Raw genomic sequence first — 144,179 nt, 5'->3', positions numbered from 1 at the left:
CTAATAATGTGTTTAAGATTAATCACACGCTTATATTCTCCTCCACTGAAGATACATTTTCAGGAAAATTGTTCTTAGAACACTTTTCACCTTACATTAAAGTACTGCCTCAGGTGTGAGACCTGTAATATTGCTTACCAGTGTAAATGCTGGCGACCCACAAATCACACAACAAATTACCCAGCACTGGACCTGTCTTTGAGGGAACCAGGTCAACAGTTGGGTCTGCAGCTCTTGACTGAAGATGCAGCAGCATCACATTGGAGCCAGGGAATAGCAGACGGTGAAGGGGAAAATAGCAGGAAATTGGAAAACAGACTATTTTCAGTAATAAAAATATCTACAGATGATAGTGCCTGACTTCTGAGTAGAACCTAGCTGCCCCTCATATTGAACTAAATTTCTTGTTGCTCTTGACCATGTCAAGCTGAAGCAGGTAGGAGGTGACACCTGGGAGTGCGACCCCCTTCCGCCTGGCACCCGCTGCTTCACTCCAAGTAATGGGCAAGTGCCTTCTTGCACTGGGGATCATAAACCTGGAATCCTCTCCTGACAGCAGTCTTCTGTAACTATTTCTTCAAAGAATTGACCCAGCTCTCTCCTCTTTTAATGTTCAGGCAGGGAGAAGTGGTTTCCTCAATTGCTGTTAGAGATCAGAGCGCTCACTGAGGAAGCATGACACCCGGACTCAATACCTTCCTCAGCATGAAATAGTTCAAACACACGTTTCTCTTATTAGTGGGGAATGTGCAAAGAAACATCTTGAAATTCTTTTAGAATGTCAGAGTTTGGCTGAAAACTCTGTATCACACTTACCAGAGGTGGTGCGGGCTGCATTCCCTGTGGATGCAGTGCACAAGAACCTGGCTGAGTGCTGAGTGCTTTAACCAGCAGACTGGTTTGCAAATAGGACTTCCTAAGGAGAGGTGGGGTGTAGCTGGTGCCTTGGGTTGCAGTGGAGTATTGTAGGAGATAAGCATTCATTGTCCCAGGACAAGCACTTACAAATGTACCTGGGAAAATAAACACCTTGGGAACTTGCAGATGAAGTAGGGATATGACAGATAATTCTTCAGAAGACCTTTGGTAAGTTTAGAGCCCCTAATTTAGAGATGTTGCTGCACTGGATCTTCCCAACATAAAGCTCAGACGGTCAGAAAAAACTGGCAAACTGTGTTTAAATGAAAATGTTTTTAATTCATTCCTTCCTCCTCTCCTTCTTTCCTTCTTACATCTTCTTATGAATTTGGACTCTTTCAGAGAATTTGTCTCTGGAGGGCTTCTCTATCTCTCTCCTTAGGTTTCTCAGAGTCGGAGAGAAACATAAAGACTGTTTTAACTTCTACCCTGGGATTATAGAATCCAGCCTGTCTAGCTGCTGGGTAAATCAGAACAATTTCCCTCTATGCCAAATGCTGGTGGTTTGTCATAGACGTGCTCAAGCCCCTTCATTAAATGTGGCTTGCAGTTCATGCTGTGTACAGGTAGCAGCTAGCTAAGGGAAGAGAGAGACAAATAATGACCAAAAGGCTAAGTAAGACCCACTTCCAAACATCTTCCAACCACATCCCCAAAGTGAGAGCAGATCTGCTTAGCTGATTGTAAATGTTATATTATTTGGATGGACTCTTTAAACCCTGCCATTTTTGGCATTTAAAAGTAAAAGAATAAACAGAAACACATCTGGTTTGCAAATGTGCATGCCACATTTGAGCTTTATGCAATTTCAAATTAGTTGTTAAACATTGAAAATCAGGGTTCATAAGGGAAATGCCTACTCAGCTGATTGTAGTGCAACTGGTGCAGCTATAACAGGCACCAGACACTCCTGGAATAGCAGATAACTGTGTACGGCTACACAGGCATAGGCAGAAAGAAAAGGCAGATGGTGTACTTAACTGCACTTAAAATTATTGTATGTGTGTCAATAATGAATGCCCAAACCAGATTCTGCCATAAAAATCAACTATATGTGCATACTACTAGAACAAATGCAGTCCTATAGAAAAAAAAGTGGATTCCAGCACTCTAATGATGCTTACTATGAGGATCAGTTATTTTCTATTGGCTGTAGGTTTTTAAAGTCTTAAACATTAATTAATTAACAACACAATAACAAAAATAAGCAAATCATAAGGGTCATCCTGACAAATAAAAAACTGTTATTTATAGAAAATACTCTTAAAAGTACAAATTATGTGTGCTGCTAGCAAAAGATTGTCAGCAAAAGTTGCTGGATCCTACAGTCTCAAAATACATTCCTTCCTTGGACTCCGTAATGAAATTCTGGCAGGGTCAGCTGAGTTCATAATTTCAAGGTCAATTAAGTTGTTTATGGGTGAAAGTTAGGCCATGTGGTAATCGATGGAGTCTTTACTGTCAACCACAGCATCATACATAGATATTTCATGTAAGACTTTAAAATAAAGAAATTTTACTTTTCTGTATGCAATTTAATGTTCTAACAGTTTTTCAGTTTTAGAGAAAGAATTTGCTCAACTTAGTTAAATAAGACCATTAAAGAATGTAATTGCTTGTAATTCCTCTGTATGCTCACTCCTCTCTATTCCTCTCTCTGTAATGTAGAGTGTGAACCCCTTACACTGAATGTTATTCACTGTTAGCAACCCCACCAATCTCAGCAGGAAAGCTGTTGGAGTAGTCTGAGAATCAGTTTGAGTAAAGTTAGCAAAAGTTGGCTGTAAATAAGCACCAAATTCTGTCAGACTCGATCATATTAATCAGATTTGTCTCAATATCTTACTTGTCCACATTCAGTTGCTCAGTATGCAACAATATTAGCCCAAACACATTGGCTGAGGACAAATTATTACTTGCTTCATCTCATGGTCTTTCTCTCCGCATGGAGTGCCATGCTGACATATCATCCTAATGCATCCATTTCTGGAACAAGCAGAGTTTCCTCTAGCTGGAGTAATAGCAGCTTAGGTTTATGATGACACTCGTAGAGTTTAGGCTCTCAAATCTCTAAAGTACTTTTGAAAATTGTATGCAATATTTATTACCCCTCCAAATTGCAATTCAGTGGAGTAGCAGAAGAGAATTGGACTGACTTTCATTACAGTTTCCTGACCTTTTATCTAATGTAAAACCCTATTTTTAATGGCTGGTGTCTTTGCCAAACCCTAAGAATTGCCTTGTATGGCCTTAAACGAGCCCCAGTGGGTATGAGCATTATAACATTGTCTAATTACACAGTCACATTTGAATTTTGTTCTAAACTATTTGTGCTTCAGTCTGTGCATAGGACAGAAGGAGCTTAACTGAAAAGCAAATATTCAATTCTAGTTCTCTTCCCATTGCTCAATATGTCCCCTATGCCTTATTTACTGCACAGTATCCAAACCTTGCTCTGAAGATAATTGCTATGTCCCTTCCAGGTTTTTCTATGGTGCCTGTTGCTATAGTACCTGAACATTTTACAAACTTTAATGAATTTACATGCGCAAAAGCCCTCTGAGGTGAGGAGTAGCATTATTCCATCTTGCAAGTGCTGAACCGATACACAGAGCATTGAAAATAATCCCCCCAGTCCTCTAAGATTTGAGGTTATGAGTTCTGAATTTTTGGTGTGCTACTTTATATATTTTAAATTGCTCTGCACTGCTTGTATACGAGAGTAATCGAATCAGTCACTTAAGAAATCAGGAATGAACAAACACAAACAGAAGACTTAAATAAATCACTTGCCCAGTTCATATGACAGTGACATAAATCCAGCTTTCCAGACCATTGTTCCATTGTCTTGAGACCACCTTTCTCTTCCTGAAATCCATGCCCAAGCAACCACTTTTTATATCAAATATGCGTAGGTCCTATAGACAATATGCATCACTCTATATCAAGGCAGGTCTAAATCCTTCTCCCAGCAGAGCAGAAGGAAACACTGCCAGCTCTGCAGGTCAGCTGGTGATTATTGGGGTTATTTGAGGAGAGCTCAGCAAGGACAAGGCTGTGGCAGAGATGGTAAATAAGTGTTTTGCTCTGATGCTCACTGTAGGAAGACTGAGGGGAGCCCCAAACCCTCTGAGAGGACTCAGCAAGAGATTGCCTGAAACAGAAGAAGCTGTGGAAGAAGTAATTCAATAAAGAGATAGAATAAACACTAAAAAATCACTGAGACTGTATGATATTCACCCAAGAGTCTTAAGAGAATTAAAGGATGAAATAGTTGAATTACTGATGGTGGTAATCTTTCCCTTAAGATTTCACTGATTTTTGAGGAGGGGAGAGTGGTGAATGTGGCACAAAATTTTAAAGAGGTTTCTAGGGAAGATCTTCAACCCTGTGAGCCTGATGCCTGCACTTGGTAAATTAACAGAAGACATGATAAAAGATAGAATTAGTGGAAATCTGGCTAAGTGTGACTTACTGGAAAGGTAAAACATAGTTTCTATAAAGGCTAGCCCTGGCCTTTAAACACAAGGGAAGGCTCTTGAGGGGACAGTGAGCAAATCATTAAGGATGACCCTGAACTTTCAGGAGATTTTTGACAATGTCCTACACCATAGGATTTCAAGGAATGAAATTGCCATGGCATATCAGACAAAGTCCTAGGTTGTATAGATATTAATCACAGAAGCATAAACAGAAGGCATGACTAAATGTGGTTTTCAAAAATGGAAGGAGGGCTCTTCTAGGACCTGTGCTATACAACATGTCTGTAAGTGACCTGGAAAGCACAGCAAACAGTGAGGTGACAAAAATAGCTGAGCTGGGGAGTCAGGCTCCAGGCTGGCTCTAAAAAATTGCAGAACGGGCTTATGAGACTAGAAAGCAAGATGGAAATTAAAATTATATATAGATATAGTGGTGCAGACGGGAAATAATAATCCTAAATTTGTGTAATAAATAATGTCCTCTGACACGCCTATTACTACTCAAGAGCGAGACTTGGGTTTTGTCACAGAGAACTCCAGAAAAATGTCAGCTCACTGCTCAGCAACTTTGGAGAAACGAAAGGGGATTTCAAGGTGAAATTAGAAAAGGAATGAAAAGCCAACAGGAAAACAACACTACAGCTCTGTAGCTGTGGTCCAACTGTACCCTGAGTACTCTGTACCAGTCTTGTCCTCTTGTTCCAGAAGTGTATGGTAAGACAGAGGAAAACCTGAAGAAAGGGAATGAGTGACAAGGGTTCTGTGGCAGTGCCTGTACCAGGAAAGGTGAAACAGAGTGATCTTCTTCTTACTGGAAAAGAGAGGACCTACATGTGGGGGAAGAGGCATCTTTGAAGTTCATGAATGCTGTAGGGAAGGTACAACTGGGAATTGAGTGCTCACTGTCTCCTCCTGTACAGGAATCAAGGGATCATGTTACCTACATGTTTTCACTTGTGTGTAACAGACCTGTAAGGCTCCTCACTGAACAATTTTGTGTGCCTTAGAAGCCTCAAGAGAAGACTGGGGAAGCACTTGGAAGAGATTTGTGCTGTGGGTGAGAGAAAAGCTACATCAGGTGTAGGATTGACCCTTACTGAGGATTCCAGAGGTGAGCGAGTGCTGTGGGAGAGGCAGGCTGTGCTCACCCTGTGCAACACCCTGTCTGGGGTTCCTGCACCTCAGCACCTTGGCACCTCAGCTGGAAGCAGGGAAACAGGATCCTGCTCCACAGCTGCACCGCTGCTCTGGTGCCTTATCTTGCTGTGAAGAAGGCAACAGGTATATGGTCAGGTATCATAATGCATAATGCAAAGAAGCTGAATTAGGTCATATCCTCTCTTCTGATTACAGGCTAGAAGAACGTCTGATTACAGCATCTTGGGACTGTTACAAAACAGGCTTGCAAAATCAATGCCTTGTTATATTTTGAAAATGAACTGAAGCTGAGAAATGAAACCCACACATACAGAGATGGTAAGGCTGATGAGTGCATTTTGAATTTCTCCATTTGAAAGAAATATGATGAAATCTGGGGATCTGTTTAGGGGTACTACTGCATTTAAGACATGCTCATATCCACACTGCATACAGGGCACAGTGTGAACAAACACAGAGGTATCCAGACTTGAGTTTTAAGTCAAGAGAGAAAGTAGACATCAATCATTAGCAGTAAGTAAATTGGACCTGGCACCTCAAGTGCCTTAAATGTTAGAAGTTACCCCTGAAATAGTATCCTGATTCTTAAAGGAAGATACTAAATTACTTGCTGAGCAAATGGGTGACATAATCAAAATGATGAACGTCGCCAAATCCTGAAGAAAGTGCGGTGCCTGGGAATAAGGAGTTAGGAGACAGGGCAGGAGTGAATTGCCAGTTTACAAGCAAACATCACACAAAACACAAGAATTTAAGAGGCACAGCTGTAAAGAACAATCTTCATTTTGGGACAGTCTTAGTAAATGAATTCACAGTTCTCCAGCAATTCACCTTATATAAGTGTTGCTGTTATCACTTGTGTATGTATGGAAAAACTTGAACCCAAATAACTAATAATATAGAACAATCCTCCCTCTTAAAATGGAGATGAAATTAAACTAGATATATTTTCCTTTAAAAGAATCTCTCGTTATTATCTTCAGAGTGTGTTTCTGATAGTGAAATGAGTGATAAGATGGTTCTAGATGAAAAGAAAAGCCTTTTAATTTACTAAGGAAAAACCCCAGAAGGCTGCTATGACTGGCAATATTAAAACTTACTCCTCTGTAATTGACTTGTGTCTAATCTAACTTACTTTCTCAGCATTAATGTTGGTCATGACAGTGAAAAAATATTACCAATTCCAAGAAATATCAAAGATCTGGGTTTTTTTAAAGTAAAATAAACTGGATGGCTGGGAGGCAAAAAAAGAATTTTTCTTCTACCGTAAGTAACCCAGTATGGATATTTTAAAGTAACTTTTGAGACTGACCTCAGGTTGCCCCACAGGAGTGCAATTGACCTCAATTTGAAGATTGACCTCAGGCTGCTGTCCTGTTCTATTTAACAGTGCATGCCTGCACCAAAACAATTAATTTGCAATGCAGAGGTCTAGCAAGACCTGCTCTGCAGATAACTCATCTCTTCTGGGTTTGTTCCTCCTTCTTGCACTAAAAAGGAGAGGAGGAAAAGAGCAAAATGGCCTGGTGTTGGAAGCAGGCAATTTTGGCACAGGTGCTGGCAGATACTTGCTGAACACTGAAGTATTTGAGGTACAGCAAGGTGACAAAGAGCTGACTTTGCACCTTAGTCCGTTGCTGATCACTGGGAGCTGGAGAAGTTGTTGTAGATAACTGGCTTTTGTAGACTTTGAACAAGTCCTAAGACTGAGAGTCATTAGACATAGCATAATGATATCTCGTAGAAGATATCATGATTTGTCAGATATATTGACTGTGAAGACTGCTTTTTCTCACACCCATCATTGTGCTAATCATATCGATTTATTTTGCAGTCATCAAAGGAGACTAAGGTTTTTAAATTACTAAAATTGGATATATATGCTAATTTCACATGTAGGCACAAGTGCTACATTTTTTGTGCAGCTGAAATTTTGATAGCAGTGAATTTCAAGCTTCCTACTCATAGTATCACTAGTTCAAATTAATACTCTTTCTCCACTCAGTAAAGAGTGTGTTCACCTAAGATGGTGGTTAACATCACTTTTCAATGTAGATAAACAAAAGCAGAAGAGTAAGCAGAGCATCAGTTCTCATTGCAGTGGCTTTTGATTCAGGGCTCTGTGGAAGTTCTGCAAGCTCTTATCTTTTTAATATTTGTGGCATTTATGAAATGAATATCCACTTGCAGCAACCTTCAGATAGTTTTTACTATTTCTTCTTGCCACTGTTATGCTATAGAATGTCCAAATTACGATAAGTAGTCCCTTCGCTGAATGTTGTAAAATCAAGTATAAAACTTACGCGTTGTATATTTAAGCAAAGTGAAAGCTAATTTGCTCTAACACACTGCAAAGCATTATCCTCAATACTTTTATTTCTCTAGTTCTTCTGTTTTTAAGAAAGATTTCAGAATTCAGGGGTTTTTTTAGATACCTATTTTTCGATACCTATTTTTCTTATTTGATAGAATTTTTAAATTATTTTTTTTCTGACCTAAAATAATATATCTCTGGAAAGAAAAGTTTGTATGTATTAATAAGGATTAGACTGTTTCAGAGCTTGCACAGAAGCCTTTAAACACCATTAAGGTGTTGCAGGACGAATGTGGCTTTTTTAAATCAATGAGTGGCTCTTATTCACCTTTTACACAGTGCTTTTGCAAAATGTAAGAGTTCTTTTAGAGGACAGGCCTTAAAAATAAGGTCTTAATAGCCTGATCAGAACTCACAGTTGATGCTGCATAGAAACATCAACAACTTGAACAGTATTTATGTTCCACTTTAGAATGAAAATTTGAGTTTCACAAAATTGTTTTTTCTAGTATGATGCTCTCTTGAGAAACTTTTCATGTTATTCATCTCCACTTGGTGTAGTGGTTTGGCCCAAAATACTCATTACTGTTTATCTTCTGTGAGATAAGAATTAGGAGAAACGCAAAGCAGGCACCAACTTTGAAAGAATATAAAGAAGTTTATTAACAGATCTAAAAGAAGGAAAAAAAATCATACCACACCTTCAGAACTCTTCTCCTCCTCCCACCTTCCTCCCTTCTCCCACTGACAAAGTAAAAAGACGACCCTTAAGATGTTCAGTCTGTTTACCACTTCTATAATAACCTTGTTCAGTCCCTTTAGGAAGAGGTCTCTCTGCTCACATGTGAGTCCCTTCCCCCTACTTGCAGCTTTTCCCACAACTGCTTTCGAGGGTCCACTCTTGAAGTTTTTTGGGGTACAGTTTTAAGGTTGAGCCATTCAGAAACAAAAGCTCTCTTCACCCATCTCTGGGAGCATTTCATCTCTAAGAACAGAGGCCCTCCTCCTTCCCTGGGAGCAAAGGGTCTTCCTCATCTTCATCTTTAGGACTATCTCTGGGAGCATCTTTAGGAACTGAGGTTTTCTCCTTTCCCATTTGGAGCAAAAGTCCTCATCTGGTCCATCTCTCCCTGTCCAAACTTCTCATGAAATTACAGCTGTGTCAGCATCTGCCAATCTCAGCGCAGGTGCTTTTGCTCACGAGTTGAACACTCCATCCCCCATATCTTCATGAAATTACAATGGGATACTCTGATATATCCTAGCTTTACAACAGAATTTCAGCTTTAAGCATCTCCTCTTCTCTTCCCTCAGGTTTTCAGCTCTTCACAGCAATAAAAGGGTTAATCTCACCTAGGCCTTGCAGCTGGAATGTGGCTTATCGAAGTGGAGAGGGAGGAGAGCCAAGCCGCTCCGGCTGTGCAGCGCTGTGGGGGGGGGGGGGGGGATTCCACGGCTGGAACAGGTCCATCGGCTCCAGGATGGCCGTGGCCCGGCCCAGCCTGGCCCAAGCAGGACCTGGCCGGGCCCGCTGGCCCCCGCACGGGGCCCGCAGCCACCTCTCCCAGCACTGGAAACGAGAGAGAGCTGTGGGGGGTTTGTCTATTCTCAAATGTGTATCACAGAGGCGGTCACAACTTTAAGTGGCTTAAAGAATTGTCCATATTCAAACTGGCCAGCTGATAGGTTCTGTCAGGTCACGGGGAAAGCTGTAAGCACTCCTTGGCAAGGACATCACTTCCAGGACTATGCTTGCTAACCTATGACACCTGGTTAGACTATCTTGAAATTCTTCATTTCTGTTTGCAACGGTCCTAATTATTCTTTCATTCAGCTGCAGTGTGCTAATTGAGTGAGAGAAAGAAAATGAGGGAACAGTGAGGTTGCCTCTATGCACTAGTAGTGGAATTGTGAAGTGGTTGCTCTGAATGTGCAGAGAGGAATTAGATACTTAATCCAAAGACAGGGCCTATATCAGGATTGAAGTGGAGATCTTCACCTCACATCATCCTAGAATCAGACACCAAAGTACTCAGGAAGCTAGACCTTAACTTTTACTTTTTCCTTGACATAGAGGGTGGCTTAGACAGCTTGATGGAACTGAGAAGGCTGGTGTAACATTTATTCCTTTAAGTTTTACAGGGAACTTAGAAGTAGCACCTGAAAACTGAAGGTTACAAAACCTGTTGTTGAAAAAGCCCTACATAATTTGGGAAGTTGTTACAACTTCTAAAGTGACTTGGGCAATATGAATCAGATCTTTTAAAGGATTTAAATGTTGACAATGTTAAGGGCTTTTCATACCAAGGGATTTAAAAAATTCTTCCAAGTATCCGTCTGTATCTTTGGCAATGGAAACACTATCATGAAGACCCTTAAAGACATAATTAGCTTCCACAGCAGGTAGGAGATGTGTGTTCAAGAGCTTCATTCACTTCTGAAGGTGGACCCAAGTTTTCTAATTCATGCACTTTTGAAATGTGATTTATTTTCTTTCCTTCAACTGTCCCTTGTACTTATCATGCTCTATGTATAAATTTAAAAAAGAAAGAATTTATAGCACAGTTACAGCACAAATCCAACTTGTTTGATTTCTAGCCTGCATGTAAAAGCTCAGTACCATTTCTAACGTTTGGAGGTTGGGATATAGGGATCACATTTTATTCATTTACCTGTGCTTTTTGAAAACCAGCTATTCCATTTTATTGAAATACACAATCTTACTATGCCAGGCATCAGCGCTATGGAATGTCATCTGTCCCCTCTTCTTTGTGTTATAAATCCTTGTACATTGCAAAACCAGTTAGATTAAAGAGCAGAAGGGGTAAAAACAATGAAGAAATTGTAAATTTGTACCTATACGTGTGGGCCTGATTCTCATTTTTACCTATTTTGTTTATAGTGGCAGAAAAACATGGCTCTCAATGATATGCAAGAGCATTTTGCAGTAAGTTCTGCTTCACTCAAAACTTGTACGAGCCTGGCTCCATGCTGCTGCCAGCTGTGGGATTATGGTCTTAGGCTCTTTGCATCAGTGCAATTATTTGTATCAGTATAACAATTAACACCAGTTGTTGACAGAAATATAAAAGAGATTTAGATCTGTAAGCCCCTATAAAATATACAAAGGGACCATATACTCTCTTACATCAGAAGTTTGTCTACATGGTTCTTTGCAGGGAGATAAAAACTCTTTCATACATTGTTCACTTCATTCTTCCTCAATTTTAATCGGGAGCAGAACAAACTTGAGCTGTATAGTATGAAGAATCAGCTTCCCACCTCTAGTCAGAAGCAGGTTATATAAAGTTGGCTTTGGTGTTTTCCTAACAATAGCTACTGAGCAGACTGGCTGAAACCACTGGCAAAATACTGCATGCACACACTAGGAATAAATAAAAAGTCATGTCTTATGTGCACAGAAGCCTCTGCGATTCATTTATTTATAGCTCTGTCTGTGATATGAATTGCTTAGGTTAATTGCATTACATGGGTATGAGCTTTGCAAGAATGGGTAAACCGGGCCCTACATATTCGAAATAGCATACTTAGTTAACCCATTCATTAATTGAACACAAAAGAAACATAATTATGATGGGAGGAGGAGTTTTTCATATATAACTTCATCTGGCCATGTACCTGTTTAATTGTGAGTCCCCTACAAGCTCTTTTAAGGCAAATTCATCTCATATTGACATCCCTCCTTGCCATATGTTTTTTAGACACTGCAATATGAATTATACTTATTATGGAAATGACAGCCAAATCTATTTTGCTCTGACAAGTAATATGCCAAGACAGCCTCTGTTCTGTCAGCAAGCATTGCCAAAGTACAAATGTATATGGGAGCAAACCTTTTTCAAGTTAAAACAGAAATGCTAAAAACTGACTTTGCTAATTTATCAAAACTGCTTCCTGGCTCTCACAGGATTTCTTCTGGCGGCTACAAGACATCCTTCTCCAATGCAACTGGAAACATTTTGGAGCTAAGTCAATATTTTCATTCACAATTCATGTTAACACTGGACCCGAACATTGCAAGGTGCTGAATCTGTTAATGGGAAGGCAACCAACACTTTCCAACAAAGAAATCATGATCCTACTCTAGTGGTTTCCTGCCGTTGCTTAAGAATTTGTAAAATTACTTCTAGTTGTAAAAAAATGGTTCGAAGTACTGCTAAATGAATTTAGGCACCTTATCATCATTCTTCCCTCTCTTTGCATATAAACGCACCTGTGAAGTCAGGACAGAGAAAGGTAAGTCCCAACTCCTTTTTTTCTACAGTATTTAATGAGCTTTCCTCTCTGTCCTTCCTGCAGAAGCTCAGGTGCTCAGTAGTCCTCTGGCAGCATCAATAGCCTTGGGGCATGGTCCACCACACAGGAGAGCTGCTTTGCTCCTTTTCCATACACACATGTATTATTTTGCTTCTAAGGATAGCAGAGCTCCATGCCATTGTACTTTAACCAGTGGAGAAATATCACTCAGCAGTTCCATGTTTTACGAGCCTGACTTGGAAAAGGAACTGCATGGTTTACATCTTCAGGAGTTACGTACTATGTCATTTGTTAACTGATTTCACTGATAAAGCTCTTCAGTTCCTTTAGACATTTATGAATGATGCTGTCATGTCTCTTACCTCTGCTAGCTCTGCTCAGTATACAAAAGACCCCTTTTTATAGTAATTGTATTGGTTTCTTCTGTATAGAGACTCAATTAGTAAAAAACACTATCATTTTGTGTAGTGTAAGCATCCTGCTGGATAAGGCTTGTTTTTGAAGGTGAATGAATCATGAATTTCTTTGGTGGAGTAGGAGTGACACCTCTGATAGGCTAGGCACTGTAATCTCATGTAAGGTATATGGCAATGAAGGTTTCAGTTACTCTCTCCCTATTCAAAGGTTTCTTGCATAAGAATGGAAAAGCCACTTCAGTCACTCAAAATATTTAATCTTTTTTTGGCATTTTTAAAACTAATGCCTTTTAGGTACTACTGACCATAACTCTAATCCTTAGCTAGTATAAATCATTATAGACTTTATTTGCTTCAAAATTATACTGACTTGCACTAGTTAAGTACAGAAAGGGCCTCTAGGGCACAGCCATTAGGAAACAGCAAATTTTCATGGGTTTTATTCATTTGGGTCATGAACTGGCAGGTTTTCTAACTCACCCTGAAAAATACATCTCTGAGATCTTGACACTAGCAAAATTAGTCATATTGGATTCTTGTACAGGAATTTCTTCAGAGAGGGCCCAATCCCTCCTATTTTTCACGCCCTTAGGTGTTTGTGGTTACATACCTAATAACTTTGTGTTTTGAGATTAGAATTTTCTTCTCTGTTTCTCAGAAAATTCAACCTTGAATTTTTCTCCCCACTCACATTTTAAGCTTCAAGTGTGCCCCCTTTGAAATCAGTGACAAAACTCTCCTTGGCATCAAGGAAGAGCAGGGCTGAGTCAGCTGACAGCTCTGTTATGAGCTGCTCCTGCAGGAATGCAAAGGATGAACACACACAGAGTCGTATCACTAGAATGGAGAGTGTCTAAATTGGATAGGTCTGCCCCTGCATCTGGCCATCACTTGGCAGACATAATAGTGCTAAGTTTAGCTTTGTATCGATTGTAATTTGTCGTGGCATGCTGGGCAGGGACGAAGATCTAGAAATGGAAGACTATAATGTATTATTGCATTTACAGTATTGATATTATTGCAAATCATTCCCTAATTTCTACAGAAATATTTTGGGCACAGCCATATGAACATACTAAATATAACATCCTTGTTTCATCATTTAGAGAGCCAGAAAGGTGTTAGATTTCATAATGTGTAATAGAGTTAATCCATTTCATAAGTTGGGAATTGTATAAAATCTGTCTGAAGATTTTTCTAACTGCATTTTACATTAATCAGTATCTACAAATTTGTAATAACAGATTTGGAGAGTGGCTGTTGATAAGAAAAGAAGAGTTACAAAACATTGAATAGAAATCTGAAAATGCCAAAGTAATTAACTTTCACTAAATAAAGAAAAAATTTCCAAAGGCTAGTGGAAAACAGCCATGTGTTTCCAGGCTTTCCAGCAGCTCTCCAGCTGTACATCTTTTGAGAGCATTTAATCATAAGATTATGACTGTAGGGGCACAGGTATACCAATAGGGTATGAATGAGGAACTGGGAGTACCTGCTAAGGTGTATGAACCAGGTGGAGACACCCAGGCTGGAAAGACCTAGAAAGGAAGGCTTTGCAGGGGAAGGAACAGCCAGCTCAGCCTTTCCTTTTTATTTTGCTTTGAAGTGTAAAATTCCCTCTTTTTTTTGCGTACCACCACCAGATAGCAAGGTTGGGGTTAACCTCTTCAACTTCATTGCAGAGCAATTAATCCGGGTGTGGATATGAAGTCTATTGCACACATTTGAAAATGTACGGGTCTGACAACTGGAAACCATATTGAGTATAGAGGGATACATTAAGTACTTGGATGTTGCTGTTTTGCCTGGACATACCACATTACAAAAACTGGAATAAGTTTACCAAAGATGCAGAATCAATTTACAATTCCTATTGAAACAAAACATAAGAAGCTAAACTAAGCACAACCAAGTACCAGCCCCATTTTGAACAATTTTCTAAACCATGTTTTATAGGGTTTGCCAGACAAGTAGCCATAGACAGAGATCAGAATCACTGTCCTTCACAGTTCCAGCTGACTAATAGTCAAGTCCAAGGCACTCACTGTTTTATAGACACTGTACCCTGGAGCACTGTCCCTTTACCTGAAATGGTGTCAACTGCTTCAACCCTCAATACACAGCAGTATGACTACATCTGCACAATACTGCATACAGGGCAATTAGTCCTTCTGGTGTTGGTCAGGCAGGAGCTGCCCCTGGTAAATCCATGCTGGCTGTTCCCACTCACTTGTGGTCCTCTCTGTGTTTGGATAAAGCTTCCAGGAGACTTTGCTCCCACTTCTTTCCTAAAACCTAAGGTTAGGATGACTATTCTCTTGTTCCTCAGATTCTCCTCCTTGCCCTTGTGAAATAGATGTGTGGTGTTGGCCTTATTCCAGACATCAGGAACTTCCTCTGAGTGCCATAACCTACTGAAGATGGTAGAGTGACCTTGCAATGACATTGGCCAGTTCCCGTGGCACCATTGGCACTGGCAGTATCTCATGCCATCAATGTCCAATTTGTTAAAGTGGTTGCTACCTTTCTCTATTTGATGTCATGCATTGTTCCTGAGGTCTTTCACAAGGCTTAAGAAGCCATGTATGTGCACATTTATAAGTAAAACCTGAGGCAGAGAAAGCACTGAGTACCTTATCTTTTTTTTTTTTGCTGTCACTAGGACCTCAGCCCCACAGCATGCTCCTGTTTTCCTTTGCTTTACTTTTTCTGATAATGTGCTACAGAAGCTTTCCTTCTTGTCTTCCAGATCACTTACTAGTTTCAACTTCAGCTGAGCTTTGGCCTTCCTAATTGCTTCCCTGCAGGCTTGGACAATGCCTTGATACTCCACCTGGCTTGCTCACTCCTTCTTCCATGTGACACAGATCCTAGGTCTTGTAAAGCTAATAAAACTTAATACTGTGCACTGTACTCTTTTCCTCCTAGTGCCATTTGCTAAGATCAACTCCAGTCATCTCCGGCCACTCCATACATCAGTTTAATGGCTGTCATCTTGTGACCACTGCCACCCTGTGACCAGCCTCTACAGAACATCCAATTTTAACCTCTTCTGGTAGTCTAGAAACCAGGAGATAGAGCCAAATTGTTGTTTTCCTTACGATAAACAGAAAATGACTAGTTGGAAAACAGTTGATTAGTAGTACAACTGTACTGAATGACTGTTGTGAATCTTTTATGTGACCAGCTCTTCACAGATGCTTGGGTCAAATGATGCCTAGTTCTTCAGTTGTAACAAGGATAAGCTGATGTTTCCAAGAAAGGAAATATAAAGGTGTACCTCTAGCACATTTACAACTAGGATTATACCAAATGGGACTGGCAAAATATGCAGTATTCACCTTCCAGATGCTAGTCATTGTAATATATCAGACAGAGTAAGGCTTTCTTTCCTCCTAATGGTGTTCAAGCATAAATAAATAGTCTTAAGTGTTTACAAGCTATAATAATGGAAACCCACTGAGTTATTTTAAAAGGGTAAATAGACCAAGGCGCCCATATATGAAGGAGAGATAGAAAAAACCTTCAGAGACATAAATTAACTGAGCTTTGTGGAGAAACGGTTCTGAAATACGTTTCCACCCTCCTCCATTTCTTACAGGGTTTTTCCACTCAGATAATGTAGATGCTTAAGGTACAATTATAACATCTTCAGAAGATTGTTAGATTATATGAAAGAGGAAATAGTAATATACGTATGGAGAGATACTGAGAAAGAGGGTATGTGTTTTGAGCCAGAAATCCTCTGATCTCAAAAGAAGCAGATGATGCAGATAAAATACAGGCTTCACTGGCACAGCTAGCAGGGAACTTTTATGTGTACATAAAGCAATTATAAAAGGTGTTTGATTTTGCATTAAAGCAGCCAATTAGTTCCTTTCTTGACTAAAAATATATATTTCTACTTTTTGTGTTTCAGCAGACAACAAACCAAACTGAATCTTGGTAGAAGTCATTGATTAGAAAAATCTTTTAATGTATTTTAGTGCAGGAGTTCTGACGGGAAAAATATCCCCCACATCAAGATGCCTTTCCAGCTGTCTGATAAGCTACATGTGAAGATTTCCCCACAAAATTGGCAAAGATGGTGGCTTCGTAGAGATAACTTTGCTTCTGGGATCAGGTTGGATGCTCAAAGGCAGGGGGAAAGCAGTGTTGGCTGGGTAGCCCACATGACTGACATGCTGGCTACAGCTGTGGTGAACCCTGCCCAGAGGGCTGTTCCACGTAGGGTTGTTTGTTGGTTCAGCAACTGTAGTTCTCTTGAAAACAGGAAGGGGTCGAAAAATGCCAGCAACAAGTAGGTGCCCACGTCACAGAACAGAGCACACAGGGGCTGCAACACACGAGAGGGTGCCAGAGTCTCTGTTTACTTTTTGTGTAATTGCTCTGTTGTGTTACACAACGTATTTAGCTTTTCCTCTTGTGTAGGAGCAGCTTTCAGGAAGGTTTCTGCAGCATAATCACTTGCCATGGGGAATGATTTCAAAGGGCAACTCTCAGATATAGGTGGAAGAAGAGCTGCTGATTTTAACATGTTTTCATAGCAAGTTTGTGAGTAACCATGTTGAGAGTATTAACATTCATTTATAAAAGGATATTTACATGAAGGTAAACACTACAACCTGTCTAATATTCCCCCATTTCTTGTAGTCCCTAAATAATTACTGTTATGTAAATATTTTTAAATTAAAAATTATTGATATTAATAATGACAAAAACATGATGGTTGAGATGAGATTAAATTGACTCATAGGGATGCATATAAAAGTCTTGGAGGTTATTTTTTAGGTCCTGAGGATCAAGGTTGCTATCCTGGCACAGAATGAAAGGGATATACCCTGTCACAGATATGTTTGGCAGCATTTTAAGGATTTGAGAATGCTTCATTCATATTCACAGAAGCGCTGAAGTAGGTCAATCACCACTATGTGTGGTGCTGATGGAATACACCAGTAACACTGATTTTTTCAGCCTCTCAGCTATTGTGAATCTGTCCACATTCACTGACTAAGGGAGATGCCCCAAAGCTCACTTCAATTTCCAGTATGAAGCAATGACAACTCTGTCACAAGATTTTGAATGGATAGGACCAGCACTAAGATTTTAAGCCTCATGAGAACATCTTCAATTGGTTTTGATAAGACTTCCCTGAATCTTGTGTAATGCATTTGGAGACAATATATGTGGTTATTTCCTTGAGCAAGTTCCAGAAATCAAAGTGTGATAGGACATATTCTTCTGACCAGCCTTATTACCAAGGGAAGGACTAATTTATCCTGAGCATAACATATGCCTTCCTTACACTTTCATGGAGTATTCTTCTAAAGGTAGCAGATGAGGGGAGAGGACACAAGCAACACTTTGGTTTGTAACACAGACCTTACCTTTTCCACGCTGAACATAAACTACTAAATCCAATACATCTCCTGCAAATATCCAGTCAAGAATTTTTATATATGTTGTTAACATGAACAACCTTGATAGCTTGTTACTCAGCTGTTTTTAAGAATTTTGGTTAGACACAGCTCTGTAAAAAAAAATTTGGGGTGATAAATTCAGAAGGCTTTTACTGCAGGTTGTGCTGTAAAAAGATATTTCAAAAATAACTTTCTCCTAGAACTCTTAAGTAAAATATACCTTTATTATTGGCAAAGAGTGATGCAGTTAGATGCTTACTAGCATTTGGCATCTCTTTTTTCTGACTCTTTCCTTTTCTTTTCTTTTCTTTTTTTGCCAAGGTTGATGCTTTAATTTAAAAAAAAAATTATCTAGTAGAAGCAGAAAAGATCAAGTTTTTTAGATAGACAACAAGGAAAACCTCTACAAAGAAACACTGTCTGTTGAAAAAACACATTGAGAAACAGAACACTTTAAAAAGCAGGAAACGCTCCAAACTCATGATAAAGGTTTAAGGTGTGTGCTTTTGTATGGGAACAAAAAGGTCTGTTCTGAGACATCCAGATCCTCTATTACCTCAAATTTATGGAACTTTCTTCCTACTAAAGTGGAAGAAAAATGTATAATGTGGAGGCTATTGGGATAGATGCTTGAGCTAAGGAGGGTTTTGCTCATGCAAATCATGCAAATTTTTGTGATATAGAAAGAATAACACTGTTTTAAAGCATTTTTTTACCACCAGTCCACTAGTCATAAACAAGGGGAGCCTGATCTGCTGCTGGGAAATCATGGATTCCAGCTGCCGTGATTTCAATGCGTGGGAGGCACTGAGGGGGGTATACAGCAGGATGCTGATGCTGGCTGGCATCGCTGCTGAAGTGCCTTACACAGCACCTAATCACCGGCTTCTGAGAAGGAGGAGGTATGGGGAGAGCTCGTTTTTCCTATAAATTGATCTCTGATCCTTTCATCCTCCAGTATAGCTGTACTTGTTTAGTCTACTGAGGCCTCTTAGGGCTAACACGTAATGAAGTAGAATCACATAAGGGTGTTCATAGCCACAGCAGTGCTGTTAGCTGTGCTCTTTAATGGATTTGGATAAAACCGTGCTCAGCAAATAGCATGATGAAAACAAGCATTCTCTTTGTTGTCTTAGGATATATTGTCCCCATTACCGCACTGCATTTGTTCTCAAAACTGACCCAAACACTGTCTCATTTTGATCTTTGAACTTTGAGCTGACCGGTTGTCAGATACTGATGCCTCACTGTGAACCTTAGCATAGAAACAGATCACTGGATTTGAAATAGCAGGAGAATATGTGCTGTCCTGGTGGGAAAGCCATGTGGTAGCTTTCTAATTTATTCATAATTTTACTAAAATCAGAGGTTGTATGAAAAAGTAAATTAAGTAAATACCCAGCTGAATGCAGTCTGTTTGAGCTGCTCCACACTGTGCAGCCAGCTGTGAGGGGGAAAATACAGCCTTAGGATAGCAAAGTCTGTGAGTCCAAAAACCCAAGGGGTGACCAAAGCACCCAGCACGTTCTTAGGCAGTTTATAAACATGGCAAAAATCATTAAATCTATTCCACTGCTGTTCACTAGACATCGCTGCAGAAATGAATTAATTGCACACAGTAAACCAAATAGTGTTCCCCTTTCTAACACTGGGCTACACCTTGATTTGGACTGTGAAAGGAGACAGGGCAAGTCTTCATGTCTTGTGATCCCATCTTTGAGCACTAGGACTTTGACACCAGGGGCTATAACCAAAAAGGTATCTAATTTCTCACTGAAATCAGTAAAAAATACGGAATTTGATGTTGCTCTGTCATGCATTTAGGGACAACTAAAGTTCACCTTTCTTTCCTGTCTGGAAGCAAGGAAAATACAGGACTTTGGTTTGTCCTTCTGTTTTCTGGCTGAAAGTGTGTGATCAGTGCTGAGCTTTAGAAATTGCTCTCTTCTAAAACGCGGATGTCACACAGCTTCCCAGGCCTCAGATGGCACAGCCCAGGCCAGGCAGTGCTGTTAGCTCAGGGTTGAGCCCAAAATCACAGCCTCATCACCAGCCAGCTCCTGGAAATTCTGGCCTGGTGTGTTTGCTCCCCTGGCTGGCAAACAGATTCGTGAAGGGATAGCAGGAGGGCATGTTAATTCAACAGGTGTGCCTTTGGCACACCAGGTCGCAGAGTGAAAAGGCATGATGGTGTAAATAGGAGGTTTAATATTTCACCAAAATGTCAAAGCTTAAAATGTCTGCTGGAGAGACGGAAATGCCTATGTGAGGCTGAAGTGAAAGCACAAACCGCTGTAAAATTCCTATAGCATTAATGCCGATGTGATCGTTAGAGTAGTTCTTCACTGTAGATATGGTTAGTGGTATGCAGGCAGCAGGGTTTTACTTCAGTGGCATTTTGCTGACTTTACAGTAAAATGGTCTTCCTTTCTCAGAATTTAATGTGCTATGTCAGGACTAAATTATATAATGGATGCCTGGGACTTCCTATCTTGTGGTCTGATTCTATAACAAATTTCACCCTTCCTTTTGTCAGAGAGGGTAATTAATGGACTGTACTATGATTTCCATATGATATAATGTGCAGAGAACTTTTTAGTTGTGTATATATAGCCTTGTGAATCACTTGGCTTTAAAAGAAACTGCACTGTGCAAAGCTTAAGCAATACTGACCATTTTTCTGCAGAAGACCTCTTTAATGCATTCTGATTTCCATTTCTTACTGAGATAAAGATTCCTAATTTTTAACATTTAGCTAGCCATATAGAGCTGTGCAAAAACGTTTGTAGCCAAAAATTATTCAATATTCATATAGGTTCAATGAACTAAGAAGTTCTCCCATAGATAGGAGTTGTAGGATAAGGTTAGTGAACTCTTTAGTTAATTTAGTAGTGAGTAGTCTACACTTCGACTTCAGAGTGCAGATCAGTGGAGGAAAGGCAGGTGTCTGTAAAGCAACCATCTTGTTATACCAAAGAAAATCTGATCATGCTGATTTTAGCAAACTGAATTGACTCACACTAGTCCTGAAGTTTTTTTTTTTCCTGACCTGAAGGACAGCATGGAGAATAGATTTAAGAAAGAGGGAAACACAAAAAAAGGGAATGAGAATGCTCTGCAGCTTTTTGTCTTTATTCATCTGCAGTAGTAAAAGATTCCTATCTGAGTATGTGGTAAAATAATCATTTTTCAAAGAGGTAAACTTACTTTACACCAGTGGTTTGCACTTAAAATATCCCTAGTGTACTATGAACTATATAATGTTCATAAAGTCATACTCAAGAGTCAAATATTCTTCCTTCTTCAGCTACTGCAGTTTTCCACTGTCTCTGAGGATGGGTTATTAAATGCTCAGTGTCAAGGCACACTACACTGTATTTGTATGATATACGATTCATTAGGTCACTTTTTTTTTTTTTTTTCAAATTTTATTTCTGATTATATATATGTGTGGTTAACATGGACTCAAAACCCCTCCAAAACTCCCAGAAAACAAAACAAAAGAAACCCAAACAAACAAAAAGAAAAAAAGAAAGGAGTCAGTATGCACAGTGATTCTGACAACATTCTGCTATAGTCCATAAAAGCCTGAGGTCATTTCTGCTTGGACATTGCATAAAGTGTGCCTGCCAGTTTCAATATATAAAATCCAGTGTCAAGTGACTGAAATTAGGGTTTTACTGTTTGATCTTTCAGGCAAGTAAGCAAATTGTCACTTTTGTTTCTCAATAATTGCTGGGATAACAGATTTGGCTGTTATTTTTTCCAATCTACACTATTAACCAAGGTATAGAGGAAGGAGTCTTGTCAAAAGTAATTAATAGTTCTGAACAAGTTTTCATTGGGGTATTTCTTTTACACATGTCAAGGGGAGTATATCTGAAAAAAGGACAAGGCTGGTTAAATGGAAATGAAACTTCCAGAGGAAGTTATGTTCTTTTAGAGGTAATATGCTAAAAGGCTGAGATTACAGAACTATTGCTAAAGGAGCAGCATGCTCTTACACGTTGCTAAGTGCCCCCAAGCTGACACCATCATTAGTTATTTATAGCATACTCATATCTGAAGGTCCTAGTCAGAAGTAAGGCCTTTGGATATCATCCTCTGTCCAAACTGGAAGAATGTCCTCAGTCCTGAAAAGCTCACAATGTCATTTAATCTCCTTGGGGCTCAAGGCAATCAGAACATCTTGTGGGGGTTTCAAACAAAGAAAAGGTTTTTGCAGGAACAGCATCTCATAGAAACCTTTCTTGATCGGTAGATTAATAATTCCTTAATGGAATATTTTAATTAATTTGGCTGACACAGGCAAGTACTAAGAATGCAATGAAGTGTTAGTCAAAATGATCATATGCCACCCTTCTTCAAACAAGCATAGTTTTTTACATGATAAGCACAACATTTCTTTTAGATGTTCTTAAAATAGTATCTTTCATGATCTAAAAGTATACACAGGCACACAGTCAAAAAAAGGAGTAAGGGAGATACAGGAACATACATATTTGAGTGTTGCAGCTTCTGTCAAGTGACTGACAGTGGAGTGAGCAATTTGAGAATTCAGAGTAGTAGCTTTACTCAAAATTGGAGGTTGTGATAAAACATTTTTGGAGGTTGACTATTTTACACAGCATTTAAGTCAATACAGCTGCTCTGTTTGCCTTACAAAAAACGCATCATTTCTTACCAGAGAGTGAAGAGGTTCTATTTTTCTATTTTTTAGAAAGCACTTTTTCAAATCTTACTAATCTGTATTCTGCAAACCCACCACTAATGGCAGGTTTGCTGGAGTGTAAACCACTCTCTACTTTGCCTTGGGCTGTCTGGTTTGTTCAAGTTACCCTGGAACAGAAATAGCTGTAGTTTTGGCAGTATCAGTCCTGCTTTACTATAGGGAATACATCACTATTTATCAGTGAACATTTCCAAATGCAAATGACCCTCCAAATTAGGGATGTCCTGCCTCTTAGAACCACTACTAAATGACCACCTGCATGTGTTCATATTCAAAGCTGGTCTACTCACCCCATATGCATCTCCTCCAGTGTTTTATTCGACAATCTGTTTCAGCTTCGCAAGGGAGCTAGCAAATTATGTATTGCTCATTTTTTCAAAGTCATCATTGATGACAATTCCGGCATCAAGAGGCTCATTTTGTTCAGCAGATGTTTTTTTTCAAATAGAAGATAAATCATGGTTTTCGATCTTTCTTTTTCTTTTTCTTTTTCTTTTTCTTTTTCTTTTTCTTTTTCTTTTTCTTTTTCTTTTTCTTTTTCTTTTTCTTTTTCTTTTTCTTTTTCTTTTTCTTTTTTTCTTTTTCTTTTTCTTTTTTTCTTTTTCTTTTTCTTTTTTCTTTTTTCTTTTTTCTTTTTCTTTTTCTTTTTCTTTTTCTTTTTCTTTTTCTCTTTTTCTTTTTCTTTTTTCTTTTTTCTTTTTTCTTTTTCTTTTTCTTTTTCTTTTTCTTTTTCTTTTTCTTTTTCTTTTTCTTTTTCTTTTTCTCTTTTTCTTTTTCTTTTTTCTTTTTTTCTTTTTTCTTTTTTCTTTTTCTTTTTCTTTTTCTTTTTCTTTTTCTTTTTCTTTTTTCTTTTTCCTTTTCTTTTTCTTTTTTCTTTTTCCTTTTCTTTTTCTTTTTCATCTTCATCTTGATCTTCATCTTGATCTTCATCTTCATGTTTTTCTCTTTCTTATAGTGAGGATACATGCTGTGCTGCTAAGAATAGGAGTGGAAACGCATAAAAAATAAATTAATAGAAAAAATATTGAGTCACAAGAGGAAATCCACTGCAAGCCTACAGAGCCCATTAGTATGATATATTTAGCACCAGCATATTGGATAGAAAAAAAATAGAAAGTTGTTTATATAAAAGGAATGGTCTCATTCATATTGGATAACACTCCAAATTCCAAAACATGATTTATAGTCTCTGGCCAACCCAGAGCTATTTTGTGACACAGGATTTCCCAAGCTTATAGGGTGGCATCTTCATATGCCAAGAACAAGTGTCCTCAGAAGCAAGGTGCTGTACAAGGCTCATTTATATTGTGTTAAAATGCAGCTTGTCCAAGGGCTATACTTTACATTGTGAAAGGAACACACTTTGCTGCCAGTCCTTCGAAGCGGGCAGTTAGTGTTCTTAATTTCAGGGCATTGCATTCACAGTAAATTCAGTTTTTCAAAACCCCTCACTTTTCATTGATGAATGAGGTGATTACATTTTCCAAGAAAAGAAATCTCTCCATGCACTCATCTTTTTAGCAGAAATTGTGAAATTCTCTGAACCCTACTGGAAAGCACATTGTGCTCCACAGAATGTCTTAACTTCTCTGGTGTCCCGCTCCCTCAAACATGCTAGAGATACTTTTTTATCCTTTGAAAATAAATCATGGTATTCCTCCTCTGTAATTGGAACTGACATATCATGGGAGTCTCAAGGGATGAGTGTGTCAAGAAAACCAGACTTTAAAAGGCTGGTTAAGTCTCACAAAGAAGGACAGCTATGCAGCTCCCTTGAGGGAGTTGACTGGAGAGGCTCTGTGTACAGGGATGGGGTTAGAAAAACAAAAGCCCACTCAAAGCTGAATCTGGCAAGCAGTACAAAGGGTAACACATCCAGCAGCTGCAAAAGGAACTTAGTGGAATATGTAGGCTCATGGCTGAGTAGGGCAGGGTACCTGGGGACAGGAAGAAGGATGAGGCACTCAGTGTCTCCTTCCCTCTGCCTTTACTAGAAGACTGACCTTCAGCAATCCCAGGTCCATGACACCAGGGAGAATGTCTGGAGCAAGGAAGACTGACCCTCACTGTAGGAGGCTCAATTTAGGGAACATTTAAACAAACTGTTCATCCATGGGGCCTGATGGGTCCAGAGAAACATAAGAAAAATCTTTTTACTACAAGAATAGTCAAACACCAAATGAAGTTGCACAGAGAGGCTTTGGAGTCTACATTCCTGGAGGTATTAAAAACTCAACTGGGCACAGCCCTGATAAGCCTGCTCTACTAGACCTTGGTTTGAGCAGGGAGTTGCACTAGATGATCTCTAGAGGTGCCTTCCCACCTCAACCATTCTGTAATTCTTTGTGATTCTGTAGGAGGTTGTGAGACAGAAATAGCTGTGACTTAAAAAGTATTTAAATTCCTTCATTACTACAGGTATTGTATTAATATCTATTATTATTATTATTATTATTATTAATACCTATTTAGGAATATAGCACTTCAAATACCAGTGACACTACTACAGAAAAATATGTTTATCCAAAAGGACAGTTTACCAATAAAACCTATATATCAGTCAACTGTGATTTTTTAAAATCATGTTCAATACTGAGTATTTCTGGAAAATGTAGCAATGCAATTTAAAAATGTCACTTCCACTTATTTTTTTTAATAATCTCTCTTAAAGAAACCCTAAGAAGCAGTGTCATCTGGTAATTTAAGTGCACACAGGATATTTTGAAAATCAAAGCATTCTGGTAAAAGTTGTCATCATCTAAATTTGTGACAGTCACACCAAATAGCAGACCCATGTAAATGTATTTGATAGGAAAAGGAATTACTTCCAATTGCTCTTAAATGGGGAAAATTTTAATCTGTTTTTCAAAGCTAGGAAACTCAATGTGGAAAATGCATACTACACAATTCTGTTAACAGCTTTTTGACATATCTGGTGTTTTCTGTTGAAGCTTCAGTGTTATATTTTAGATGAATACTACAAGAAAATGATCAATATGTACTTAGTAAATTTTCTATCCAGAACTGCCTGACAGGACAGAGAACATGAGAATCTTGACCTCATAGCAATTTAGAAATGACAGCCAGCATCAACTAAGTTACCTCTATGCCAGTTTAAGAGCAGGGACTAAAAAGAACCTGTGATGAAATATTAGACAACTTGTAAGAAATTCACAAAAACAGATGCTCATGTATGTCCTTTTGGCAGGACGGTCCATTTGCCTTTGAAGCACACTGTAACTAATTTGTTGAAGACACCAGATAATGTCACACATAAAGGCAGCCATGTCATATTTCAGACTGTCCAGAGCTGAAATGCTATGAAGCTAATATGGAACAAGAAAAGGCTGTTTCAAATAGTGGTCAAACACCACAAATAATAATTGGTAAACCTCTTTGAATGTCAGCCCAAATGTAAAAGAAAAATTAAATGTAAATCTGCAGAGTTCCTGAAGGACTGTGAAGAAAAGCAGGGATAGTCCTTTTGACCACAAAGCACGAATCTTATTAGCACTGAAAACTTTTTAGCCTCTTGGAAATCAGGAAATTTGATGGATATCACTGTAGTGGCCACCCCAAATAACTGGCATTTCTCCCATTTTACCATCCCAACTAATTGGCTTTAAGATAATGGAATTTACATGACTTTTCACAAATTGGTAGAATATGCCAAAGAATGTGAATTTTTCCATACTGCAACATCATTCCAATGCTGCTAGACAAATGACAAAGTCTGAGTAAGTCGCTGTTGACATTGATAAGATTTTAGTAAAGAAAGTTAAGAAACAAAGAAATCTTTCTTTAATGGAGAGGTAGTTCCATGGAATCTTAATCTTATTTTCAATAACACTCAAGTATTTTAGCACAATCATCAGGTGAAGTACTAAATCATGCAGTGGTTGAATAAAAAAAATGGACAAAAAAATGACACACCTTTGCCTAAGCCAACCTTATGACTGCAAACAAGCCAAATTTCCTCAAACACTTTCTCATTATAAAATCTGCACATGAAAACAAGTTACCTTTCCTGAACTGATGTGCCTCATGCAGATAATACAGAATGAATAGACTCATATTTCACAAAACGTTTGAATACATTTACTCACTGTGAGTGCAAAACAACAAATATGGACATACGGGATGATGAACTATCTGTTCCATTGAGATTTGATGAAGAAGACTGGAAAAGAACAACATTTGACAAGCAGCTGAGTTATGCAGGAACAGTTAATTAGAACAACTTATCTCCAAAAGAACCCAAGTGAAAAGCAGACTTCTCAGGCTAGAGTGTCAGTAGAGTCCCATTTTCTCCACAGAAGCCACAAAATATACTCACTTCATCTAAATATTCAAGGGAAATAGCACTTTATTTCCCAATCATTTGCTTAGTAAGGCCTGATAAAATCAAAATATATTACTAAAACTTGGGCTACTATTCTAGCTTTTATATATGGATTTTTAAAATATTGCTTTTTATGTGAGTCACTGTAAAAGTTTAGGCAGAAAGAGATACAAAAATTCAAATAAGGGTTTAATAAGCTTTCACCAGATTGATATGAATAGATGGAAACCCAAAAATATAAAAATAACAAGCTACAGACTTGTCAGCAAATATAACCTTGCAGATATGAGATATGAAAATTTTTTTAAAACTCAGTTAAGTTTTATTTTAATAATTCTATTTCTTTCTATTTGTAAGCCAGTTAAGTTTTATTTATCTCCAACAGCCTTTTGTCACTTCATTTTTTTTTTTGTGTGGCCCTATTTTATTCCCTCGCCTTGCAATGTTAGCACACAAATAGACTAAGACAGATCATAAAGTCCCTGATGGTCCAGGGACTATATAATGCTGACTAGCTCCAGCAGCACCAACAGATATTTCATAAGCCAGTGCTTAAATTTCAGCAAGTCCATTCCGTCCACTTCTTTCCACTTGAGAACTGTCTAACCTGACCTTATCACAGCCATAAGCACCCCGCACTCTTCTCAAGCTGGAAGGAATGTTTGAGTGGTTAGACCCGCCAGATTCCTGGCTGGGGTGGTGGTGGGCTGAGCACCTGCAAATACTTCAGCCAGCGTCCCAAACCTCTGCCCTGCGGCACTCGGCACTTGGGCATCGCAGGGGTGAGTGGTGGACAAGGCACCACTGCTGAGGACAAGCTTTGGTGGTTGTTTAATCTGCAGTGCCAGGGTGCTACTGAGCAAGAGGGATTACACCATGAGCTATTTCAGATGCTTCACATTCCTCTTCAACTTCACCCTGGCATAACCTAAAAGCAGAGACAAGCCCTTGTACGTGAGGCACAAAAAGTAACAGAGGGACTACTGCTATGAAGTGGCGAGTATTTCCAGGAGTTAAATATGCTCAGCCCCGTTAATATGGGAAACAAAGTCACCTTCTTACTTTTCTAAATAGCTTCTAATCGGAATAATATGTAAAAGTGATTTGGCTCTATCTTGGTGTTAACCTGCTTAGCTAGGATCAGGGCTCAGTGTATGCTTTTTCCAGCTGGACCCATGCTGTCCTGCAATACTTCTGGCTCCTCTTGCATTCCTGTAGAGTGAGCCTAGAAATTCTGCGACAGCTTCCTTTACATTTAAGAAGGATATTTCTTGAATTAAGTATGAGCTTGAGTAATAATTTCAGGACAGAGACTCCTGCTTTATTTATTTTAACATGAAATTTCATCTGTTGTACTTTCCTCACATTCTGGTTAAGACCACCTTTTTGGTCTTGGTCTTTAGTATGCTATAGACTCCTGTTCTGGTACCAAACTACTGTGTTATAGATGCTGCAGATAAGAGGATCTGGTAGGTCTGGAGTTCCCAGTCATTTGGGAGAAGCTACTTTTGTGGCTCAATTTTATTACTGAGCCTTTCATGCAAAGTGATCAGCAGTGAAATAGTTAATGAGACTGAAATGTAAGCTATCTGTAAGGCTTCAGAGTTAACATCGATTGGGATGAACAGAAAAGTTCACACCTCTCAGAATTAATCTCTCAGCCTGAAAGTTTTGTCACCGTTCTGGAAGATCACTTAATTACCATGAGAAGTACAGACATAATCATATAATGAAGGTTAAACTCCAGTGTGTTATTCTGAGGCAAGGAATGGAAAATCAAAGCAGATTCAGCAGCTCTGCAGACATGAAATAGGTGGCCTATGTTTGTAGCTGTTTCAACTGAATCTCATTCTTCAAAACAGGCAGTGTGAATCTCATCACCAAATATTCTTTGAGGTGCAAGGTTATTTTTTGGAGTTTTTTTGTATTAAATATATTCCATTCACAGTCCAGTTTTCTATGAGGTGAATTACTGAGAATTATTACCCATTGTAAATACTAACAGGAAAGCAGCCTTTTCTAGAGTATGGCATCATGTTAAAAGATTAGTGAAGTTACACTTACATTAAGCACTGTTTAACAGCCTGAATAGACAAAAAGTCTTTGGCATAAACACAGCCTGTTTGACTTTGTGTCAGTTAGGAACAGGAGTATAAGAGCACTGAAAAAGACATCCCGTGTCACTGCATCTGCTCTGTTAGGCAACCAGACAAAATGAATCCTTTTTCAGATGCTCAAAGGTGGACAGAAAACTGAGGACATAACACAGAAGTCCTTCAGTTGTACCTGCAATTAGGATTTTTTGTACTCTAATGGTTGCACTTGTCCACTCTACATCATTCGCAGCTGAGTATTATCACTAGTATGCTAACTTGTCCAAGCAGCCAACAAGTCCCTCAGGTAGACAAACCTGGAAAGAGTGCTGAAAAGAAGAGGACAATATTTAACAATACTACTGTGAGTCCTGGAACTCAAGAAACATGTTTTCTGACCAGTTTTTATCTTGCTTTAATTATATATATATATATTTAATATATAATTTATAAACTATACTTCTAATTTGCAGATTTGTCAGTCTAGAGCATGCAAAAGATATTCATGCTCACATGGTAATTCTTCTTTCCCATGTGGGGAGTGCTAGAAAGCTTTTTTTCCCTTTGTGGTTACACAATTTCATAAAATGTATAGATTTACTTTTTCATTAATTATCACCTAATTATATTAATTATGTTAAAATTCAGATTTAATTATTTTTAAGAATGAAGGGTAAAGGTATCCTTCAGTCAAATTTGACTGAAATCAACTAATGAGGTCACAAGCTATTAGTAGAGAGATACAAACTAATAGACACAAATATACACATTCTCCGACCTCCTTGGGAGTGTGAGTGAAATAAGTCTCCTTCCATCTCAGTTTATAGAAGCTAGAGTTGTAAAAGAGATTTCTACTCTCTCCATTTCAGTACTTGTGTTTTGAACTGCTAGATCTTTTTGACTAAATAGCTCTGTATTACTCATCTCTAAAGTAAGATAATTATATTTGGAGTAGCATTACAGACAAATCTACTTGTCAGCATCTGCCTGTGATAAATGTCATGGTCCTGGGAGGAAATACTTTAAGCAGCTGGTGTGAGGAATTTTAGTGGTGTTTCAGGGAAGGTCAGCCTAAGTTCTGGTTATGTTTGTAGCATCTCTGTGGACACGACTTGTCACGGTGAGGTGGGAAACTTGGAAGCCTCCACGATTTGACTCAGGAGGCAGTGTATGAGACATGCTGGTAACTGTCAGGCCACTGAGTCTCAGAACAACAAACTGTCTGGTGTGCAGGCAAACGCGGGATAAAAACAAAACCAAAGAGGCAGCGTGACAGTAGCACCAGAAACGTCCTCCCACAAAATTTGTGCTACAATATCCTACAAGGATTTCTACAATATCCTTACACAAGAACGAAAATACTGGAAGTGAGAATTGAGTCTCTACCCAGATGTCAGCATGTTGGAATAACACTGTCACAATGGAAAAACACATTAAACATGAATTAGTGACAAGTTTTGGTAGGTAATATATTTCCAATATGGAGTGACAGAGTAAGTTCTTTACCTGAATCTGAGAAATCTCAAGCAAGACAAACATTTAAATAGCAGAGCTGGGAACTCTGGTTCTGTGGCTGAGTTACTCTTGTCTCTGAAGGAAATCTCCTGCGGCAGGCTGAGACATTGGGAGACAGTGGTGGAATAAGTTCTGAATCCTAAAGGACTTTCTTCAAAAAACATGGATTGCTGAAATGCCCAGCATCAAAACAGTGACAGCTGGTTGCACAGAACAAGCATATAGGTTCGAATGACCTTAAAAAAAAGATAAATGATTTAGAGTGCAATGGTCTAAAAGCAGCATAAATTTTCTGTAAAGCAGATTCAAATACACAAATAAAAATGCTCATCCTTATAAGAAGTCACTCAAGAGAAGTGAAAAAAACCAAACAAACCATGTCCTAATCTCACTGTTAGCAAAGAAAATGAAAATGGCACTATATGCAGTGACTGGGAACAATGATTTTCAATACAGAGAAGACTGTCTGCAAAGTGACTTTGGCAAATTCAAAGTTATGTGCTGATTCAAATATATAAACAAACTGCAGAAGAAGGCTGCCAACTGAAAGATGCCATATTGGTTGGGTTACTAAATAATCACAGCCTATTGCTGTTCAATAGTCCAGCTGAATTGTGGAGCCAACTGCAGCACAGCTCCAGCATCACATATGAGTGCTAATCAGACTTTATAAATGTGACAAAGGACTGATTATATTTAGTAAAAGCTTCCTAAGGCACTGGATACATGCAAGTTGTCAATAAGAAAAAGCCTGAAGCAGGCCATGCTATTACTTGGAGCATATAGCTGTCGGCACAAAATGGTATCAGTGGCTACTTGAGCAACAAGGCAGAGCAACTCAGAATCACAACATCATAGAATCACAGAATAGTTTGGATTGGAAGTGGCCTTTAAAGATCATCTACTTCAAGCCCCCTGCAATGAGCAGAGACATCTTCAACTATATCAGGCTGCTCAGAGCCCCATCCAACCTGATCTGGAATGTTTCCAGGGGTGGGAGGGACATCTATCACCCCTCTGGGCAATAGATAGTAGCCGCATCACAGGACAGACTTATACTTACAACATATAGAGAAAAACAGAGAATTCATCTGGGGGTCTGTGAATAATTGAAACCTAAGGACATATTTCAGGACATTCTAAGGGCAAAATCAAGGTAGAACTACTGAAATGCAAAGTACCATTAGCTATGATGAGGCTGGTGAAGAAAAAGCTGACAAGGCTCCAAACAAGAGGTGTTATTATGCTCATTGAAACTCAGACACAGTAAATCAGCAGCCAAAAAATAGTTAGAGAGTCTTCGGGTAAACCTAGGATCTGCTGTGGGCCAAAACCACTGAGCAGAGCACTTGGAAGATCAGTATCTATTGCCACTTACTGCCCAGGCTGGTAGACATGAAGGAAAAATTGCAAAATTTTCAGTAATTTTTTTCATTCTGTGTAGGTTTACGGGCGGGTTCGGTCGGGACGGAGACAGAGAGATCTCTATAGGCAGGTCTTGGGACACATGGGGTTTATTGTAAAAGGCTTGGGTATAGGGGCACTGCTCAGAGCTGCCAGACTCAGCTCTGAGCAGGCCCGAGAGAGCAAGAGAGTAAACGGGTGAGAGAGAGAGAGAGAGAGAGTGTAAGAGCAAGAGTGGAAGTAAGAGCAGGAGTGGAAGTGGAAGAAGTAGTAAGGAATGTCTGAAGTCCTGGTTACAATACAATAAATCATCTTCTGTACTGAATATTCTAATTGTCACTAACCAATCTAATACAAGATACAAATCCTATAGCATTTACATACAGCCTATAAGAGTTCTTATATTACCATAGAGTGTTACATCTTAACTTCTAAAAACTACTCTTTGGACCCCTTCTGCTGAGCTAGTAGGGTCTGCTCTGACCCTTGGACCTGCCTGCAAGCAGAGGGTATTGTCCAATCAAGAGGGGATTACCTTCAGTCGGCCATACCATTGTTTTCTAGTTGTTCAGTAACTAAGACTTGGTATTTCAAAAGTGGCTTTCATTTCGATGTTGCCTGTAGTTTTCATATTCCCAAAATCTTTTGTCAGGCAATCATATTTATAAGGCTTTCCTGTTTCATCTTCCCCAACAATTCTGCACGTGCCATTGAGATACTTCTGAAACCGTAAGAGAGACCTCAGTGATGCAGCATGGGACCTGCAGGAGAATCTGAAGTGGGTACTTGAAAGAATAAACAAATCCATAAGCAAGCACCGGCTTTAAGGTGCTAAGGTATTTATGGAACAGCTGGAGGTACACGGTACCTCAGGAGAAGCCAAAGTGGCCTTTTGCAAAGCCCACTGTAACAGAGCCCTGACACACACAGGGAGGTGACACATCAGATTTAAAAGGAAGTGCTGGCTTTACTTCCTGCATTGAAAGGGTTTTTTGAGCACAAGGGAGATTTCTGCCTAAAATCAACAGAACACCATAGAAAGGCAATGCTGAAAGCAGCCAAATGACAGAAGCACACCCCTAGGACTCCAGAGGCAAAAAGTGAAGAAGGTGTGATGTCCAGAAAAGTGACTCCAGGAGGCAGGCAAGTTGACCCAAGTGCACATTTAAACCAACTTAACAGAAAGATTTTCCAGACGATCTAGTGCCAAGGTTTTTGTCTTCATAATCATCATTGTCATCATCATCATAATTTTCCTAAATGCAATCCTGGGAAACTCTGTGTGGTACAGAGTATTGGATAAAACAGCCTTGCTCATTTTCTAATCAATTTCTTATAAGCCCATGAACAATCTTAACAGCTACTTACCCTTATTGGTAAGAATTTTCTTATGTTTCTTCAATCATTTTAAACAAGACAATATTTATAACAGCTGGAAAAAATTCTATTGTGCAAGATCTAAAATCAATTTGTTGATTTATAACTATTATAGTTTTATAAGTATTTCTAGGTATTTCCTGGTCAGAAAGGATCTTACAAAGACTAGAACTCCAGCCAGAGATCCAGGAGAGCTGCTTTTAATTCACCACAGACTTTCTGTGTGAATTCCAGTTCCTTACATTGCGTGTCATATCCAAATCTTAAAGCATGTGTATGTGTATGTGTAATTGCACTCACCTATCCCAGTGCTGTCTGATGCACACTAATTACAAGAGTGCTCTGAAATGTGATAAGGTAGGACATGTATACACCAAGCCTAAACATGCCTGCAGATATTTACTTTTGTGTGAATATGTCTAGACGGTAATGCTTAAATAACATCCAATTAACTACATAATATTATTTATAGGAACAAAGTTTAATCATATTCTCATTAGCAGCTTATTATAATCATTACTCATTATTTATATATAAACTACATGAATTAGCATTTTATGTGCATTAGGGATATGACCATATATGTACCTACTACCTACCTGCCCTTTTAAATTACAAACAGCTTAAAATTTTATTAATTTATCTGTCCTTTTCTGCAATTTTTTGTATAATGTCCAATAATAACCCATACACTCATGTTAAATATACTTTGGATCACTTTGGTACTATTCCATTGCCAGAAACCAAAGTTACATCCTTCTTGCAATGCTTCCATAAGATGTCCTAATTAAAGATCTTTGTTTTGTACAACGAAAATATTTACTTCTCACATATCATTAATTAGAAGCAATAATAACACTGATTTGCCTGTTTCTTTACAACTTTGATTTAAAAATTAAATAAATTGTTAATATTCCTGCACAAAGGTATTGCTGCTTCCTATTACACTTCTTATTTCATACCTGCTAGTGAACCTATATGTGAGACCAGAATGCAAGAGATTTAAACTATAATCTGAAGAAAGAGGCTTACTTGTTTGAGAAGAGTCAGACAAAAAGAAGGGAAATAAAAACCTTTGATTCTCTTTTCAAATATAGGAGCACCATAGAAACATAGAATCATCAAATCATTATGTTGTCCTCTGAGATCATGGATTCCAACCTTCCCTGGCACTGAGGTCAGACTGACAGGCCTGTAGTTCTGTGGATCCTCCTTCTGGCCCTTCCTGTGGATGTGTGTTACATTTGCTAACTTCCAGTCAACTGGGACCTCCCCAGTTAACCAGGACTGCTGGTAAATGGTGGAAAGTGGCTCAGTGCCACTTTCTGCCAGCTCCCTCAGTACCATTGTGTGGTTCCTACACATCCCCATACATTTGTGTGTATCTCAGTGGTGTAACAGGTCACTGACCATTTCCCCTTTGGTTATGGGGGCTTCATTCTTCTCGCCATCCCTGTCTTTCAGCTCAGGGCATTGGGTACCCAGAGAACAACTGGTCTTCCTATTAGAGGCAATGAAGGCATTAAGTACCTCAGTCTTTTCCTCATCCTTTATCACTACATTACCCCCCACATCCATTAAAGGCTGGAGATTCTCCTTAACCCTCCTTTTGTTGCTGATGTATTTGTAGAAGGAACTTGTATTTTCTTTTATGACAGTAGCTAGACGAAATTCTAGTTGGACTCTGGTCCTTCTGTTTTTCTCTGCACAACCTCATGACATCCTTTCCATTCTCTTGAGTTGCCTGCCCCTTCTTCCAAAGGTTATAAACTCTAGTTTTTTTCCCAGGTTCCAGTCAAATCTCTTTGTTCATCAGGACAAGTTTTGTTCCCCTCTGGCTCATCTTAGAGTACATTGGGACAGCCTGCTCCTGTGCCTTAATGATTTCCTTCTCGAAGAATGTCCGGCCTCCCTGGACTCCTTTGCCCCTCAGAATTGCCTCCCAAAGGGACTGTCTCAGCCAGTCTCCTAACAGGCCAAAGTATTCTGCTGAACCCCTTCCTTCTTTGAGAATCAAAATCTTGTATCATTTCATGACCACTGTGCCCCAGACGCCCTCCAGCCATCACGTTATCCACCAGTCCCTCTTTGTTCCCAAACTGCAGTTCCAGCAGGACATCTGCCTCTGTTGGGTCTCTCACCAGCCGCGTCAGAAAGTTCTCTTCCACACAGGAACCTCCTAGACTGTCTCCCCTGATGAATTGTATTTCCAGGAGACATCTGCTAAGTTAAAGTCCCCTATGAGAACAAGGGCTAGTGCTGAAGATACAAATCTTCAGGTGCTTTTACAGAAGTAACTAAGCCATGTCAAGGGAAAAAGTGTCAGGATCAAGCAGGATGCTTGTTCTGGCTTCATCTTATGCATTTAATGCACCAACTCCAAATGACTGCCACCCTCATTCATTACGTGTGGCTTTGCCTCTCCTGTCAGGAGCTGTTACCTTGGAGAACAAAGAAGACAAGAGAACAGTGTTGCTGCCAGACAGACTTTCTTTTCAAGACATGGCAGGAAAAAACCTAGGATGTAAAAAGAAAAGAGAAAGAGAAGGATCATCATTTTAGTTTGGTGCTCTCCCAGAGTCCCAGGAGAGCCATGTGCCAGGCTTCCTGTCTGAGAACATGGGGTTGTTTTCCAGATGTACTCATTGCTTCCCCATTGTCCTCCAAGGTGACAGTGGGGGAAGGCAGACAAAGCACCACTTTCATACCCATTTTTGACAGGAAAGTCTCAGGACCCATACAACTCTGATATATTTTCTCTTAATACATTACCCTTCGATAGTGGATTAGACTGGAATTGAAAACTTTTAACTGGAAAAATGAAAAGACACAATCACAGAAAGTGGAATTTGCTAGAACCTAAAGAGCTGGGCTAGCTAAAACTTCAGCTTTTTCTCAATTAAAAGCAAACAAGAAGTGCTGTTTTTCTTGAGGGAAGGTGTCTGATAGATAGTATGAAAACAAGTCTTCTCCTTTCGGCATGGGGTGGGGAAGCATAATGCTTCCTTCCAGTTTCATGATATTTTGTATTAAACCCATTGCAAATTAAGCTGATTGCCTAGAGACTATAGCTCCTGCTTATAGCTTGCAAGAGAGACAAGGCAGTGTAATGATCTGTGACTGCATACCGTACATGTAGACTACAGCCATCAGTCAACTACATAATCCTCAGCATCAAGATTCATTAAAGTCAGTGGGAGTCATGTTGTTAGTATTCTGTGTGCAATTTGGGAAACATAGGGGTTAATACTATAGAATTAAGAAACTAAGTTTAAAAAAAAAGGTGAAAAAGAAGCTGCTAGAGCTGAAGTGGATGCATCCAGAGAGTAGTGCTCATAGCTATAGATTACTCTTAGATTTTCACCCCATAAACATTTCGAAAAGAAAACAAATGACAATCTATCATGTCTTAGGAGGTGGCATTCTTTTCCTTTTTATTATACTCATCAAAATTACTGTTTCCATTTATTAAGAAATAGTATTTTTTTTCAAAATTATTGCATACTTGCAATCATATGTCTCTACACCCTCTTTCTTCTCAAATAACTAACTTTAATATACAAATAACTCACTTTATTGTATGGCTTCTTGGGATCCGAAAGTGTTAAAAAGAAAGTTAAACCTTAATTATAGGCTGTAAGCTGCTAAAGGAAAAATAGTAGAGTGTAGCAATGACATCTGGACTAGTACTAGTGCACGTAATGCATATCTGTCACTGACAGCTCACTGGGTTACATTTAATTCACAATCATCAGTCATGTATTTTCTTCTAATCAAAAAAAGAAACCACACCAGCATCAGCAGTAGAAAGCGTTCCTTCAGAGGACAGATTTTTCCATGTGCCATGATTCAAGTGGGTGGCCTTACAGACATAAATAGAATGGACAAATAACTGTAAGTGAATACAAAGTGACTGAGAGTTTCATATTCTGTGTTAACATTTAATCTACCATACTTAATGACTTTTTGTAGTTCTTCTCTTACCCATACACTCTCTGAATTCGACTGTTCTTTATCTTTGGTTTTGGGTGATTGCCTCAATGCTCTCTCTTTGTAAATCAGAGCATAATTTAGCAAAGCAGCATCCATCAGCTAACAGAAAATAAGTATTCTTTTTCAAAATCTGAGAACCTGAAATAGTTACAAGATCAGTCCAGAGGCTGGCTAAGCCTTTGCTCTGCACAGTTGTGTATTTGTCTGTGGAATATGAAGTGCTGGAAATCAGTTTGAGTAAGAGCAGAAAATACCAGCTTCATAAACTTTGGGCACAAACCTGCTCCCTTTAAGTCTTGTATTATACCCTCTTTTCTCTTTGAAATGTGTGAGCAGCGACTCACAGGTGTCTAGAAACATTTCTCTTAAAACATGAAACTGTTGCTTCCATGGCTCCACAACAAGAAGACATATGGACATAGCTGATTTTCACTTAACAACTCAGTTGAGGCAAACAAAATAGCAGAAGCTGTGGTAAATGCAGACCTCTTTGATCCCAAACTAAATGACAATTTTAGCTCTAGCACTTGTCCAGATGCTTTTGTTACAGATCAGAAAACCTGTTTGGCAAGCTCTCACTCATTTGGCTATAAGCATTTCAGTTGCCCTCCCACTAGATGTAGTCTCAACACATAAGTCATGTTTCAAGACAGAGTGAACAGATGAGCTTGTCTTACTCAATCACTAATATTGATTCACACATTCACACAGAAGAAAATGCAACTTTGAATCTCTTGGCAGAGCACACACCTTACACATGCACAATTAAAGATTAAAGAATTAGCAGGTGCCCTAATCGAAGCCCTGCAGGGTGGGCTCTACAATTTGACCACACTTCATTATCTTTGTCCTCCTCATGCTACAAAGTGACCTCTGACTAGGTGCACTTTTTATTGTGGTTTATGGCAATTATGATTCTTGTTCATGGTAGATTGACTAGAAACTCTTTGGACTACCTAGTGTGTAATCTTTCGTTATGTATTTCTACTATAGTGCCATATGCATTAGCACTGGCCCACTGGGTATCATTTTATTTCAGCTTTCATATATACATTCTAATTATTTTTCTACTGTACTGCCTTTGGAGCTTAATGTTGAAAATAGAATCTACTTTTCACCAGGTCCACCACAAAATTACAACTTGTGACCCCTTAGGTTAGCTTTCACTAATACATATGAAATAGGAGGACACTTCATAGTATGCTGAATACTAAATTAACAAGTTAAAATGACATAAAATGAGGAAATTAAGTTATCCTCTTCTGAAATAACTATGTATTAGGAGAAACCCCAGTCATAATGGCATCATGTGTTTAAAACTAACATTTTATGGTATGATGAGCTCTATGGCAAGCTATTATTACTACTTATTGTTTGCATTAGGGTAGCACCTAAAGGTTTGTGCCCAGCTGTGCTAGACACTGAAAAACAATTTTATCTGTATTTACATTCCTCCTGCCCTGCCTAAGCACCAGTCTTGGTCAATTTCCAAAATCCTTCTCCTAATCACCCTTAAAACTCTACCACTTCCAAGTGTTCCACTACCCACCTGTCCTAGTAAATACTCTTAAAATCTTATTTTTAATCTCTTCTTTATCTTACCCATAATGTCAAAAGAAGTGTCCTAGTTCTGTACCTGCTAGTTCATACATCTCAGCATGCCCCTGTCTTTCCTCCACTAAATTGATCCTAACAGTCAATGTCCTTGGTTTTGGTGGAACCTTTTCCACTTGCTCTCACCAGGCTTGTAGGAAAATTTTGAGGCTGCTAAGCTACTCTCTCCCCTTTGTCCCCATCGTGGTTTTGGCTGATCAACACCCTGCCAGTTATCTTGGCTCCTCAATCAACAGTTCCAGAGTTGGTTCCCTTGCACAACATGTTATCATTTGTTGCTGCTATAAAATGGCAACTCTTTCTCTGCTTCCTACCTCATCATTCACAGAAAATGATAGTGGATTAGATTATATTTTAAGGACACCCTTTTAAAAACATACATCTAGCAATATGTTTTGAGGCAAGAGTTGCCTTCAAAATCAGCAGCAGAGTTTTCCCTGTTCTTGCTGGTATCTTCCTTCCTAACTTGTTTCCTCATACACCACACATGAGGATGGCTTTTAATATGAAAGCAGTGTATTGATGCTACCAATTAATAGTGACTCCCTTATTTGCAAATTTGGAAAGAGAGCTGTTATTTAAACGAGATAAAAAACTAATTGCTAGAGAACATCACCCACAGCATGTTGTTGCTTTTTAGTCGCACAATGTTCTTGTATTCAGTATACTCCCAGATGAATTAGAGGGGTGCATTTTATACTCAGATTTGTGGCAGATCTCTTTTAGTATTCATAGGTGTGCCAGCATAATACAATTCATTTAGGAATATGACACATCTGTGTAATTTGTAGGTGTTGACTGTCTAACCTTCAGACAACTTGATAGAAAAAAATAATTCATCCATAACAGAGACCTTTATTTTTCAATCCATAACATTCTGTTTAATGTATTAGAAGTACATGAAAAGAATGGGAAAACAGGAAAAGTTAAAAGAGGAAGAGAAAGAAATGCCTCCTATAGAGCATTAAAAAAAATAATGTAAAGACGGATTATTCCATATTTTTCAAGTCCTTTACAGTGAAAGTTCTATCTGCCTTTCAATGGGTCTATCTTACTTATCTTTGTGATCAAGTAAGAGAAAAGCCGTTGCAGTCCTATATAGATATGACATTTATTTTCCAGCAATTCAGGCAACTCAAACATGACAATATTAAAGAATAGGTTATAAATATTTCATTTCATGATTAGGATCAACTTCAAACATAATGCTCTACGTTCACATGCCTTAGCTGTGATGTGATATATACACTTGTATAATGCATGTTACATCACAATCATTTTTATCAAAATAAATCAGAAATTACAGATATTTAAGGATAAAGGATAACAATAAAAAAGCTAGATAACCTGCTCCTGTGATTTTATGTCTCTTCTATTAAAAATAAATTATTTAATTGCAAACGAGGAAGTTCTTATTGCTTTGAATCATAAGGCCTCTCACTTAAAAAGGCCTGGCGCATTCAGAGAGCTTCGCCACCTATGACCACCAGAGTACCAAGATGCTATTACCTGAAGGATAGCTCACAACTCTTCCTAGTAATTGTGCATTTCGAGAAATGTAATTTATGGTCAGATTACGGTTTTCACCTTTGCACTAAGAGTATCTCCCAGACACCCTTTGCAGACTATGGTCTCACCTGGATAAGAAATAGTTGGTCATGAGCCTGGATTTTCCTAGTTAATCTATATGGGTTTTTCGGGGTTTGGTTTGGGTTTTTTTTAAATTTCTTGAAATGTACACAGTATACAATTTACCTTCCCTTTGCTCCATAAAAGAAAATCTTTTGAAAGGAGCTTTAGGTTAAAAATACTGTGTGAGCAGTTCCTGGGCTGCAGCTCTTATCAGGATTCTTCTTGTGTCTGTCTCCCCCAGAGAACCCACTGCTGCAGCTTCTTCACCCAGAGCTTTATTCTGTTCTTCAGCCCCACTGCTCCTCACTTCTTTGGCTGATGTGACCTTCCTTGTGGCCTAAAACTTCCTTCCCTTCTGCTGTGTGCTGGCATTTTTCTCCACAGGAGGTCTCAGATGATCCTATTGCGTACAAAAGTGCTTTTAGTGATCAGTAATTTGGAGTCAATAAACCTCTTTAGTAGCAGGGGTTATTACTGAACTAAACTGTGCCTAGCTCCATTCCTAGCCTACTTCCCAACCCCACGCTTCTATTTGCAGGAGGGGACAGAAGAGCCTAAGCACTTGCCAGTGATGCAGTTAACAACAGCAATTGCTCCAGATAAAAAGAGCTACATCATCATTATCAGGAGGGAGGACCGAGTCTAACAAATCGCATTGCACCAACAATAGGGTAATTGGATCCCTACTGGAAATGCAGCCTGAGTAATAATTTCAGATGGCACTGATGGTGTTACACAGAAATTAAACCTCTATTATCATATTTCTATGGATCCAGTTCTAACCACAAGCAAGTGGTTTAAAGGTACTGCTGAATTCATGCATATCTGAACTTCTCAGGAAAGGTTAATCCACTTTGAAATTGCTGCCAAATTGGCAAAATACTGCTTTCCTTCTGAACTCAAACTCTTTGGTTTAGGCATATGGGGAATGTGAGAAAGCAACTTTTTTCTAAAATGCACACCAGAAGGAAAAACCTCCTCTACCATCCAGTATATTGTACATCTCTCGGCTGGATGAGTGTGAAACATTCTGGAGCATGGTAGCGTGCACGGATGTGATGTGCTACTTTTCTTACAGTAATGAATTTTATGCCTGCCTGTTTCTGTTCCTTTGTCTATTTTTAATTCAAATATGTAAAAGCTTTTCTTAATACAGAGTCCCAGGTGTCAGTTGCTGCCTGGAGTCCCTTTTCTTTCCTCTATTGTTCTCTTAATTGTTACTTCAAAACAATTAGCTGGGCATTCATATGCAAATGAATGCAAATGTACAGGGGATTGGGTGTGAGAGAATACCACCACTCGTTAATTTCCACTTCAAGGTCTGCTGGTAGGAACAACAAAATTGCTTAACAATGTATTTTTACTGGGCCATAAAGGGTGAACTCCCAAAGATTCCAGCGTCCTGCAGGCTCGGCAATTGTTAAGATTCTGCTGTTTCTTGGTAAGATTTTTATTTATTTATTTATTTATTTAGGTCTAGAGACTGTGCTACCCTTGTAACCCTAAACTGCCCCTGCCCTTGTTCATTTATGCTCAAGGCTGTGACTAGTAATTTGGATACAATCCTGATTAGGATATAAAGTAAATTATTAATACCGCTGCTATTAATGTGATTCATTATGGGATAAAAATTCTCACATGAAGGAATTCCTCATGTCTCTGACAAAATAAAACTTTTATAATTTATAAAAGAGTATCTTTTATTGCACTGAAACCTTAGAAGAAAGATACACTGACTGATAGACTGGGACTGAGGATGAATCCTAGAGAGACTTAGCCAGTTGCTAAGATAAATCTCATCTCTCTTGGTGCAGTTGTATTTATTGTATAAATCTGCATTCCCTTTCATGCTGTATAGTAAAACTCTTTATGAAAAATAGTTGGTTATTCAGCATTCAGAACTGCTTTACAAAGATAAATACCTTAGCTTTTCATATGCAATTAATACACAGAAACCAATTAAAAGACCAAATCCTGTAGTCATTAGGCAGGAAAAATTCAGAACCACAGACTGTCCTGAGCAAGAAAACCACAGCACAGCAGGAAAACTCCATCACTCATATGTGACTCTCCTACCAGGATCCCTACCAGGGGAAAAGTTGCCTCTAGGAGGAGTAACTTTAGAAAGATATTTCTGAGATGGTGGGAAGAAGTGATTAACTTTTCACTCCACAATTACTTCTTTTTTACACTATCTTAGTGTTCTTCCAGTTTCATCTCTGAAAATCATCTACACAGCAATAAGGGAACACGGTATTTACTCCTCAGGGCAGGTAGCGTCCTTGTTATGCAGTGTAATTCCCGTGTTTCACCAGACATATTCCTCGTGGAAAAGAAAGACATCTGCTAGATGGTGGGAGCTGACTTGAATTCCCTGCTCCATAACTTGTCAATGGGTGGTGTGCTGACTGTTTAGGCATGGACATGAAGTTCTGGATAGATGTATAAATGCTACTGGAATCAGTGAAGTCAGATGTTTGCATGTTTTTGTTCAGACCTTAATTGTCCTGTGTCCTGGCTTCCTACTCCTAGATGGGATAACAGCACTGCCCTCACAGTACTGTTGTGAGAATAAACACATTTAAGACTGGGAGGGACTTGGGCACAGCAATGGTAGGGACTATATAAATACTTGGAGCAGAGAGGCACTACTATTTATACTGCAGTATAAACAAACAGTAACAAAGCAGCTATGACTGGTTTGGGGAATCTTATCTGGCCCTGGGAGTAACATAGGACCATATTCAAATTGCAGCTAGCAATGCACACCAGAAGAGAAAAGCTTCCTGCAGAGGTGGCAATGAGAAAGGGGGATACTCCTCCTCTGTCACCCCCAGAATCCTCTCTATGGAAGAGTGGACACTGTCAGCAGTAAATTGGGTGGCCTCCCCCAAGGCTTCACAACATATGCTTCAAGGGAAAGAGCCGTGATGAGCCTTCTTACCTTCCTGCCTTTCCTCTCTGTGTCCTCTATGGCCAGTGTTCTATTTAAATGAGCTTTTTTTTTTTTTTCCTTCCATGGGCATATCCATTTATGATGATTTAACTTTAGGCACAGACTCAAAGGTTTTGCCCAAAACCAATACACAAATTCCAGAAAGGGTCTTTAACCATAATACTTCTATTTTCCCCTCCTTAAAACTTGGAGAAATTGAAATATCTGTCTTCATTACAACATAAGCACCTGTGGAAACTTGGAACGTACTGGATATATCCCCCTTATGGGAAGAATAAATGTCTCATCCCAGCAGACTATGCCCTTGCTGAAACCTGCTCATACCTCACCAACCAATATATTTTATCTTCATATGTGGTTGAAATAGGGCAGATTTCTGGAACTTAAACAGGCAAATAAAACACATCCATCTTCTAATAAACACACAGGAAGCTATTATTAGCCAGTGGGCTAATAGTAAAACACCCTGAAATACAAGGAAAGGATGATTTGAACAGGTGAGGTTTTAAAACATGTTTTACCCTGAAGTTTCCACTAAAGTTTTTTCCTTAACAAGTTGTCAGAGACCTTTGCCTTTTGCTTTATGAGGCTGACAGTTGCAACTTGAAAGTTCAAGGAATATTTTTAGTGGAAACAAGAGATAGATGCTGGCAGGGTGTTTTAACAATGGCCTGTTTGTTGTGGTAACAAGATTCAAAGAATGCATTATTTATAATGCTCTGATATGCACATATTGCTCTGGTAGTATGCAGCAATATAGTAACAGAAATGGTTTCTTATAATCTGTCTGCACGGCACTCCCAGGTGCTGCCTGCTGCTGCCAGGGCTGGAATTTCACATACAGTTTGAACCAGCAAATCTGGTAGGAGTTCCTCCCTAGACTGCCCATTCCCACCCCATGCTTTCTCTTCCTTCTCTGTCAGCACAGGTGCTTATACTAGGTTTTCAAATAGATCAGGGAACCAGTCCAGGTTAAAACTCACCTGGACTGTAAAAAACCCCAAACAACCCAACAAGGTTAAAGGCTTAAATTGTTATGCTCATGATGCTTGGCCTGAGTGTCCCAGATACATTGTGCTCCTTTAGGAGACCTCACTGTGGTCTTTTCTTCACATACTCCTTTAGTCTAAATCTTACAAAAAAATCCCTAACTACTTACTCTAATACTACTACTACCATCCTTGGTCTTTACACACACTAACACTATCTTATATCTCTATTTTAGTATATACAGATATGCCAGCAGTAGAATTGTTATGTGGTATATGTTACATGTTTACTAAAAACATTATATAAAATGTATATTATATATTACATACATACATAAGTATATAAACACAGACATATGTACTAGGATCAGAATCATGCCTTGTGGTCATTACATGTAGCACAAAATGTCAGTGTGTACAAGTGGAAATATAATGAAGTGTTCCTTAGGCTCTGCAGTTCCTTTTGCTTTCTGGTCTCAGCAATGGCTGATAGAATTTGGACAAAAAATATGTTCCCTCTTTTAAGTCTTCCCTTCTGTATGCTTTGAGCACTTTGAGGATTTATCAGATAGGACCATATTCAGATGCTGAAAATTCCAGTAAATTCCAAATACCCTGTGTTTTCCACTCACCAGTGCAAGCCTTAGGTATTGAGAAATATCCATGGAGTAGGAAATACTAACTTTAGGCTCCCGTTAAAGAGCCCAGAAATTGCCTGAGCTAGTGATCTGCTTCAGAGATGGCTGATACATCAAAACTTGCTGCAGCAGCCCAACGCTTTCATTACTAGCCAGCAATGCAGCTGTGACTGCCTGCTCTGTGTGTTTTACAGCTGAGAAAGGAAGCTTGAACCAGTCTCCTTCCACTTGTGTACTTGGCTCTTCTGATGGGGTCTAGAACAATGTTTCTTTATGTTCTTTGCTCTTGTCAGCAAACTATTGCCAGGTGCTCACAGACAGATGTCCCACTTTAACCCTTTTGAATTCCCTGGAACATCAATATAAAGCATAAGGATGTTTTGAATAAATCTGATCTCTTCGAGGTAGGTAGATGTGATGAAGCTCCTGATGAGTAAAAAGGAATGGTAATAATTTAAAAGAGGAAATATTCCCGTGTATCAGAGCCTTGGCTGTAGTATAATATACATCTTACATGGTTTTATGCAGTACAGATAAATAGAACACAAATAGTGTTATCCCATTGCCAACATCAAAGCATGCAGATTTCAGAAAGGGAAAGTATGATTAGAACATGATTCAAGGCATAAAGCTTTTCATATCTCTGCAAAATGCATATATGGGTATATATATTTATATTTAAATATGTATTGAGTTATTTTGCACAGTACATTTTGTAAAGCGCAGATCTCTTGTCTTTGGTGTGCTCTAGTGTCCTTTCTTTTATGTCTGATTCTCCCCATTAAGAATGTAATTCTTTTTGTAGCAGACAAAATCCCCTAGTAGCCTTTCTCCTTGCTAATCTTTCTACATTTTTCCTTATCTCTTCCTTTGCGCCTATTGTCTGATTGTGCCTCTTACACAGGCCTTCACTCAAGGGTTAGTGAAATTAAATGTTAGCTGGCTCAATAGGTAGCTAGTAACAGTAGTTTATCTGCCAAGATAAGCTTGCAGGTTTTGGATGTCTCAAGTTTCTTCTTTTCCACTTTCATTATTTTAAGACATTGTTATTTGAGGAGTTAGTGACCCATCTCCTTTAATGTTGCTTACAAGCAGTTTCCCTATATAAGACCCTGTGATAATTTCTACACTGACAAGTTGCAGCTAAGTTGCAGTTTTAATACATCGCTTTCTGGAACAAGAGGCTATACTTGTTTCAGTGTTTCATATTGTTTCACTTCTAATAGCTTATACATACTGGAAATCCCGTGTTCATCTTGTGTGCTGCAAGATATTTATACTCTTAAATGTAGCCTAAAGAATCAAACAGCAAGGCAATTTGAGGACAATTCTGCAGGCTTCACTCTGTTACCAAGGCAAGGGAGAGAAAAGTAGGATTGCCATGTATCCTTATGAAGATAAAAAGAGCAGAAAGTTGCCAGGATATTTGTAGCTGAAGCATTATAAATGGAGGAATGAATGTGGAGCCTGCTCAGAGACCTAATGGATTCATATAAAATAGAGATGTCTGTGTTATTCCACTGGTCTATGTGTTGTATGAAAGAGACAATCAGACAGTGGTTGCTTCCCTTCCATGTGACAGCCTGAGAGGTCAAACTTGGGAGTTTTGTAGCACATCCCCTTCTGAGCCAGTTATTACAAAGCAAATCTATATTCCAGGCAAATACAGAGATTTGTAATTTTTCCACAAAAAAAAAAGGATCTCAAAGAGCTGGTAGCTGGACTTGTGCCTCATGCTTTGTCTGAAACCCTCCTTTTAACAGGATTAGTTCAAAAAGAGATTCACCATGTTGGAAAGACTGATTAGGAGCTGCTGCTATGATCCCAGGCTTCCAGATCCTGGCAGTCAAAGAAAAGACACAGATGTGACACTCAAGTGCCCAGGATAAACACAGCCCTCTTCAAAACAGTAATCTGCTACAATTAGCAAGAGTTTGTTTAAACCCTGTTTAAGCAGACTCAGTCCAGAGCTAGTACTTGGGACAAAGTCTCCTTGTCTAACACAGTCTTTTCTCTTGTGCACAGTCAATAAGAAGTGCAGACATCATTAGGACATTAGACATCTCTGATGAGATGTGACTGGTTACGTTGTGTGAGGCAGACAGTTGTGACTGCCTTTTTCAGAAAGACTTTTCACGGCTCTGCGTGACCACCCCCTGGTGCCAGCAGCTCACTGCCAGCCTTCTGCAGCGGAGCAATTGAATAAACAAATGTGCCTCCTAACCTCCTGCTCCTATGGCTTGTAGCATGACAAAAGGGTGCTAGAACATGTCATGTCATGGGACATCAGCCTGTGATACCAACTAATGGTCTTCACACAGAAACTGGTACTCTACTTTGACACACACTGCAATTTTTCACAGTAAACCTGCCCTATTTGTTGATGCTTAGCCATTGCAGATAAATGTATCAAAAGCTTAGCAGTGTTTTTTGGATACCTCTTCACCTTTAGGTATTTCCTAGGTTCTGGTAGTTAGGCCAGGTGCTGCTAAAAGTTTGTTGTGCAGACGGCTGGATGCTTTCTTTACTATAGCCTGTGGGTTTTAACAACTGAAGCTGTCACTTTTTTTCCCTACCAGCATAGAAGGAACAGGTCTCAGGTGATGATAACTTCTCCTCCAAAAAATTTTCCCATGGTTTAGTTAATGCAAGACCAGAATTCAGCATCTGAACTATTCCCCAATTTTGGGTAACGTTTTCCAATATTATTTAACAGGCTGTTGTAAATCAGTTATAATTTATTGGCTTTTTTTCAGTACTTTGCTCCCCATCAAGGTTTAATTTTCACAATCCATCTCCTTTCTCTTCAGTTGCTATAGCATACATTGTCAGCTATAATCTTCTACAATAGCTTACCAATATTGGGGCCTTGTCCAATCATTGTTCCTTATTCTACTCTTTCCCTCTTAGAATCCATTTTATCAACCTTTTCATCCAACCAGCTAACACCTTAGCCCTGAATAATTAGCCTTTTTACAGTGACACTGTCATGAATTATTGTTTTAAGGTCAGTTTTCTTAAAACAAAACTAATTCTGCAGCCTGTAAACCCTCTCAGGACGTAGCTACCCTTTATGCTGCCTTGTGACACCATATACTCTAGTAAAGCTTCAAAGAGCAGGGGGAAGAAGCCTGGGCAAAGATAAAGTGGGACCTTTGTTAAACAGAGTGTTTCTGCATCCATCTTATTCCAGGCAAGAAGTCTGATAATCCACAATACTATAGCTTTCATGTGCCGGGGCACAGTGCCAGTATTGCAATTGCTGCAGAAGGTAGGAACAAAGGAAAAAGATAAGGAGTTGTGCTGTAGGGGGAAAAGGAGGAGTGGAGAAAAAAAAAATCTTTTGCATTCATGGAATGATTGTGGCACAATCATAATAATTCAGAAATAATTATATTTGTTATCAGTCAACATAATTTCCTGCAGTTCTACACACAACGTAATTTTCCTCTTCCAGCAGTCAGGCTGAACAAATGGTTCTGTTCTTGTTATTATTTTAGTTTGAAGCAGAGTAAAGTTGGTTGAACTAATAGTATAAACACAAGGATATCACTTAGAAATGTCTGAAGATTGGCATTTAGCCTATTGTTTCCTAATATGATGCAACCATATTTTTTCATTCTCACTTTTTTCCGTTGTGTTTTGCTGTAAAATGCCATGGTGCTGTGATATGGTAAGGACAAACCCTGCAGTATGGTTAAAAACTGACTCTAAGTTATTATCCAGAGCCCATTACTGTAGTATTGGAGTGCCTAAGAGAGACTATTTAGCAGATGAAAGAAAAATAACACAAAACCTGTAACATGCTGTTTATTTTACCACCGTAGGGTAGAACTCTGTGTATGACATATTTAAAATGACTGATGGATTTTAGCTTACAGTTTAGGACAGAGGATACAGATCCCTTGCTGGGGTGTGACTTTCTTCCACCAGACAAATCTGTGGCTTCCCAGAGGGACTGGTATGTCCTTGGAGAGGAAGGTCATGCTACCTTCAGTTTTTCTTAGAGATTTGGTCGGAGAAAGAGGCTAGCTTTAGCCTGGGCCATTCAGTTCCCAGGGCTTTTGCCACAGGACATGGAGCATGTTCCCTCCTTCAGCAGGCACTCTTCAAACAAGACTTTTGAGGTACTATGAGTTCTCTCTGGCATATTTCTTTCTAGATGTCTTTCATTTACACTAAGAGAGGCTCACATAAAAAACAGAGGAAACTTCACACCATTTATTCTGTTACTAAAGTCTGTAAGGCAGTACACCAAGCTAAAAGAGAGTCCTGCTGGACAGGAATATGCAGCTCATTAATATAACTGGATTAGAACTTGGTCCTTTATGCTTACTATAGCTGCTTTCCAGTCAGCTTTTATTGTTGCTGAAATATTTTGCATTGTCATATGAAATGATTAATATATAAACATGAGAGAAACAAAGACAGATACTAGAGGATCTCTAGTGGGTTTACTGGAAACTGAGTACAGGAAAATGAATGCTGGGAAACACACATAAATAAGAACAGGCTTATTTGTAACAGCCAGAAAAAGAGGGAAACCTGTTCCAGCTCTTTTGTTACTTCCCTCCCTAATATAGGTCAGATAAGGAATTTACACAGATGCATCTCCAGCTTGGTTTTCCATGTGCAGTAGAGAGAAGTATGCAGCCTTTTTTTCTGAGGAATTATGAAAGATAACAGTGTAGGAGGTTACAAGGAGTGTGATACAAGGATCTTTGCTGGATACAGACTCATACAACATCTTCTATTAGAGATGTGGGAGCAGAAGAGTAGCCTGCTGATTGCATTCACAGGTTTTATTAAATTAGGAGAATTGGAATCTCAAGAGGCTAAAAAGTGGCAAAATAAGATTCAACTTGGCAAAAGTCATATGGGATAAGTTTTACAAAAGAAGTAAAATCCTTAATTTAAGGTAGAATCCATCACAGTTTTAAGGAGGTTAGAGGCTTATATGTTTTTAAGGTGTGATCTTTCAATTTATGGTACTTTGGGCACCTGGCATCTATAGGAAACCAATTCAACTACATTGTTGATTTTTAAGACTGCAGTCTTCTTTAAAAATTCTTCTATGAAGGCTTGGAGTAGTATGTAAGAGAAGTTTCTGTTCCAGCCAGATCATTTCCCTTTAGTCTCATTTCAAAGTCACATTGATGAGAACAAAGGAAGTTTCTCAAGCAAGAAGTACTGAAAACAAGCTAATGAGAGAGCTTTCTATTAGCCAAATTGGCAGCTTCTTTACAGGGATGTAGCTGCTTCTATGAAAGAGACTCAATAGTATCCACTGCTAGATATTATTTCTTTAATAATTGCCATAACGCAAATATAGATACATAAAGTGTAAGAAACATCTAAGGATGTCTAGATACACATAGTTATGGATAAATTTCAAGAGTTTGAGTGGAGGAACTGCGGCACTACCTAAAATTTATGCACTAATTACAGGCTTTTAGTATTTTATCAATCAATGGATATTCCACCTAGAGGCTGATTTACAGATAGGCTTCAGCATCCCATAGCCCCAATTGAACACAGTAGGACCTGGATATCTCCACAAACCAGAGACCTTCCTCCTCCAATTTGGAAATTGGTGAATACCAAGTGACCACTAATGCTGCCAAACTCAGACAGAAGAGGATGTATGTATGTAGTGTGTAACCAGCCAGTGGTGGAAACACCACTGTGGACACGGCTGAAATTAACCCTTTGGGAGCACTGAAAAGGCATTAGGGGTCCATATGAACAGGAACAACATTTAAAGTTTTGCAGCCTTACTACCAAAGAGTTACAAGGGTAAAGAAGCCTCATGTTTTAGAGCTGAAGTTGTTGATCTGTGTGTCAGTATAGATTGTTGTCTCTGTTTTAATACAGTCAACCGTTGAACTAGGTCATCAGTGTTTTTGTGTTAATATCCTTGTGTTTATATGAAACAGATCCATGAAGAGCATGAAGCAGTGTTCTCCCCCCTGTGATTTTTCTGTGAATGCTGGATTGTTCTCTTTTCTGTGTTGCTCTCGGAATATCTTTTACCTAGAGGATGGAGAGTGGGATATGCAGAGGATGAGTTGTGATGAATATGAATTTGCTCCTAATCTGTTGGTTTGCTCAGTAGTACTACAAATAAAACTGTTATTAGTAGTTAAGATTTACACAGCCTAATAAGCATCAAGCAATATACGCCTATATATCTTTCTCTGCAAAATTTTTCAGGGTTTATCTACCCCCATGACTGCCCATTCTTTCCATCTTATACCATATTATGCATTGCCCTGCCATCAGCTCGTCCCCATAGCCATGACTGGCACTCACTGGCTTTTCTCCTGCACATGGAGACAGGAACATATGCACTGACTCATTTGTCCATGCGCTAAGACTGGATCAGCAAGGCACTTCCTTTTCTCAGCTTAACAGCACAATGCGTTCGCCTTTCTGTTGCATTTCAAGGATCGTGCTGAGGGCAGCAGTTCTTACCAAGCTGAATGGTTATTCTTTGAGGCACTGACCCTCAAGCTTCAGGAGGAGCCCTTCCACTGTCTCAATGAAAACAGGCTTTGATGTATCGCCTTTTTTGGCACTGGGAAAAGACTAGATGCAGCTTAAGAAATCCACAGTGAAAGGGCCTTAGATGGCTTAGAAAAAACACAGATCAGGTTCTTTTCAGTAATGCTGAAACTCCTTTTAATGGATGCTGTATTTGCTGTTGTGCTCTGCTCATGTTAGCCATGTGCAGCAGCAGCAGGATCACAGGGAGGCAGGATCAGACACAGGATAGGCTCCACGTGGTGAGATGGCCATAACACTCAGAAGGACTACATCAGCTGTCTTTCTAATTGGCCATTTTTGTTTTATTTGTACCCACTATAACTAATACACAGTGTGTTTACCTCTGAACTGTTTGCCTTTCTTCCAAGGCCAGTTGTGGGTTTCAGATGGAGCAATGAACAACTGGGAGCCAAGATAAAAGTCTGAGAGGTGGAACAATCACTTGAATGGAGATAGAAGACCCTGCAGAGACACTGGTAGATCTAGAGAACTTTAAAGCAGTAATTTAGAATGAAATTCTCCTTTTGGCTCTGAATCCTTTGGGAAGATATGATACAGTACACCTGTAATTTTGAGACAGATGCAGAAAAATTTAAAACTTGCTAAGTAAGAGGTTACACACCGTTTTCAGGGGTAGCAATAATGGTTAAGAGTCTAGAAACCAGAAGGGAAGCAACTGTGACCAGATTTTAGAAAAAATAAGAATTCTAAGGCAATGAAGTACATGTTCTTAAATAAGAATTAAGAAACACCCTCACTAAAGAGTTGCCTTTGATATATGAACACTGTATCCTAACAATTGTTCCCTTTCAGTCTTGATAATTTAAGATTATTTTTTAATGTACGTTCCAGTAGCATGCAAATGATGTCGTCTTGAATGCAGTTGTATTATAAAACAAAGAAGGGACCATCTGAACTAAAATTAATGCACAGTATTAAATCAGGTACTTAATCACTCATTTTAGATTGATTTACTGGAGCTATTGTGTTCTTGTTATATATTACTGAAAAAAATTTAACAATACACAACATGTCTCTGAATACCATGATATTTAGATATGCTTGAGGAGTCAATTAGATAATTCTGATTATTGAAAACCCAATAGCACTATTAGACTTGCATATTAAAATACCCCCTTCTTCTCTCGAACTTAAATGCACCTCTACAACCTCTACTCTGCCCTATCAAGTAGCAAGTTGTACATTAGTTTCCCATATAACAAGGCTATCAAAAGCACAAGAAAAATTAATTTCATCTGGATACAACTGTTTTTTTTAAAAAATACTAAAATACTTCTTACTGGAAGACTTTTAAAAATCTGTCTGTGAAGGGGGTTGACATGTTTTGTGTATGCTACTGCTCTATCTTCATTTGGAGATAAATTATCACATTATTCTCTTTGCTCTCGCACTTGCAAATTAAGCTGTCATTCAATAACTCATAAAGAGCCAAGTTACACAATCCATAAGAACAAATAATGCAGCTATTATTACATATTTTTTAATGTTGTCTTTTGTATGTATGGTTTTGTGATTTTTTCCCCCCTTTAGTCTTTGTATCTGACTATATATTGGAAAGATGCTTATAATTTTTTTTCCCTAATAACTGGACACCATTAAAAAGCTATTGATAGTAAATACATTTTTCCAGAAAAAAATATGAAAGATTTTCTAAGAGCACACTTAAAAAACCCCCACATTTCTTTTGGCAAGAAACTTTTGACTTTTATTAGTTTTCTCAGAAGAATGTGAGTTCCAGAAGAAAAAAGAAATGAGAAAATTACTTTTCCAAATTAGTATACAAAGAGAGTATCCAAAGCCCTTTGATGTATTTTGTTTTTATGTCACTCAACCCTGATATTTCAAGTCCAAACAAAATGAATATTTTCAAAATAACGATGCTATATAATAATGCAAAATTATTTTTAGTGTTTTTTTTTCTATAAAACTTTGAGCTGGGAATTTGCATGAAAACTCACTAGCAGTCTCTAAGATACTGTTCTGGTTGTTTCTGCATTAACTAGTGACATTTGGCAGTAACCTCCTGAATTACATCAATTAATTTTATTCTATGTAAGAAGTTCTTAGGAACATTCACATTTGCAGTGGAATTTATTTTTAATCAAGTAGAAAAAGGTTCAACTCAAAGTACTGGGAAAGATCTTCTTTCTCCAAGGCTTCTGCTCTCTTCTCAAGCTAAATTTCACAAGACCAGTTTGCTGGAAATCAGCAAATACAAGTAGAGCACGGTTACAGTTCTGTATTTCACCTGAGTTAAACAAGGTTTTGAAACCAAGGTGGATATAAAGGAATACATCTCATTTATGATGTTAGTGTTAGATCAAGGCTGTGGTCTCGCTTCCTCACTGCTCAGTGAGTACAGTGCCTGTGAGTCTTGCAGTGCTAACTTTACATGAAATGAGAACAAAACATAGGCAAAAGTGACCTAGTGGTTCTATTCTCAGCAAGTGAGTGTATTTTAGGAACAATTTAAACCATTTAAACTTCATTGAGTGTGAATGGTAGTATTTCAAAATTTTGTCCAGATCACCTGCAGTGACAGGGAGAAAAGCACCTCAGACTTTGGTAGCCTGTCATAATGCTGCCCATCAGCGACAAGTGCTGAGATGTCTTCCTTAGCTCAGCAAATAGAGTCAAATGTGCCTGATCAGTTCTGGAAAAGGTGCTGTTTTCTTCCATGGAGACACTAAACAGGACCTGAATTTTGACTTTCTGATTTATGTTTTATTTTTGTGTGCTGTTCTTGCTTTCCTGCAGTCTACCTATTTGCCATAGTACTCATCTCACAAGTATACACCTCTTCTCCCTTGACTAATGTCTTTCACAGTCAAGCAATTGTGTAGATGCTTTTCTAGTCTGGGCTGGTCACAAACACCTGATGCTAGAAATGCTGACTTTAGCAAAATTGTGCTTAAAAAAAAATCAGTTGGACGAAAGACACCAACCTGTTATCCTGTCTTACACAAGGCTACATAGAGGCTCATGCTGCACACCTAATCAAGCACTTTGAAATCCCTTTTTCCACAACTGCAGTAGCTGGTTGGAAATGATGCCTGATTAGAGCCAAGACTTTCTCTGTGCAGCCTAATGGAGTGAGGAAGTGAGGATAGAAAAGCTGCAGAGACTTGTTTTTGCCTTGCTGAGACACAGCTCTGGGCAGCACTGGTGGAATCCTTTAGGTGCCAGGAAGGCACAGGCTGGAGCTCTCCTGGGCTGCATCCACTCCTGGACTGCTCCCTGGGGCAGCAAATGGAACACCTCACCTCATATGCAGGACGCACTGCAAAGACATTGAGGAATCTGTAGCTTGTTCTGTTTTCCTTGGTGCTGCTTAGAGGTTTTGATGCCTGAAGTGGCCCCCTAAAAAACAGAGACTAGGCAAGAAAAAGGCAATAAAGGCCTTTTTAAAGGCCTTTATTAAATGAATAATATTTATTCAAAGGGCCTTCAAAGGCACACCCTGGGAAGTCCAGAGTCTACTGCCAAAATGGATCCCAAGATGGACAGTAGGTCACGAGCTCTTCACACTTTTCTAAGTTTGGTTCATTTGCATATCAGGGTTAATTCTCCAATTAAAGCTTCAGTTAATGATGTAATTTCCCCAAGCTTGCACCCCTTTAGAGGCTTTTGGTTTATACTTTTTGGGCCTAGGACAGCCTGAGTGTCCTTGGAGAGCAGGCCCAGAGAGGCTTTGTTATGTCTACGTAGCACAAGAGCAGAAGTTAACAGGCTACAAGAAACTTCAGAGTTACCCACTGGGCAGTACAGGATTTGAAAAATATGGAAGTTAAAACCTATGGCATCAGTTTAAGCTCCTTCTCTGTGGTCAAGAAATAGTCTATGTGGCTGCATAATTTATAATTTGTGTTCCTAAAGGAATGCAGGGTCAAATAGCTGTAATCAGTAACAGATCCTGGTATCTAGGAATAGCAGATGCTGGATAGATGAACACATCTCATTTTAGAGATCTAGGCTTACTCTTTAGGACTATTTAGATTTGTATTATTGAAAAGATACACCATGTGGGTATTCCTCACATCAACACTAATATCCTCATGCCATCAGGCAAATGGATTTTTTACAGGGTGAAGTCTGACCACAATTTATCTGGGCAAGGCAGCCTGACTACCTGTAGACCCCAGTGTCTTCATACTACTGATCAGGAACTTCAACCACATCTAACAGATGGGAAAACTGAGAGGAGGGGAAGCAGGACATCTGTAACAGAGCTGATATAGGAACTGACACCTCAGGCATGCATTTGAGTGTCATGTTCCTCATATGTGTTCTGTGACTCCTGAGGAGGACTGTGTAACTAAATTCTCTGTCTGACTTAAAGAAAGTAAATCAGTCTAGAATATTATTCATAAGATTAATCAAGTGTGTAGCCTTTTCTCCTGTGAAAAACCAGCAGTTGTGCCTTTTAAAATTTATTTCACTATACCAAAAATAAACTGACAGAGTGTCTGCTAGTGGACTACTTTGCAACAGCACTAAGTGCTAAAATCTACAAGTTTGCAGTGTAATACAATAGAGAATTGTTCCACAAGGTCTTGACTCTGACCTTATTTTAACTTGTATCAAAATCGTTAAAAAAAAGAGGTGGAAGAAACCAGCCCCTCTAAAATTATCAATGGCACCAGACGCACTGAGTAGATCCTAGTATATTTCTATAAATAGAACTTGGAGGAGTTGTGGGAGATTTGCAGATCCTGTAATTTTCCAGCTGAAGCTGATGACTGGCAACTGACTGCTGCTCTGGTGTCTGAGGAACAGGCATGATGACTCTCAGCTGTCCGAGGGAGATCCACAAGCAACTTGCAAGATACTTCAATCCTTGGAACCTGCCTATCTTTCAAAAGCTTTTTGTTGTATCAAAATAAATGTCAGGGAATACATACATGGCAACATTCTCCTGTTTATCAAATGAAACCCCTAAAGAATCTCTTGACCCTCTGTTTGCCAAGTGCACAAATCATCAACCTGTTCTTGGACATGCTCACCAGCCTTAGTGGGTATTACTTGTACTAGAAAGTATCTGAAGGGTCAGGACCCATGAATTACTGTTTTTACTGCAGCCCCTAGGGGCACTACATGGGAATTAGAATATAAGACATTGAACAAGGCACCTAAGCACATAGCAAAGAAGTTCTGGAAATCTGCAGTTTGAAGTAGACAGCAGTAAGTGTGTACCGAGGAAATAGAGAGGAGTCATTAAAGGAGTGTAAAAGTGGTCAGAGGTTTAATACCACCACTATTTCATGAAGAAGTACTTATTAAAAACAGTGTCATAGGGATGATATACATATTGGTTGAAAGCTTATGTGCAGGGCAAAATATATATGTGCTGATAATTACTCTGTGGTTTAGGTGTGGAGGCTGGGTTTCCATGTGCTGGGACATTACAGATGCCTACAAATTGTGTCTTACATCTAAGTGGTTTATAATGTGATTGCAAACAGCGAATGTATTGTTTCAACATGGTTAATGTTTATGAGCTGCATTTCAGTTTATAGGTACACACAGATTGCCTGGAAAAGTACCAGGCCATTCCATTTTTAAGCAGTGATGAAGAAAGATGGAAGTTTACGTATTCCCTTACAGTGTAAAATCACACAGGGGGAACAAAATAAGTCCAAGAAGACTACAATCGTTTGGGTCTTAAGTTTCTGTGAATTACCTCATACCCTTCTGCTGTCTGTGAGATTATCTGTGATTCCAAATAGGGTTATTTCAGACAAAGAAAGGAAGAAAATAAAGGCTGGGAATCCATGAGAAATCAAGACTGCAATGCTATAGATTCTCAGTATAGACTTGCAAAAAAACCTTCATCAAAAGCTTTCCTTTGGCTACCACCAGAACCTTTAACAAAGTCCAGCTGGCTTCTGTACTGCTTTTGGCTCTATGACCCATGTGTGCACTCTGGGGAGAGGGGGCTCATGCAGGGTAAATAGATTTAATGCTGCTTCAAGCCACATTAACTGTACTCAACATTTACAGCATATGGTTCCCAGGTCTCCCAGTGGAAAATATCATTCAGACCTGCTGCTCCTTAGTTCTTTGTATACCCTCTACTATGCTTCATAGTTTACTATGACCTACAAACCACTTGAAAGTTTTGGAGGAGAGGGTTGTGCAAAGGGGAGAGGTAACATTAAATATTGCTTTCTTGGCTTAATTTTCCCTCCACTTCATTAGAAAATATGTAAAGCAGAAAAATGGACATGCTAATTGTAAAAATATCAACCAATAAATACCCTTTGTGGTTTACAGTAGAAAAGAGGAAAGAATACTATTAAAACTTATTTATGGATAAAGTGATTTTTAAAAAATTATTTTTACTTGTAGTTTTCCTTCTATCTCTGCAAACTTTGTGGAAAGAAATTATTTACAGAAATACACAGGTAAGCAGCAGTGCATCAGTAGAACAGGCATGCACAGTTTACTAGAGCTATGTGTTTATAGAAGAGAACAGTCACTGAATGGACCCTTCAGTTAAGCTTCCAGATCCCCTTGACTTCCCCAGCAGTGGGATGTGTGGTTAGGTATCCTGTGCATAACTCGCCTTGAACAGTGAGAGCTGCTACTTAAACTGCCAACCAGATTATACATTTTTACCTGCTCAGCTGCAAGAGTTAAGAGCTTGGCTTGCCAGGGATGGCACAGAAAGGAGGTGTGCTGGGGAAGGAGCAGGACATCCCTGTTCAAAGCTGTGTATCTAATTTCTCATGCAGGGTTGTTTTCACTCATTTTCCTGTTCTTCAGCACTTAGTGATTCTTCTGTCATCAATGGAGTTTTAATTGAGGGGGATTAGGGGTGGATTAAAGGATCTCATCAGAGCTCAAACTCCCTGCATCCACTTCCTGTTGAGTCCTCTCAACAGAAGAGCTATTGACATTAGAAAAGTGGAAAATACTTAAGATGGTGACACAGTGAGGCAGAACTCAATTGAACTATAACCAAGGAGTTACAAGTGTAAAGGCAAGCATGTAATAAAATCTTGGAGATCAGAGAAGGACATGGTTTACGTAATTTTGCCCACTTCTGGATTTCACCTGGCTATATACAAGAGGGGCTTAAACTTTAGCAGACACAAAGACATCATCTCAACTCCTTCCTCAAACGTTTATGGATTTTTTAATGAAAGACACTTTCCAGCATATAGCTGAATCAATATTAAAAATGTTGTAAAATTCACCACACAAAACCCCAATGGATTTACATTTCATTCTTTATTTACATTGGATTTAGAATCAAAACTACATTAGGAACATAAACCCTCTTTTTCTCCTTTTATACCAGAGAGAAGTAGGATATTGAGGTTATGCATTTATTTGGGTTACTTCTCTTTTTACTTTTTTCTTGAAAATTCTTTATCTTATCTAACCAGGAGTAAAGGGAGAGGGAATAGAGTCTCTGAAAATGAATCTATTGAGCACTTATCCAGACATGGGAGAAAATCCTGACCCAGCAAAGAAAATATTCCCAGTGATTTCAGTGGGCACAGTTTCATATATTGCTTCCCAAAGAGTGAAAGCTTAGTTCTGCTCTTCATGTTTTGCTTTCATCACCAGGAGTTACACATGCAAATCCACAGCAAGACTGTAACTAGAACATTTAAGCCTAATTATACAGCTCTGGGAACAATGACCAAATCTCATCACATTTTTTTCTCTTTTAGACACTAAGAAATCTTTTCAGTAACAAAAATTTCCTCTCACATATGCACAGCAGGTCTCAGCTGTGATATGCTACTGACATCAATTGGATACATGTGTACAGTACTTATATACACATATGCAAGTCAAAATTTACCATGAGGTTCTGTGAGGATAATACTAGTGATGTTTTCCATATCTGCACTTGAAAGAAGCAGTGACATTTTAGTCTCTTGGAAGATGTTTTAGATATAATTCTAGTTATGACTCAGTTAAGACCTTCAAAGTTACACTCCAAAGGGGTCCAGAATGCTTTAAGCTAAAAATATTTTTAGAATGGAAATTCTTGTAAAATGTGCTTCCTGTAAATCTTATGCTAAGCATGACTTGGTGGGGCCATCTCCACTCCTCTGGGCTGTCCCAGCTCCCAGTAGCTTGCCTAAGTAAAGTTGATTGAATGTATCAGTATTTTGGTGAGGCTTTTTTTGGTGTATTTTGTGTTATCATTTATTTATTGTTTATTTAAACAGATGAAAACCTATCTGAGAAGTTACTGCTTGCTTTTGTAGAATAATTTTTATTATCACATCATTGTGAGTTTGTTTGCTACAGAGCGTATGTAGTAACATGAGTCTGGCTGTTGAACTCCTGTGAATCCAGGCACATATCTGCAGTGAATGTCTGCGATTTTTTGACATCTTCTAGCCTGGCTAGCTCCATATACATGGCAGCATTCAGCCCTATAGGGTTACCAGGTGTCTGCAAATTTCTGGGAGGTTTCTGAGAGACCCACTGTACTTTCATTGCACTGCTGTTTTATGCATATGCAATAAAATAAATCCAACCAATCTCCAAATGGTCAAACTTATAATAGCACCCAACTAACTTCACTGCACATATGAAGGTGCTTCTTCGCAGTAAATTCTAGACAAAGGTTGGTAGACCTGTACATAGGAGACTGAGTTTCAGACAGATACTTAGGATTTGCAAAATAATTCTGTAACAGTTCAAACTCATTGCTGCTATTTCGCCTGAAAGAACTTGTCAGAAAAAACACAGTTCCAGGTCCCCACCTGTTTGCAGCTGGAATGTTGTGGAGCTCAGCTAAAAGGAGACTGGAAATTACTGTTGAAGGACAGGAGCCAAAAGAAATTAGATGAAGCACAGGTAGAAATTAAGTTAAAGTACATCTAGGAAAGGAAAACTCAGATTTACAGCAGCTTTTTCAAATTTCCACAACCGTAAAAGAGTGCATGTTCACTCGATTGTTGTTCTCAGCATTCAGAGAAAAATATTCATGGAGAATACAGCAGCTAAAAATATAATCTCACATGCTATTGCTATATTTGCTAAACATAGCATATCACAGGTGCTTGACTATAATGAATTTCTTAGTAATTTATGTTTGGGGTTTTTTTGAAAATACATGATTTTAAACATGTAACTTCAAGTCCAGGATGTTTAAAACCAAATGGCATTGTGTAAATTACTTTAAATTGTGAAAATGATGATTAGAATAATTCAAGAGTCAAATTCAGACACCTATTATATGCTGCTGAACTTCAAGTATAATTGGGTCTGTCTCACATTGATACTAAAAATAGGAATATTGTAAATGAAGTGGAAGAAAAATTATGGCACAGAAATCTGTGAGTTATAGCCCTCAGAGCATCAGTCTAGTGGACAGACATAATGTAACATGGCCAATAGATTCTCCTGAAGTGCTCCTTGCCATTACAAGGCAATTACTGAAAACAGGCAGAAGAAGAGACAAGAGATTCTTTCAGCATTGTCATAGTTAAATCCCAGCCAGCAGCCAAGTCCCACACTTGCTCTCTCAGTCCCCCAACAGTGGGATGGGGGGAAGAATTGGAAGAGTAAAAGATGGAGAACATGTGGTTGAGATAAAGACAGCTTAACAGGTAAAGCAAAAGCTGCTCACACAAGGAAAGCAAAACAAGGTAGTCATTCATCCCTTCCCATGGGCAGGCAGGGGTTCAGCCATCTCCAGGAGAGCAGGGCCCTGTCACACGTAACACTGTCTTGGGCAGACAAATGTCCCCACTAGAAACGTTTCCCTGTTCCTCCTTCTTCCCCCAGCTGTACACGCTGAGCATGATGCCACAGCATATGGAATATCCCCTGGGTCACCTGGGGTCAGCTGTCCAGGCTGTGTTCCCTCCCAACTCCTTGTGCACCCGCAGCTTCCTTGCTTGTGGGGGCATGGTGAGGGTCAGAAAAGGCCTTAACTCTGTGTCAGAACTGCTGAGCAATAACAGAAACACCTCTATACTATCGACGCTGTTTTCAGCCCAAATCCAAAACATATCCTCATACCAGCTACTGTAAGGAAAAATACCTATTCCAGTCAAAATCAGCACAAGTGTCTTCCACAAAAGTAGACAAATGAAAAAACTAAAACTCATTAGAGGCTTTGGAGTTCTTTAAAGCAAAGGTGATCAACTCTAAGAGTGATTGAAAACAGTTAGTGTCTATGATACCAGTCTTTTCCATTGAAAAATAGAGCTGTTAGGCTGACCAGTTCTTTAAGATGCTGAGAAGCAGCTGTTATCTGGTTGAACCAGCAACTGCTGGTGAGAAATAAGGAACAGAGAAACAGTTTTACACAGATCTCGTCTTCTCCTTCATAAGGTTTTTCCTTTAACATTTTCAGTTTACTAGTTGTATTAAAGTTTCATAGTTGCAAACTCAGTCTTGTGCTTTTCATTAACACAGCTGACATATACTAAATTTACATTTATGTTTCGGGCAGTAAGAAAACATCACAGAGAAGAACTCCTTGACTAACTGCATCTGCTTTTGGTTACATTTATTTTCTTTTTTGTGACCATTGTTCATATTTTCTGGAAACTGCTTTTCTCAAATTAACAATACAATTGATTCCTGCTGTGGGGTAGCTATTTAAAAAATCCTCGGAATTTCCAGTTTAATTTTTTTTTTTACTAGCTCACTTAAAATGCCTTTAGTTCATTGACAGTAAGAGTTCAAGTTAAGCCTGTAAAGCTACCACTGTGAGCAGAAGGAAATTGCCTTCATCTGTTTCCCTAAGAGATACAGACCTGCATGATTTAAAAGTGTGATAGAACATTTATAGGTGAATCTGACCACTGCAAGAGTAGAATAACAAGTCAGATGAAGCAGAAGACCAGTTGTCATATCCTCAGGTAAATGCCATATTTCCATAAAATTTCATAGTTTGCACAACTTGTTGAAATGCTGCAAGAGACTGAAAACCACAGTCAGAACTTTGAATGAATTAGATTATATGATTTAGATGTGTTGCAAAAAACCATCAGAATCTGTATATAAGGAGGCTTTGCGGATCAAGGCTTTGAAATAAGCTGGATTTGTAATAACAAGGTTTTATAAGGCATACAATCTACAGGTAAAATATTTCAAGGCTGAAGTTTTCCATAATAACAGAGAAAAGAGGAATTTCCCCACTTGAATCATATTTAGTTCTGTGTCCAAAGATACCAGACTGATCAAAATGCAAAAAGAGATATAGGGAATTTGACACGATGACGTAAGTCTCAGACTTCTGCTAAAGCTTACTTTTCTTGGAGGAACTACAGGACACATGCCACCTTGGTAGGCACATTATTGAATTTTTGGCACAGAGCTGGAGACCGTGCTGTTTGTGCTTTCTGTGAATAAAAAGATCTCTGTATTCAGATCCAGTGAGACAACCAGATCCTGGCATGTATTCCTTGTTGTTCCTTCATAAGAGGAATACCAGAAAATCAGGTCAACCTGCTTAGTCTAGTATCACCTTTTGTTTGGATAACTTCAGCTAGGGAAATACAATAGGGAAGGTGCAGTGTATGAGAACAAGTCATGGCCCAAATGCACATTTTCACTAACTTTGAAAAGCTCCCAGGGAATTCATTGGAATCTATGTTAATCTAAAGTAGAAAGAGTTACTATAGTTACTAATACAATAGTTACTAAATATAATTCTCACTATATAAAGTGCACATTCTGGGATCATATAAGTTGAGAAGATAAAAGATCTTTAATTATGTTTGCCAAGGTAATAAATGATTGGCTTCCTTTTATATTGTTCCACTGTAGACAGAATATGTGCATAACACTTTAAATGTTTTCAACAATTCAGCATCAGCCAGGAGTATTAGAGTGCTTGTTCCTTCTTCTTTTATTTAAAGGTTGGCAGTAATTTTTCATGTCAGGGTCATGATTGATGTGGGTTAACTTTCACTAAAAGTCTTTTGGAACATTTTGAGTAATGTTAAAAATTATGGCATGCAATACATCAAAATATTTTTCTAGACTTCCTGCATAAGTAAACAAACACAAGAGAAATGTGGAAGGCATTTGTGGTATTTTGTAAGCAAGTTTCAAACTGCATGTTGCAGATTTATATGCTTCATAGCTTATGCTGTGATGCATGTTGCATTTTATTAAAATACACTGTGGGTGGGGAATAGATGGTGATGTACATTTGTGTCTTTGCCCATGTCAATTTGAAATGGAGATCAATTCACTAAGAAATGTATCCAAGCATGGATTATGTAACCTGTCCATCAAGTGCCAGTTTCCTGGGGAAATACTAATAGCAAGTCCTCAGTCTTAGGCCAAATGTCAAGGCTGTAACGTCCAGCACTCTGAGTATGGAACATGAGATTACAAAAACTGCCACTGACAGGCAAATGTTAAAGCTGCTGATCTTCAGCAGTCAAGAACTCAATAGCACAGAAAATCCCTCCAAGGCATAATTCCCAAAGATAAGTAAAGTAAAACAAGATGAGGAACAGGTGAAGCAGCAATGTATTTTTCAAAAAGAAAAAGAAAGAGGGATGTCTACCGTCACCCAGTAATGTAGGTTAAAACCAAAAGATAGGTCACTGGTAGGTGTACAGTTTGGAGCTCTCCTTTTCTTACAGTCAGTGCCTTCTCATTCACCCTCAATAGCAGATCTTTTTAAGAACCTGGGGAACGGAAGACACCAGCCTTTTATCATCACGTTTAAATATCTCAGTGAGGTGCTCATGAGAGATGTCTAGAATCCCTGCAGTCAGTCCACCCAGACGCATCTGTCTTTCTACTTTGGACACACCAAGTTCCTAAGCAAAATGCTAAGGTTAGAGACTTGTAAATGCAGTCTGTACTGCATTCACAAAGAAAACAGGCTTTTGCTTTGAGTGAAGTAAGATTCTGAAAAGCCTATAAAATGGCTGAGAAAGGGTTCAGAGATACTGTAAAACTATCATTGTCAAGAAGTGTTAGAACTTTACACTAACACAATCTTTATTCCTTCACATTTTTCTTTCCACTTCAAACCCATGTTAGGTACTCTCTAAGCATGAGGGATGAACTGTTCTCTGACAGATGAAAGATTATGTTTTTCTAAGATGTTTGCATTAGGCAATTAGTTTAGATTAGAAATAGTATGATTTCATACCATTAAACTTAGGTGAGATGTGTCTTATATCTAATGCATATAGTTAAATACTGGTAGTTAAAAAATACTTCCAGATCCTTTCAAGTGCTGAGGACATGCCTTAGTATTTCTATGGGTTCAAAATTACCTAAGTGAACTATGCCTTGGAAAACTGAACACCACTGGGAAGGTGGGACGAAATCACTGAGAGTGTTTGAAACACTGTATTCAATATCACAGGCACCATACTCTGCTGAGGTGCCCAGTAAAAGAGCTGTACAATTACCTGTCAGCAAGTATTCCCTGCTTGGCAAAAATTGTATGACACCATGACTGCCAAAGTTAAGACTGGTTTTTTGGCATAATTTTTACTTTTCCAAATATTCCTAATGTATTTTCATTGCTGTCTTGAAATTAATCAAACAGTCAATCCTTAATAAGCCATTAAGATACTTAACTATATAGTATCCAATGACTATCAGAAACTCTTCTGTATTTCCAAGTCTTAAGGCACCAGTGGCCACAGAAAAAAATATAACCTTTCAACAAAGATTTTAATTGTTTCTAAACTGAAAGAAGACTAATACAGTGCTGGCAATTTATGAACCTTTTGTTCTACCAAGATATAGCTGTGCATAAATCTTGGGAAACTGTATTATTTAGCTTGTTGCAGCTCTGTAAAAAAGTATGAATAATAAAATATCACTTCTGTTGCATTTCCAGCAATCACATTGTTTTCTCTATTCCTACTTTTCTTAGCAATAAAGGAAGATTTCAAGAGTTGTGTTCTAAGAATCCAGGCTAGAAATTATTTTTATGATCTGCTCCATTTGCATGCTGTCTCACATCTGACAGTCCACTATGAGCAATTGAGAGACTTCTTCTGCATAAATTGCAGTAAGCCTTATGGCAATTATTGCTATCTTTACTGATCCACGCAAAACCATTTCTTTTCTCATTCCAGAAAGTGCAAAGCCTCTTCTTTTTAGGGAGTTGTTGACCATATTACAGTTTTCAGCAATATAGCTGTGCAAGTAGAAGTTAACCAGGCCCCTGAGAGGCCTGGTTAATTAGAGCTTTTTGCTCCATGGCAGAAGTGAATGAATTGTGGGTAAGACTGTACATGTAGATTTTTACCCAGAAAGGGCAATTTTACTTTCTGTTAACTACACTATAAAAATAAGGTTATCTGTTATATGTGTTAAGACACTGCAAGGTCAGGCTATCAAAATAATGAATCATTTTAATGATGCTAATACAGATATGAAGTACACAAATGCGATCAGAGGCAAACGCCAGGTGCGATTTAGTTAAAAACAAAGATGTGAATTGACTGAAGTATAAAGGCATATTTAAAAGACAGTCTTTTTGCTCTGCTTTATGAAGATGTTGAAGGTTTTGTGATACCAGCCTGTAAGAGGTTTTGCTCATTTCTGTGTTTTGGTTGGTTTAGGAATGAAAAAACTAGCTTAGTCTTGTTTGACTTCTGCTGTGCACATCTACGAAAAGGGAGGAATAATGTATTTTTAATAATGTCTTCAGAGGCATGAAATGGATAAAAGAGCAGGTAGCCCAATCTTTATGAGACAGCTAGCAGGTTGTATCTTGATTTGTTGAAGGAATGTTCACTGCCATGGCTGAAAGCCATGTACTGGGCTATAATTCAGTCAATTAAAAACATATAAATAATGTTTAAATGCTGCTTAAGAACATGCTCACTGACTGCTCTGTATGTATATGGAGCAGACCAGTAGACACTAAATACATTTATAGTCAGTATTCAGCCTGTGATAAATCCATGGGACAAAATAATCTTTAGATTACGAATAGTTTAATGTGCAGGATGCTAGCTGTAGTTCTGGAAATGTGTCTCAAAACTGTCTTATTCCTCTTCTGTAGCAGCTGATAGCATATCTATACAATTTCTGCAAACACATCTTTTAGTATCTTCTGGTTTTAAATGTACTGCATAACTGCTGCTACATGAACTCACTTGTAAAGCCCAGCCTCTCTCACAAATGCCTTAGTTTCTCAGAACAAATCATCGTCACACTCTAGCTAAGGCTCTTCAAGGATGGCCCATGATCCAAACCCATGAGACATATAAGCCTGTGGCCTCATGAATGAGCAGGTAGGAAGTGGCTGTGACTTTCTAGTCTGCACCCCTGCAAACAGACCCCTTCTTAAATGGGGAAGCAATTGTAGGAATTGTGAGCTGAGGGCAGGACTTTGTATTTCGCTTGTTTAATTCTTCAGGACAGCTAGGAAAGGGAATTGTAATTTTTAGGTTTTTTATTTATATTGTCAAAAATCCATAGCTTTTTTGAGAATGAATTATTGCAGTGAAAGTAAGCAATATCTTCAAAATTAAATTAATTAAGGGGTATCTCTTAAAATAAACAAGATAATAACCACAGGACATCAATTACAAAGTTGAGGAATGCTTGCTTAAAATAAGAGATGGATCATCTTAATTTCTCTTGTTTGTCAGCTAGAAATGATGAGAATTTATGCTTATCATTCACCAAGGATTAATGTAGTTAGCCTTGAAACATTGACCACTTTGTTCTGAATGCTTGCTTTCAGACTTCTGGGTCTCTTAAGTTATGAATGAAAAGAACATTTGTAATGAGTCTTCTGGCCATTGTTTTTGATCCCTTTCAATTCCTCTCTAAAACTAGAAAAGAAGGGACACTCATATTCCTGTGAACAAGCAATGTTAAAATTTTATTCACGTGGCAGTAATGTGTGCATTGGTATAGTAAGTACCCACTGAGTATACCAGGTATCTGTGCAGTCAGGAATTGGTTGAGTCACCATTTCTGAAGGTATTTTAAAGATGTGTAGATGTGGCACTTATGGACATGGTTTAGTTGTGGGCTAGGCAGTGCTGCGTTAGTGGTTGGACTCCATGATCTTAGAGGTCTTTTTCAACATAATCAATCTGTGGTTCTAATGTACTTTTACTTCTTAAATGTGTTTGCGTGTTTGTGTCCCATTGAAGTCAATGAGTTATGAACGCTTTTTTACATGTAAGCATGTGCCTGCTTGATTTTAAATCTGGCAGTAGAGCAGATGAACGCAGCCAAGCTGTAAATTTCTTTTCCTTTACCTGCATTTTTTATATCCTGCTTGAAAACAATGTGGCCTGATTTTCAAGGATTTTCAAACTGAGCAAATTCAAGTCAGAATAGTATTTGTAGTCCTAAGGGGTGCTTTGTTTTCCAGATTTATCAGTGGAGCCTTACACACTTATGCCAGTGAGGCATACGAGGAATTGATTGTATAATATCTGTCATAAACTCTGGGATACACAGATAAAAGGAACTTCATAAGAATAATGACTTTTTATTGATGACTGCTCTGAGCTGAAATTAATGTGTCTTCTGTCTGCAAAGATGAAGCAATTTAAAAAGTAGAATAGAACATATTCGGTGAGTAGCAGATCTGTTTAATACAGAAAATTTTATGAAAACACATGGCTAAGGGATGTGAAAGATGAGTGCTTGAGACCCATCTGTTTTATTTAAAATATGTTTAAGCTATTTTGAAAAGGATTTCTAAGTGATTTTCAGAAATATTTATAAAGGGTAGAAAAAATTGTTTAGTAAAATGTAGGAAGATCCAACTATGTGTAACAGTGAAGTTGTGCAGAGAAAAAAGTAATCTAGACAAGCAGAACAAGTTTGTTAGTGATAAAGTACACTAAATTGTTATAAAGTTTCCCAAGGAACATAATAAAAGCCCCATTATTGACTGTGCAGAAGAAGAATCTGTAAGTAATGTTTCCCTGGCAAAGTCTAATTTAGCTAATAAAATGCTTTTTGAATCTCATTTTGAAGTTTTTTTGAATGAAGAAAATATTAGTGAAACCTTTGCTTTGTCTGAGTTATCTCTGCACAAAAATGAAGAGGATGTTACGAAATGAACAAGTAAGTACTGCATGCATTTTTTTGAAACTAATCTATACTGTTCAGTTTGGAGCACTACATCTGGGTATAGAAATATTTACAGCAATCCAAATCTTTCAGTGCATTGCTCCAGCAAATTTATGTGATTTGGCTTCTAACAGGTCAAAGCCTTTGGATCACAGTGAAGGGTTAGATCTAACAATGATCCTAAAATATTTGCATTAATGAGGAATTTATGAATTCTTTCATCAGTAAATAACTTGAAAGATACATAACTAAATAGGATAAATAACGAAAGAACAATTAACATCCTGATATGTGGGCAATTTTCTGCTCCTCTTGGAATTGGACAGCCTTGGGAATCAAAAATCAGGACTAAACTAGGGCATATTTCTATCCAAAGCACTGAATATACTTCAAACCACACTTATTTTGTTTTATGTGTTTGCTTTGCTGGGGAATGTAGCCAAGGCCTTCAACCTCTCTGGCACAAATTACAAGTTTTAAATAAATAATTGGCAACTAAGCCTGCACACACTGAACAAGATTCTACCTCTGCCTCCAAGAGTACAATGAACATGGCTTTTATGTAATTCCCAGCACATGCAGCTCTTCACGGGCTATTTTCCCTCTTGTAATTTGAAAAGAATAGAGAGCACAGAGGCAGTACATGGTCAGAAAATACTGGTGCTGAAAGTCCTTGCAGTGCCCAAAGGACCTGGTAAAGTAGTTTATAGAATCAATTGTATTATACATCATCACAGGAAACAACTAATCTTGGGAAGCGTATTTTAAAAAGCCACAAGGTGCAAAGTATATATGTTTTTCAAATGTGTCAATATCACAAGTATATAATTATTATTCTGGTCTCAGCATCAGAGGTTACTGACAGCTAAATGGACCCAAAACAGGGGTTTTTTTCCCAGTTGTTAGGGAAATGCTTAACAACTGAAAATGTATTTAGTGGCCAGAAACAAATTCATATTCTAAAGTGAATTTTTAAAAAATGCACTTAAAAATATAATGTAAGGTAGAACTTGTGATTAAATGCGAAAAGAAACCCCTTCTTTTCAATAACCTCTTAAGTTCCAACAAGGTCTAACCAAACTCTTAGTAAAAGATAAAAAAAGCAAATGGATTATTTTATCAATAAGAACAGAGTGGCAAAATTCTGAGATCATCTGAAATATAATAACTATGTGTACAGTTCTATACAGTGTACATCTAAAAAATTATTAATAACAAAGTAATTTATCTAGACTCTTCTTCAAAAATTCATCCTAACTCTGCATGCAGCTGTTACAATTTTATTAAACCGAAGGTATTTGTGTAGCAAGGGTTGCATCGTTAATTAACATGTGAACTTCCACCTTCAGCTAGCAGCAGAAATGTCAGCTCAATCAGTAGCAGTTGCCTGTATGTGATATATGTGATGCTATCATTGAATCTGGCAAGCAATACTTAGGAAAACACATAATGGATTAGTATACTTCAGTCTAGTCTTCATATACAGTAAACTGACCTTCCCTGCTCAGTGTAGAGGGTGAGACCTGGCAGAGACTGACAACTGCCACAGCTGTCAGTGGGGAGACATCCCAAGTCAGCCCATCCATCACACAGCCCACCTCAGCTCATGCATGGGAGACCCCAGGACAGAGAGACTCCCCCTGCTCCCAAGGAAAGCAGAAGGTTGCTCTGAATTCTTCTCAAAGGGCTTTTAATTCAGATTTGACGGAATTAGTGAAGTTTCCATGTCCTTCCTCTTTAGCTTTTAAAGATAACTTGTGCCCTGCCTACATGACCATTTGGGTTCTCTTTGTAGCTGTTGGAGAAGGCTGGCATGTCTGAGGCGGAGTCTGATCAAGTCCATTTTACTCTGTAAATGCATGAAAATTTACCTCTTTTTTAGACACCAGAAGCTGACAGAAAACACACACTTTTTATTCACAGTAGCAACTAGTGCAACCTGGACATCTTCCACTGTTGGCAAGAATGAACCTCACAGCCCACTTACTAGCACATTGCTGGCTAAAATCTCAGTGAAAATCTCTAATTATGATGTACTAATTTACTGAAATGCAGTGTTGCAGACATTTAAACAAATGATTTTTCATTTTGTTGCAGCACCTGGCTGTTTACATTTAGTGATCTTTTACAGGTGGTATTTCAATTATTGGTTATTTAATGCCAAACCTGACAGAAGTGTCCCATTTTTGCTCTCATATGTGCATACAAATTCTTCTCCGCTGGTCTGGGAGGTCTAAGGAAAGCCTGCTTGGATCTTTGAAGAGAAGAATGCCATTTTCTGACACAATGTATAAGATACGATGCTATTTCCCCACCTTTCCTTTCCCATTATCTGTCCCTGTGCACAGTGCAGAGGATAACCCGCAGCAATACATGAAAGCTGAAGTAATGTAAGAAGCAGAAGTTTCACTCTCTCACACATCATATTCAGTTTAGTGTAGGAAGTTCAGGATAAACAACCCAAGCTATTCAAAATATGTGAGACAACTCCCATGTGTTATGAAATAGAAGGAATATAAGGTACCTATGTGTGTAATCTTAAGTACATACAGCCACATTTTAAATTATATAAAAACATAAACTTGCATATGCATTTAATTTTTAATACACAATTTAATTGTAGTTATTTTTTGGTTTATACTCATAAATATGTATGTATGTATGTATGTATGTGTGTGCATGTCTGTAGAAGATTCTTGATATTTTTCTTTCAGTTTTTCACTCTTTAGGCCACAGTTACCTACCACTACACTATGCAAGACTTGTAGATCTAAAAATATATTGAAGTGAATGATCAATAAATGGTTCACCATTTGCCTATGCTCTATTGTTTCATAGCTAAGAATAATGGAGGAAAGAGTCTGCTATGTGGAAGCAACTAGATGTCTATAGATTTTCAAGCTTCATAGAGTTTGAGGTGTTTTTTCCCTTATGCATAAAAAATAAAACAAATAGAAAAAGTTAGAAAGCAAATTGAAAAACTCAAAACCTACCCACTTTGTGACTGTTATTTGTTCAGCTCTGTCCTGTACTATGCTAGTACAGAAAAGCAGTCCTTTCCCAGAGATAAAATCCATTAATATTTGTGAAATGCTTAGATATTGTGATAAAAGGGATCCTGTTAGTACTTAGACAGATGTATCTGCAACATCTGGCAGTAGATTTCACAGCCCAGTCAGAGGTCTGGCCTTGATGACTCTGTTTAATTATCTCTTGGCTAAGGAATGCATGTCTTTCCCTCTTATCTCTCATAATCCTACCGAGATCCCGTCTGGGAAAAATATTGGGTAAGTGAAAACTTAGCCCAGGGAGTTGATGAGATGAGGTAAATCTCAAGCTGCCATGTTCATGAATACTCAAAGTTTTAGCACATTTTTACAAGCTTTGGCAGAAGGACATCATTAATGTTTCAGAAGTTCTCCTGATCTTTCTTTATTGCTCTTTGGTCAGTGTCCCTGTAGTTTTCCAGTATAGCATTTTTTTATTACTGGAAGGAAAATGATACTTCTTGCTGGTAATACATTTTTTCTTTCTCTTAATGAGTTTCAAAATAAAGTGGAATGTAGCTATATAGGGAGCCTTAAACTTGGACATCAAAGTAGTACAGCAATCAGTCCTAGTGGGTGTTCAGCTCTCTTGAGCATCAACTTTATCTTATTTATAAATGTTCTGCTTTACTAATAGAGCATTTGTTTTTATCAGCTCTAGGTAGAATATTATACCTGAGGTAAATCTATGAAGGAGTAACATTTAGGTTCTGACACATGAGAGTCCTGAAGGGAGTTAATTACCATGACTGATTTCTTTGTAATCTCTACCAGTTTGGTAATTCTCTCTAGAATGTTTTTACAGCTGAGCAAATATCTCTCAAGAAACTCTCACCTAATCTAACCTGTGCATTTGATTCCACTGAGAAGCATCTAAACTATGGAAAGATATTCCACAAAATACTGTTACACTAGATAGAACTCATTTTTAAACCAAAAGGGAAGTAAGTTTTGGCCCTTACCCTACATATTTGATTTAAGCAATGCTTTGTAAAAATAATTGTCTAGTATGGGTATATTTGTCCTCAGTCATCCTCTTTGTGATTTCTTGCAGTTTCCTTGGAGCACCTGGTATTTGTTTCTAGCCATAGAAAATTTTGAAGGGAAAAATGTTTGGTTGAATGTTTTTTCAAAACCATGAATGCTGAAATTGGTCACTACTTTTGGCAAATGGCACTTTGCATTTTCATGGCAAATGATCTTATCCCTAGGATATTGGCTTGATGCATTTTTTGTAATACAATATTGATAGTTCAAAAATAATAATAATGCTTGCTTAAATATATTTTTTGTGTGCAGAATTTATGCAGAGAAATTTTAAAAGCTGAAGAAAACCCTCTTTTAAAATATATTGTCTTTTAAAGAAGTAGCCTAAAATTGCATAGCTGGAGAAAGGACAATGTGCTTTTGGCTAAATGAAACAAGACAGAATCATTACTGATCAGAGCAATAATTATTCCCCAAACACAATGGATTTCTCTAAAGGAAAACAGAGTCTCATCTATTCCTCTGTGAAAGGCTTGACCATTCCTTTGCTACTGAAGACTAAATGTCTTAAATACTAAGTTGTGAAAAATTAGTCTTACAATGACTGAGATCTTGATGTGATTGAATCCAAATTCTGTAGATGTCTGAGACCACTCACATTACCTTTGCTATTCAGAGTTCTTTCCTGGTTTTCTACGGGTCATTAGCAGAAGTTTGCCCCACAAGTGAAGCTTATTGAGAGCTCAGTAAGGAGTGGAGGGCTACATTCCTCTCTGGTATGACTCAAAACTCTTGTCATTTAGCATCCTTTTACACCTGCCAGCACTTTTAAAATGTACAGCGTCATGAGAAGCTGGTGAATGCATAATTCAGGAGATAAAAACAAGATTCTCTTTAGACAGAAAAGACCCTATTTTAACCTGATATGGGCTGCTGCATATGGTTTCATGCTGTACATATTGCACTTGAAGAACCACCCGTGTCAAAGTGCTTCCCCTCATGCAGAGCACCATCAGAACACTGGAAAAAAATCAAGCCCTTAAAGCCTAATGCATACAGGAGGAAAAACTTCTTAAAGATCTGTTAGATCAGTGACTGAAAATATCACATAATGGCTCTTTTACTATATGGTTTCAGTGAAGGCACAGGAGGTCATATACCATAGTAAATCAAATCTGGAAATATTTAAATACTGTTTAGTTCATAGATCAGTGATCTGGTAAACTGTAATGGAACTTTTTCAACCATAGTGAGCTAATGGAAAAAATGAAAGTTAAGTTGTGTTCATCTATGACAGAGCAAGAAACACAGTGAAGCTGCAATGGTCTACTGTGTCAAAGTCCGTGTGAAGCATTTTTAATTAACTGTTCATCTGCTCATTAGTCAGGATTAATGCAGAAGGATCTATTAAGATCTACTGTCTCAAAGAGTATGTCATGCCAGGAGTCTGTAAAGCCTCAAGATATATTACCCAGTCACAGTACCACATTATAGACTGACAGAAAAATTGCATACTTAAAAAATAAAGCTGGCTCTGAGTAATGCTTGTGCAAGCAAACACCTTAAATCTTTTTTAAACTGCTATTTTTCTCAGTTCTGTAATTAATCAGAGGAGCATAATACAAGTTTTTTTTCAATTCTCTTAACACAATCATGTTTCTCAGTTTCTGTAGCATCCTTTAAGGAATCCCAGTTATGTCATCATGAAAAATAACTTTATCATATTTTGTCCTCATAACCCTGAGAAGTCCTAAAGTCAAATTATTCAGGGAGCTGAGGTTTTTGATACAAATGCCAGGAACTTGGGCTGTTCAGCCTTAAGAAGCAAAGACAAGGGAAGACCTTACTGTTGGCCTTAGATACCTTGCAGAGAAGATAGAACCAGGCTATTCTTATAGGTGTGTTAAGGCACAAGAGGAAATAGACACAGATTTCAGAACAAGTCCTTTTTAAGGGGGCAATATTCAGGAGGCATTTAAGCTGATTTATGCACTCTTTTTGAAGAAAGAAAAAAAAATAGGAACAGGATATGAAGATAGTAAGGAGTGGTATGTCATCTGTCCAGATTTAACAACCGTTACTGATATAGCTGCAAACTTTGAATATGCTACCCAATATCCTGCTGAATCATGCAGAATACCTATTGCAATAAAGATATGTCATTACATATTTACAAATGTTCTGGCTGTATTTGGAAGTGATATCTAGGTAAATAGCACTTAAAGCGTGTAATGAATTACAGACTTGATATGCTATCCTGCACCTTTGAACATAATAAAACATGTTCAACTTTTCTCACACTTTTGAATGGCCTTGCCTGCCATATTGGGAAGCAGAAAGTGCTTCTATTTTCTTTTTTTTCCTGGAAGGACACACACGAGCTTTCTCTTTCAGATCTGAGTTTATAATCCTTCTTAAATTGAACATTTTCTCACATTTAAATAAAACCTCCTAAATCTGATATCTGATAGTAGCTCAAAGTGAGGCAATCAGCTAAGAATAACTGAAAATAATTACTCAAAAAAGCAAGGAAAAAAAATCAGTATCATGACAAATCAGATTGAAATTTCCTCTGAAAAGCTCAGCTGATCAAACCTTGCAATCAATATTTAGATTTTTCTTCCTCACACTGCAGAGATTTTTATAAAACATACCACAGTTACGATACACCCTTGATCTTGGCCTCACCTGCAGACTTCTGAGTACATATTCCTTTACATTTCTACAGACTGAATGAAACCAGCAGGTTTTCTAGGAGCACAGTTAATGAATCCTGGTGCAAGAATTGTGCCTAAAGCTTGTTATTTGTGTTGTCCAGTGAGGTGCATGACAAAAAGGAGGTCTCCGCACCACTTCATTGTCCAGAGATGGTGCAAACCCAAATCTGGCAAGGTGTCTCTGAAATGAGACATGTTTTTCTTTCTGTTGAGGTCAGTAGTTACTGAGGTGGGTAGAACATAGCTGTACTCAGTGTTTCAGAGGAAGGACCCATGCATTTTCAAAGCAATAAAGCATAGTGGGCAAGACTTCACAGGTCAAAGATCTTATTATTAGCTAAACTGTTAGTATTTGATAATACATATTAGCTACAATATAGTGTAACTCTTTTACAGATCATATGAACTCTGCTTTTAACATTTTAGCCAAATATGGCAAGCTTTAACAATTCTAACATGATAAGATGGTTGTAATCCCATCGTCGTGCTTTAACTCTTGTTTTCTCAGACATGCTGCCCAATCCTTGATAAGTCTGCTCTGCATCCTCTGTTCTCAGCACTGGCGAGGCTGCACCTCAAGTCATGTGTTCAGTTTTGGGCCCTCCATTTCAAGAAAGACACTGAGGTGCTGGAGCATGTCCAGAGAAGAGCAATGAAGCTGGTGAAGGTTCTAAAGACTAACTTGTATGAGAAGAAACTGAAGGAGCTGGGGTTGTGTAGCCTGGAGAAAAGGAGGCTCTCTACACTCTCTACAACTCTCTGAACTCTTTAAAACTATCTGAAAGGAGGTTGTAGCAAGGTGGGGGTTGGCTTCTTCTCTGAGGCAATTAGTGACAGGATGAGAGGACATAGCCTCATGCTATACCAGGGGAAGTTCAAGCTGGACATCAGAAGGAATTTCTTCATGGAATGGGTTGTTAAACATTGGAATGGATTGTCCAGGGAGGTAGTGAAGTCATCATCCCTGGAGGTGTTCAAAAAACAACTGGACTTGACACTTAGAGCCATGATCTGATTTGCAAGGTGGTGATCATTCAAAGGTTAGATTTGACCATCTCAGAGGTCTTTTCCAACCTAAATTATTCTGTGATTTCAAAGAGCCCCCCTTCTCCACCTTTAAGCAGAGGTGTTGGTTCTGCATTTCTCCCATTTGGTATCCCCCTTGTTTTGATTTAAATCATACCTGGGAAGACAAGAACTCCTTTTTGACTTGCTTGTTTGGCACTGAGCATGATGGTGTATCTGGGACTTTCTCAACTGTTAATAAGATATAACTTCAGGAGCCTGGGTCAGAGTTAAGACCAAATGACAGAGTGGAGATTACATGGACTCAGACACCAAAACACTTCAATGACAGATAAAGGTAATCAATCACTTATCATAGATTCATAGACTCATAGAATAGTTTGGTGGGAAGGGACCTTAAAGATCATCTTGTTCTACCCCTCTGCCATGGACAGGGACACCTCCCATTTGACAAGGTTGCTCTAAGACCCCTTAAACCTGGTCTTGAACTCTTCCAGGAATGCAGAAGAGTATACTACAGCTTCTCTGGGCAACCAGAGTACTTCAACCAGTACTTCATCACTCTCACTTGGGTGACCTCTCTTTTTCCTGACAGAGAACCATAGAATAGCCAAAGTTGGAAATGAGCTCAAAAGATCATCCTTCTGTGGGAAAGGCAGCCTAGATGATTTTGTCTAACAGCCAGTCCAATTACATCTTGAAGCCTTCAAGAACTTTGGGGAGGCTATTCCAGTGAATGACTGTTCTTACCATAAAAAATTCCTTTCTTATGCCAAGATGAAACCTCTCCTGGTGCAATTTGTACCCATTGCCTCTTGTCTTCTTCATTCGATCCTTGTGAAAAGAGAGCCTCTGTCCTTTTAGCTGGCCTCGAACTGCATGACTATTGTGATTATCCCTCTCTTTTGCAGTGAGAAAGGACCCGACTCCTTCAGGGTTTTCTCATGGGGCAGGTTCTCCAGCCCGTTGACCATCTTCCTCTGGTGGGAAAGCCATGGAGGGAAATGTAGAGGCTGGGACGACATGGCAGGTGCTCCCAGGGCCAAGCTGGGGCATCCCCAGGCTCTCTGCCTGATGAAAGTCATTGGAGCAGGTAGAAAACACCCTGGTTTTGGTTGCCTTTTGTCAAGTTGCTGCCACACCTGACAATGGATTGCTCCTCCTGCTTTTGCTCACCAGATACCCCTCTTGAGGGTGCTGTCACCACTTCCACAGTGTTTTTTTACACTTAAGGTGCTCCTCTGTGCTCGTAACTAAGCTGTAGCCTTCCCTTTGGGACTAGCAGAAACTTGTATGCCAATACCAAGGACAACAAGCCTAATTTACAGCAACTGCTAGGCCCTGATCCAAGATGCCCTCCATAATCTCAGTCTCCTTCATGTTCAACCTGTTTCAGAAATTCTTACCCATTGTCTACCAGAACAGGGGTAGACCTGGACACCCCAGAGAGAAATGCCAAGGCAAAACCTTGAGGAAACAGCCAAAGGGAAGCCAGAAAGCATTGTGGTCAGCAATGAAGGGGACACCCTAACGTCAGAGCCAATGACAGAAACGGAAACAGAAACAAAATAGTTTTCTCTAATGAAAGACTGTTAAAGTATTTACCCAGCTCTGAGCTCAGAAGAGGAGGAGAGAGTCCAAAAGGCAAGCAGAACGCTTCACATAAAACGCTCTCACTACTAACGAAGTGAGAAGCGAGAGATATTTTTTTGAAAGGAGAGGAAAAGCTAGACGTTTATTCTCTTCATCAAAGGGAAGGAAGAAGCAAATGAATCAGAAATCAAAGATTGAATATCATTGGTTTTGCTGACAAAGCAATCAGCAATCCCCTCACAGCAAGTATAGGGGTTTGTTGAACAAAGCAAAGGAATTTGAAAGTCTTGAACAAAATAGGGTCTTTCCATTTATAAAATTAGACATAATTTGAGAATAGCATTTTGATTTAGGAGCTGTGAAGAATTTCTGCATTAAAAATATATAAATCCAAATTTTGTGATGTGCAATTAATAACGACTTTGTCCAAACCCTCTCCAGCCTCCTTTGTAATTCTCTTAAGAAAGCATTAAATGAGGACATTTTCACTTCAGTTGAAAATCAATGACACTTCAATGAAGCATGCATTTCCAAAATATTACACAATGGAGAGGTATACATTTCTGCAGCTCAGTCATGAGGCCAGAACTTCCTAAATAATAATGCTGATTTTACACTTGCAACCAGAAAATCACAACCAACAGCTTCAAAATGTATAGGTGCCATTATTACTCCCCTGGATGTCTCAGACTAAACCCCTGGGGTTCCCCATTTCAAAATGAAAAATGCTGTGCTCAAACAATGTAAAGCAAAGCAGAATGATATTTAAGGTTTCTTTTTCTGGGATATTTTGTGAAAACATGAATTCTTTTTCAGCACATGGGGTTTTTTGTGTGTGGATGCGAGGAAAGAGAGCAAGACAACACTGAAGAGAAGCAGGAATCCAGAGCTTTATGTCTGACCATGCCTCTGGGTGACCATAGAACCACAGCCTGGCATTTCCACCTACTGCAAACATCCTGCTCCTGTTTCTGTTTAGTCTGTGCCAGACTGTAACCTCTCTGTATCTTAAGCATCTCTTTGTACCCTTAGGGATCGCTGAAATACGTTTCAGCTAAGGTCTTCAAAATAATGACTTGGGGTACACTTTTAGAGAACAAAAATATCCAAAAGGGAAAGAAAAGGTAATATAAGTATCAGAGTTAGCAACTGATGAGTACCTCACTTCCATTATAGGCAAGAGAGAAACAGAAACTTCAAAAACAGAAGCCAGAAGTTTGTGTTCCATGACACCACAAAATGAATACTCAAATCAGTTGCCATCAGTCCTTTTCTCTTTCAGCTCTTCCTTGTTGTCTCACCAGCTCTGTCCTATGGAAAGATATGGACTAATGTAATTGCTTTGCTTCCATGAAGTGGCAGATTACCTAGTGGCTAAAGCCAAATTTCTGTTAAGCATCTCATATTCTCTTAGGTAGCATTAATACAATAAAAGCAAAACTCTGTGTGTGTGTGGGCATGTGTTTGTTTTTAATATAAGAAACTCACATGAAGAGGGCCAAAAAGGGATTCCTAATGAGAAAGGATGTGCCTGCTTTTGGAGAAATTAACTGCTCCAGTGAATTGAAAAGATAAAGCAGAAGAAATTATACAATAATTTGTCCAATGTAATTAGAGATGGCCCGATCTGCTAAAGTCTTATCCAGATCCAAATTATGGGGGCATCTGGAACTGGGATTATAGTTTTGGCTCATAGACTCTAGTCAGGCTAGTGTGAAGAGCGGGTAAAAGCTAAGGGACCCAGCCCCCTTCCACAGCATGCAAAACACTGCCATGGACTTTAAAAATGAGTTACTAAAATCCTGTGGAAAAAGATTAGGAGCCAATTACTGTAAGTTAGTGCATCCTAAGTAAGATACTTTCCCTATGATCATAACACTGAAAACTATCCTATGACACTAGTAATTAATTTCATGCCTCCTGAAGTTGGAGAGTTGAGACACTCAGATTTTCAGAACTAATTTTTACCACATACTCCTGAAAAGCTCTTATTTTTTCAAAAAATCAAACATTTCACTCACAAACTTTGTATTTTAAACCCTTTCTTTACCTATCGAAAATGGGTGGTGACCTTCAGATGAACCAAGAGAAGAAGTAGTGCAACCATGGGCAGTACTTGAAGCTTTTTGTGAATCCTCCTTACACATTCAGCAATCAAAGAACAGGACTATGGGAAATAACTGAAGACTACAGTAGGGCATGTAAGTGTGTGGAAACATTGCATGATGATGACTAAACAATGTACTTCAGGTCTAGAAGACAGTCTGTGCTTGAATTTGAATGCCACATACTGACCCTGCAGAGCAGAAGGCATATGGGAGCACACAGTGCTTCATTCCCTAGCTCATATGCTCCATTTCAGAGGAAAGCTGGAACTTGCACCCAGATCTCTTACCACTGAGCTGTGATGATGTAGCCAAAGCAAACTGCAGTGCAGGCGCAGCTGTTTATGCCTGAGCCCGAATTTCTGCCTAACAGACGATAAACATTTACCAGTAGGTTCTGCTCAGTCATGTCTGCAACAAGAGCTGACCATGTACAGCAGTGTAAGTAACCCTCTCCTGATGTTTCTCATCATTCCTAAGGCAATAACTGGAAGGCAAGTGGAACCAGAAGATACTGCATGCAGATGACCTGTTAGGCAAGTAAAATACAGCAGCAGGGGAGGTGATGGCTGAGACGAGCGTGAGTGGAGGAGCCCAGGAAGCAGAAAGCCTCACCAGTGCTCAGGTAGTGATTTAACAGAGGGTCTCAGGGGAATGGAAACATTCAAGTGAGAGGTTCCCCCTCGCTCTAGCAGTAAACAGAAGAAATACTGGGAAAGATGATTTACAGGGTGGAGATTTATCAACAGGTGAGAAGTACCAGTCCAGCAGTGCCAGCAAATTGATACTGACCTTCCAAGAAAACTGCTGCCCCCATCAAAGCATCTGGCCTGAGCCAGTCCCACACAAACAACAGAAGGTATAATTGCATTGCTGATTCTGGTTACCACAAGTTCAAAAAGAGTGAATAAAGCACGCTATAAACATGAACATATTCCTGCTAATTAAGAAAAAAACTAAAACAAAACCCAAAACAATTATCAAGCAAATGAAGGAAGCTAAAATCAGCCCAAACCCTATAAAATCTGCAGAAAAAAGCGGCTAAAAACATGACTAAAGCAGACCTCAAAGCACAGCAGCCATCTGTGCCGGTTAGGATCTAGTAATAATGCAACTCCTAATAGCAACATGAATAATAAAAGTAAAACTCTCATGAGTTGCTACTGCGTTTTGCAGCAACAATAATAGATGTTTCTCTGTGGTTTCTAGTCTTTATGCACGAATCATTATAACTGTGCTTAACATTTGCAAAGAGAATCCTCATTTTTAGATGTAACTTAAGGGCATATTTACATTCAGTGGGTTAAATCCAGCTCTGGGAGCAAAATGCTGTGCTCCAAGGATTTCCAGGAAGAATTCCCTGCTCCTGCAGTCGTGGAGCCGAAACTCCCACTGTTGTACCTTCTCTGTCAAGATTTCAGATCACAGCTGTTTCTGAGAAGATACAAAGCTTAGAGATAGTGTGGGTGTACACAGCCTCTTCGCCCCATCAAAGGAAGAACATCTCTCTTTCCCTTTCTTTGCATTTCTGAATGCTCCAGAGATCCTCTTGCTTTTCTTTGGTGAACTGAAAAGTTCAAGAAACAAGCAATTGCAGTGGAAGCAGCAGGACAGCTATTGCTTGTCAGGGGAGTTTCAGTGGCTTCTGGCCTTATTGATGGTAGTTGGAGCAAGAGGAGCAAAATGGAATGGCTGTCTCAGCTGGAGTCTCCTGAGAAGTTTGAGTTTTCAGAAGGATGATAAAAATTGGGTGAGAATTCAGAAAAAGACCTATAGAAAATGCTTCTGAGCGTGAAAAATGCTGCTCACTTAGAGAGAATTGCAGCACTCATTTTTTCATCTTAGCAGAGGAGAAGCCAAAGGACAAGTTGATTAGCAATGCCTGGGGAAGATATGTGATACAGGAAGACCTTTTAAATCTAGAGATAAAGGTACAGGAAAAAAATCATGTCTCAGGAGGTAGAAGCTGGCAGTAGTCAAGACATCTCTGTGGTGTGTCTGCATTTTGAGCCTCACAGAAGTTTGTGAAAGTGGAAAGAAGAGGTCCCATAGAAAGGCTTTGATAATGTAAATGCTGACCAAGTCCAGCGGAGACTAAGTAACATTTTAAAATGCCCCAATCATGATAATATAATCAAAGCTTTGTAAAACATGCATGACATTTATTCCCGGTCTTAATGAAGGAAGTGCTGCAAGAGATTGACTACTTAATCAAAAAGGTATTTTCTACTATTTTTCTTCTCATCCTGTGAAAGGGATCTGTCACAGCACTGGTTTTCCCACCTCTTTCTCTCTGTGAGGAGGGAAGGGATGACAGAAAATGCCCGTTTTCCAGGAAAATAGAAATAGAAACATTCAGCAAGGACATACGGTGGAAGATGGAAAATAAAATCTATAATGAAGATCACAACTATTCAAGAGAAAAAGATCTTGAATGTTGGTTGACTTAGGTTTTTTAAAACATTCTCCTTAGCTCCCTGTGTTTCTGTAGACAGAAACTCACTTAAACAAATCTCACATTTGACATCTTTAATATGTTTTAACTTGTGTATCTTTTGAGAATGCAGATGTCTGGGCCTGCTTGGTGCAGAAGAGAGCTGCTCCTCTGCACGCAATTTCTACCTAGACCCACCTTGTGGAAGAAGAACTGTTAATGAGGCAACAACTTCCAAACAGAAATTGCCCAAATATTCATTCCTTGTGCCCCTATTATGTCTGTTCCCAGCTGGAGAGTCTTTCAGCAGACACACTGTGCCTTCACGATTCTCTGCTAGGTGAATTTTCTGCCACCATGTTAAGCATTGTGCAATGTCCCCTGTGTAACATTGACTGAAATGTAGAAACGATCAAGTCATCTGAAAGGATATGGGGAGGTTTTAATTTCCTGAAATAGACCTGCTGTTCAGGCAGTATTGCTTTCTCTATAATAGGAAGTTCAGGAATATCAATTTCTAAATTTGTCTATTCAAATTAGTCCATTACCATTAATGCCAACTCCTTTGAAAAACCATGAGTCGGGCCCCCCCAAAACCATGAGAATTTAATGGTGTAGAAGCATTGTCCCTTTTTCTTTGTCATCTGATTTTTTAAGCTATTTGGAGACAAGTTTTCAAGTTCTTCTTCACAAAGGCAAGATTAGAAATTTACTTTTTTTTCCCTCTCTGTGAGAAGAAAGGTTTTCTTGTTATTGTACGAGTTCAGGAGCTGAGCCAGTGTAAAACTGCAGGAGCTGACAACACCACCTGATGTTTATTTCAGGTGTTTCTGTCACTAAGAGATGCTGCATACCATCATGACCAAGTTAATTGGTTAGACCTGTCCAAGTACTTTTGCACAGACGCTTAAGTGCACAGTCATCAGCTCAGATAAAAATAGAGCCGGAAAAAGCTTCCTCTGGTCCACCCCTTTGGTTATGGGTGAGATCTGTTAAATCTGTGCCATTCTTGCTCAGCCTGTTCTTAAAGGTCCCTGACAGTGGAACCCCAGTCATCTCCTCACTGCCTTATACTCAGAAAATCATTCCTGAATTGTAACTTGAGTGTTCAGTGTTGTAATTTATGATCATCTCTTCTTAGCCTGTGAGATATCATGGAGAATTTATTGTTCCATTCCACTGTGCAACAGCCTTGTCAAGTCTCCTGACAGTTTTTCTTAAGTTTAATAACTCAAGCTTTCAATCTTTTCTGTTAGATCGTGTTTCCTAGGGCTCTGCTCATTCTGAGTGCTCTGCTCTGGACCTCTCTCCAAGTCTCTCTTCTTGCTGAAGCAGATTGGCCAAAACTGGATGTGCTATTTTAACTAAGTCTAGCTAGGATGAAGCAGGCAGGAAGAACCATTCCATACCCCTTACTGTTAAACTTTTGTTTATGTGTCCTAATGGGACATTAACCTTTGTCATACCAGCTTGGTATTGCTGTCCATGTTCCCCTTATAACCTTCTATGCCCTCAGTTCCTGAACTGATCAGCTCCTCTGATTCTTGTATAATACAGCTGCTCATTCTGACTTTTCATTAATGCTTCCTACTTACCAAACAGCACCATGTACTTTTCAGACTATTTCTTCAATTCATGAAAACCATCTTGATTTCTAATTCTGTCCCTAAATGTCTGTGTGATCCCTCCCATATCTGCATCAGCAGCAGATTTAATAAACATATTTTCTATTCCACTGTCTGAATTGTTAGTAACAACGGATAAAATCCAGAACAGACTGTTGCAGAATGTCATCCGAGAACTACTTTCTGGATAAAGTTTTCACCCATGACATCATAATTTCATTTAGACTATGTCTCCTTAGGAAAGCAACAACAAAACCTTTCTAAATCAAAACTTGCCACTCCTATTTTCTTCCATATGCCTCACAAAAAGCACTTTTCAGATTAATGAGCTAATCCTGTTTTAAGAATGTAGGTTACTACTATATCCATTTTCAAATTTTAATAAATATTTATGGCCATCTGTAATTACCTTCAGAAGATTCCTGTGTATTTCCATAGAAAATGTCTTTGCTGCCTCCCAAATACATGTGCCTGGCTATTACTGCTGGCAGTCTCTTCTCTAGCACCTAGTTCTTAGATAATCCCAGGAAATAAATAACGTGAGCTATTTTAGCCTTTTCTCTCTTTCTGGCTCCTACCAGAATCTCCACAAGTAAGCTCATGAACATCCACTTCAACATTTCAAATCTATTTAAAGGAGGTAAGCAAATCTAACTTTGGAACATAATATTGCACAACTGATTACAGCAGTCACAGATGAGCAGCATATTCAGAACAGCAAACTAACATTTGAACATGATTCTCCAACAGTGCTGTCAAACAATTAAAAACTATTATTACATTTAAGAGACTCTTGTTCCTTTAGAGAATATCCTTGTTGAAGTATTCTTCTTGAAAATTTTGTTGAGCTTTGCTTGCATTATATTGCACAGAATCTCACATTTTTGAGGGGTAATAAACGCACAGAACTGACCCATGATTTCACGTGTGGCCTCTATATTCTGCTGTTGGCTTTCTGCAGCAGCTGGTAGCCTTATCAGGCTCCATGCAAGTATAACGTCCTGGCTGGCCATTTCAGTATTGCTTCAGGGATTCTTTTCATAACCCCTCGATTAATTTGCTTGCAGATCTGCTATGGGGAATGATCTGTAGTCCATCACTTGGGTAGACTGTTAATTTTGTGGGAACCACATTGAGGCAGTCCAACAGAATATCACGTTAAAGACATTCTGTAGCGAGGACTTGTAATTTGTACACAAGTCTGGGGAAGAGCACTGAATTAAGAAAACTTAATTTTGACAGTCCTGATATATAGTCTATTTTGGTTAACCAAAAGGAACACATACATTTTCTACATTAGAGATATTTCCATTATTTTTCTCTCAGCCATGAAAATCGATTTTGATGTGATTACTCTCAGAGGCTGCTTGATGTGCGTCTGACAGTACAAAATGGATAGAAACCGTGGGTGGTGTTGAATTGAGGATACTGTGGTTAGCTGAACTCTGTCACAAACTGAAAATGCTAGGATTAAAACACATGCCATTAAGAGATTGAGCAGGAGAATGAGCCTTAGGAAAAATGGTGATTACAATATTTTGATGCTGAAGATCCCAAAAGATGCAAAAAGCTTTCATCATCTGTTTACTGTAATCAGTGACATTTGTTCAACTGGAAGGAGATCACCAAAACTCATCAGATGAAAGCAGCCTTTAACATTAAGCAATAGGGCTGTGCCTAAATATAGGTGGATATATGTAAAAAGGGGAGCCATGGCACAAAACAATAAAGATTTTATTCTGTTCACATTGATTACATTGGGCTCATGGGTGGTTTCATGGACACTACTTCCCCTTCTGAAATCAGAATTTTACCCCATATTTCCATATTTCATATAAAGTGTCATTTTTTAATGAAATACTTACTGTTCACCTACTACTTAGGAAGAACCTATTTTGCCTTGAGAATTTTCATTGCTTCACAAAAAGCCCCCAACAAAACAACTTAGAACAAATACAAAGAAAAGAAATTAGTAATAGGTGAGTATCATAAAGCCTGAGGTTTTAAATTATTTAATCATCTAGATGTGTGCATCTTTTTCTGAAAATGTTTAAACTTTGCAAGACTAGAACTTTCTAGCTACTGAGGCACAGTGGTTGCAAGCAGTTTAACCATGCTCTAACAGTATCCACTAAACCTCTAACAGGTTTAGTGGATACATTGCTTAGGGATCAGTAACAATAGAAAAAATAAACATTGTCTAATTCCAATTAGGTTACATAACCAGATGTTTTTTGCAGCTGCATAGGAAATGTCTATGATGTTTTAGCAGTTTCTAAGTTATGTCTTGGGAGCACAGGATTTGGAAACAGACAATAATTGAAGTTCCCTGACTTTGCTATGTCAGAAATATTGTGATGACTGTTTGTCTTCTGTTATTCTCTCTGTTCAGGGTGACAACAGGTAACTATGGAGCTATTAGAAAGTGTATTTTTAAGTCTTTATCTCATATTTTAAAAGTGTCAAAAATAATCTGTTTCAGTGTGGATTTTAAATGTAAGAATAAGCTGTGTTTGAATTCTTTAATTCTCAATATCATTCTAATGGTGTTAAATAAAGATGCAATCAATAGGATTATATACATAATAAATCAAGTCCTATAGAAATGCTATAATTTGTAAACAGTTAAATAACAATTTTTATCCATCTTAGTTACTAGCTACCTTGAAGAACTGAGAAGAGAATTATGGTCTAGATTGAGCAAAACTCCAGGTATATGTCAAGCTTACGGTTGCCATTGACAGTAAAGTCTAGCACACTAATTAATGTTCTGAAGTTTCTAACATCTCTGAACCTCACATTTCACTGTGCAAATACTAGTTCTCATCCCAGAATACTGTGTAAGATATACCACTTAATTTTGAAAAAATGTTCAGATACAACAATTCTGGAAGGCATAAATGTACATGCAAATAGTTTCTCTGCCAGTAGTAATCACTGTTCCTTTACATTTTTCTCTGTACTTAAATATTTGTGTTTTGCCTTCTATCTTTTAACATCTGTCTGCTCCAGTTCAAAGTAGCTATTTCCCAAATATTCATGAAATACGAATTTGAAGCTTGGAGCCCACTATATGTAGCTTTCACTATTTTCAAAGGGAAGTGATCAGTACTACTCCCGGCTCAGGGTAAAGGAAGCAGAGTGTACTCTTTCTGTAGAGTAATAATCACATATATCTTGTCACAAGAACTGTTGAAACTGAGTATGCTAATACTTTTCTTTTAACATAAAGCAGTGACATATTAGGACCTGGTTTTCTTTCCCAAATGTCTTCCAGTCCTCATGCTGATTTAATAGTTTTTCTAAACAGTAGGAAATTCACAGTCTAAACCAATTAGATGATTTAAGAGAACCAATGTCTCATCCAAAGGTGCTTGAGGGCAAATGCACCTACAATTTTGAAATAATTGCTAATGTGAGATTGGAGATTTTGAAAACTTCACTGTGAGCTGAGGATCATCTAACTTCCCTTCAGCCGTGTAAATGTTCAAGTCTGGTTTCAGATTGTCATCTGCTTGACATCTGTGTTAATGAGGAAAAATTCATAAACATCATCAGAGAGTGACATAATCCACTTACTCCAGTCTCCTCTTCTACAATGGATGAACTGTTTGTTGGAGGTGTTTGTTGCTCTTCACTGACTGCAGAGGAAACACAGATATCTAGTTAAGGCTAGATTAAATGACAAGATTAAACTGTCCTTTCAAGAACTAAAATTAGGAGGTGAATGACATTTCTACACTCTTAGAAACAAACCCAGCTTTGAATGTCTTGGTTTTCTGAAAATGGAATTTCATTACTTTTGAAATTTTATTCTCTTTATGCTTTTGGAGTGTGAATGATGGAAAAGTATTAGACAGTGGTTATATCTTAATAAAAAGTGCTTAACAAGCAAGAAATATTTATATAGTATCCTATTCATCTAAATTAAACTCAGTTAAGTCCTTCTGGGATTCTTACATGGTATATTCCATCTTTAATGTGTTCACATTTCTTCTTTACTGTTAGACTGAAGTATGTGTATGTATCAAGGGGAAATTACTTCCATGGGGTTTCATTGTAAAACTGGACATGCAAATCCTATTATTAGGTCAAATTTTGAAGTCCTTAATAAGTATTTTTTAAGTCATCACCCCATCAAGATTTCTGCAGACCCCTTTTTACTTTTAATGGTTTGATCTGTGGTTACTGTAAGTTTCACATCTAATTTTTCTGGTATGCAAAAGTATCTTTTAATACAAAGTTTTATTTGCAATGCAATTTAGGCTGCTTAGGGGTATTTTATTTTTATTTTGTTTTGCTTGCTCTCTATGGTTCTGTAGATATAAATATACTGCTTTACTGTGCAATTTTCCCCTCTGGCTTTGTGATAACTATAATCCAGTGACTTCCTTTTGTTTTCCCTGGAAAATGTCCTTGATCTGTAAAGATGGGCTCAAGTAATTTGCGAATTTTAGGTAATACTTCATCTTGGGAATTGAACAAGGAGATCTTGAGTTAAAATACCTTTACATACCTTCCACTGATATGTCCCTTGTACCCATATCAGGTTGCACACATGGCCAGACCTGGGAAGGTATTGAGTAGGTTCAATGCAGTTATGGTTCTTTATCTTTACCTTTACCTTTATCTTTCTTCTGTTTATCTTCTAATTTAGTACGGTCCACAATAGTGAATAAGAGAAGAGAAAACTCTATTCCCTAATTTCTTATTCCCAGCTACAGCCTCCAGTTCACTGGAGAGCTTTGCTCTGGTTACTTTTTGGCAAAGGGAGCAATAAGGGATGTGGAGATTGAGAGGCCCCTTCTCGGACCTTTCCAGTTTTTATATGTGGTCTCCCTACTAGTCTCACAGCACTGGCTTTTGTTCCTTCATATTATAATGAAGTTGACATAGTAAATCTGTAATTAATGTGAGCCTTTCTCTCTCTCCTCCACCATTTCTCTAGTGACCCTAATCGCTGAGAAGTGGAAAGAGGTTTTGTGTGAAAAATGAGGAGCTCAGATCAATCTCTGTTATGTTTACATTTCTGGCAGTATATTCAAGAACAGTTTATCAGAGACATACTCTCCTGACTGTTTTTTTCTAAAGGTGCCAGACAAGTCTATCCTTTCTTTCACTTCCAAATGCTGTGTTTTGTCACATGCCACCTTTCTGCTCACTCTCTGGGCTCCTGACATGGCTGAAATGCAAATGCATAATGAGGAAATTCAAGCTATTGACTTGAACAGGCCAAGTCCCTAACAATCTTACCTTGTCTCACATCTCCATTTTTACTTTCCATGCATCTTTTCCTCTCTATCATTCACTTAATATTTTCACCTTAATGCTTCCTTTGTCGCCTTTATCTCTCCGATTGCTTCTGTCATGTTTTATTCATTTGCTCTCTTGGTTTTTCTTTCAATCTTCTTTTAAAATACACTTCTCCTTCCTCTCTTTTCCCACACAGTTACTAATTCCCATAACAGGGATCTAGAATTCCCGACACCACAGGATTTGATGTGGTGAAAACTCAACATAGGAGCCACTAGCCTTCTCTATCCTTCACTTAGTGAACCCATGACATCTCCTTCAATGTCACAGCACGAGGGAAAATTGCTTACTATTTTGCTTTAGATTAGCCCATTGGCAATCCTCATTCACGCTATGGACAGATATAGGCAAGGAAAGACTAAAGTCTACACTGAGATTATAACAGCCTGGCACTTTGGTGCTCAGCATCCATCCAGTTTCCATACAGTCTCATTGGAGAACAAACAAGAACCAAAGAGAAAAAGAATTCAGAAAACTAAGGCTACAAAACAGAACACCTAGTCTGTGTGTTTGCTGCCATGTGGAGGAGGCACTTGGGATAAGGTATGTTTTATTCAATGTTTTAAAACACTGCATACCTTTGTGCTTCTATCTGTGAATCCTCTTCCATACTGGGTATTCATTCATTTTATTAGAACTATTATTTTGGGTGAAATTCCAGAGTCCTGAGCTGAAGTCAATGAGAGGTTAATTTGACTAGAGACCAAATGAAAATTGAGAAAGTGTTTATCTTTTGGCACAGGGATAGTACCTTGCCTAAAATTCTGACCTTGCAATGTCCAAGATATGCAGCCCTAAAATAGCATCCAGGAGCAGATTTGGTCAGGTCACAAGTGAAAGCAGATGGCATATATAACAGAAATCACTGAAAACTAAAAGCCCTGCTGAGAGCGATACATGACATTCGGAAGGAAATCTGACTTTAACACCTTGTACTATCATTTAAAAAAATTAAGATCTCTTTTATGAGTTGGGAAAAAGCACACTCCAGATCCTGCTGGTCCCTGCTCTACCTTCGGACTGCAGAGCAAAGCAGGAGCTATGCTGCCAGTTCCTGTACATAACACACCTCCTTGTATGTTCACCTCATTCCATTATTGCTACATGAAGGGGAAGATCAGTTCCTGTCCAGTTCCCAAGATGAACTGCTTGGTAAAAAGGGTGCCCCAAGAAAAGAGAGATGGTGTCCAAGAGATGGGCTAGTCAATCTTTCCTTTTCTTGTAAGGGTTAAGCGAACTGCTGACCCTGATATGCACTCTAGCCTACAGGACACTTCCAGCCTTTTTTCTTCCACAGGTAGAAGATTTTACTTTTCCCAGTGGTGTAAACAGTAAGTATCACTCATTTTTGACAAGCCCTAGAGACTACATACAGGAATGAGAAACCCAGCCTTGTCTTCAACAATCCTAATCAGAGTGACTTACTTCATTTTTTGCCTGTAAGGAAACATGGTACTTTAATATTGATTTGATAACTATGCCTGCAACCTATTAAAATGAACATATTTAAGTGATTTACATTATATGATGATATTTCTTTTTCAAGAAAATATTTATGAATGCAGTTCTGTAAGCAGAAAAGATTCAATGAGACTTTGTAAAATGTTAGCTACTCAAATGTAAATATTAAGCTATGATAACTGCATGAAGCTAATCAACCCAAGCATTCTGTCAAAGCTCACATGATGGGCTCGCTCATCCTTGACAGCCTAATTGACACTGCTATTCTCATGGGAAGAGTAACTTTCACAATAATGTACAGCACATACAAATGCAAAGAATTTATATACACCAGCTACCTTTCACTGAGATGTTTTTAGTAATAATATTTGGCTAGTGTAACAACATTTTTCATCATTTTATATTTTACGGGCAGCCAGAAGGGGTGCAAACTGTGCTTCCATCCAGTAAAGCAGTCATACTGTGGAAAAGTAGAGATTGGAAACTAATTAAAACTTGTATCATAATGCATTTGTCCAAGGGGCGGGAGTTGAAATTGCAGCCTTAACTGTGACATTTTCTAACTCTAGGACGCAGACTTTGCAAACTTAGTAATGGTCTTTTCCCACTGCTTTAGTGAACATCCATATTGGGAGGGATTCGTTCATCAGTTGTAAAGCAAATATGCAACAGATGTCTGCATTCCATTTTGAAGTCCACTTTAAAATACTAAAAGATTAAAGTGCCACTCTGAATTTTTTTAAGAGCTAATCCTGCCATGCCCATGTTGTGGTGTACTTGTCCTTGCAGGATGGTGACAGAGCATCAGACTTGTAAAAGAGCAGAACAGAGTCAAGTACAGCTACGACCTTTCCTGAAGATGTCTGCTCAATGGTAAGAAGCTTTCTGTTTTTATATAACTGATCATGTAATTGTGAAAATAGATGATTCTAGGGTATTGTGCATTAGTTTGTACAGAAACTAAATTCTTTATTTTTCAATCAGAATCTTCCAAATGCAATCACGACTAATGAGAATTTTGGAAAATTTTGCGGAGGAACAAGATTTTGCTTATGTTGATAGAGAGAGTTCACAACATATTTTTCTGTTCATGTGGAGTCCCCTACGACTATTAAAAACAGACTGCATTTTATAATATCTATTAATATTACGGGTTATGTATAGAATATCTAAATCTTAGCTCTGTTTCTATAGTACTGAATATAGCATCTCATTGAAAAATATCAATTCCTTGAACAGGAGCTGTTATGGTATGTTTTTGTACAAGAAAGCACAGATATGGCCACAGAAAATTCAGAATTTTACTCTAGTACAAGCATAAATAATAAAGTCAAAAATGTCATTTAACCCCAGTTTCTTTATCCTTATACAGCATATTCTCCTCATCTAACCAGGACATCCGAAAGAAAAGAAAGCAAAGCAAAAATAACTCAAAATGTTCAGAAAGCTGGGATATATCTAGAGTATTTTGTGTTACGTGGGGTATTTGTTCTGTTATGCTGCTTGGCAAAGAGATAGATCAAAATGTTTTGTTTAAGAAACTACTCAGGAAAGATAAAATATTGGCTTGGGTTAAGAGGATCCCAGCAATCACTGAAAAACCCCAGCTGGTGCATAGCTCTGTGGCAACAATGCCTGGCGTCACAGACCTGTGAGCAGCAGAGATTCAAAGTTCGCCTCTAGCCTCATAGTCCCACCTGTCCTGCAAACCAGCATTCATCTGATGCCACAGGGAGGAGGGTCAGAGAATCACTGAAAATCAGAAAAATAAGCTACTGCTAAAAATCAGAAAATATGATTAAATCAGAAAATAACTTACTGCGAGTCCAGCTCTCCGAACCACCTCAGTAAAGGATCAGACAGGCACCAGAACTGGTGCAAAGGACCAGGAGATTGAGCTGGGAATGAGGGGTGATTGAAGAAGCATCACCTTACTTTGGCTAATGTGGGTGTGGTATTGCACTTCGACTTGCTAAGAAAAAAATAGAGAATCAGCTTTTTATTTTCAGCAGCAAAGGGTTTTCTGGGACTCCAAGAGAAGCACTGAATCAGAGTCCTTTTTCACCATTGGTAAGAACACAATGCCAAGTTTGGTTATGATTGGGGGTTGGGAGGAGAGGATATCTATAGTTCTAATACCTTTCTCTGGCTGCTAGAACAAGTGCTGGCAAACAAATTATGTTCAGTTTTGAGGAGGATCACTAGGACTTTGTGTGTGCAGGAACCCTGCCCATGGGACTGTCAGCTAGCGTGGGAAATCAGCACAGACCTGGATCCAGGGGCTCTGGATTCTCCAGAAAGCTGACATGGGTGTCTCCTTGCCTCTCTCCTTGGCCAGAAAAAGAAGTGGCCACACAGCCCTGTTAATTGCAAGGGACTTAGTGGAAGACTACAGAAAGACTCAAAAAGTTATAAACTCGGTCTTCCTAAAGAGTAGATTTAACACCACTTGTAGAACTGCAAGCAAATAGGGCTGGCAACAAAACCTTTCTTCTGAGAGTGTCTGTTGGAGGGCTGTTATAATTCACTTACTCTTACATATAAAACGTTTTCTTTTCTATTTTGATTTCTTGTCTCCTTTTCCTCCTTTTCCCACTTCTCCTGCCATCTTTCAAAAATATAGAAAAAACATACTGTCTTTAATGGTGATTTAGAACTGTCAAATAGACTGTACAAAGTTAGGAAAATATAACCTTCTGTCACAATAGCTTTAAATATTAGCCACAGAGATATTTGTTTCCAGCAAAAAACTTTAACTTACAAAAAATAAATGAAGATTCTTTAGTTGCAAACAGAAATACATTGGTATTGGGTTGCTTTTAATGTTAGCTATTATTTTCATTTAATAGCATATTTCCGTTGTTTAGTAGTGTTTCCTGAGGAGCTTATAAGTTTAGTTATATAGAAATGATATACCATATAGAAGTTATAGAGAGCAGAAAGATGTATCTCTGTTGATTTCAAGTGGGTCCTTTTTTCCTTTTGCATGCTTACACAAGGTGCATAGTAACGGGTTGGGTTTTTTCATTACCAAACAGCTGCATTTGCCTTCATTTCGTTGCAAAGCTGTTTATTTTTCAAATTACTTTATTAATTGAAAAACTAGTAAATATTGGAAATGTCTCCTCTTACCATAATTGCCACCACATTTTATCCACATTTCCTTACATTTGTTGCATATCAAGCCTGTTCCACTACTTCAGTACAGAGCGAACAAGATATGATAGAGAGGGAATAAGATGAAAAACCAGTATTAGTTAGCCTCAACTAATCCTTGGACCTCAAATTCTGACGGAAATAATAATGACCTGAGACCCCGACAATGTTTCCAGATAGGGCTGCCTTACTCCCATGGGGACAATCAGATCAAAAGAAGTTATTCCATGACTGATTTAAACAGGCTTCATCTGACAAATCTAATCTGGATCCTATCAGTGTGACAGAACTAAAATAATACATAAGGTGCTTGTTTCCTAACCATGTTCTTTAATTCATTAATCTGTAGATTGCATTTCCCACCAACTCCAATTTTGAGATTTTTTTTTTTTTTAAATAATAGATAGTCCTGATGCACAAGGGACATTTTTTTATTTAGTGGAATAAATGCATCTGAACTTCTGAATAAAGTACAGACCCCATTCTGCAAGCCCTCAATTCTTACCAGGAGCTTTGCTTGGAGGGCTTGCAGGATCAGTTCAGAGAATATATGAGGAAGATAAGAAGAAAAAAAAGAAGAGAGAAAGAGAGAAAGATTGAAAGGGATTTTGTGGAGACAGAGATATATTTAACCAGACTGTGCTTTCTATTTTCAGTAGTCTAGCAAAAGTTCATCTCTGACTTCAGAAAAAGGATTCAAAAGAAAACATGCAGACAGGATTAGTGTTTGCTAGTATGCCTCACTATTAAATTTGGTTAATGTGCTGTTACAAAAATCAGCTTAGAGAAAACTTTCTGGAATAAAAGAACATGCCTTGTTTCTTCCTCTCTCCCTCTCCCTTGTCTTTTCCACAAATATACACCTGCATGTTCACATAACCCAACAGATTTCACAGTGGCTAGGTGAGAGACAATGTTAGCCACAAAATATTTTTGTCTACCTAGTGAGTCTGTTTTTTCTTAAACATTACTAAGCTGACTAGTAACCTGTTAAAACTTCTTTGTAAAAGCAAAAAAAGAAACAAAACAAACAGTCTTTATAAATAAATTAAAATTCTAACAAAAAAGCTAATTATAAGGGTATTTGTTTTGTTTGAGGTAAGGCACATCTATTATCATAAAGATAATTAACTCAGTCTGACAGATCTAATAAAAGGACAAGTTTAGCATTGGCTTAGCCAGAAGCCCAAGGCAAGCAATTTTTATAATTACTAGTTATTGTAACTGGGCTCAGAGAAAATGGTCTGTGATATTTAAACAGTAATGTTAATTTGCATTTAGACCCATTTTTTTTTTCTTCTTTCCCAGGCAGGATCTATTTAGCTGGAATGAGCAAAATAAACTTGAATAACTTTAAAAAAAAGAAAAAAGAATGGCTCTCTCCTTACAGAAAAAATTGGTCTTTTTACACTTGGATAATTAATATCCTCACAAGGTAAGTGTTCTGGTAATCACAAAACAATTAAATGGCTTAATACAGTTTTAACACACAGAAAATGTTGAGTTTTCAGACCGAAATGGTGCCTGCTGACTGCATTTTTTTGGGGCAACTCTATCTTAATGTACAGATCCGCTATAAGTGCCTCCACTGCCCATGCCCTCAATGTGCCCCTGCTGTTGAGCTGGTGAAGAAAGGGCAGGAGAGGGGGGAGGAAAGCCCTCGGCTGCTGTAAGGAAGTGGTTCCCATTCGCAACAAGAAAGGGAACAAAATAATGTTCAGGAATATATGCATAAGAAGTAAATTGCTCCTGCTGGCATGGTGTAGTAGCCCTTTAACTAATGCTTACCTTGACATTTCGCAACACATTCTCTGCAAGAAAAACAAATCAACATTTTAAAAGGAGAAAGTTATTTTTTAACTGCTTCTATAATGAAGGTTTTAGAAATAAGAAATAACTAGAGTGAGAAAATCATTGGTGATAGACTACAAAAAAGGCACTTAAAGTACTTGCCATTCAGGTATGAATTTCATTATGTACTACAGGCAGGTGATGTCAACCTCAGTGCATTTTGCCAGTGTAGGACCATATCTAGGGAGAACATTAAAGTCATATAAGCCTAAGCTCCCCCGTTCTCAAAGTGCTGTGGGCCTGATATATAGATGCTGTAAACTGCCCTAAATCCTTTGAAGACAGAGTCCTACAGCACCATATGAGTTTCACATGAAAAAGAGAGCAAAGGGAGCATGAAGTCTTTGTTCCCAAGAGGGTGGAAAAGACAAATCTGAGGCACTCATGAATCAAAGGGACCAGACCAATGCATGCTGGAGCACAGAAGCAAGTAACCCTTGTTTGCTGCCTTGCTTGCTGCCTTCCTTCAGTCCCAGCCTGACAGCAAGGGGTATAGCCCAGATGCACACCCAGGCTGCAGAACTGGGGTGCAGTTACCCACCCATTCGTTCACATCTTGTTTTGTGGCAGGGTATTTTGACCAGATTCTGGATCCTAAGAATTTGTCTTATTATTCATCTATTCCATATTATATTAAGGATTTTATTTTGTCATCAGCCCTGCTAACTTTATCTGTTAGTCATCCCATCAGGTGGGATGGGTGGTTCACTGCTCCTACTGCATTCTATCCATGTAATGCTGAAGGTGGAGGCATTGCTTGCTTGCCCTTTTGCTGCCTGGATTTCTGAGACTGAAGACATTACCCTGTTTTTTCTGCTTCACTCTTAAAGGGTTTGATGTGTTTTTAAACAGCTTGACGAAGGTATTTTTTTTTAATGGGAGGCTAAATTTAGGATCATAAATGCCTATTTGAACTCTGAAATTAGCATACACTCTATCTTATGTTTGGCTATTGGCCATATATTAATAATTCAGTTTTTGTCTTCAGTAAAATGCACTTTTTCACTAGATACAAAAAATGAGATTCTTATCTATTTTGACTGAAGATTTTGATGATTTTTTAAATTTTTTTTTCAGTCTTCTTCTGCTTTGAGGATTTATGAATTTATTTATTCAGAAGATCCCCTACCCACTAACATCCCAATGTGACTTTGCATATCTGAGTAGTTCTACCAACACCATCAAGATTACTCACCATCTGAGAATCTGTATGTGTACTTTCCTGAAGGAGAGCTCAAGGATCTGATCTGCTAAGATCAAGCACTCTCCGGGCTACTGACTAAACATCACCTGCAAGGATGTGGTCCTTTTCAGAGTCATGACCCAGGAACACTAGCAAATATTCATCTCCATGTGGAAGAAACATTCATCTTAATGTGGAAGGGGGAAGGCTCAAGGCTGAGGATTGAGTCTACTAACTGTAATCTAAAATGTAATCCTTGAGCTCCTAAATGCTTATAGATATCAAACTTATTTCATCAGTTCCAGAAAAACATTACCACTTCTGCTGGACAGAAACAGGCACACAAAATTTTGCTTTTTTATCTGTTTATGAACCTCGAAGCCAGAAGACAGGCACAACCTTGTTAGGGATTTTGAAATTAAGACTGGGAAAAAAATCCTTCTTCTGAATTGTTGTATGCATAAAAAACTCAACAGCATGATACTTTGTGGTCCCCATGTACCCTGAGATTTGGAGATTTTTAAGCTGGTTCCCCCAGAGCTCTAGGATTTCTGCCACTAATTCTGAATGCTCTCAACACTGATACTCAGTTTTCTTGGTGAAGGAGATAGGTGGTGGCAATTCTATAGCTTCCACTTACTCCTGTAATTTGAAAAAAAGTGCTGAGGGCAATTCTCACCATATTTTAAGAATTTAAAGTGGGTCAGCTTTTGGTCTACATGGATTGATGGAGCCCTTCAAATAGGCTCCAGCTATAGCACAGTATTAATCAATGTACCAGACAAAAAAATACATTGTTTCCTTGCTGAGAATAGCATGTTTTCCTTTGCTTATGAATTGATCCCTGAAAGGTTCCTCATGGGAATATGTTTGTTCTTTCTTTCTTTGCTTCTTTCTTTCCTTCTAAGGCAAAATGGCTTTAAACTACAGTTGTGCAAATCTGTAGGAAACTCCAGAACTCATTGATCCATAGGCAGCATAGGTATTAATCTACCTGGGCTGGGAGACTAAAAGAATGAATGGTTAATTAAATAGCCTTGGGGTTATTTTCAAAACAGCATTGTAAGCAGTGATGGGCAAACCTCAAAATGTTTTTATACTGGCTTCAGTTCAGATCAACTTCCTAAATTTCATAGACTGATCTGCTCATTGGAAGCATGCATAAGAGGGAAAAATACTTAGCGGCAATATTTTAAGTTAGACCAATCAGGCCAGTAGTAAAAAATGAGAAAATATTTAGAAAATGTATTTTATTCTTGTGTCTGAGACTCAATACACATTCCAAATACATTTAAATGTACCTATAAGAGAAAGAATGGGTGTTTGGACAGTTTTCCAAATATTCCTCAATGGAAAATGCAAAATTTATTATTAAATTTTATTTTCAAAGTTACTATTTAGTGTTTTGCAAAACTGGTAACAATGTCAATGCAATACGTTTTTTTTATTCTTCTCACAGCTTTTAGTTCTTGTTGCTTCCAGTAAATGAAAAGACCTTCATAAACTGACACGCATGATGATACTGGCAAATCCCTCGGGATCATTTCTTTTGTGACACCAACAAAATAGAAGAGTGGAGAGATGTCTGAGTATAGATTTTGTACATCAGCTTCCATGATACATAAATCGACCCATAAACTGTATATATTCATGTATCTCCCCCTCCCTGCTCTTTGTTCTTCGCTTATTGCATATTTTGCCAATGCAGTAAAACTGCTGGATGACACAAACTTATTCTACGAGGCTTTAAGCTAAGCAAGGGCACGGTAAAACCATCCTACAATGCAGAGCCCCATTTAATTTATGTTGCCTCTACCTGAGGCTTGTCACTGTGTTAACAGCACCTATGTCTGTCTATTTCATTGCTTTTGATCATCTCAAAGGGCAGGAAGGAGCAAGAGAATGCACAAAAATTTGTCTTTCCAGTATATAATGAAGACATAAACTCAGATTTAAAGCTGTTAGAGGCTGCCTATTATTGTACTATCAAATAATGGAGCTCCTTCCTGTGAAGTGCTTCTGGATGTGATGGCACGAGAAATAATGTGACATTACTTGAGTAAATGGGTGGATAAAACAATTGCAATGATTTTTGTCAGGGTTTTAAGGGTGGCCTGCATGCACTTCGGTCATGCAGTTTCTGCTGCAGCTTGGCACTGTTCTAGCTCTAACATTAATAGATCCCTCTTAGATCTAACAGCCAGATGGTCAGCAGTTGTGAACTACTTACTGAACCGCTCTTGAAGCTACGCCAGGATATTTGTACACACATATTCTTTCTGCAAGCCAGTGCTATAAGGTCATAGGAAGAACAAGGTCAGAAGTGATTCGTCTCATGTTTTTGGGGGTGTGCGTTGGCCTGAGTGGCCACACACAGTTGCTGAGCAGCAAACAGAAGAAGTGGAGATAATAATTCATAACAAGCCAGCTATTAATTGAATTTTTGAGTCTTCTTATGTTTGCAAATTGTCCATGAACATACCCTGATTTTCCGGAATGCATTTGTTACTCAGAGTTATTTGCTGACACAGGAAACAGAAACCACAGAAATGCTGGCTGGGGCTTACCCTTATTTCTTAAAGGCTAAGCAGAATAGCCATCAACTAGGCACTTACCGTGAGGCCTGGTGACAGAAAAATGGAGTGTAAAGTCAAAATATACGAAGCTGAAAGATAGAGATACCCATCATAAAAGAGTTTGCAGCCTCTTGACCTCAGCAATATTACCAGCTACATGCCATAACTTGATCTTTGGCATTAAACACTCTGCTGAGTAGGTGTTTGCTGTGTTACCACCTTCCTGGATGTTTTTTTGTAGCTGTCTTAACCCTTGGGCTGCTGCCAAGCTCCTCCTACATCTCTTCCTCTTGACATATATTTTCAACTCTTTAGGTAAATTTTGGTTACAAAACCTCCTGAAAGAAACTTGGACCTCCTTCCCAGACATTTTATTAATAATTTGAAGATAAAGATACCCTTGTAAGTGTACTTGTTCAACCATTTTGATCAACTATTTTCAGCCACAGTATAATTTTTGTCTGCCTCTGCTGCTTTTATCTGGAAACATGCACATGTACATGAAGTTATGTCCTGAAGCACTTACAGTCTGAAGACAGAAGAGGAAGGAAGACAATAGGGAACATAACTTCTGTACTTCCTTTTTGGCATGCCTGTGGCTCACTTTAGAACTTCTAGCCTTTGCCTTAAACCTGTAACATCCTGGATAACCTCAGACACCTTTAGGGGCCAGTTTGTTAAATACCTGCTGTGATGCCCCTACTTCAGAGGAGCGCAAAAGACAGTGCTACTCACTCACAATCTCTGCCATTTAGAAACTTGCCATTGCCATAGTGACAAATTTGAAAACCACTTTCAATTTTTATTTCTCACTCCTTTTCTTTTCATATCTCAGAATGCAGACTAAATTTCCACCCTCCCTTTCCTTTTTTTTTTTTTTTTAATGTTGAACTGGGAATTGTTTTGAGTAGCTCCATTTTCAGTGCATATTCCTGGCCTAGCATAACACTAATGAATAGCTCGCTTGTGAGAAGTGTAGGCAGAAGGAATGTGATCGCAGGCAAATTTCACTAGGAACTGAAACAAACATTCACAGAGAATATTTTCTGGTGTTCAGTCACACTGGCTAACCATTAATTGATGGGAATAAGTATCTCTAGTTAAATGCAGTATCTAAGTAACAGAGCTGTATAACACACATTGCCGTGTTGCACTTATCATATTGCTTCCACATGTGAGCAGAGAGGCTGTGTGAAAAGCAGCTTCACAGGTGCAATGCAGGGTGGTCTAACAGGTGCAAGAAGCCTTTGAAATCTCCTCTCCCTCTTATTCTCCCTATCTTCAGAAAAAAATCCTAAAACAGAAGGGGTAGTGTTGTGGGAGTTTCTTGTTTATTTGCCCTTTTAGAAAGGATTTAGGGGTTAAAATGGATGAAAAGAAGAATACAAATCAATGTAGTTAAATTATTAGAGTATCATACCAAGATATCATCATAGAACAGGTGAATTTTGCCCTCAGAAAATGTCTTTTCAGTTGGGCTGGTCCTTAGGTTAGGTTTGCACAGTAAAAGTATGATCCCATTTCCTTATTCAGTCACAGAGAAGCTGCCTTGAAGTCAACTACTGCCTGCTGGTCACTTGCCACTGCTTGTCAGGAATGAGCATAGAAGGCCAGGAAGACCAAATATATCCCTTTCAGAAATCTTCATGGCTTTTCCAGTTATCAGTGTGGCTTCTGTGATTCCATTACAGGTATGTTGCTATTTGATAATCACTACTAATTAGGACAAAGTTTTTTTCCTTTTCCTTTGTCTGACAATGAATCTACTATGATGAAGAAACCTGAAAACAGCCACTGGAGCAATGGAGATGGGTTTCTGTGCTTAGGGGAGTGTGTGGTAGTAACTAGAAGCAGTAGAGTGTAGCTGTCTGCTTTCTTTTATGATTTTCAAAGAGAGCTAGACTCATCCTCGTGCCAGCTTCTAATGTTCTCTGAAGACAGAGCCAGTGGAGTGAGACATGCTGCTCCCGTGCCTCAAGTTATCTTATCAGCTTCTACTCTTGATCCCTGGGATGCAAGGGAATTTCTAGCATAAACCTTAAGCACTCCCACAAGCCATCAAGTCATCTTAAATGCAGAAATTATTAAGCTTCTTAATTTAGAGACTTTATTTCTTAAGCCTGAATCTCTCTCCAGAAAGTGGGTGAGAAAAGTCAAACATTTATTAGAACAGTCAATTATCTGACTGAGTTCAGCTTCGCTGTGAATAACTTTTCTCCTTTCTCATGAATGTTTGCCCACTCTCTGCTCTCTCCATTTTAGGAAAAACTTTCCCAGAATTTGAAATTTTAGGAAAAATATAAGAATGTGTGCAAATAAATAAAGTCTGGAGTTCTAGTAAAATACAAACCTTTCATGGATACAGGCAGGATGATCCCACAACTGATTTACCTTGCAGAACTTCTGTGCCCTAACCTTAGCTCAGCAAATGGGACATTGGACTACTCTATGTCATCTCAGCTTGCTGGGCAAAATATAATCCATGAATTACTTGGAACAGTGTCAGGAAATACGGTATTCCTGGTCTGAAACTGGTATAGATGTCATCAAAGTATTATTGCTGTGAACATGAAAAAAATAAATACAATAAATCTGTCACATAAATGCCATCTCTATTACCTTATGGGATACCTTTCTTGAGTTTTATACTCACGCATGTAGTACTGCATATTAAACTCCCAGCAGCAATGTGCACGTTTTGCTGCTTAGGCCTAGTACAGTATTTTCTTCACCTTGCTCCGTCACCTTGTCTTTTACTGATTCCCTTCTTTCTTATTTGTTGCACTTACTGTTCTTCATTTCATTCTTACCTGCTTACCTGATAGTCATCTGACCTAGTTTTAAGATATGGATTAGAGCAAATCCTATAATGTAAGTATTCTTGCTTTTCTGTATTCTGCTCTGTCATCTGTGTTTTCCTGGGATTTTGGATACTGGGGCTGGCTTTGGCTGAGAGAGCTTCTGTGTCTCTGAGACTTACCCCCTAAGCGACTGGGATCATGCTGTAAGCAACTTTGTTCTCCGAGTTCTTGGGTACCCATTATCTCACTGCTTCAAAAGCAGACTTAATTCTTCAACCTCTGAAGATAACTTTGTCTTTAATTATTCAGTCAGAAACTCCCACTGAGGTGAATGGGGGAGGGAGAAGGAAGATCCCTGTGTATTTTAAATATATTTTAAATCAGAAATGCCTGTTTGAAAGATTTCTGGTTTTGCAGTGTTAACTCACTTGGGTAAACAAGCACTTAAATGGGAAAGAAGCAATCTCTTACCATTATTGGGTTAAAAAGCCCGTAGAGATTTTTTCTGATGCAAATCCCTCTGCCAGTTTAGGAAGACTGGCAATGTCTGAGAACATTAATAAATAAAAGCAAACATGAACATCAAGGAAGAGAATGATCCTTGCTTTGTTTCCACTCTGTGATGATGAATTAAAATTACAGTTGAAGGAAATCAGCAAAGGGTTTCGTTAGTGTCCCAGGCTTAGAAAAGGTGTTGGATAATCAGGTGCCTTAGTTCAGCTTTTTATCTGTGTTTTTCTTTGTTTATGAAGCTCTCAGCTTACTTTTGTTTAACAGTTGGTAATCAAGTATTGTGTCTGATGCTGACTGCTCAGTGCTGTGGCTGATTTTCATGCCCTGTCTTGCCCCAAGACTTGCTTACTGATCCATACATTCCTTTGTAGGAATGCACCTGGATTTCCTCTCCCATTTTCACACTTGCATAGTTTTTTCTTTTGCAGGGTAATGGCTGTTATAATTGCTATGTGACATAGAGTCTAGAGGTCTATCCCAATGTGAAAGTTATATACATCACATTTTCAGGTATGAATTTCTATTTCTATATGCAAGGATGTAGTAATGGGGTTTAACTATTGTTACGACAGGATTTTAAAAAAGAGAACAACTTGTAGAAGGCAGTGAGTAGGTGTTCTTCATTTAAAACCACAACTTTATGGAAACAGCTGGCCTAAACTACAGGAACCTCTGGCCAACAACTGTGACCACACAGCTAAAGAGATTTTTATTTTCAAGTCTCCAATTAACAATCAAAAAGAATGAGGAAATGAGAGGGGTAAAATAAGAAATGAGAGTGTGCGCCTGCCTGAAGTGTGATACCCTGAACACTGGGCCATAACTTTGTGCTGTTGTGGCACTGGCTACTGCCCCTGCCATCCAGAAAGTGCCTCACGGTGGTGCTGGAGCTTTTGTCAGTCTCCTTGTGCGTGTGAAAGGAGTATACGCACACAGATACACCGTCCCAGGCAAGGCACTTCCACCAGACAAAGTGTGCCATTGAAATACAGGACAGGTGGCAGGTACAAAAACCTATGAATACTTTATTTCTCTGCACACACCCACACATGGAAAAGAGGGAAACTTGGAAGTACCATTCCCCCAGACAAACCTGTAAAGATAGAAAACTGCTACTTTCTATCCAGGATTTTTTTTTTTTTTTTTAAACTTAACTAGATGAGATTATGACAAAGAGCATCTCTAAAATAAACAGCTCTAGTGTAAGCAGCACAAATGGGCAGCATGTATGTATTCTCTGAAGAATAATGTACAACTACCATTCCAGATCTCCTGAGTTTTTTAATCTGAACCCTAGAGCTGAATTGCTGCATGGCTGTAAGCATACCACTGTGGGATAGATGTAACCTGCTCTCTGTCTGGCAGTGTTGGGAGTTAGCATCTAGGTGTGAGTGCAGGTCGTTAAGGACAGTCAAGCAGGCATGTCCATCTTTTATCCCAAGGGGAGGGTACTCTTCTGCTTGCAGATCAGAGTCCCAAGGGCTTCCAGTCTTTATAGAACTAATAAAGGACTGGTGTGTCAGCCTTATTGCTTGCATACTTTTTATTTCTATGTATATTTTTTGATGCTTTGAATTAAAATTAATCCCATGAATAATGTACATATAGTACTTTAAAACAGTTGCATTTCCTAGCCTGCACCCTACTACCTGTTTTCCTGCTACCTATGGTTACCAAAATTATTTTATTATTGGTTTGTGGTTATTTGGCTTTGTGGTAAAGAAGAAAGCCTGGCATTCCATGTGAAAGCCTGGTTTCCTGACAGAGAGCTTGAGTTTTCAGTGTTTTCATGTTACAATATTCCTAACTGAATGCTTACTCTTTCAAAAACAAGTTTACTTGAATTAATATGCATGCCAGTCCCAATATTACTGTAATCAGCTTTTTTAATTTCAGAAAAAATATTTGCATTTATTTTTAGAGAAATTTATTGATACTTGAACAGTTCTACTGATGCTAGGGGAGTCCCCAGCCTAAAATACATGTCTAAATACTCATACAAGTTTTGCTTAAGCAAATATTTTTTCACAGTCAGGCAACACTTACTAACCAACATTTACTCAGATCAATATATTTTAATTGAAACTAATGGCAGATAGCTTAAACCAACAGATTTTTCACTGAACTAAGTACATAAAATCAATACATTGCCAAAACCTGGGAGATCTTGTATAAAAAGGTATTTTTATTCTTAGCTAAATTAATTTATTGAAACATATGAATATTACCAGTAATCAAAATACTGACATTCAGACACTGCTCATGGCATCAGTACGTTCAGAAAACTTTAGGGAAACTTACATAAAGCCATATGAAATAAGGAGTTAACTTGCTGAAAGTTAAGAAACAAGAGGCTTGGGGTTGATATTCCTTCTCTTTGCTACAAACTGCCTCATCTTCGGTGAAGTCCTTAGAGGACTAATTTAGGCCTGAACTTTCCCAACTGACACCAGCACAGTAAGCCAGGCTCCTCTCTGCTCAGCCATGTCCCACGTGCAATCACCTGGTGGAGGTGACTCAGTACACTGATTATTCTGGGAGTGTACAACCAACATGGCCACTTCAACCAAGTAGCTCAAGTTTGGTAAAAGCCGTCATTAGCAGCTGATATTGCAAAATTTGTCAGTGCAAGAGAGAATTAGGTACCTCGATACCCATGGAGATCAGCACACCTCTTATCTATCCACAGATAAGGTTCCTGTATACAGAACAAGGACAGCAGCACCTCTCCAAAGTGTGCCTTCTTTGAATCGAAGCTTTTGGGCTGGGGACCATCGCTGACTTTCTGCTGAGACAACACATCACAACAGGGTCTCAGTCACAGGTATTATGACAGCAAGCTGACTTGATAAATATAGAAATTGGAAGAATTGGTGACTTAAGTGAGAAACTGATAGCATTTACCCATCTGCTGAATTCCTATTTTCAGTAGGAGATACACAAGAGCATAGGCACTACTGTGCGTAGGAGCGATGACACAAAGACAACTGGGTGGGATGGAGGCTGGCACACGGTCATCTGTTTTGGTATTCAGTTACAATTACAGCATAATTAGTCTACTAATTGCATGCCCAAGTTTAGTAGATGAATTTGTGTTTGTAATTACGGCTTATTGAAATGCACTGTGTTTTCAATGCTTGCCTCTGTTTCCATGTGAGAGTGAAATTTTCTTCTTCCACTCCCTTTGTGTTGATTGCACATGAAGAAATGTAAAAGATGACCATAACCCACGCAGGCAAGTATGTCAGACCCTCGCAAAAATAGCAGCCAGACTGTAACCATCAGTTCTGCAATCACATCTGTGGGAGTTCCTGGCCTCAGGTGCAGCTTTGTTGGCTTCAGAGAAACCTGTGCAGTGTCAAGGGCCATCCTTGCTTACAGTCATGCTGGGGGAGGCAGAGCTCCTGCTACTCAAGTTATCACCTGTTGAAAATGGCCTTTCAAAAAGCAGCCTCCATCTTCTGCAAAGACATTTTCCAGTTCCAGACACAGAAAATTCTGCAACTGCCCCAATAACTTCGCAAAACTCTTCCTTGATCTTTTTCATGTGAAGTGAGTGAGCGAAAGCCACTAAAGCAATGTCATTTCTTAAGCAGAAGCATTGTCTTTCTTACAATCTACAGGGAAAATACTTCTTCCTTTTCTTCCATTTAGTTTCCCTGTACACAGCTGAGAAGCATAAGCTAAGTACTAAGGAAAGCACATTTAAGAAGAATCTTGGATGATGCTTTAAACAATGTACAGCTTTGTTTTTATTTGATAAACCTTCATAACCCCCCCACATTCTTTGAAGTTTTGAAGTAGTTGCCAGGAGTTTCTGTCCCACGAGAAGGTAAGGTGGCAGCCACATGACATATGTGCAGGATTTTATGCATTCTACAAGAGGTTAGAGAGTCTGTCTCTTTCAGAGAGATGCCACTGTATTTATAAGATTGTCTGTACCAAGGGAGAATCAAACTGAAACTTGTAGCCTGTACATTCTGTAACAGTTTGGTTTAATTAAAATTAGACATGTTCCTAAGCAGAACTACAGATCAAAACATACTCTTCAAACTTTGGGGAAAACAGATAATGGAGTAGTACCCTTTTTTTTCTTTTTTTTTGGGTCTAGCTTCCTTTAAAAAAAAAAAATTGATTGCACAAAAACTTGGTGCTGACAACTAGGGAGCTATAGACTCCAAGTTCCTTGAAAACTAAGTAGATAGACCATACTATTTCACTTTCTATGTATCTATTCCCCATGATTTATGATTCCCACAGACCAAGATCTGAAAACTCAGGCCAAAATGCTGAAATGAAGAGCAGAGGAAGTAAACAACATTGACATTTCAGAGCAAAACCCTTTCAAGCTCAGTTATCCCTGTTGTTAAGGAAGCTACTGATGTAAGGGAAACTTTTGGAATGAAAAGACAAATAAAAAAGTACCTTTTAGGAGGAGCATGAAGCTGTTGATTCTTTCAAGAAATATATTCAGTATCTTATCTCTGCTCTTGCTTGGTTCAGCAGAGATCTGAAAAGTTATTAACTGGAGAAAGAGAACAAAAAACGCCATAAAAAAACCCACCCCAAAGCAACACCCCAAAGCTAAACAAACAAATCTCAAACCAAAAGCAAACTTTTGCAGATTTCATAGGGCATCACAGTTGACAATTTTCATCTGAATATGGTTGGTTCCTTCCTGCATATCTTTGGTCAGCAGTGTTTCAAATCTGAGAAAAAATGTCTTCTTGTTCAGGTACTGTGAAATAGATGAAAGCATCTGAACAAAGAGGTAGGGCTCATTCTGTCATCTAGCCTCGCCTGTTATACTGTTTAGGTTTCTACACACTTTGGAGTCCTAATTATTTAGCTAGACCATAGACCATATCCTTTAAATAAGTAGCAATATGCATTTAACAAGTTCCTTCACAACTTAACAGTCAAGTGCCATTACGTATTTAACAAGTAAGTTAATTGAGATGTTGCACACAGAGCAATCCCCTTGTAAATTCAATTAATCCCTCACAACTGGCTCAGACTTGCTGCCCTTCAAATACTTGCACAGAGATTTAGAAAAGGTAGTATATTTAGTGAGGAGATGAAAGGGAGAGAGAGATGACTAGTCTCTTGCGTTGGCTGGTCTTTGTGAAATGGCTATTATGTCTGACAATTTTATGCATTGCATTGTGTAGGATACAACGTATCTATATCACTGTATCAGCTGTCAGCCTGAGCATCTGACTATCTCAGTCATGCACATGCAGTTTGCACCCGTGTCAGCCGTAGTTAATAACAGTGGTATCGTGTGGATGGATACATGTACAAAGCCTTGAGATAGAAAATACAAATTCAGAGTTTATTAATTATTACTAATAGATTAGGAGCGCTTTGGTTGATCTGATTTTGTGGGGTTTTGTAGTATCTCTTGTTTTTAAGGCAGTCTGTAAGATATAAACTCTCTACCCCACACACACCGTAGTCTGTCTTGTTGGTTAGTCCTAAACAAGAGTTGAAAAGAGAAAAGTCTTGCTAGCACAGAGAATCAACACTTTCTAATTACCCTGTTTTGTGGTACAAGGTGGGCTGGTGAGGTGACCTACAGCAGGAAGTCAGCACTTTTTGAGTGAGTACCAGCATATTTTTGCATTTGTTTGCTTCAGACTTCTATTCTCTTTCAAATGGATCAAGTTGCCTTTCTTTGGATCTTTAGCTTTGTCCATTAGTACATCCCCAAAGAGTATTTTGTCAAACAAAGCAAAACACCTTGAAGACAATTCTAAGTTTTTTGAGAGTTATAGCCCATACTTTGTTTATGTATAGTGATTATTTATTGAGTTAGCACTCCCAAAAGGCAGATCTGGATACCAGAAAAATGCATTAGATAATTGCTACTTGGTTTGTTCTCCTGGTATTTTGTGGTATTTTATGCTGTCTTAATGGCACCACCTGAAATTCTTTGGGCACAAAAATATTTTAAACTGTGATCGGTGATAAATTTTCAGGAAGTGCTTTTCAAATTCCCATAGTAAGAAGCTCTGCTGAAAATGTTCTTATGTCCAGGTTGTTGTTCTGGATAACATACTGACAAATGACTATACAAATCTTAGGACCATAAGAAAGACTGGGGAAAGAGATTATGATAATTCTGAACCTAAATCCTACAATGAACAAATGTTTCCATTTAATCTTTCTGACTTACTATATTTTGAAAATTAGAAAATAGTTTGCCATGTAATGCTTAGAAATACTTTCTTAGGTTATGCTCTCAGTCAGAGGTTTACTAAGAATCACTTCTCTCTCCAAACATCACTCTCTTTAAGAACCCTGACAAGGACTCCTGGATTTAGAACATGTTGACAAGAATAAAACCACATTGAAAAGCTCAAAGGTCCAATAACACCTAACTCACTTCCACTATAAGCAGATAAATATCAACTATGAAAATACCAAGAGTTTCAAATTCAATAAATATAATACTGTATAATTTTCATGTGTCCATGACAGAGAATGCTGTCAGCACCTGAGGGAATCAAGAAAGCTTCAGGTATTTTGAGATCTGATGGCCAAGGAAGGCTAGCTCACCTTCTTAGATGGTTTTAGTAAGAACAATGCTGGAATAGCACAATAGATTATTCAGACACCAAACTGATGGTATCAATGATTTTTCATTACTCTATGCTCTATACGCCTCTTTTGGAACCAATGCTGACCACACAGCTTAGTATAATTGAGAGGCTGAGCTCTATTTCCATTTGATATTTTCTCTGCTGTTTCAATGATAATATTCACATACAATAGGAGGAGATAATAATACAAAATCTATATTACTCTGAAAACCATCTTTTGCTGTCTAAATCCATTGTATTCTTTGGGAGCTAGTTAGCTAATTATTAAAACAATATCTAAAAATAATCAACTTCCAGAAAAATTGGCAGGCCAAATTCAGTTCCCATTCATCCCCAGACAGCACCAGTGCATTGTAGTGTATGAGGGAGGATTATAGAAAACAGTGTCAAATTATTACTTTTCAACAGTGGGTAATTCATGTGTGGGTTGTAGGAAACAGCCTAATGGCTTTACAGACAGCCATTACACTCTTTACCTCCGCTTCATCTTGTTCCTTACTTGCCAGAGTCAAGCACAGCACATGCTGCAGGAGGATCTGGGTATCCTTGCAAGACCTCTTTCATCTCTCATTGCAGATAGGATCTGGCAAAGAAGGAGGACCACATTATTTTAACACAAAGACAACTGTCACAATATTTCCCCAGTGGCCAATCACCCTGCAGGGGACAACTTCATCTATATTGTACCTGCTTAACATACTTCATTAACTCTGTCAATTACCAGCTACCTCAGCACCTTTTCTTTTGGCATTACACAATTTATTCTTTCCATGTCCCAAACAGTACCACAGCTCCTACTGCTTCATAATCCAAGTAAGGAGATATTAATCTTAGAAATGTGTATTAGAACAATTAAATTAGATTTTCAAGATGGTTTATGGCTTGTTTTATCATGGTGTTCAGTACCTACTACTATTTTTGAATTTTAAATATACGGGAGAGTTCCCTCTAAAAAGAAGATATATGTCTTTTAGAGGGGACTATATTTTTCTTTGACAGAGACTTTCCATAGAAGTTCTCACTTCCAAGTATAGCAGCAAACTTTTCTAGTTTAACATACTCTTTCAAGATAAATTTTAAAGGTAAATACACAGAGACTTGACTTTAGTCACCTCATTGAGGCTTGCTAGGCTAGGAGCTAAGGAACATATTTACCCTGGGCTCTTTCTGCAGGCACTGGAGACAGACTTGCCCTTCTGAATAGAAAGTCAGCCTACCTGAGCCAAACTATACTCACTGACTTGCGTGAGACTCTGCTCCTCACCACAGAGCCTTAGTTAAGTGGCTTTTCATTAAATGTGTCACTTAGAATATCTTTGTGAGAAGCAGGACTTTTGGTTTTATGGAGACAGTTCAAGAGGCTGGAGTTTCAGGTGGCTGCAAGGGCCAGCAGAAAGGTGGGTTTGGATGAGGAGTTAAAATTTGAGGATGAGGGTTAAGATGACATTAAGGTTGGGTCTCCAAATGCAGGAACAGATATGGAACAGGAGGAAGGGGGCTTGAGAGTTCCAGACCAGCAAAGCTGTGGGAGGGTCCATGGATAGAAGCTGTAAAACTAGAAGGCGCACTTGTTTGAGCTAGCACTTACCAGTGTATCTAATTTTCTGCTTGAATATTAAACTCTGCTTACGCTAATCAACTTCAGTGCATGAGCCCAGATCACCAGACAAAGGAGCTTGTGGGGGCAGTGTTGGGTACAAAAGAGCGCCACTCACAACTGAGCACAACTCCACAATTCCCCACCGCCGCTGTGGGGCAAGAACAGAATTACAGGACTGCTCCCTGCTTCCCTCCCTCACACTCTTCTCTTTCTCCCTCTTTTATTTTCTTTTCTTCTACCTGGAATATGACAGGTTTCTTCAAAGGATACTTTTGAAACTAAGAAAACCTGTATTTTCACAGAAAAAATCAAACAGTAAATGACCTAATGCCTGTTACAAAGACATCTGATTAAAGCAAATTCAACATACAGTTTAGAACAGACTAGCATCAAACGTTCTGAAAAGGAACAGATGAACCAAGAAAATTGAAAGTCAATGGAAATCCTAAATACCTCCTGATTACATAGAGTTTTCCCAGTCATTTTTCAAAAGGAGCAAGGGATATCTGATCGCTCAGCTCCTGCTCTAATTAGGTTGAAAGGCAAATCCTTCAGAAAAGGGAAGCATGGCTAGAGGTTACCCATTGCAGTTGTGGAGTCTGTTGTGAAGTTGAAGGTTTCTGCAGGCTTCAGCTTTCCAAAGTAATATTTCTTCCAACTGAATATTTTTGCTGCTTCTCCTTTTCTGTTCATGTTTTCTTTTTTTCTACCTGAATCAGTATGCTTCTTCCAGATGTAGCTGCTGCATACTTCTGCAGGTATTGATCAGGGCACTCTGATCGGTTGGACAGAAAATGACATTACCTGTCATCTTTTCCCATGCTACAGAATTGTAAAATGTGAGGTTTCAGTACATCAATTAGCTTCAAAATACTATAACTGCATATTAAGGAACAGCAGATACCTATTGCCATATGCTACATTTGTACCTTCACTACCCTTCAAGACACCTCTAGGGGTATTACAGCATTCCAAGTACAGTTGGAATGTGTGTATAGCCTAAATATGTAAGGAAGAAGGGTCTCCAGAGTGAGGATTGTGTCTGCAACAAATGACAATTCTTTTTTAACACTTCCTTACTTAATAATGCTGTCTGGGCTAAGATTCCTTTTAATATTGGTAGGAAAAACAGTCAAAGTGAATTCTCTAATTGCAGTAAAAATAAAACCTTGTGATTCTCTGATGTGCCCATAACTTGAATTTTTGAATTAATGCAGGAAGGGTTTAGGGAGTTGCAATATGCCAAACTACTTCCACTTCTGTAAAAGCTGTTTGTTCATGGCCAGGTGTAGTACTTTTTTTTTTTCCCTTTCTTTTTTCTCTCCCCTTAAATAAAAATGAACACTGTGCAAACACCAGCTGACTCCTTTTTAATCTGTCAGCACATTCTTTACATCTGTGCATAAACACTATTATCACAAACTCAGAGTGTTACTGCAAAAATTAACAGAATCCTCAAAATGTACTCTCTGCAGTCTCCATTGGAATACAACTTTAATGCGTTAATGTGAGCTCTAGGAGGAAAAAAGAAAGGCTTTTCATTTTCACAGAAGGTTAACCAGGGCTTCCTTCACTATCATGTGTATGCACAGGGTAAATATTTTGTACTTAGTACAGTATTGTCTTTTGACATATAGTTGGCCTCAATAATGTTTCCTATTGTGTTCACTTAAAATATTAACCATTGATGAAAAGACATGGTCTGAGGGAGAATGATACAGGACATGGCATTTTTTCAGAGATTTTTAAAGATTACCATTTAGAATGGAACTTCTAGCTAGGTATTAGTGTGTCTGTACGTAGGAAAAAAACACAGTCATATTTTTCATGTTTATAGGGATGACCTTTTATGTTATAGTACAATGCTTTGAAGCACAGTTATTTTAATTGCTTTATATGCCTATTGAGACCATTCTGCATGTCACTTTGTTATATATAGCACTGAGTCACATATGTTTGGTCAATGAATCTTTTGCTGCCTTGATATTTATGTTAAACTCTGAGCAGGAGTCGTGGTAACATTGTACTCTGGGTTTTGCTGTTGGTGTTTTCTTGTTGTAGGTTTTTTACTGTCACTCTAGCTGTATACCTAATGAGGTGACAGGAAGAATTAAAAATGACAGATTGTTTTGGCTGCAGTGGGGCTGTCTGAGCTATATTTTCCTGTAATATAGCTCAATAAACCCAGCTTGTGGAAAACCCTCTGCATGTGATTCACTGCTGCAGCAAGGGTCCGGACGGAGGTTTAAGGGAGAGCCGTGGTTGGGCCGGGCCGCACGGACGGGACTCGGCGCCCCGGGGCACCGGCAGCTCTGGGGATGCGCACGGCTGCTCGGGCCACCAAGGGCGGCTCCCAAAACCATCTGATTAGAAGTCCTGAGGGTTGGCTACGGCACCCTTATTTCACTCCGAACAGTTTGTAACACTGTAGCTTTCAGTCCGTAATGCCTCTGAAGTGTGGCGGCACCTTCTCCAGACAGACCCTCGGAAATGGGAAGCACTGGGAACGCGGTGGCCATTGCGGTGATTCAAGGCAGCCTCTGTGTCTGTGGCAATAAATACCTCAGCATCCACGTGCCATTTTGCTGCTGTGTTCCTGGTGGCAGCATAAAAGGTATCAGAAGAGATTCCTCAGGACAGAATGGTTAACTACAGGTGTTAGACTGATAGCTGTGTAATTAAGAAAAAAGATCTGTCATGTCACAGAGTGTGCAGAATAAATTCCAGATATCCACGCATAATCTTTCAAAGTGCCTTTATCTCCAGAGCCAGAAAGGGTGACCACAGAATACCCTGAACCCAATTATGTACTTTCTGATTATCATATTTTTATTTCTCAAGACACAGGGCTAATAAGAAAGATCAAAAAATGTTTGAACCAGAGTAATTTCTAATGTCAAGAACTAGTTATTCTTACAACAAGCTCCCAGGTCTTGGCAATGTAAGCAGTTCTCTGTTTGGTTTGATTCCTCTTGGGGAGTGGAAACGAGGGACTAGGAGATTTAAAGTGACTTTGTACTGTGGAACCAACACATGCTTTTGAGACCCGCATTTGACACTGGTTTTGAGGTGGTTTGTTTCTTCTTATTTTATTTTATTTTATTTTGTTTTATCTTATTTTATTTTATTTTCTTTTATTTTTGGAGTTTGGGATGGCAGAGTGATGTTGGTTTGATTATTTCTTTTTCTTTTAATTTTTTTCTTTTTCTTTGTTTTTTTTTTAATATCATTTCCCAGAGAGAAAACTGCAGAGGAATTTCAGCCTATCACCATCAGGGAGTTTCTGTTCAGTTCTTTGGATCGAAATAACTCAATCAGGTAAGAGTCTGCAGGAGGGATGAATCCAAAATACAAAATCCACATCAGAAATTTACTTTAGGAGGAAAAGGAATGTTGCCAATAAAATGAGCAATAAAAGGGGGAGGGCAAAGAGGTGGATTCCTCTGCAGTAGGAAATAAAAAAAATGTCTGCTTTCCAAATGATTATTTGAAAAAGGATTCAGAGGGCACCTGACTTTATTGTCCGTACAGTTCCTCATGTTCAAGGAGCAGTGCACATATGGATGTTATGGAAAACCATGTGCTTCCCCACAGATGATGTTCTGCAAATATGATTTCCTATATGGGAGAAAACAGCTTGAGCCTGTAGGTCTCTGTTTTTTGGCTAGAAGACATAAAGGTAGCTGTTGTGGCCTGCTTTCTTCAGATGCTGAGCAGTGATAAATTCAGGTGAAGTTGGGGGAGCCATACATACCAATCCTATGTTTTTAGAGACGGAGCTGGTTTGGTTCTTTGTTCTCCAACTGGCTCACCAAGAGAAGCACCAGAGAGGTGCCAAGTGTTCCACCCTCCCAACCAGGGGTAAAGTTCTGCCCCTGGCAGACACAGGAACAGGATAATTAAAAGTAACAGCTCTATAATGAGAAGGGCAGCTTTGCTCCAATCAGGGCAGGGGTGAAAAAGAGTAAGTGAGAAGTTTAATTTGCAGCTTATTCCTAGGCTGGCAATTGAATTCACTAGTTTTTTGGGTCCCAGACAAACTAGCCAATTCTGAAAAGTAAAAATGAAGATGGAAAAATACTGCAAGCAATCATGCAAAGTAGAATTCTGAGGGTAGCTTCAAGATAACAAAACAAAACTGTTTTCACTGAGATCAATCATGTTAGTTCTGTCCTTTTTTATTTTTTTTAATCCTAATTATCAGCGCCAAGCAGGAATCACAGATTAGACACTATTGAAGCTATTTTTAAGTTTAGCTTATTGAAACCTGTTCTTTTCAATGAATCTGCTCAGAACAAACTTAGCTCTTACATTCTCTGCTATATTGCTCACAGTATCCTGAAAGGAAAGGAGCAGATGCAGATGATTCCTCTTGGGACCAAGATCATTGCAAGGAGCTCAGAGACTCACATGCACACAATAAATTAGTCAGGAATTTGAAGGTGGGGTGGAGGGGATCTATTTCTTGATTATGCAAAAAATTTGCTGCTCAGGGTTTTTTCCCAAAACTCTTTGGATTTGGGAGTCCTTTTCTCATTGTGAGGGGATGACAGGCTGAAGACTCCTTTTGCTCTAATGTCATTTGAATCTGGGTATGGTTTTAGGAAATTACATGCCTGGGTATTTAGATTAAAGTTTCATCCAGAAAATGCTGTATCAGGGTGAGGAGGGATTTTGGAGCATGCCTCCTGGCAAGGTGGCAACCCAGGTAAAATTTCTCATGACAGCTGGCCATGGTCTGTCAGGCAGTTTGTGTGGGAGGGAGAAGTAGAAGGATCAGGAGAAGAGGAACATATTCTTTGAAGGTTATTTGTTTTAATCTCAATTTAACCTACTCTAGGTTTAATAAGAAGGGCTTGGGAAAGAAAAGGTAGTAGAAAGGGAGAAGAGAAAGACAGGCAGAGAGAAAAATGTGCTGAGACATATTGGGAAACAGTGGAAAATATGAAGATGACAGCTAGACCTGACCCAAAATATAAAGCAAGCATAGCAAGTTGCAAAGTGATACAAAACAGTATACAAGAAAGGCAGATAGAAAAATAATCTGAATTACCAGACATGTTATATGCTTCTATGTCATTCTATGTGTGTAAATGTATTTAATCTCTTCACATCCATAAAATGCCCACATTTTGCAAAAATACACTTTTGAGAAGCTATGGTACGCTAAATGCTAACCTTCATTTGTGGTTGTGCTCTAAGAGAGTAATTCTTTGTCTCTGTTAGTTGTTTTGCTAGACAAATAAAAGTGGATCTGTGGAGTGAACCAGTGTGGATTAAAGACCTACTGATGGCATTATACATATTTCAGTCAGATCTGCCTGGAAAAATTGTAGTCCAGCCCTGTGGGCTGAATGGCCATTCCCAGTTGGAGTGCACAATGTGTTCTTACAGGGTGTATCTCCCTCTTTAGCTTCTTATGAATCAAGCTGGTTTGAGTGATCCATGTCCACTGAATGCTGTAAATCAGTGAGGCACAGTAAGTGGGAATGGCAAGACTCACATGCCAATGTGGACTTTCTACAAGAAGTTAAATAAACATCTGTACCCTTTCCAGGCTATAGCTTGTATAGCTGTCTGTCAACCCCAAATTCTATGGTTTTGTACAAAGCTACTTCATGTTGCATCTTGACACTTATTCAAGATCTACATTATGCTTGTGTAGCATAGGTTCCAAAAGGTTTGTGTTTTATTAATGAGACAGTGGAAATGCTCTAGAATCAGCTTTCATCTAAGTAAAGGTGATGATGTTTATCTGTACCCTCTGTATTGAGTGCACAGTGCTTCCTGCTGGTATCTATGTTACTCATTTGCTGACTAATCTCTTTACCTGATCAGTATTGATTGTAACTCTCAATCTATAACCTTTAGACACAGTGATATTGTGGTTAAATAAAAACACGGATGCAAAATAATTAACAAGGTCTGATACTGGTATTTCCTTTCTGGCAAATAGTTTAAGCAAAACTTATATTTGACAACTAGAAGCAGTATTTTAGAGAAAAGTGTAAATGGAAGATGAATATACAATCCTTAGTTCCTTACATAGATTACCTAAGAAGAAATAGTAAGTTACCTTGCGGAAATCAACAGCTTCTTCAATTGGATTGCTTCTGTCACTGCATGGACACAGTCTTGTTTGATGTCCTCCTACCATTTGTCTTGCATGGAGCCTTTTATCTAAATCCAAAGCAATGCAGTCGTCACTGCTGCAATTCAATAATGGCTCCACAGGAGCTGTCATCCCCAGTTTGCTATTCATCTTATAAAGCCTTTGAGTTTTCAAAGTATCCACTAAAGTTGGTATTTCAATGCTGTGGACAGATCACTTAAGGTTCTTTTGTATTTTCAAAACAGGTTTAAATTGAGGATGGGCAGATATTGAAATGCCCAACTTATTGTACCTAGGTGCCAAAGGAGACGATGGAAATGTCAAAAGGTAATTGGATAATCACACCCACCTCCCAGCTGAAGATGTGTGACTTTGTGAGCTTGAATGACACTTTGACTCAATACTGGCATTGCCTGTGGGGAATGAGCCCCTTGGAACAAAGGGGAAAAAAGACAGAGATGGAAAAAAATTTGAATTAGCCACTAGCAGCCCCAGGAAGTGAAAAATTATTATGTGATAACAACATGAAGTATAAGGTAAGAGAGAACTTATATAATTTCTACTCAAGTATAAGATGCCCTTTATTCCATTTGATATAGACTTAGAAAGCAGGGGTCATTTTGGACTTGAAATTTAGTGTCTATCCTGAAGGAATTCACATTTATCATTATTCAAGACCCTGGATGTAGGCATCTGGATTTAGAGCACTCTTCTGAGGTTTAGGTGGGAGTTGGTGGGGGATTTTCTTGCAGATGCCCTTTTTCCTGGGCCAGTCTGAACATGTATTTTAGCTGTTAGCTTTTTTCTTGTTTGTTTGCTTGTTTGTTTTCAGCAAAAGCATTACCATCTTTGGGCAGTAATCTGAAATAATTTAGTAGGGAAAAAGAGATTAAGTGTATTTTTGAGAGTGACAGTTAGCTTGGATAAGAAAGCAGTATTCTTACCTGAGTTCAAGTTTAGCCAGGATGCTAAATTTATATATAGTCTTTTCTTACCAGAAGTACCATGTTTTGCTTAGTTTACTATACAGAGATTGGCGTTTTACCTGAAGAAAATAGTCTCTGTGGGAATAACTCACATTGAAAGTATTGAAGGGAAAAAAGCTTCCACTGTCAGAACCAATGCTGCTTCCATAAGCACCAAATCCATCTGTATTGAAAAGCAAAGAAAAATATTTCACTTAAGATTTCCTAAATCCAACCCTATGAATTTATGAGATTGCCTTCATTTCAGGGCTGTTTGGCACAACTACAGTATGTTGTCCCCTGTTGCCCTTCTGGGGACAAGTAACATAAATTGCTTACTGTGTGGTTTCCCTGAGTACTGCTACGTTCAGTGGTCTGCAAGAGTATGGGAACGTGGCCATACAGAAGAGTTTGCCTTGTCCCTACCCTCTGGGACAGGAGAGGTGCAGTTGGATGATTTGGATTAGTGTCTGAGCTACTGACCAGTTCTGCCGTGACAGTCCTAGTGCTGCCACGGAAATCTGCAGGCCAGCATCCTATATTGATCTGCAGAGTTCCTGGGAGACTCTGTAGATGCAGCTCAGAGTGGGGAGAATTTCTTAACACAATAGAAATACAGCCTTCCTTTGCCTCTGTATTTTGCTGTCTCCCTTCCCTGAGCTAAATTGTACCAATTTCCCTGCCCAGAGCTCATCGCAGCGGTAGAACCATGACTCACCTGGTAGTTTCTGAGACAGCCAGGCATTCCCCTCTAAATCTCTTCATCCCCTTCAGCCTATTTTTAAATGCTTGGCTGCTATTCTTAAGTGCTTGTATTGAACAAAATGTAAATATAGTGCAACCTCTGGTTTTAACCTTGGCCTCGATCCACTTTTATTCTAGTTAAATGTAATAAACAACAAAGGTAACATAAAGATGTATATTCTTTTTCAAAAGAATATGTTTATAATTCTTTAAAATGCATGAGTCAGCTAAGCATTTAAAAGTAAAATATAGATATAAAATTATTCAGACGGGGTGATACAATATAGAATTTAAATTGAGCATATTTTAGCAGCACTGGGAAACCTTACCCCAGAGCTAATAATGTAATAGATCTATCTCACCAACATCTTGGAACTTGCAACAGAGTTTTATCCACAAAGGAGAGTTCTCTGGCCTACTTTATTAAATACCTTAGAGGACTTCGCCTGTAAGATTACATATGAACAACGCAATTTATTAAAATCCCTGTTCTTATTTTTCCTGTTGAAATTTTAGCCATTTGCTAAAAAAAAAAAAAAAAAAAAGTATAAGCAAATCCAATAGGCTAAGTAAACGTAATTCAACAAATGTTTCATCAAACAGGTATACAGGGAAAACATCCTACAGTTTATTTTCTGCCATCACTTGTAGACTCATATTGTGTCTGTCTCTTTTGCTGTGTTGAATCAAGCAAGCTGTGTTCCTAATCAGGAGTATTTTTTCAAATCTGAAGCAGAACTGAGGATATAACTGAAAAATTACCCATTAAAGACAGTCCTAATAAATAAAAATGAGTTAAATTGAAACACTTGCTATATCTTATAAATGGAAAACATTCAACTTTGTTTAACAAATCTTAATGTGACAAATGCAATTACAAGTCATTGCAAAAGGATACAAAGGTTGAAGCTACATCATCTTATTTGGGATGGACATGGATATTTTGGTGACTCTTATTTAGAAATGGTTTACATTAACGCACCACTGTTGGAGGTGTAAGTATTTAAATCTGTTCACTAAATAGGATTTTACCTGAAGTAAAAATAAGAGAACTCAATACAGTGATGCTAATTTATATGTATATCTGAGGTTTCTGCTTAGAGTCAGTTACACATTCTAGCATTTACCTTGGAGTTTTTATGTAATTCTGTTTGATCTGAGAATTTAACTTCATTCCACTTAGTGGAAGATGTTAGATATTCAACAATAATAATTACTATTTTAAAATTAGGCCATTTATGTAAGTAGTAGGTTGCAGAGCTGGCAATTAATGCTAGGCAGCCATTTTTGCAAAGCGGTATAAAGAATATCCCCAAATCATTTTATTTCCTTTCTCTGGTGCTGCCTACCTGCCGAGATCATAAGAAGCAAACTGACGTGTGAAAAATGTAGGAGTCTAGTCCTGGAGAATGAGAGAAGGAAATTCATACAACTCATTAGACAATGCCAAAATCCAAATGCAGACAACTAAACTGTCACAACAAAAATATCTAATTAACCTGTAACTCATTCTCTGTTTATGTATATATGTGCTAATGTGGTAAAGGACTCTTCCATGAAAAAGAAATAAAACAGATGAAATTTCCATGAGCCTATTGTCACAGGCAATCCAATTTAGAAAGAGAGAGGAAGATATTTGACTTGAGATTAATAACATTCATTTACCAGTAGCTGATGGGGAAAGAAAACCCAAAGTAAAACAATCTATGAACTCAAGACATGAAGAAATGATTGAAGGTAAGGGTTTGTATTTGTGTGCATGTGTGTTGGCAGTTTGTTCAGGGACAGGAGGTTAATTATGAAGGAAGACACACAGTCAAAAAGTGAGTGTGGCTTAGAAGGCCACATAAATGTCTGTACAAAAGAAAGCCACAAAAGAATAGTTAACTTGGAAATAATGAAAAAGTGCTGGAATTCCTTGTACATATTAGAATCATATACTCATAGAATCATTTAGGTTGGGGATGAGCTCTGAAATCATTGAGTCCTACCATTAACTCAGCACTGCCAAGTCCACCACTAACCTGTGTCCCTGAGCTCCGTATTTGCACGTCTTTTAAATATCTCTAGGGACAGTAAGTCCACAACTTCCCTAGGCAGCCTGTTCCAGTGCTTGATAACCCTTTCAGTGATGAAAATTTTCATAATATCTGATTTAAACCTCCCCTGGTGCAACCTGAGACCATTTCACCTTGTCTTACTGCTTGTTACCTGGGAGAAGAGACCCCTACCTCACTACCTCCTTTTAGGCAGCTGTGGAGAGTGATAAGGTCACCCATGAGCCTCCTTTTCTCCAGGCTAAACCGCAGCTCTGTCAGCTGCTCTTCCAAATACTTATGCTCCAGATCCTTCATCAGGTTTGTTGCCCTTTTTTGGACATACTTTTTTAGATAATCATTAGATGATAAATATAATTTTATAGAACGTAAGATTATAAAACCTTATAGACAAATAACATAAAATGAGAAACTATTGAGGAGGTAGGGAATTAAAGACAAAATATAAGGTCTTGTTACTCTGAGTGGGAAACTCTTTCTAATACAGCCAGGGCTAGACAGACTAAAAGAAAAGGTCATCAGGGACAGACTGGGGTGTATATAGGTTTGTTAGAGGAGGAGGGCTTGAGGAGGGCTGTTGATGTGACATCTCCCACGACCAAGGGCTTCTGGGATGTGCTAACAGGAGGAACCTCCCTCTGATGTGGAAGGAATTGCCAAGATCATGTCATGGGCAATTGCTTCAGCCTATGACAGAATGAAGGTACAGTCTGGGGGTTTTGGAAGGAAAATAGAGAAATTTTTTTTCCTGAGGTACCTCAGAATATTTCATAACCTCAAAACAAAAGGAAGGTATTTCTAAAATAGAAAGTAATTTGGACACCTTACATTCAGTTTGGAATAAATTTTTGTTTACATTGTTTAACAGAGGAAAAGCTTTAGTGTCATTTGAAATGCTTAAAGGTTTGAATGATTTCTCATCAAGAATTCTACATTTTTTTCCATAGTAGCTAGTGTGGGGCTATGTTGTGGATTTGTGCTGAAAAGAGTGTGGATCACAAATGGATGTTTTAGCAATTGCTGAGCAGGGCTGACACACAGCCAAGGCTATTTCTGCTTCCCACTCCACCCGACCAGTGAGAAGGCTGGGGATACACAGGAAGTTGTGAGGGGGCAAAGCTGGGACAGCTGACCCCAACTGGGCCAAGGGATATTCCATACCCTGTGGAATCATGCTCAGCATATAAAGCTGGAGGAAGAAGCAAGAAGGGTGGAACATTTGGAGGGGTGGCATTTGTCTTCCCAAGCCACCATCATGTGAGATGGAGCCCCGCTCTCCTGGAGATAGCTGAACAACTGCTTGTCGATAGGGAGTGGTAAGTTAATTCCTTGTTTTGCTCTGCGTGCTGTGTGGCTTTTGCTTTACCTGTTAAATTGTCTTTAACTCAGCCTGTGAGTTTTCTTGCTGGTGCTCTTTCAATTCTCTCCCCCTTCCCACTGAGGGGAGCGAGCGAGAGGCTGTGTGGGGCTTAGTTGCCAGATGGGATTAAACCCCAACAACATTATGATGAAAACTGGTTTTAAAATTATGTGCTTTACATTTTTTCCTATTGAGAAGACAGGTTTAGGATGGGGGGAAATGACAAAGATTTAAAGCAGTCTATATAAAAACCAACCCAAAGCAAATGGCAACAAAACCTTCCGCTCTGCAGCTAGGCTACAGTATTTTAATCTTTGGTAAAACTGGAATATAAAGCAAATATCCAAAACTATAGTTTTTGTTTGGGGATTTTTTGGTGACCTTTGTATGTGAAAAGGTTTGAAATTGGTCCAGTATTTCATCACAAGCTACTTTGCACCAGAATAATCCATCCCTGTTCAGGTCCTGATCTCTAGGGCTGTTCCCCTACTAATCAGTTTTGTGACCTTGTTGGGGCTCTGTCAAAGAAAAAAATCCCCCAGCTGAGAGGGTGCAAAGCTGATGCAGGAGGCAATGAACTGTGGTAATCGCTGAGGCTAGACAGAGCATCCCATATGTCTACTTCTTTGGAGTAATGGAAAATACGCACCCCAATAGTAGGAAAAGGATGAGTAACAATAACCCCCCCACCAATACTCTATTTGCAGATCTTGGGTTAGATGAAAAAGTATGTTTCCTCCTTATATTTGCAATTTTGAAAGTTAATGACTTCCTTGCCTTTATTTAATTGATCAGAGTTATACAATTCAAAACTGGAGCAAGACAGTGTTTTAAAATTATATCCCAGTGTAATGAAATGGGACAGTTTCATAGCCTGCAGTTTAACACGAAAGCTTGTACACACACTCATACACATACAAAATCAATGCACATGCAGACACAATTAGTTTGTAACTATGATTTACTCTGTCTTTCTTTTTTCTGCACATTGCCCAAACCAAGGACATCCTTGCCTCTTTCAGAAATGAAACTCAGGTTTCATATTCTCATAGGTTCCAAAGCTGGGATGCACATATTGCTTCTGGCAATACCTCTGTGCACAGGGCCCATTGAAATAACCGTGACTCCTGAGGTCAACAGCATCATCAGGCTCTGGGGTGACCCATTCAGTCTCTCCTTTCGCTGGATATTTTTCTGTATCACTGGCAGTGGAACACAACTGTCCCTCTTGCTCTCAATGCCATGTGCAAAAAGTCAGATACATTAAATATTTTGGGTCTTGGAGCAGGAACATCCTGTCTCTGGACGGCAGCCAGGAAGAGTATCTCTTAAGTGGGACATAGGACAAAAGTAGTCCCTTTACAAAGTACATTCCTCCCCTGTATTGTTTTTGCCACCTGACTTTTTGTTCCTGGACCGTTTTCCTCTGCAACATACAGTTGCTTGACAGAGGGTCTATATGGAAAGCAGGTGTATATAGGTTGCAGGACTTTACCATTGGTTTCTGAAACTCCACAAAAGCCAAGCAAAATATTAATGAATTGTATCGTTGGCATATATGGTATTCATCTCATTGTCTGACACATTTCCACAGAGGCTGGAAAACAGACATAAAATAAAATCAGCTTGGTTGTGCTCATTAATCTGCTGTTACACCTTCAGATACTGATAAACCATGAGAGTGCAAAAATGCCTTGTTTGTGAAAAAGCACTTGGTACATAAAAATTAGGTATAATTGAGAGTTTTTGTGATGTACCATGCTGCAGAAGCAGAAAAACTGCAAGAGTTACTGTTCTTCCAGCAAATGCCATAGAGGCATGATTTCAATCACTTCCTTGTGCCCTAAACCACTGTGACATCACTGGTGACACTCACAGTTTCCCACTGCCCTTGTCCAAGGCTTCCATTGCATGTGCAGCTGCACACATCCAGGCTGATGCTCAGGCTTTATCATTGCTTAAAATGCACATGCATTCCCCCTCAGCCCCAGCTGTAATATTTACACAACAGATTGGATTAGAATATTTGCAGGGAGCCGGTTATGAATACCTCTTCAGATAATTTTGGGGGGAAAACTTTTGTTTGCTGATTAGCTAGATAACAGCCTTCAGTTCAGTATTTTGGGGTGAGGTTATTCAGAGACTGAAAAGGTGGTGGAGAATTCATACACCAACATGAGATGCCTACATAGTGGAATATTCCCTCTGCACTCTGAAGTGCCAAAGCAGAATCCAGCTCCAGGGCAGGAGCTGTGTAACTGTGCTGGCACAGTACTGAGCTCGAGACAAAAGGTCCTGCTAAAGATGTTGTAAGGTAATGAATGCAGACCTTATCCTTTTAGATTTAAAACATAACTTTTTAAATAATACAAGCCAAAGAAGAAAGTGAAAATTATAGACTTGCCCTTCAGTCGTGTTGTAAATTTTATACATGACTGAACTTGGAGCGCTACTTGCAATTCCTTCTATTTCTTGGCAGTTGTTTCTTGACTCTTAAAGGTCTTCTCCTAGTCTCAGGTCTCAGATTTAATTGTTGGTAATTATAATTAGAATGTAAGATACTCATCTTCCTGTGTGTTCATGAAGCCAGGAACACCTCTGATCGCAGAAAACTCCTACAAAAAGTTGATTATGTTTTTAAGGAAATGGATAAAGGAAAAAACCTACTCCCAGGATGAAACCTTGTGCAGTCTTGAGTAAATGATAAATTGGGGGTTAATACCAAGGGAAATAATGTCAGATTTTAACAAGACTGGTGAAGAACAAGGAATTTAATACAGGAAGGCTACATGTAAAAAACCAAAACAAACCAACAAAACCTAAAATCCTGTGTTTGAGACAAGTGTCCAGATTTTTTGCCTGAAATTAATCTCTGTGCAGAGGGGCCTGTCCAAAGCCTCTACAAAATCTCATATTTCCAAATCTTATGCAACATCCAAGCAGTGCCCAGCCTTTGTGCATATCTCTGGGGGAAAACTATAGAGGTTTGCAATTGCATTTAATGGCAGCAGAACAGTGACATTTTTAAAACATTTATTCCTTTTTCCTCTGCAAACTGTCTCTGTAAAATGTAGCAACTGGTTCAAATCATCTTCCTTTTTCTGTCCTCTCACAGATTGTGCAGGGGAACCATACTGAGAATCATGTTTTCAGCACACAGAACACAGAAAATTAAAAAATACTTGGGGTGCTTTCTGGGAAGTTTTTTAGTCATCAGGCAGCTTTAGGTTATTTGATCAACTACATCTGGATCTTGTCTTGATGCAAAAACTTTTAACAAATATTTTTGTCAGCAGAGAAGATGCCTCCAGTAACAAAAGGCACGTTTGATGCATGCTTCTTTTTCTCTATGTTCCAATTTTTTGTGTCAAATCCATACAGTCAGAATATCTGGATATCCTTTCTTCAGGTTTTCAGCTAGCTGCAGCGTGTAAAATAATGCCTTGCCAAGATTATCTGTACTGAAGATACGGTATGATGAAAGCTGGTTCTGCAAAATGATTTCTTAGGAAATGGCACTGCAAACTTTAACAGATCTCTGGAACATCCTGTGTCAAACACAGTGCGCTGAGATGCTGTCCCCCCTCCCAAAATATGACTATTGTTAACTGTCTGAGTGGTAATTTCAGTTTCTTTTCTTCTCTTTCATCAGCTGAATGTCAAGATGATGTCTATATTTCATGTACATAAAGTGAATAGGGAAATTTTCTCTGTGGATACCTTTTCTGCTTTTTAATAAATTTTTTCTTTTGCCTGAAGAGAATTAGAAGCTGGCTTTTGGCCTCCATTAATTTTTTTTAATTTAATATTTCTCTGCATACATAAAAAATATTATTAACCATACTTTGCACTGCAACATTTCCATTTCCTCTTCCTCTGATGCTTTCTCATTTGCTGCAGCAGGAAAAAGGAAGGGAATAAATAGAGGAAGTCAGGGCCCATATCCCATGTCTTCCCCAAATACAGTGTTAGCATGTCGCTGTCTACCAGGCTGCTTTATGACTGACTGCTTCTCAAAGCAAAGCTATAATTATAAACTCAGGGTTGTTTGACAGCTTTCTAAAGGCAAATAGCACCATTTAAAATCTTGTAAGTTAAAAGTGATCAGAAGTGTTTTCTGACTGTGGTATCCTGGGTAGCTATTGTGCGTGCAGATGTTCAGGCAGGCTGTGCTCACTTCAATCACCTTGGTTTCTGCAGGGATGCTTCTAGTGCCAGGTAGAGTCCCTTTAAGTGGCATCCTCCAAATCCTGCCTTTAATATCACAATTCTCGCAGCAGATCTTCCCATTTACCCCCAAATGAGCAATTCAGCTCCAAAGGTGGAAGAGGCTAAGCTATGAGCATATCCTGAAGGCAAGCTGTATTTACCACCGCGGAATGGCAGCACAAGCCACCAAACCTGGAGCCTTCCTACGGGCTTTGTAAAACAGGTAGTTCATGCAAGTCCAGTAGCCGTCTGTTCATTTGTTACAGAGGCAAATAATTTGTTTGCTTGCTTGCTTGCTAGAGAAAGGCAAGAAGTGGCACCTTCCCGGCGGCGAGAGGAGGCGATGCACGCCCCGGTGCTCGGGGAGGGACCGCCAGGCAGGAACAACTGGCCCCTCTAGCGGGGCCGTGGGCGCACTGCAGCCGCCTCTGCCCGCGCCCACCGCCGGCGCCGCGGCCGCCGAGCAGCGCGGATCAGCCGCGGGCTCTCCGCAAACCCGGGGACTCGCCGGCGCAGCCTCACAACGTGGAGTGATCTTTTCTAAAGCGCCCTATTGTGAATCTTCAAAATGAAGGCCTTCTTTTTTGATGATGGCCAGAAAAGATAGGAGTAAAAACCGGCAACCCTCCTACTTTTCACTCCCTTTGTGCTTCTCAAGGCACACAGTGTCTATTTTGCCCCGTCTCCTCGTCAATGCCTGCTCTTTTCTCTAGAGGCTGTATGAGTATTGTACAATGCCAAGTACAGCTATTGGCACTTCACAAAGAACCTGGAATAATAAGTAAAAAGAATATACCCCTAGCCATGCAAAAAGACAATTGCTGCTTCTGGTACAATTTACATCAATGATTTTAATCTCTCTCTTTCTCTCTCTCTCTCTTTTTTTTTTTTTTTTTTTTTTAAATTTCTTTTTATGCTACATATTTTTTATGTTTTATGGTACTCTGCATATTTTGAAGTGAAAGATGCTGGGTGACAAATTTGAACCCTTTGGCAACAAGCTTGTCTTTTCTTAGTTTTCTGGGCCTCTTAGAAGCAGCCTGTGGGCTGAAAATCCCTATTTACATTTTTCCACATAGATTGTTTGGATTCAGATAGTTAATGACTGGGAAATAATTGAAAAGTATTTAATGGAATTCAGCATTAATAGAGGATAATTTTGCATAAAAGTTTTTATAAAGGTTATTGTCCGAAGAAATGGGTTTAGAGTACTTTTCCATAGAAGAAATGGAAAATATAGAAAGGAATAGAATAAAGTAAGGAAATGAAAATCATGCGCAGAATGAACACACCCCTTGCCTTTTTTTCCAAAAGCTCTTTCATTCTGTTCCTTCCTGCAACTCTTCTTTTGTTTATCTGTCACCACTGGCTTTGCCCACTTTTCATTCTGTGTTCCTGCAACATCTTCCTTGACATGAGGTAAAGCTAGAGACACTAACATCACTAGCTAAAAAGCTAAAAAAATAGGAGATAACTTTGCTCACACCAGAGAAACTTGCATCAAAACAGGTAGTACACACATGCTTCTCCAAAATAAAAAGCCTTCTTTTAGCTGACTAGTAAAATAGCCCATAGGTTTTCGCATCAGTTTTGTTGGCTGGCTCAAGAGCGTATCTCAATCAGACACTTATGGGTTTTTGGTCCTATTGTGGCTCCTTAAGACTAACATTTTTCAAAGATTATGAGCTATGATGAAAAATGGCAGTGAATCTACTCTTATTACAAAACTTATGTGTAACAAATTATCCCCTAAGAGCTGGTACTAAAGTCAGCTTAGTGTTCCAGAAAACACAAAATAAAGGCATTCAATGCTCGTTAAAGTGTCTGCTTCAGCCTTGTAACATGCAGTTTGTGAACAAAATTTTATTTGCCTCCATTGAACTCAGAGCAGGACACAGTGAGACTGGAGGCATCTAAAGCCTGTAGATTTAAAAAAATTAAAGCTTAATTTTTATAGACTACTGTAAACTCAAAAGGATCCGTTAATAATGCATTTACTCCCAAATGCATCCAGTAGATGCATGTTACTGGAGCACCTCCTCAGGAGCAGCAGCACATGTTATAGCTGGTTCTATACACAGGAGCCTTCTGAAGGAGGAAAAACTGGAAGAACACAATACTAAAGGCAGTGATTTGTCAAATTAGCCATAGAAAACTTTGGGGTTGCAAGACAATGAACGTGTAGTAAAAACAATGGGAATTCCAAATTGACATGAATACAGAAAGGGATGTGGTTTGACAAACAGATGAGTAAATATCGTAACAGGGGAATGGCATAAATGTAGTGATCTAATAGTTCTGATTCAGCCCAGACTTCAGTGATCCATTTTGCTGTGTCTATCCCAAACGTCTGAGAACACACACACACACACACGTGAAAGTCTCTTCTAGGAAGAAGGGTGTTACAAAAAAATTCAAACCTGAATGCAGGTTTATGTATTAGTCCACTTAACCATTTGTATTTCCCCATTGGATTTTGTCCTTAAGTTTTGTTTATGCCAGAGAATATACACATGAATGGTCTGTGATTTTCCCATTGACACTAAGGTCATGATGGTGTCCACTGAAATGACTGCCACATACTATTTTTCTACAAATCACAACATAATAAACTGTAATGATGCCTTTTAAGGTGTCATGGTATGATATTTAACAAGCATATTGGCAAATCTAAATGGCAGTGTCATTGGCAGGATACTTCATAACAGCAACCCTATATTGTCAGAGGATCATGCCTTCCTTCCTTCCTTCCTTCCTTCCTTCCTTCCTTCCTTCCTTCCTTCCTTTCTTCCTTCCATCCTTCCTTCCTTCCTTCCTTCCTTCCTTCCTTCCTTCCTTCCTTCCTTCCTTCCTTCCTTCCTTTTCCTTTCCTCTTCTTTTATCTCATTTCTTCTTACTACTGGTATTTCCATATAACTTTTGTTCCTGTGGTAGGACCTTCCAAACGAGCATTAATACTCCCACAAAATTTTAGTGCATAGTGACTTCCCAGTACAGATGCAGGTCTCTGATATGGAACCCTCTAAATGAAGATGTGTAGGTCTGAGGAAAACCATATTATTTGGAAGAAAAATAGAAATAAATAGAAAAAGAGCAGGTTTAAAATATGTTTTTCTGACACTGGTTACATCATGGATTCCAGCCAGATGATTAATTGTCTCCATTCTTGCTTCTGTAATTCCCACAACTGCACCAAGTATCTGAAAACCACTTCATTCTGGTTTTATACACATAAAAGGGATTATCTCTCCAAGGAATGCTTTTTGTTTCAAGAAATCACACTAAAGCTTAATATTAGTCGTTATTGAAACACTTCTGAGTCCAGTTAAATCACAGAGCAAAAGAACTCAATATCTTATCTATAAGAGATAGCTCTGAACTGTAGCGACTGTAGATGTATTGTACGGATGTTGAGAAAAGATCTGACATCAGTCCAAGATCAAATTAGAGATAACATCACATCTGTATCGGGAAATAAAAGAAATACAAATCCTTGAAGGGCAGGTGTAAATTGGATAAGCCCAAATCCTACAAGACAAAGAGAATGCAAGAGATATTCAAAGCCAAGAGCCAAAATTTAGGGTTTGTATACCAGAAATGTGTTGTATTATATATCATAAACACATGTGAGAGAACATTAGTTGGGAAGACTTGACTTCAGTGTGTAGTCAAAGAGCTGATGTATTTAAAAAACAGGAAGAAATTCAAGTGTAACACTGAATCAAACTTACAATTGTAGGAATATAGAAGTCATGGGTAGGGCAAGGTACTATTGTCAATCTTGTATATGAAAATGAAACTAGGAAATGTGTCTTTTGTGGACAAATCAAAGCTGATGTTAGACATCACACATACCATCACAGGTACACATGTAAATTTTAGTCCTACATGTCTACAATAGAGTTGTGTGTTTAGAAGCGGCAAATTCATCTATAAATTGAAAAAGTAAACTAGAGAAGCCAGTAAAATAGAAGCTTGAAACTCAGAATAAAAATAAATCAGTTTTCTTATCCTCTAACAGATAGAAATCCTGGAAGGGTAGAAGAAAGGCAGGGGTCCTGCTGTGAGCATGAGGCAGGCTTCATAGATATCTGATGAAGGTAAATGCTGGTATACTAATGAGCCATTTGTGCCTGAAGGACTGATTTTGGAAAGTTAAAGTTATTTATTGTATTTAGCAGAACTCTATAAAGCCTGTAAGGGTTCTGCTGATACTGAGTAGAGGATCTCAGCATCTTTATTCCATTCATGTCTTCATAAATCCACTGTTGATACTGAAACAAATTACACACCTGAAAAAGACTTCATGAGCTTTTTTTGCAACTGGATGGGAGGATCAGTGGTACCTGTCTGTTGTTTTGTTTAATCTGTTCATGAGAACTTACAGTGCTGGCAGCTCCAGCAAACTAATTTCATGAAACCTGGGTTCATAAAAAGTTTCACATTTATCTAGAAAATTTCATTTATTAAAACAATTTATTTTAGAACATTTCTATACTATTCAACTCATCTATCTAATCTATCTTGGATTCTAAACAAGACATCAGTATGCTGAAAGTCCTTTCCCACTTGGTGCCATACCAACATAATAATTTTTCTATACTTCTAGACACGAGTAATAGAAATGTTGAGTGGTGGTATACTGATAACAAAGCTTGTGGAAGTGTAACACTAATATGGCAATAAGCTATTGACATTTCCTCAAAAATACCCATCTTATCTAGATCCTGTGAATACCCTTATCCCTGGAAATAAGCAGAAGGACTGCCTAAGAAGTTGAAAAACTGTGTTCGGTCTTCTTGGTATGTACAGTAAGTAGCTTTTCTATTATACTCAATAGGAGACTACTTTTTTACCTGGTTTGCCTTTGAATACTCACGCCTTTAGTGAATTCTATCTCCTTACACCATAGAATCATAGAATTGTTTAGGTTGGAAAAGACTTCTAAGATCATTTAGTCAAACCATTAACCCAGCACAGCCAATTTCACCACCAAATCATGTCCCTAACTGCTACATCTGCACATCTTTTAAATACCTCTAGGGATAGTCAGTCAACCACGTTCCTGTGCAGCCCATTCCAGTGCTTGAGAGCCCTTTTAGTGAAGAAGTTTTTCCTAATATCCAATCTAAACTTCCCATGGTGCAATTTGAGGACATTTTCTCTTGTCATATTGCTTGCTGCTTGGGAGTAGAATGTACCTTATTATGTGCATTGCAGTTTGTTTCCATGCTTTTCTCATTTTTGGCCCAAAATTTCTGCTGCACTTCTATACTTACTTTCTGAGTAAATTCTTCTGTATATTTGATTTGAAATCTCATGTTCAAATTTATATTCCAGTCAAATTTATGTCCTAGTGCCCTTGCTAGCTTTCCTCTGTGCTTGTCCTGTAATATTATGTCTGAAGCATCTGCTGGTTCTCCTTGAACTTTATTCTCTGTATCACTCGTACCGCACTAGTGTCTTTTTTGAAAGCTATTGGTCTTATTTGTGTTATTCCATCCCAACCATTTTAAACTCTGCCATTCCATGCTCATGCTTATCTCAAGTTCTCTCTTGGTTAAAGCATTTTCAGAAAGTCCATTGCTCCCATTATTTTTATACTTTTTCATATAGAAAATTTTCTCACAAATGCACTGATGGACTTGCTGGACAGCTTGTGTTCTGACATACCAGTTTTGCAATAGATCCTTCAGTAGTTGAATGATCTTTTACTTGTGTGTTATGGTATAATAAAAATGAACCCTCTTGTCTATGAGCCCGGATGAGAAACAGCAATCCCAGTGCCTTGGTAGCACATTGTGGTGGATGATCTTGGCTGGAAGCCGGGTGCCCACCAAGCCGCTCTATCACTCCCCTCCTCAGGAGGGTGAGGCAGGAGGAAATATCTCCACCTCATGGGTGGAGATAAAGGCAGTTTAATACAACAAAATATAAGTCTTTGTGCAGAAGCAAAGGAAAGCAAAGGATTTATTCTCTGTTTCCCATCAGCAAGTGATGTCCAGATACTCCCTGGGAAGCGGGCTTCAGTACATTTAATGGAGGTCCTGGAAAGAAAATGTCATAATAATGAATGCTCCTCTTCCTCCTCCCTTCTCTTAGATTTTCTATCTGAGCAGACACCATTTGTTCTGGAATCCCTTTGGTCCCTGTGGGTCAGCTGTCCTGGCTATCTCCTCTCCCAAGACCTTGCCTACCCCCAGCCTTCTGATGAGGAAGGAATGTTGGAGAGAAAGTACTGATGCTGTGGGAGCACTGCTCAGCAGTACCCAAAACACTGGTGTGTTACCAACATCCTTCTAGGTACCAGTGCACAGCACAGAGATATGAGGGCTGCTGCGGAGAAAATTAACTCCATCTCAGACAGAACTGATACACATATACATGCATTCAAAAGGAAAAGAAAGGAAAATTACTTCTGATTGATGTAGTAGAGAAAATCAGACCGTATTTCCTTTTATAAAAAATACAGTCTAGTAGTATCCACATGCAATTTGGCTTGAATATGAATTTTGTAACATTGTCTTGAAAATTATCATTGTGTATTCTGTGTTCTTGGATAGTGATTAAGCTTGCACGCAAAAACCTACTAAATTCTATTTTTGACATTTATTAAAAGCCAAGGATATTACTGAAGTCCTGACATACATGGTCCTTCAGTCCTTAAATTGCTAAAAATCACACTAGCAAGATTCATGACTTACACCAGTATTGTAATTATTGCTGCTAATTTTCCTCAGACCTGCTATTGACGAAGTATATGGACCAAATTAACCTCTACAATCAGTTATATTCTCTCACTCTGTTTCTCTGAAGGCGGATGTGAACCATGCTGTAATGTATTTCATAAATGGGCATTTGTCAGATAGAATTTGCAATTTAAGCACTGGCTGACAGTTTGAGACTTAGAAAAATTGGAGTAGATCCATGGATTCAGTTTTAAGTTTTTAAAGTGACAGTAATCGAGTCTCATAGTTGTAGTATTGAGTATACAGAGAAAAATAGAAGCATATGTGCACACAAACAGAACAGTTGTTCTTAAAGTCTTAGATCTACTAAAGCAGTCACCTTGAACAAAAGTTAACAGCTATAGCTAGTAAGGCATTTTACAACCTCTTGCTCCTTCACTTAGTCTTGACTACAGACTGGGAGAAGACACCAACTAATGTTATAGCTTGGTGGAAGAAAAGACCAGGTAGAATAAATAGCAGAAAACCTTCTCTGATTTTTTCTCAATAGAGAGCATATCCATACAAACAAAAAATTGATTTGTTTGTTTTGGGGATTTTCCCCCCAAAGCTAAAATAATACAAGACAGGATTGCAAGGCATTTCCTCAAAGGAAAACATATTTTTAAAATCCTACAGACTTCTTCCTACATTATCCTTAAGAAAGTCTATCATCCAAAAGGAGGAAGTGTCTGTATATAAGCACTTAAAATCTATTTCTTAATCCTTTCCCAGACATATAAATGCTTTGGTGATACATTCACTAGTAGCAGGATGTATGGCACTCCTCCAGTACTTGTGTTGACCTGGCTAACCCATCATTTTACACTGTTCAGTTATTTCACAATAATTTTTTCCTCAGGGGTTCTGGTCTACCAATAATAATAACAGGCTTACAGGGTTTGATTTCTTTAGATAAGGATTGTGTGGGATTCTTTGCTTAGATTTCACCTAAATTCATTAAGAAATACTTTAAAAATTAAAACAGACCAACACTAGGCACAATCTTTTTGCAGAGCTAGCAGCAATGAGCTACTTAACCATAACTTCGATAACTGCTTCTCCTGCAGCTGTGCTTCAGTCTGCCTTTAAACTCTTAATGCAAGAATACATACATTTGCTTTTGGTGACAGTATGAGAAATGGAATACATAAACCTGCTTTCAGCAGAGAATTTGCCACAAGGTTCTTAAGCCTTCATTGGCTATTTTGTAAGTTCAAGTAGTTTGAGAACAGTGGCAGAAAAATCTTTTCAAAACCATTTTCCTAACTCTAACCCAATTGTTTAATGCCAAATGTAGTTCTAATCAACTTCATTTTTTACCCCTTTTTTCATACCTGAAATCTAAAGTAAATGAGGACAACAGGAGAAAGAATTCATTATGTACATATTAATGCTCTGAAGTCAGGAAACAGGATTAATCATACCCAAAATACCCAGAAGAAAGTGTGTTTATAATCCCTGTACCAGTCTCTGGAAATCTCTAATTGGGGAAGAAATTCTATACAAAATCTTTGCCCCTGAATTGACTGAATCAGGGCTCTAGGGGAAAAACAACATGATTAGCTTTGGCAGTTGGACTCAGCTGAGTGTCTAACTAAGAAAACAGATTCCCTTAAAGAATATTGCTGCTCTTGGCCTAACTCAGAGCACACCTCTAACTGTGGCATGGACATCCTGACAGAAATCGTGAATCTTATCCAGTGTGATTTTGAGTCACAAAAAAGGCTCAGAGGTTGATTTTTGCCTTTCTGTTCCTAGGAGAGTCACAGTAATCCCAGTTACCTATTAACAACTTTCTCCTTATTTTAGCATAGACTTCAGATATCTAAATCCTGAGGGGGTTTTTCCTAGTTTTTAAGAAGAAACCTTTCCCTGTTTTTTCCCCTCTAACATGCTAGTCCTCATGGTTGGTTCTCTTGTAGCAATCTCTTCATCTGACCAGACTGTAACTAGGAAATTTAAGAGGTGAAAAGTGCACAAAATTAATTTTACTACATAGACTTGGAAACTATCTCCATTCTCCAGCAACTGTCTGGTAAGTTCTGTGGCTTTTGTGCTCTGTCCAAGAAACCTGGGATGGTAGCTGAATATCACTGAACACACAGATGTTTGTGATGGCTGTGTTGGCCTGACAGAAAACGGAAAAGCTGCTGAAATTATCTAAATGGAACCAACCTAAGTCCAAGGAGTGCAGCACCAATCATGTCCTCCTGCTCTGTTCTGCTTGTCTGTTCTGCTTTCACAGTGGTGGTAAAATACATAAGAAGCTGTGGAGGAAGAACTGGAGAGGAGATCTAGGATTGTGAAGGACAAAGTTGAGTGAGTCCACCACAAGATAACAGTGCAAATTCTTTAAATAGATTAATAATGGTGAAGTAAGATGTTTTTAAAGAATCCTGCTGGGATGAAAAAGTTGTGTAGAGTGGGTAAAGTCAGGGTAAGGACAAAAATTGAAAAAAACATTATCTCTGAAGATGGTTGAGCAAAAGCAGGGACAACTTAGAAAGTTTGTGAGTAAAACAGATGCCTGAAAAAGACAAAAAAAAAAAGCTAAAGGCATACCAAAGGAACAGAGAATACTTCCATGAACTCTCTTATAATGTGAAAATCTGAATAGCTATATTTTCTGGCCAGGCAAATGTATGCAAATATATGTAAATGTCATGCAGATTGTATCTTCAGCTTTTTTGATGCCCAAAGTAGTCAGGTCTATAATATAGTTATCCAGAGGAATCAGTGAATTCTTGCTGGCGAGGCAGAAGCGTTTGGGTATGGATGGAGATCAAGTAGTTTTTCTTCCAATTCTACTTTAATGACTGAAGCAGAGTGGATAACTCTCTGAATTAGGCCATGTGCTAACTGGAAATCATCTGTAAAAAGGATCAGAGAAGCCATGTATCTATGCATTGAAATAAAGGGATATATGTCTTCTGTTAGGAATTCCAAACCATGAGACAGTTGCTATAAATCACACTTTAATTTTTGTGATTCATATAAGGAGTCACCAGGGATTTGGGGAAAATCTATCCAGAATTGAATATCTGTACCTTGTAAAATTAGCTAATATATATATTACATTCATTTGAAATATTTTTTTGCAAGCAGATAGTGTACACTGGGCAGTGCAAACCATAATTCTCGACTCTACAGTGGATTTCTATTTAGTTATTTTATATTTCTGTTTAAGTATTATTACCTGAGTTTTCACATTGCATATGGCTTTTTGATGAATCCTGAAAAGACAACTGAGTGCCAGCATTTGTCCTTCAACAGACAAAGAGGCTCAAAGACAGGAGAGGCAAGAAGATAACAGTGGCTACTGTTTGTGGAACATTCCCAAGCATTTTTTGCAAATAGTTGCTCAAATGAATGAGCTGTAATTAACTATTCACATCCTTTTGTGTTTGCTTTCCACAAATATTCCAGCATATTGGTTTATTGGCATGAATGATCAATGCAGTGATGACTTTGCATTTGTAATTATTATTATTTTTACTAGCAGGCAGATTCTGAGAGATATCCTCAACCAATTAGGAAAAAACCACATGACTCTTATGTCCAATAGCAAAAGTCCCTTCTGAATTTCTAATATCAGATACTTTGATTAAACTGCCATCCAATAACCTGCTATGAAAAATATTTATAGAAATTATTTAACAAAAAATCTGATAATTGCATGTGAAAATTACAAATAGAAAATTAAGCAAAAGGCCCCTCATCACAAATGAAGTATTATGCACCCAGTTCTGTTGCTGATATATTACTTTCTCTAGTATTTCAGCTATATAATCATGTTTTATAGAAACCTGAACTGCCCAGCAACTGGGTGACTCAAGGTAATTCAGTGACTGTATTTCATCATTACATCCAGAAAGTAAAGTGCAACCAACAGTTAAGTTCAGCCCTGATGGTATCAGGGAAGTCTGAGTTAAGCTGTAACATGCTATTTCACCTTGACTGAATCTTCATCATCTTATCTTTATCTTACAGGTCCCCCACCAACTGACAGAAGTTAAGATGCTGGACTGAGAGGCAGTGGTTCCATGTGTGAAACAAGCTTTGCATTGCTGAATTTACAATAACAGAAGACATTCAGTTTTCTGTTCTGTTTACAGAGTAATGTCTCAGAGAGGAGGAAATGCAGTGCCCCATTTTGGAGTATATGTTTTCCTAGCTAACACAAGCACAATGCAGTTTCCTCTGGAGATGCAGCACATCCCAGGAGCACCTTCCTATACTAAACCCATTTCAGACTACTCAATACCACACATCAAGGGAGTTTCAGCTAAACCCTGTAAGTGCTGGATTTTTTAGTTTTGGTTTAGCCCCTCATTATCAAATCTGTAGCTGTCTCAGGAAGTTTTGTCACATCTACCTTCTCTTTATTATGGAACAGCAGTATTCTCCCAATTGTTAAGGTTGCACCTAGCTTTTAAAGTCCTATATTTGCCCTTCTTTAACTTTGGCTTAGAAATTGGTTTGGCCTTAAAATTTCCATACTTTGAAGGAAAAGAAGGATAATTAATTTTCTTCAAACAGTGTATAATCAAACTATTTTTAATTTAGAGGTCAATTAAAAATTACCCTGATTGAAAATTTACTTATTTAATATTTTGCTACCTCTAACTCAAAAGCTGCTTATTATAACCTCGTAAAACTTTTCCTGCACTTAGATCCTTTTGATAACTCTTAGGCTTCTTAATTAAAAATAAAACCTCCAAACTGCAATTTTGAGAGTATAGTACATTTTTCCTGCGGATTACCTTTGGCCACACTCTTGTGCCTTTATTTCAGCAGATACTTTTGTTTTCTGTTGGATTCAGTAGGAAAAAATGTGGTGGTTCATTGGTTCATTCTGCAAGAACAAAAATGTTTCTTGAGAAGAAATAATAAGGTATCTTCACCATATGTGCAACAAGAAAAAAAAAAGATAAATTGTCTAATTTCTTAATGGTTATTTGATAAAGAAGAGTGTGGTGGTTTGACCTTCATTGGATGCCACATGTCCCCAAGCCGCCTTACCCCCTACCCCTTCCCAGCTGGCCAGGGGAGAGAAAACAAGATGGAAAATGACTCATAAGTTGAGATCAGGCAATTTGCTAAAGGAAAAGCAAAAGTTAAATGCACACAAGCAAAGAAGAAAACAAAAAAAAAAGGTTTTTTTCTCCTTCCCATCAGTGAGCGATGTAGAGCCACTTCCTGGGAAGCAGGGTTTCAGCACGTGTAGTGGTTGCTCCAGAAGGCAAATATTGTAAATAATGAATGCCCCCCTTTCCTCCTCCTTCCCTTAGCTTTTATATATGAGCTGATGTCACATGGTATGGAATATCCCTTTGGTTAATTTGGATCAGCTGGCCTGGTTGTGCCCCCTCTCAGGATCTTGCCCACCACTAACCTACTGATGGGGGGCAATGCTGAGAGACAGCGCTGATGCTGTGCCTGCTCGGCAGTACCCAAAGCACTGGTGTGTTACCAACACCTTTCCAGCTACCAAAGAAAAGCACAGCACTGTGAAGGCTACTATAGGAGAATGAGCTCCATCTCAGCCAGACCCAACACACAGAGCCAGGCAGATCCTGTAAAAATCAGTAAGGATTTTTTTTTATTACCATGTTCTCTGCATCATTATATCAACCCATGTGAGTAATGTGCTCCTGGAATGAACCTTTTGATGATTCCCATTCACCAAACCTACCCGTGTCCTGCTCTGTCCAGGTGTCCTGGCTGGAACTAGTCATAAGGGAGGACACCTGAGAAATGCAATGTGAATGCCAGATACTCAGTGCCTGCTGCTTCTTCTCATAGGTCTGCTCTAGTTGTATCACTCTACTTGTTTCCCTTGATGTAGCCAGAAGACTACAAAGCTCTTTGTGAAAGATGAAAGTAGCTGCCACGAGAGCAGCAGCACATGCAGAAGATGGAGAACACAGGGAAGCTCATCACTGTGGGCCCAAGTTAGCAATCAGAAAATGCAGGCAATTAACAAGGAAAGTTAAAAGGCATATAAAAAGAATTTATTACTGATGGGATGGAGAATGAATATTTTAACTAAATCAGAAACAAATGAAATCCTTCAAATGGCACAGATCCAGAACTTGACCAGGATTGCAAAATTGTCAATCACTATGCAGGAAAAACAGAAGTATTAATCATTAGCATGATGTATTCATCTCTTACAGTGATTAATTAAGTACTTTCTATTCTACTAGTAACTGGGGAGGATGTGAAACAAAAACCATTAAGCATTTTAGAATCTACTGTGCCCAATAACTTGCACCCAATAGTATTACAGAATTGGTTTAGGAGCTCTCTGAATATTAATGTTGATTTTGAACAAATCTTGATTTCTGGTGGAAAAGTGCCACAGGATTAGTAAAGAGTGCTGCTGTTTTAAAAAGAGTGAAATGAGATGATATGAGGAGCTAAAAGCTACTTAGTCTAATATCAGCTTCTCTTAAAACCATGGAAAGGGCTTGTATGGGACACAATCAGAAAAAAGTTCAGATTTTAGCATGAATAATGCCAGTTAATGTGGTCTTATGGAAAATAGATCTTTTCAAGAAAATGTGCAAACATTTTCTCTTAAGATCAGCTAAGTCTGGGTGATAAAGTGTTGACATAATATACTTAGATTTCTGTGATTAATTTAACCACATGTATGTTACATTACAAATTTTAAAAATAGTGCTGTATAGCCTCAGTACAGATCAGTGTAAGAAACTAATGAAATAGGTTAAAAAATCTAAATCATAAAGCATAGTTAGGAATTGCAAGTGTGATCCAGTATAAAATGAAGGCATTTGTAACTCTTGCATAGAACTTTAGGAGTCATCTTGAATCAGTATTATCTGATATGTTGTATTCTCCAGGACTCTAGGATGATTATGAGGGAGGCCTTCAGAGAAACCTAAGGGTAGGGATGTCTGAAAATTTGTGACACAATAGCTCTCTCTAACTGAGTCTGGCTGAAATAAAGGCTGTTTCTATCAGCTGTTACCCCTGAAAATTCTGGGTACCACTATTGCTGTCTAGCACTCTCTTTATGAATCCACTTCAATTATTATCCCCAGAGATTTCCTCATTTTCAGGTTCTTACTGCAAATTATATGAAACAGCGTATCTTTTTTCCATTTTCCTCTTTCTAATTGCTTTTCCTCTCCCTTTGTGTGGGTGTTTTATAAGACATACATTCACTTTAGCCTTCATTACAGTTTGTAAATTTGACATCCATTTTTTCATGGTCAACAACCCCAGTGACTTCCATCTTTTTTCATAAGAGCACTTTTTAATGCTCTTGATCATTCCCATTGTCCTTCACTGAACCCTCTCTAAATCAGCATTATTGTTTATAAGATGGAGTCACTGGTACTGCACACAGTATTTCAGATCAGACTATAGCATTGGCAGTTTAATCCTTTCTCTATTAGTTCTCATTCTTTATGCATCTTAATATGTTTGCTTATCTTGTGCAGCTGCACATTAAGCAGAAGTCTTTACTGAAGTAATTTACAAGGATAACTAGGTCCCTTTCTAAAGTTGGTACGCTAATTTAGAGCTCTGTGAGGTGTTGAGTAATTAATATTTTTTCCACCTGGTATACCTTACTTTGCTTTTGTTGATAATTCGTCAGAGTGAGTAGGTCACACAGTTCTGTTTGTTTCAGAACTTGCACACAAACATCTCTGAACTTACACTGAACTATTTTTTATCCCTTGCAAATTTTGCTGCCTCACAGCAATTCCCGCTTCCTTGATGATTAATAAATAAGTGGATGAGCAGGAACCTTGGGGCCCACTGCTGTTATCCTTTGACATGATGAAATTGACCATTTAATCCTGCCCTTCACCTCCTTTTCCTCCACCACTTCTTGATCCATCACTACTTAGCTTCCTTCATAGCTTCTTGCAAAGAATTTTGTCAGTGGCCCAGAGAGGTTAGAATAAATTATTCCAGCTGCTCTTCTTTATTAACATATTCAAGGAGTTCTAGGAGATTAGCACAACAATATTTCCCTCTGCAGGAACTGTGCTGATTGGCCCCTATTTGGCCATGGTCTCCCAAGTGTTTTGCTACTTTGTTTTAAATTATTATTTCAACTAATTCATAGTGTTCACTCATAAGACTTCCTGGTCTATTATTCCCCAAAACCTCTTTGAATATCTAAGTGCTTAAAGGCCATTTCCATATTCGTTCTGGTGTTCTTCTGTATATTTATCAATTACCTGCAGGTAGCACTGTACCTTTTATGGTGTAATTTCCAAGTAATGGTTTGATGGTAAAACTAAAACTGATGAGGCAAGCTGTAAGCACCTAAGAATGTGTATTTTGGGTAGATAAGTAGAGTAAAAGCAGCTTGTAATAGGAAGTGTTATTGTTACTGAATGTATCATCCTTACTCATCTTGTTCTTGTGAGTACTTTGGTACCTGGGCCCAAACTTCGGAGAGAACAAAGAGGCTGAGACAGAAACTCATACCTTAAATAAGGTTTGAAACAAAAAGCACTCAAAGAGCTGAAATACAAAATCCTTAGCAGGGCATTAAGGAAGCTTAGTCTGTCTTCTATTTTCAGATGAACATGTGATTTAACTGTGTTCAACAAATATGTCAAAGGAGAAGTGTTATTTCTGATCTTTAGAAATGGAGCCCAAAATGTCATGCAGAGGTGCTGATTATGACTGGCAGCAAAAGGGATATAAAGAAGAGTTAGTGGATGCTTTTTTAATCACAAGGCTTATTGGGCTGTGAAATACTTTGGCAATTGGTGGAATTTCACTCACTTGAAATCTTAAAGCCAAGAGCAAATTTCCTGGTAAAAGATATGTTGAGAAAGAAGTTAAAGGTTATACAGAAGTTACCAAGACAAATTGTTGGCATGTAAATCTATTTGTTATCACAAATATTATTATTTACTACTTACAGTATATGGCACATAGCTAATCAGTTCTGTCAGTGGGCTACATTCTCACTGGCTTGCTTTTTCTTAGCAGCTCAGCAACTCATTTTGGTTTCTTTAAATAGCTCAGCAAATCAGCAAATGGAGCCTGTCTGTGAGGCTTAACTTGATCTATGTCGAGGTATCAGGACTTGGAGGAAGCCCCTCGGGGGGTAGGCAGCTGGAAAGAAGAGAAGCTTTCAAGTGCTGAGAGGAGATGGGACCAAGTGTCCTGCTCTGAAGGTGAGGTCCTCACCAAATGTGTGTGGAGAGGATCCTGAGTAGCTTTGGGTGTGGCTGTGTATCTGCTGCCTTTATCTACTCTACTTGACCTGTGTATATCCTCATGCCGTCCCCTCATCACATCTGAAGGTGGAATATATCACTAAGAGAAGGAAAGAGCTGCTGAGCTCAGCACAGCATGCCCCCCCCCCCCCCCCCCCCAATATGTCATTTCACTATTAAGGTATGCATCCCCAGTCATAAATATCTGTATTAGACACTCACAGTGGTCTCCAGGGGCTATCAGGTTGACTCAGTTGAGACTGTAAAGTACACTTAAATCCCCACACCTCCAAGTGTTATGTGGATCTAAAATCTGAGAACTTGCCAAAATTTAAAATAGAAGTGTGTCAAAATGTAGAAAACTGGGTTCTGAATTATGAGGCAGCATTTGGAAAAGTGTTGGTCAGCCTCAACTGCAGCACAGGTATCAGGAAAGACATATCAAATTCTGAAAATTCGCTGACCTTGAAAGGAAAGTTGTCTCAAGTCGGCTCTCAGCTTGTCATTTTCACAAATAGTCTAATAAACAAGTTGGTTGGCATGAAACAGACAAATTGTATATTCCTACCTTTGCTGTAGTCCTGAAGAACTGAAACATGGATTGTGGTTACCAGCTGTGCAAGACTACTTGTGTAATTGACCCAAATGGTTAACCTGAGAGCTACAGATTAATAAGCATTCTCAGTTTATAAATGCATTTTGGGTTTAGATTTACTGAGTAAAGTCTGAATTATTTATCCAGATCTCAGCTGCATGATTCAAAATACTCTGCAGAACTAATGATGGCTAATTGTATTCTTTGTTTACACCTGCCACTTGTTTCTAAAACAATAAGAAAAAGAAAAATATGTTTCAATAAATAATAATATCCTGAGGCCAGCACACTTAAGTTTGGTTTTTCACTTAGGCATGTACCTTTTCAGCCACTTTTTATTGATTTAAGATATGCTTAAAATACAGATTTGGTAGCTTCTACCCTGTCCATAAGCAGGTAAAATGCTGCAGCACTTTGTGACCATAATTCAAGTACATGTGTTGATGATATATTCTTAGAATGACTAACTGGCAAAGTAGGACTAGACTTAGTTTGTTCTCCCCTCCACTGCCCTAAGCATTTGCTTAACTCCATCACAGTCTCCCTGTTTCAACTGAAGAAAATTTCTTTTTTATGAGAATACTTCTTTCAGAAAAGGTCTCAAAGTTCAATCTCAGTGAGGGTCTAAGCATCACAAGTTGACAGTCCACGATGATCTTCCTCATAGTATGTCAGTCTGGGAAGATGGCAGGCACACGGTACTCCAGTGGGATGCTGCTTTCTTTGTCCTGGTCTGCC

General features: G+C 38.6%; 4 long non-coding RNA genes across 10 annotated transcripts; 2 read left to right on the top strand and 2 right to left on the bottom strand.

The window, feature by feature from the left end:
• Positions 1 to 23,617: 23,617 nt before the first annotated feature.
• LOC125326636 lies at positions 23,618 to 93,057 on the bottom strand. Its single transcript, XR_007203922.1, has 4 exons — positions 92,985 to 93,057; positions 87,971 to 88,032; positions 26,825 to 26,898; positions 23,618 to 24,837 (listed from the first exon to the last, which is right to left on the bottom strand). It is a non-coding gene; the product is annotated as an uncharacterized LOC125326636 (long non-coding RNA).
• Positions 83,148 to 106,209, top strand: LOC125326633. 6 transcript variants are annotated; one of them, XR_007203918.1, is made up of 7 exons: positions 90,934 to 91,035; positions 91,955 to 92,038; positions 93,175 to 93,235; positions 95,634 to 95,756; positions 97,250 to 101,622; positions 103,674 to 103,755; positions 105,935 to 106,209. It is a non-coding gene; the product is annotated as an uncharacterized LOC125326633 (long non-coding RNA). The 6 variants fall into 6 exon arrangements; XR_007203916.1 differs by lacking the exons at positions 90,934 to 91,035; positions 103,674 to 103,755; positions 105,935 to 106,209 and adding exons at positions 83,148 to 85,031; positions 87,044 to 87,103 and having other exon boundaries at positions 97,250 to 98,877; XR_007203917.1 differs by lacking the exons at positions 90,934 to 91,035; positions 103,674 to 103,755; positions 105,935 to 106,209 and adding an exon at positions 83,153 to 85,031 and having other exon boundaries at positions 97,250 to 98,877.
• On the bottom strand, positions 105,227 to 118,856 carry LOC125326635. The gene is made up of 5 exons (XR_007203921.1): positions 118,641 to 118,856; positions 117,527 to 117,630; positions 110,327 to 110,433; positions 107,671 to 107,770; positions 105,227 to 106,030 (listed from the first exon to the last, which is right to left on the bottom strand). It is a non-coding gene; the product is annotated as an uncharacterized LOC125326635 (long non-coding RNA).
• Positions 118,857 to 130,841: 11,985 nt separating this feature from the next.
• Positions 130,842 to 142,848, top strand: LOC125326589. 2 transcript variants are annotated; one of them, XR_007203907.1, is made up of 5 exons: positions 130,842 to 130,997; positions 131,622 to 131,708; positions 135,551 to 135,663; positions 137,619 to 137,922; positions 142,648 to 142,848. It is a non-coding gene; the product is annotated as an uncharacterized LOC125326589 (long non-coding RNA). The 2 variants fall into 2 exon arrangements; XR_007203906.1 differs by lacking the exon at positions 142,648 to 142,848 and having other exon boundaries at positions 137,619 to 138,341.
• The last annotated feature ends 1,331 nt before the right edge of the window (positions 142,849 to 144,179 follow it).

Source organism: Corvus hawaiiensis, chromosome 5, assembly GCF_020740725.1.
Source record: "Corvus hawaiiensis isolate bCorHaw1 chromosome 5, bCorHaw1.pri.cur, whole genome shotgun sequence".
NCBI lineage: Eukaryota > Metazoa > Chordata > Aves > Passeriformes > Corvidae > Corvus > Corvus hawaiiensis.
Note: the sequence above shows the minus strand (reverse complement) of the source record. Positions and strands in the feature narration are given on the sequence as shown.